At 41.8% G+C, this 136,104-nt stretch overlaps 3 long non-coding RNA genes across 7 annotated transcripts; 2 read left to right on the top strand and 1 right to left on the bottom strand.

Annotated features, from left to right (window-relative positions):
• The first annotated feature begins 4,543 nt into the window (after positions 1-4,543).
• LOC308473655 lies at positions 4,544-11,120 on the top strand. 4 transcript variants are annotated; one of them, XR_013984146.1, is made up of 3 exons: positions 4,544-5,203; positions 6,742-6,833; positions 8,633-11,120. It is a non-coding gene; the product is annotated as an uncharacterized lncRNA (long non-coding RNA). The 4 variants fall into 4 exon arrangements; XR_013984147.1 differs by having other exon boundaries at positions 4,544-5,571; XR_013984148.1 differs by having other exon boundaries at positions 4,544-5,571; positions 8,628-11,120.
• An 8,962-nt stretch (positions 11,121-20,082) lies between these two features.
• Positions 20,083-74,395, top strand: LOC308473695. Of its 2 annotated transcripts, none has more exons than XR_013984210.1 (5): positions 20,083-20,759; positions 23,974-24,070; positions 30,891-30,975; positions 71,983-72,174; positions 74,186-74,395. It is a non-coding gene; the product is annotated as an uncharacterized lncRNA (long non-coding RNA). The 2 variants fall into 2 exon arrangements; XR_013984211.1 differs by lacking the exons at positions 71,983-72,174; positions 74,186-74,395 and adding exons at positions 34,234-34,342; positions 34,771-35,144.
• Positions 48,808-56,967, bottom strand: LOC308473767. The gene is made up of 3 exons (XR_013984299.1): positions 55,114-56,967; positions 49,392-49,499; positions 48,808-49,305 (listed from the first exon to the last, which is right to left on the bottom strand). It is a non-coding gene; the product is annotated as an uncharacterized lncRNA (long non-coding RNA).
• Positions 74,396-136,104: the final 61,709 nt, after the last annotated feature.

Below are 136,104 nucleotides of genomic sequence, written 5' to 3'. Positions count from 1 at the left end.
TACCAGCGACACTTCTTTCCATAGGATTTTTCCTTTGGTAGAATTCCCTTGGTTTTCAGTTAACTGCAAATGTCAGTGGAATCAAACCATTTGCATGCAAACTTTTCTGTATGAAAATGGAAGGAATAGTCTAGTTCCAAAAATAATGCAATCCAAATTAATGTGCCTTTTTTTGAGTTGCTGGCGGTTAATGTTGGCCTGGGAACTGTATTATCAATTCCTGCTGTGAGAAACGATATGATAAACTGCCACTTCGCTGTTGTGGATTAATTAAGAGAAAAATTAAAGAAAACTACCTACATAAAAAGCCATGTTTGTCTTTGGGGTTTTGTAAAACTGATACAAGAAAACCACTGTAGAAAAAACATTTTGCAAATTGTTTAATCTAGTTCAGCAACACTGTGTCACTGGCTAATTTATTCACGCCTAATAGGTGTTTTTGCAAATGCCATAGACTTTTGGATGCCTTTGCTGGAAGGCCAAGGATTAAAAAAAATAATGATCTTTGCATTGTGTATTGCTCACATCCTCTCCTAAAGTAAGTACAACTGCTTGCCATGGGTCAAACTGCAGATATTTCACCACACTGAAAATGTAACCCCTGTCCATGTTTGTAGTAACAGCGCAGTTATTCATTAATGAAATTTTTTATATCATGCTTTCCATGAGACAATGTACCAGAAAAGGTAAACTCCTAATTTTATGGTCTATCTTCATAGGATATTCAACTGACAGTCAAGATTTGTTTTTATCATCTTGTATAATGGCCAGTATATTGGTGCTTGCAAGCATCATGGCAGTGTTTCAAACCTGAGATTCTTAGGCCCCCATGAATTTGATTCCCTATTTTTAATTCTTGATTTCTTGCCCTATGACATCCTTTATTCTTCTCTTTTGCTATTTAGGCAATTCCCTAAAGTATATTGTTTTGCGGGGAACCGTAGAGATATGGCCATTTTCACTACAGCGATCCTTCCCAACCATTTTTCACAAATTCTGAGGCAGAACTGGGTTGTAAATTTTAAATAACAACATTGCTGTGCCTGCCCAGTTGGATCAGGGCTGAGACACAGAGCACTGGAACTTTTCTTTACGATAAAGGAATGCTAGAATACCAGAATAATCAACCAGGCCAGAAATGAAGGTTCAAAACTTTATGTGCCACAAGGACTCTCCAGCTCTCTCCTGCCATTTCCGGATTTGAATTAAAATATTTATTTATTTCCTACCACCATATAGCCGCTCTGAGCCCAGCCTCGGCTGGGGAGGGCGGGGTATAAATATTATATGTGTACATGGTCGCAAGTGGGTTGCTTGTGTGTAAGTAGGGCGGGGGGAGAACGCCTGTATAATACAGAATAAATATATCATAAGGGTATCTAAGAAACACTAACACATCAGGTTGTCAAATACATATGCTGTCCCTAGTGTTTCTGCTTGTTAGGGCTGCCAATCTACTACAATCTTGTTTGAAAATACAACATGAATTTTAATCATGGCATAGTTCCATTTGACCATTTATATAGCTTTTCTTTCTTTGCTTGTTAGATGTTTGTAATTTTCAGATTTTAGGAATGATCACTCCAATACATTTTAGGGAAGGTGCCCATTTTAAAACCCAATGATTCCTGTAACTTTTTACCATCGGGATTCATATTAAAGTGAAGAACTCCGGATATTTTAAAATTAATTTGCTAATTTTGTTGTGTACCTATTGTTTCCTCAGGGATACCAATCTTTTTATTTGTCTAACCCCTTTGCTAGAGGTTCTTTAGCCAGGACAAATAATGAGGGGGGAGCCTTTTTTTGCTGCCCCATTCAACACATTCAGTTCCTCTAATCTTCAAACACCACTTTCCATTCTGATTCAAGCACTCATCAGATACACAAACTAATTGCTGATATCCGCTCTTTCAACAATTCAAATTAACATTTCCATTCCAATTTATCAAGCACCTTAATGGCATCCCAAGGGAGTATTGCTAATGGTTGTTTGTATATTTCCTTGTATTAAGTTGTCTTCAGATAGGCTGTTTATCTTTTCCTTACAAACCATACATGATCTTTGTGCATGTAATTAGAGGCTATATTTACCAATTGTTCCACTAGGAGGCTAGTAAAACATGGAAGTGAAGTTGTTACCAGGGAGATAGGGCGATAAAATTCCACTACTTAATTATCTTTATTGGCTTTCACTAAGACTATAATCCTCGTTCGTATCCGAGAACTAATAACTGATCCCCCTTCTTTTATTTTATTAAGTAATTTGGCCAGAAGAGAGCTTACATACTTACTAAATATTTTGTAAAAAAAACCTATTTAGGTATGTGCCCAATCCTGGCACGGTATTCACTTGAACGTTCTTTTATTACCAAGGAACTACATGTGACATTCCAAGGGGGGACCTATTGGGTTGTTGTTTTTATTTTTATTATGTATTTTGTGGTTTTATATATTGATCTTATTCTGTGAACCACCCTAAGACCCCCGGGTATAGGGTGGTATATAAATTCAATAAAAATAATAATAAAAATAATAAGATAACCTTGCAAAAGTACAATAGGTATTGTGAGCCCATCTTGGGGGAGCAGCACATTGAATGCCCCATGATCTGTGGGCTCAGGCCAGAGGATATACCTCAAGTTTATTCTCTTATCCAAACATAAGCATGTTCAAACATAACCCATCGAGAGAAACGACGTCAAACCAAAAGCACTTTGTGGACTAAATACTTTTCACCAGTGCTGGCAGGTTGGTCTTTCTAAAGCAGTAAAACGAAACATGAATCCTAAGATTGTGATGTACTTTGATTGAAGAAATTAATTTTAAGCACAGAATAAACACCATGAAAATACTGTGCCTCTCTGTCAAGAACAATATGACCTAAAATTGTGCAAGAAGACTAAGCTTTGCAACGAATTTTTTGTTGGGTGTGTTACATTTTCTGTTTTTCTTCACTTAAAATATTTTTACAATCCTGTTTAGTTTGATTTGCATTGCTACATAGAATGCTTTTTCATGCAGGTTTAATTTCTTTCTAGAATCCTTGTGATATTTATTTGTTGAATTTATATCCTGCCCTGCCTTCCAAAGTGGTATTTGTTTTGCGGAGGAATGATCCAAATTTAAGAGTGTTTTATGAAAAACCACAAAATTCATACAACAATAAAGATTGTTGATGGGAACGGCATGTATGCAGCTTGTGGGTATTCCTTGATCTAGCTTTATTAATTTATTAAAACATTTCTATCCTGCCCTGTATAATTTATTAAAATGTTTCTATCCTGCCCTCTCTAATATGACCCACCAAATGTTGGACTCCCAATTTCCACCATCCCTGACCATGACTATTGGCCATGAGATCTGAAAATTAAGAGGATCTCACTTACAGCCCATCGTTTCCAGGAGACCACAGCTTCCGATCTGTACATTATACATATTTAGCACACATATTTAGCGGTACAGCCTCTTTAATTCACTTAGGTCAGCAAAAAGCCTTTAGGGGTTCTGCGACTGGATACTAAGCTGTTTCTAAGGACATACACCTTAACCACTTGCTTTGTACAATACCTTTGGTAATAGCAAAATGCAGAATTGTATTATATGGAAAAAAACCCACATATTCATTATTAATACATTATAAATTAAAAATGTGGCCACAAACAGATCCAAACAGACAGCATTTTGCTGAGCCGCTAAAGGATCAGGCATGCGCTAGATATGGCTTTTACTGTTAATGAAATTCAGAGGGCACTTATTTTAGCAGAATGCCATTTGTTCAGGATTAATGCAATGATCTTTGGTTTTAAGTGAATAAACATTTCATACTGGACCAGCTGAATTCGGGATTTGGGAGTCCCAAACTAAATTTAAAGAAATGAACATGTTCTCTCTGCTCCACCCCCACCCCCTTTTCAAAATGTGACGTGAAGCACAAAAGTAGAAAGATAAATAAAACGGGCGCAAAAAATAGAACAGGAAAGCTTTATATTTTGGAACTGTGAGCAATAGTAACATGGTCAAAATCCCCAGTCAGCCCCATCCTATAAATGTTTACTCAGGTGTAAGTCCCACAGAGGTCCAATGTGGTTTACTCTCAAGTAAGTAGACACAGGCTTGCAGCCTAAGCCATGTTTCCCTTCAACAAATCTGACAGAGAAGATGTAAGGAAAGCGAAAGGCCTGCCTTTCTTTCAAGCTGATTCTTCCAGGCGGGAAATATTGGAAGAGAAACTCCTCAACTACAACGGCCATCTTCTACCCACTTTTTGGGGGGGAAGTCCCACTAAGAATTACTCCCAAGTAAAAGACGCTAAAAACATGAAGGAAAAATGGGTCACTATTGGGGGGGGGGGGGAATACCAACTTTTTTTGTCATTCCTGTCAGGTTTTATGATTCATGGGGGGGGGGGTTGTAATAGAAAAATAAAATTTGTGTTTAAAAACAACTACATAGAAACCAGGTGCTTAATTGTCACAACTTTTCTCTTTGTGAGGAAAGAGGGAAGATTACCCTCCACACACACCCCATGATGGTGCTTGCGCTTCATTTTTTTCCGAACAGAAGGGGGGGGGGGGACAAGAGCCTTCATTTCACATGTTAATCTGAATTTGAGCCCCACTGAGTTAAATAGGATTAACTCCCATGTAACTGTGTACAGGATTGCAGCTTAGGGCGAAGTCCCCATTTTCTGTCCCTCCTCCTGTGTCGCCAAACGCCTCACGGCGTTTTCCCGCCTAAATGAGTCCTCATGCTGGAGGCAGTAGAAACACAGAGAAATAATAATCCGAGCAGTCATTGCTTGGAGACGGATCTTCAGGGTGCTTTTATGCACCCCCTTTTTTCCCTTTTTTATTTTGGCTTCCACTTAGAAGTAATAAAATCCCTCTTTTTCCTGACCCCCTCAGGGCGGGCGAGGTGTTGCTCAACCACAGCTAGTGGTGCCATCTTCCATTTCTGGCTATTGTTTTCTATGAAAGGTCATAATTTCCAGTCTTGGGGAGGACGGGGTTCAAGGGTCTGAAGGAACATAAAAGTTGGAAGTTTTTTTGTAAGACCAACGTAAAGTCTGGCTGTTTCCAGAAAGGGCAAGGCCGCCTCAGAGTACACACGGTTTCTAAAAGCCACAATTCCTGTACATCGCAACACCAGGATTACCTGTGCATTTCTATATATTTATCTCTAACCAACTCTGTTTGTATAAGTATGCTCAGAGACTATATAAATAACCAAGCAAACTCGAAATTATAATAGCACCTCAGTTTTGAACCATCAGCATGTAGACTTTTGTGTATAAAAAGGGAAGGGATAGTTTAGTTCCAGAGTAATGCAATCTCAATTTCTATGCACACAAATATGCAAAAAGAATCACATTACATGAAAAAAATATTAGTCCACAAACTAATATGGGGGGGGGGGCATCTTCATGGTACATTTATATTACTCAGGAATTTATTTATTTTTTATATTACTCAGGAACTGTCACAATTAGAGGGGGAGGATCATGCTCCAAATCTCTTAGCCTCATCTGCCAAGAAGTGATCACAATAAATTGCTATGATGCCTGAAAAGGTTATTTATTGCAGGTTCCTCCTCACAATCTGTCCACTGAGTTTTGGGTTTTTTGAGGGGGATTGAGTTTCATTCTTGTTCTGTTCTTGCTTCAGAGGCTGCACCATTGCCCTTATAGAAGTAAAACATGGTGAAACTGAATTCCTCAATTCTGAGGCGGAGAAGGAGCTGGCTGAGGAGGCAGCTGGTTTAAATTGTCCCAGGTTCTGCAACAAGAGGCTTGCCATACATCAGGAAAATTCCTGCCATGTCCTGGTTTTGGGGCATAAAAATGGCGTCGGGGGGGGGGCGGGCAATTTTGCCAAACTGGCAAAATGTCAGGGAAAACGCAGACGTTTTGCGGCCTTCCTAAAAAAAATTTAAAAAATAAAGCTCAATAACTTTGCGGGTGTTAGGAATTTTACTTTTTGAAATATGGCCACCCTATGCAACAAGTAGCATTTGCTAACAACAAGAATCTGTGGAAGCCCAGAAAACAGTGAAGGTGTTACAACGAATGCCCCATGGTGGAATTCCCCCCTCCTTGTTCCTTTCTTTCTTATTTTTTTTTACCTCAGCACAGTAACATAACAATGTGGATGTTCTAGAGTTGCCGTATTTCAAAAAGTAAAAATCAGGGCACCCTAAATGTTGTTGAGATTTTTTTTTTAGTAGAAAAATAGTGGTGCAACAACGTTACATTTCGTTTTCAGACAAGCAGTTTACTTTTCAAATGTTATCAGAAGAACCAGAATTCAGGGTCAAATAATTTCACAGAAACCGCTTCTTAAAATGCTACCTGAATATTAATGCTTAATTAATTAATTAAATTCATTTATAACCAATGAGCTAGGTCAGGATTGAGGCAGTAGTCCTAAACACACTTACTAGGGAGTAAGCCCCATTAAAAGAAAATGAAGCTTACTTCCATTAACACACATAAGATTGTGCTTCAGATCAGTTGCGCCTATGTGCCATTGCAATCAGTGTGAAAAATTAGTCCCCGCTAACTTGCCCGATTGAATTGAACAGGAACTAAGTGCAGCACACTTACTCTGAATCCAACCCAGTATGGTTTTAATATGTCTTGCTTGAAGTTATTACAGTACAAAGACATTTTATTTCATTGTAGAATGCATGCCTCAGCCAGTCAATGCAATTAAATGTTTTTTAATGTATTTTTTTAAGAAGCAAAACAAAACTGCAGAGAGGAAGGACCAAAAGTTTGCAGTGACTGAAGAGAAATAGCACCGTTATTCCTGCACTCTTGATTTGTGTGAAAGGTTACGTATTTAAAACATTTTTATACTATTCTTCAACATTAGTGCCATGAAAGCTACTCTAGGATGTTCTGAAGCCAGCTAAAAAGTCCTCTCTTCCATTGCTGAGTACTGCACCCCTGATAGAGGAAGTATCTGAAATAGGACTTTCTGAAGGTATCTGAAACAGAGACCTTCTGTTAGTCTCAAAATGTGGGTTAGATTAGCATGGGAAGAAGCACTCTTTCAGGTTTCATAAGTAAGGACACATGATGGAGTAGGCAGGGAATGGCTAAAAGCGCTATCAGCCAGAAGGCCCATTTGAATTAAGCAAATATACTTGGGGCTGTTTTCAGAAAGTGGTTAACAGTGCCCATTGTGTGCTGGTGATGTTCTCAACCCACAGTGACCAAGAGCTATTAGCTACCATCTACATGGGGTATAGGGACGTGGCTGGTGCTGTGGGTTAAACCACAGAGCCTAGGGCTTGCCGATCAGAAGTTTGGCGGTTCGAATCCCCGCGACGGGGTGAGCTCCCGTTGCTCGGTCCCTGCTCCTGCCAACCTAGCAGTTCGAAAGCATGTCAAAGTGCGAGTAGATAAATAGGTACTGCTCTGGCGGGACGGGAAGGTAAACGGCATTTCCGTGCGCTGCTCTGGTTCGCCAGAAGCGGCTTAGTCATGCTGGCCACATGACCCGGAAGCTGTATGCCGGCTCCCTCGGCCAATAAAGCGAGATGAGGCCGCAACCCCAGAGTCAGTCACGACTGGACCTAATGGTCAGGGGTCCCTTTACCTTTACCTTTACATGTGGTATGCAGTTCTAGCCCACTCCATGTTATTGTAGTAGGTATACCGATCAGTAATGGAAAGACTCTCTTCCATTTTTATTGCAAAATGGGAACTATGTGTGGCCTTCTCTGGTGGAATCCACACACATATAAAAAACGCCGTGGACATGCTTAAAAAAAAAAGTTTTGAAAAACACATTGAATTTTGCGTAGCTCACCGACGCCATCTAGTGTCACATTTGTATATTGCACTTTACAACACATTTAAAACGTTTTATTTGCAGCTGTGTCCTTTGTTTATTGCCAAAACTATGGCTTTCTCCACATTAGAGAGTACTCTGGGGTATCCCTCACTCCAAACTTAAATTAACAAGATTTTCATGAATAGTGGGAACCACTCAGGGCTCTTTTCCGAGAAAAATAGGTGCCAGTACTCACCATGAAGTTGTTACAGTAAGTGTCACACTTTTTAAACCAAAAAAGGAGAGTTGCTGGTACTCACCATGAAGTTGTTACAGTGCCACACTTTTTAACATCAAAAAAAAAGATGTGCTGTTACTGTATACCCTTTAGTGCCCCCCTGAAAAAAAGCACTGGAACTACGGTATATTTCTGTTCTTAAAATGTAAAAAAGTAAACAGAGAAGTAAAGCCTATCATGCTGAATGTCTGAAATACTGATCACTGCTTTTTTTTTTTTTTAAAGAAATAAATCATGCCAATGCTGTGACCCTAAGCAAATTTATGGGGAAATAAGTTTACTTTAAATGTATGGCCTCTTATTCCAAGTAACTATGTTTAGTACTTTTCTTTAAAAGCTCTGTAATTATATTTTTCATCTTTTAATACTCCTATGGTAACTGGAGATCAAATGAAAATGATGTCATTGCTATTGTCTCATATGGAAAAATGATAAACATGAATAAGAGAGACCATGTTACTCAAAATGCATTTTGTTAAATGTATGTTGCTAATGCTTAAAATACACAAATAGTTTGCATAATTTTAATTATAAGTTGGTTTAATCAGAACAGGTCTCATCAAGTTTTGTTACTCAGAACTGAACATGGAAAGTTTACAAGCACTTCTATCCATATCAGAAGAGATGGAAGAACCATGGCCAAAGAAACTCAAAACAGATAGTCAAGTGAGCTCAAATGAGCAGAGGCAGTTGCTAAAAAGTTTATGCTATGCAGATAAGAAATCACCAAACACACATCTAGGTTTTCCTGAAGGATCTTGGGATTTTAGTCAAAACGATTTGGAACTGCAAGAGAAAAATAGCACAAAAACCAACTTAAGACAGTATCTACATTTTAGACTTTGTATGATTGCCCATTTGCATTCCAGATTGATAGGAAATACACCATTCATAGGAAAATGGGCACTTGAAAATGATTACTGTAGCAATTTAAAAGATTCTGGGTCTGAATTTGATGAAAATATTAATTCATTGGTCACAAAACCTAAGCCTTGGACCATTTTTGCTAAAGAAAAAGAAAAATCAATAGACAGTGGCAACATTTCAAAGGAGATTGAGTTACCATCAGTAAATATAGTTTCTTACGACATCTTGGCAGAAAATATTGTTGCAAGACTAGAATATTTACTTACAGATGTGCCAGCATTTCAAACTAATGAAAATGGCACAGGTTGTCATCATGTACATGGAGAAAAAAACCATATTCCCAAACCAGTTGCAGATGGTGGAAGCATCAGTGACAAAATCCCACTGCTATGTTTGTTAGGTGGCAATTTTATGAAAGGAAGAAAATCAAACATTGGATCGTTCTTATATGAATATAAAAATGTTGTGGGTGAGGATGAAAATATTATATTCCGCAAAAAGCAAACAAATGCCTTGGCAAAGAATAATTTAAGAAGGAACAAAGTATATAAGCACATGTTTATATCTTATTCAAGAAGCTGTGGAGTTGTAAATACCAAATTAGTAAAATGTGCTGCTTTTGGGTTATTTTTACATGATTGCAGCACTGCAGTTGAAAAGAATGCCTCAATATTCAGTCATTTTTTTCTGCTCAATACCCAACAAAGGGAAATATCCAATGGCACCAGTACCATGGAACACTTCAAATTTTCCAGATATACTATAGAAGATGGTAGCTTTTCAGTAGTTTGTAATGAAAAAGAACAAATGGCAAGGCAACTTGTAATTTCTAACAAACACATTTCCCCAGAGAATGTTTTTCACAGCTCTGCTTTATGGGGGGGAAGGTTGTGTAGCCCTACAGTGCACAACCTGTCAGCAAACTTCAGACTATTTAACTATTTGACTTCAGCTCCACTCAAATTTGGGAAGTGCAGTATTCAACAATCAAATCTTCCAATGGTGAGTACAATGGAACCAAATATACAAAAGAGAACTGGAAAATTCTTCAATGAAAACAATGCTTTTCATGTTAAAAAATTTAAAGCTTCTCATTTTATTCCAAGAGTACATAACAAAGCACAAACAAGCAAAAGCAAACGTGTCCCAGAATATATAAGAACTTGTAGCAGAGCAATGATGAACAAAACAAGGATTGGTAATTGTGAAGACTGTGGTTCTGCTGAAATGAAAGTCAATTTTTATCCATTTGACACATATAAACAAATTTGCCTCAGTACTGATTCAGAGGAAATTTCATTTATAGGAAATGTGATCTTTAATGTTGAAAATAATAAAAAAGATAGCAAAGGATATTTTGTTCCTGATAAAAGAATAATTTGCAGTGGCTCTGATACATTGACTTCTAATTGTGTTCTCCCTCAGTTATATACAATTTGCAATCCTTTTTTGGAACAGAAAAGCAAAAGTAAAAAGTCTAAGTATCCCAAAGATATAAACAACAATAGTCAAAGGCACACATGTGAAGACAACAACATGCACTTCCATATTAATGGCCTTAATCCTGGAAATGTACTTAAATATAATGGTGACCAGTATTTTACTTCAACTGGTTCTTATGATATTTGCCTAGATCAAAATAGACCAGTGAGTGTCAAAGCTCAGCGTTACAAGATTTCCCGGCATGGAAAAAGAAGAAAACTAAGTGGCTTTGTATTTGAAAATAATAATAGTGTTTTACCATACTACCCTGTTTGTAGTTCTAGAATCTCTAAGAACTTGAAACATCCTATAGTTAAAAAGGTAGAAAATCTGAATTTATTGCTTCAAAAAAGTATTTTACTAAACGGCCCACATAATCCAGAGCTAGCGTCTGTGAAACAAAATGCCAAAGATGTGGATAAGAAAGAAAATTCAACTTTTGAGCAGAGTTATGTAAGCAAAAGAAATCAACCTCAGACTATAACTACGCTATGTTTCAATTATGGATGTGGGGAAAGGGTTAGTTCTAAAGACACATTAACAATGACTTCATGCACAATGAAACAAGGCCATTTTGAAGATGCCACAGAAAAGCATTTATCTTCTGAAATTAAAAGCAGACACGAGTTTGAACTGAAAAATCAATTTGATCTGGTACTGGAAGAGCTTTTCATGTTTAATGAAATTAGTAAGGAAAATGTGGAAAAAGAAATGTGGAAATGTGGGGAAAGAAATTTTTTGGAGAAAGATCCCCTTGTATTTAATCATTCTGGCAGCATACTAGATGAAGACTCCAGAAATATTTTTGAAAATAAAGCGAATGCGACCTTCACCACTACTGGTAGTACTGTGAACAGTACTATTGTAGAGCATACAACTGGGATGAAGCCAACTAAGGATGAACAAAGTTTATTTAAGAACACAGTGATAAAAAGTCCTGGGGAGCAAGAAGTACCACATGACCACTGTCCTTCGAGTGTAACAGATGAAGAAATGTTCTATGCACCCTCTCAAGGTAACTATATTATTATGCAGTATGATCACATAGTTGAATTGGCCTTCTGTTGCATGTGAATCAAGAGGAAAAGGATGTGTCAGACCTTTCTGAATTTGCTAATACAGATTACATTTTCAAGGTAACTAGTAGGGCTGGTTTCAGGCTTGAGGGGCTTTGGTGGGACCCATTCTCTATTGGTCCAGGCCAACTTACCGGGCAGAAGTGACAGCTGGCAGCAGTGTCACGTGGCTGAAGGACACCATTTAAGATTTCAACAGTGTCACAGAATGACACTAAAGTTGCATTCCCATCCAAACTTACTTGGGAGTAATTCAGTAGTCCTTACTTCTGAGTAGATATGGTAAATATAGGGGAATGAAGTGTAGGCATCAGGAGTGGTCCGGGTCAGGGTACTGGGGGGGAAGCTGTCCGGGGATTCAATGTGCTGTTTCTGGTCATGATAACTGGTTAAAGGCATCAAAAGGTTATCTAGCAGATTATCTAGCATCTGTTTTGCTAGAGCAAAACACCAGTTCAACTTTAAAAAAATAAATATAATACTAATTGTGAGTTTATTTTTTACATTTAAGAACATGGCGATTCTCCTTGTAAACAACCTTTCACTTGGAGCCCAGCATTTGTGTCTCATACATTTATGGAAGAAAGAAGCTGCAATTTAAGAAATGAAAGAGGTAAATTATTCTGATTTTAGTTATTTACCATAGAAAAGTTGTTACCTTATATTTATTTTTCAATGTAAATCACAGCAAGTAGATGGGTGGGGTATAAATAATAAATTATTATTATTATTATTATTATTATTATTATTATTATTATATTTTTTTTAAAAAAAGACAGCCTGGCTAATTATATTCAAAATCATACACAAGCAATAGGCACATTATATGTATAATACGTGTAGAACAGTCAAGCCCTCTGCAGTACTATATTTCCGTAGCACAATTTTGTAAATATAAGTGTTTGTGTGCAGTTATATGAATTGCTGCATGAATCTGTTTATGTACCGGCTACTTTACGAAACTTGGACTGTATATGTGCAATAATATTGTAGATATACTAATGCATATAGTATGTAAGAATTGTATTTATCACCACAATATTAATGTTGGAAATTACAATATCAGTGTTTGATCTAGATAAGAAGAAGATTGTATTATTTCTCTTGGATACTATACAATAGATGCCCATGATGCACACCAAAATGTACATATATTTATTGTTGTGGTGGTATTCACAATTCTGCAGCCTTGATTTGGCTTGGACTAAGAAAAACTTCAAACTCTCATAATGAGAAACTATGGTGAGACAGAGATACACATACAAAGTGCTTTCAGTTTTCATAATGCAGTTTCATATCTTTTTATACAGGAGATTTTTTATTGGATGGAATTGTAAGAGTACAGCCTCTTAAAACATGTCGTGGTCCTCTAAGAGTTGGATTATCAAAGAAAGCTAAGCCAAAACAACTTCATCCATATCTGAAATAGTTCAATATACCATGTTTTAAAAAGCACTTTTGAACCAAAACCATTTACAGTTTTTAGTACATTATATATATGTTATAAATATTTTTGGTTTTAAAGGTTTTAATAATAAAAGTCCTGTACAATGATATACTATGATATGAATGCTTCATAATGTAATTTTACTGCATTTATTTTTATAAGGATTCTGTGAAATTTCTAAACTTTCATATTTAATATGATGCAAATTCATTGGATAAATGCATTATCTTTGGTTAAGCTATTCTCATTTCTTAAAGTACACTAACAAAAAGTAGCAGCTTATAGCATTTTATTAAATAATCAGCCATTTTTAATTATACAGATCAGCTTTAATGCATTATAGAATACACTGGTCAATAATGATCTAAAGTCATGTCATTCACACAAGGACTTCCTGTGGCACAACATAACTTTTTCTTTTATCCCCATAGCCCCCCATAATCTGCTTTGGAGGGTTGGGGAAGCCCCAGAACAGGTTTTGGGGATGCAGGGGAGGAGGAGAGGTGGGAGAAGCTTTGTTGCATAAGCAGACATCCTTGTGAGAATGAAGTGACTTCACTGGATAAGAACCCATAGCCTTCCTTATTTAATATATTCATATATTCTTCTTAAGAGAACTTGTGTCTTGATCAGCACAACACTAGGTTATACGCATGGCTACTGCATATTAGAATCTCTGCAAACTGAATTGTTGTTTGGAGCTACTACCTGTCACAGAGTTGAGAAAGGAAGGGGAAAAAGATTGTATTCACTTTTCCCACTTTTCATATTCTGGCAAATGTTTTAGCGGTGTATTCATATTGAGGGTTTCTCCCCATTTTATAAGAATTCTCATAAAGGTTGTTGTTTGCTCACCTTTGGGTATTACATGAGCTATTATAATCCAAATAAAAGAATATTTCAATTTGGGATGACAGGGTGCTATAGAGTTGTTTTACTGCACATGCCATTAGTATAAGGATCACACATTTAGTTGCATATGTGGCTGACAATTCATGAATATTCAAAGCCAATGACTAATAAAGAGAATTGCTTCCTATTAACAATTAACATTCACATAATGGGCAACCCCATTCCCCTTCCCAGCTGCTGCCAATCTCAGAAACTTAATAGATAGTCTTTCCCCTGCCACAGCATGCCACCAAAGTTGTGTTAACAATTGTATTATCTGTGATAAAATCCTAAAGGCAATTGGACCAAAGTTAGTTGTGAATGAGTAACGTATTCTGTTGTTTTAAGTGAGGCAGTGCAATCCCATAAATGTATATTCAGAAGTAAGTTGTATTAAACTAAAGGAGACTTACTTCTGAGTAGACATGAATAGGAGTGCACTATTAGGCACAAGTGACTTTAACTAGATGGGAACCAATAACTTCAAACCCAGTTCCAAAACAATCACGTTGTTTGTCTCATTGAAACATAGGAGCTAAATAGTCTTACTTTACCTTGCTTTGTGTTTAAGACAAGTTTACTGAGTGATTCCTAAACACTGGGTCACAGCTAGAGCATGTTATGTAACTTCCAACTGTTAGCACTGGAATTATGATAAACAGTTGATTAATGGTGTCTATGTTCACATGTTTTTTGGAGTTATGGGTGATTCAAAGTAAACATGTTTGTTATTAAGCCCTTTTATAAGCATTTTAGTAGTTACTGCACTAAGGTGATATTGAAATTTCCTATTTACATAAGCATGTTATGTTGAAACTGAGCCTGCAATTATTCATATTACCTAACTCTCTTTTTCAGTCAGATTGACTTATCTTTTAAATAAAACATTAGCAAAAACCAAAATAAAACACAATGGCAAAAAATGGTAACACCAAATAAGACAGCTAATTAAGATCTGAGAGCGAAATAAAGGATTTTAACAATTTAAACTATTCTTTTCTATTTCTTCAGTGTTTTCAAATATCTGTCCTAAGCAAGTCCTAAGCTATGTAACAGGACTGGAATGTAGAACTTTAATTGCAGATTGAATATCAATTTTAGATAAAGGAGAATTGGATTATGCAAAATTACACCAGCTGCATAAAACAAATTATGCAACGACAAGCTATTTTTGAATCTCTGGACCTTGGCAGGATGTTTCCTTTTGATTTCAACAATGGCATCTGAAACAGAAGAATATAGCAACCCTCTAAACCCTCTATATAAAGCATCTATTATATATTCTGTTCCTCATTAGATTTTATACTAGTAAATTGTGGGTGTAAACTGCTGGCATCAGTGAGAAGAGGGACACAAGACATATACATTATGCTCATTCACTTTGTGGAAAAAAGGCTGAAGATGGAGCTACACACTACACACAAACAGGTGGAGCACAAGCCCAACGGCATTAGGGAAAAACAGCTTTGGAACAGGCTGGGGACAGCAGAAAGGGAGTATGTTTAATCTGTTCCTACAGACCACTTTGCCACAACAAAATCTTCCTTAAACAACTTCCTTTCTGGGTTCCAGGCATATATTTAATTCTTGCAAACATACACCTGGTACTTTGGGGGGGGGGAGGAATACATTGGGGGCATTTTCATTGGAAAAGTGGCAGGAGGAAGGGCTAACCACCAGGGGTAGGCAACCTAAGGCCCAGGGGCTGGATGCGGCCCAATCGCCTTCTAAATCCGGCCTGCGGATGGTCCAGGAATCAGCGAGTTTTTACATGAGTAGAATGTGTGCTTTTATTTAAAATGCATCTCTGGGTTATTTGTGGGGCATAGGAATTCGCTCATCCCCCCCCCCCAAAAAAAATATAGTCCGGCCCATCACATGGTCTGAGGGACAGTGGACCAGCCCCCTGCTGAAAAAGGTTGCTGACCCCTGGCTACCCATCCTCAGCTGCATTTTAGCTCCAAATTGGCTTGTTATGAGGTTGTTTTTCCTACACAAAACAGCCACTGACGTTGCACCTTGTTGCTCCTCTCTGAATGCTAGGTAATAAGTTTCTGTTTTGTGAACCATTTTTTAAAAAACCTCAACATAATAATTACAAAACACCATTCACATTTTGTGAGTAATGATGGGAGGTTTCCCCTGTTCGAACGAAAAGGTCTATCGAACTGGATTCATTTTTCAGCCATCTGCTAGAGATCCAAAAGTAATCAGATTTAAAATTGGATCAGTTCTGACTGATCTTGACCACTAAACCTGACTGTATTCCTGATTAAATCCACTGGGAATATGACACAGTCAGGAAGCTTCCCTATCACCGACTCATACATTTTGAACCCTCCTCTGCCCTGATCCCTCCTCACTGCCCCTCTTTCCAAATGTACTGAACTCAAGGGACATCAGGGAGAGCTTGGAGGAACCATACGCCTTCAGCCAGAACACGCACAGCAACATTCGGAAGGGCGGAAGAACAGAAGAAGAGCCTTACTGGATCCGGGGAAAGGCCTGTCTAGGCCAGGATCCTGCTCTTATAGCAGCCAGCCAGATGGGAACTCTGCATGCACGACCAGAGCACAACAGCATTTCTCCCTCTTGCAGTTCCCAGCAACAGGCAATGAAAGGCATATTGCCTTTGACAATTGAGATAGGGCATAGTCAAAGTGGCTAGCAGACATCAATAGCCTCATCTTCCATGAATTTTTCTTATTCTCTTTTAAAACCATTGGTCATGACTACATAGTGTGGGATATATCTTATTGGAAATGGAGCATTTGGCAGGTTTGTTCTGGGCCAGAGACTTTCAGATAAAAGTTCAGACTCTGTTCTAGCTTAGGGCGAAGAAAATACAGCCCGCCCCCAGGTTTTGGTTCAATGTGGCTCCCTAATTATTGTGATAAATACATCTGAAGATTTCATCCTAGTTTTAGATGAAAGAGTGCATTTGTAGCATAGCCATACATAAATTAAAATGAATGATGCTTATATTAAATGTTCTCAATGTTGGATGGGTAGTTATATTAAATATTCATATATAATAATTCTGTACATTTCCTTATCTCATAGAAAGAAATATATGAACGAGAATTTAAAATCCTTCTGTCGTATTATGTATACTCTCTGACACACAAAATATTTTCACCAATATTTTTTTAATGGGACTCTTTAAAATTTATGAGTTATTGAGTTATGCGATTTCAATAGCTAGCAGCAGTAATTCTAGATTCATTTTGTATGAATGGTAGTAATTAATAAATTGTTGCAAATTTTTCATAAGAGAGTGATAAAAATGCAGCTTTAAGATTTAACAAGCAATAAATTGTAGCAAATGTCTGCAAAGAGAAATGGGACTGGAATAGATAATGGATCCACTTGAGCTCCTGCTAGGCCAGAAAATGTTACCAAGAAAATCTGCCCATGTAATTGCGGGAAGGAGGCAAATAATAAAGATCAGGGTTAGTTACTAAGATTAAATAATCCTAGCCCATGTGTTTGTAAAGCCAAGCTCTAGAAGAAACTGCAAAACTGTAGAAGAAACTGCAAAATTGCAGGAGAGCTTTTTGGATAAAGAGCAAGATCGTAGACGGAAGCAAATCATTCCATTATCTGCCCCTGTAATTGTGTCAAGTGAAAAAATTGTATTAACTTTCTTAGTTATTTGGCAATGGGGAGGGCTCTTTAAAGGGCTATAGTGAGTAAAACTCAAAAAAGAAGAAGTTGTGAAATAAGAAACTTTCTGAATTGGTCTATCACTCTATATTAAAGGAGTTTAGTAAAATAGCCTTTCAATGAGTTTCCAAATTAAAATTAAATAAGTGATTTCCCCAGTGCAAAATAAATCAAAGCAATTGCAAGGCTATGCTGGTATTTGTAGACATTTGTTTCTACGATGGGGTTTAGAGCCTTAAATGTAAGTTATATGTCTCAAGGACTGTTGTTGGCAAGTTCTCCAGATGATATTTTCCAAACTAACCCATTGTAACAGGAGATGCCATATTTGGACACTTAGACCACCTCATGTGTTTTCATGCCCTGTATCTCGGATCAAACTGAATTTCAAACTACTGTACCTTATTTTCTTGTGGAAACATTCTAGAATGGTGTCTCTTTTGGATGTGCCTATACAGTACCGTGTTTGATCAAGTAATTATGCATGCTGGAGATCATTCAAGCTTCCAGATCAGATCTTAAGTCCTTTCCTTAACGGTGGTGATATTGATTATAGGGGCACTTCCCAGAAACGTGACAAGCTACCAAAAGCAACAGCATAGGGCAAGAATTTCCAGCTGCTGCTATGTAGCATCATCATACCATGTTTGCATTTCTGTTCCCACTCTAAACATTTTATCACCGCTGCCAAGGGATGCTCACAGTAACTATGCATGCCGTTAAATTAATTTTCTGATAGAGGGAGGCTTGTTAATATTCATTCACTGGATTTTTACAAAGGTCAGCATTAAAATAATGTGTCAGGATGGCTGAACAACATAATTTACAAGATGTCACATTTTCATATGAAGAAGGCAGAAGGAAGCTTTTTCTGATAAGGGCAGAAATAGATTATCAGAAAGCAGGAGAGTTGCTGTTCCCGATGACTAGAAGCCAAACTGGAAGAAAAAGAAAGGAAATCTGTGCCAGTGAAGGGAACTCACTAAATATATGGAAGAATAAGACCATTGGCTTTAATATACGCGCTGAAATGCAGGTAATGAATACAAGCTAAGAGTTGCTGGGGAGTGCTTGAATGCTGACCTGAAAAGTGATTAATCTTCTACCCTGGAAGCTTATTTTTCAGCACTGTAGTGCACATTCTTATTAAGCAGTGAAAGTTTTGGACTATACTGTATGTCTGACCTTGTAATGTATCACTGCGGTCAAAAAAGTTCATTCACTAAAGCAGATTCTAGTGTAGGCCTTTGGTCACCTCTGCAAGGGAACGCTTTCTGATTTCCAGCTCTTAGGGCAGATGTTTCAAGGCCTCATTAATGCTCTGTGCACAGAAGCCTTTCCAACTGAAATCTGACTTGCTGATCAAACCCTGCGCGTGCTGCAAGTCTAGTTGTTTTAAACAACAAAAGTTGAAATGTTTTAACCCCTTCCTTAGGATCATAGAATTTCAAGGGACCCAAGGGTCATCTAGTCCAACCCCATGCAATGCAGGAACCTCAGTCAAGGCATCCATGACAGATGGCCCCTTAACTTCTGCTGAAAAACCTTTAAGGAAGGAGAGTCCACAAGCCCCATGGTTAGAACTGAGCCTGTGCTATGTGGTATGTTCACAACAAGTGTCAGAATGTTGAGTTTTCTACCTGCATTATATCAACTGCTCAAATGAAACAACAGCAGTCCTCGCTCTGTGCTTGTGACCCATTACAGGGAGAGTTTCTTCATTCACACCAGTGGCAGCCAATGTTATGTTTGTCAGGGAGTTCACTATTTGATCTGTGCCTGTTCAAGCTGTGACTGCTGCTATCTATTGCACAGAAAGGCTGTAAAAAATAAATAAATGTGTGCATTTAAACTATCTGTGCACATGCCCTGATGGTACTTAGCTAGCATGAAATCAGAGCTTTTTTTCAGCCAGAACTTGCCAGAACTCAGTTCCAGCACCTCTCAGGCGGGCGCCATTGCCGTTCTAAAAGAACGAGGGAAGTGTTCATGGTGAGTTCCAGCACCGTTTTTTTCTAGAAAAACGGCACTGCGTAAAAGAACCAACAGATTGGAAAAGTGGGGATGAACAAAACAGAACACCTACTTGCAATAAAAGGGGAGGACTAAACCACCTCCTCAAAAACAAATTCTAATGCAAGCGGAAATAGTGGATTAACAGCTAAGTAATACTCAACTGAGGACAAGCCCTGAGTGAATATTGGCCTCCTAGCTACTACAATTTCAATGGGAACATTTTATAAGTGGCAGGCAGAAAATATACTGAAAAATTATCTTCAGTTTTCTGCTTCTCATTTAGATCTCTATCAAGCAACAATATAAAATTGGAAGATCTACCTTGCCACTGTTTCCCACCTTTCTAACTACATAGCAACAGACTTTTTATGTTTCAATAGAAAAGAATGAGAGTAGGTTACATGGCATGGAAAAATTTAGATGAGTACAAACAGTGTATATCTCTAAAATTGTACTAACCTACATTATTATTAATTTATTAAATTTACATACCATAGAGCTCAGAGTGGTTCTCAACATAAGAATAAAAAATTTAAAAAAGACAAAATGCATAATAAAAACAAGAACAAACCAACAACCCCCTCACACAACACATTTAAAAGGGCATCAGATGTCAATCAGCCCAAGGCCCAGTTGAAGAGGAACATTTTCTTTTGGCACCTAAAGATGTACAATGAAGGTGCCAGCTGAAGCTGCTTAGGGAGAGCATTCCACAAATGGGGAGCCATTACAGAAAAGTCCCATTCTCGTGCTGCCACCATCCAGATCTCTTGTGGAGGTGGCAGATGAAAAAGGGCCTCAGATGATGATTGGATCATATGGAGAGAGGTGGTCCTGGTCAAAAAGGAATATTTTGCCCAGATTTACAGAAGCTAGCTGTCCCAGTTTCTGATTTGATCCTGGAATGTTCTGCTGTTCTTTAGGACCTCCCTATTTTAAATGTTCCCTAATACTGTCATGGAGCATTACCAGCACAGAATGCAGATGCTGATGAGAAAGTCTACTTACATCTCCATCCACTTTCTCTCTCACTCGCTGATTGATCAAACCAAAGGAGATGGCTATGCCTCTAGAGCCCTAGTGACCAAGGAGCCAGCAGAGGGAGGTGTCACAATGAAGGGCGTGTCACAAGGACCTCCGCAACCTAGCAACCACCAGCACTCAACTGGAACTACTCTCAACTGACACTACTAAGTTTCTTATATGGCTTTTAATCCACGTTCAGCTTTTTACAAGTATGTAAAATGAAATTTATCCCTTTACATTCAAGCTTCCGTTGTTTCTGCACCTACTGAGCATAAGCCACCTAATCTACCTCTCTGCCTCTTTGGTCCTATATTGATGAACAGTGGAAAACCAGAAATCACCCCGTGTGTATTTATTAATTTTATTACCCCTCTTCACTAGCAGGTCCCAGGTCAAGTTACAGCCATCTAAATTATAATTATTGTTGTTAGTAATTCAATTAGTATACCCCTCCATACCCATAGGTTTCAGGGAGGTTCACAGGATAAGATCACAATATAAAAATACAAAATACACAATAACAACAAAAATAAAAACAACCCAATAACAGGCCCCCGAACACATTTTAAAAGGGCATTGGATGTCAATCATATCGACCAAAGACCTGGTTAAAAAGGAACGTTTTTGCCTGGCGCCTAAAGGTGTACAATGAAGGCGCCAGTTGAACTTCCCTGGGGAGAGCATCCCACAGACGGGGAGCCACTGCAGAGAAGGCCTGTTCTCGTGTTGCCACCCTCCAGACCACTCAAGGAGGAGGTACATGAAGAAGGGCTTTGGAAGATGATCTCAGGGTCTAGTTCATATGGGAAGAGGTGGTCCTTGAGGTATTGTGGTCCTGAGCTGTTTAAGGCTTTATAGTCAAGACCAGCACTTTGAATTGGGCCCAGAAACTAATTGGCAAGCCAGAGCAGTTGGGCCAGGATCAGTGTAATATGCTCAAACTGCCTTGCCTTAGTGAGCAACCTGGCTGCCAAATTCTGCACAAGCTGAAGTGTCCAAACTATCTTAAGAGGCAGCCCAACATGTAACACGTTGCAGTAATCTAACCCAATGGTTACCATTTTGTTTTAAATTTTACTGCTTAGCTAAAATGTAGGGAACTGTTTCTCTAAACAGTGGAGGAGGTGGAACAGGGGTGAAACTTTTGGCCATAACCATTTTTAATGAAGATGATCCACAACAGAATTCTGTATGCTCCTTCCCGCTTTCGTGTCAAACTGCTTGCCAAGAGAAAAGGATGGAGGATCGTGCTGAGCCCTGTTCAATCTGAAAGCTGATTTTCCCCCTACAATGGGTGGCTTGTATTTTGGCAGGAACTTTTGTGTGCACGCACACGGCTTCTGGCAAGTTGTCTGCTGAAAAGAAAACCCACAAACATCCAGCACAGCGATGCTTTGTTCATTACATGACACCAATCTGCCGAGATATTTTTTTCTGTGGTTGCTAAAGTCAGATTGCTATTTGATAACACGTTTGTTACTGAGTGTAAAACGAAAAAGGCAGTCTTAAATGATTACTAGGGTTTCAAGATATCACAAATTTTAAGGGATGCTATATTTTATAAATTTTATAGGGACACGGGTGGCGCTGTGGGTTAAACCAAAGAGCCTAGGACTTGCCGATCAGAAGGTCGACGGTTCGAATCCCCGCGACAGGGTGCGCTCCCGTTGCTCAGTCCCTGCTCCTGCCAACCTTGCAGTTCGAAAGCACCTCAAAGTGCAAGTAGATAAATAGGTACCGCTCTGGTGGGAAGGTAAACGGCGTTTCCGTGTGCTGCTCTGGTTCGCCAGAAGTGGCTTAGTCATGCTGCCACATGACCCGGAAGCTGTACGCCAGCTCCCTCGGCCAATAAAGCGAGATGAGCGCCACAACCCCAGAGTCGGCCATGACTGGACCTAATGGCCAGGGGTCCCTTTACCTTATATCTGGAAGGAGAAATCTTCATTCTGTAAAAATGCAGGCCAACAGACAGTTGTAAATTGACCTGAAATCTACATGGATGGTGTTTCATAAATTATTATAACCACAGGTAATAGCCAGGTTTTTGCCTGAGATTAGAAATGCATTCAGGATGAAAAGAACAGAAAAGAAATTCATCCATCTTATTTAAGCCTTGTATTCCCATTGATGAATTGGTTATATATTGTTAGCTACAATCCATCAGAGAGCTCCGAGCCCTTTAAATCCACATTGATTTCAGTGAGATTTAAGAGCGCAAAATTGTGGATTGGATCATGATCTCTGGTTTTGTTTTAATTGTTATCTTGCCCTGATGTCAGAACAGTAACATACAACATGGCGAGTTGCAAGATGTATCTTCAATCAAACAAAAAAATAAAACAGAATAGTTTTTCTATTTAAAAAAGCGGGTCATGCATTCAATTTCCTTTATCTTCCTGGCACTGATAGAGTTTGACTCATCAAAGCTTTTCATTTGGGGATATATTGAATTTAAAAAAACCCTTGACATTCACATTTACTTCTGCAAAGCAAACTTCAAGTTTGCTCTCCTTAACATAAGCACAAACCCATTAGCAGGTAGTGTTTAGTTGTGACTTTCTACATCCTGATGCCTTAGTATTGGTGAACAAAGCCAACTCTTTCATGAATAGATCATTTCTCTCTCTATGCCACTACATTTAAAAAAGGAAAATCTGAAGTAGCATTCTCTTGGTGGCAGCTATATTATATGCACCCATTCTTAGATTCAGGGCATGGCTGGCAAGTCCCCAGGAGAATACACTTCCGCATGTGAGACAACAAGATCAGTTCTGTACTTAACCTTGCATCCCAAATTAAGGATGCTTGAGAATTCAGGTAGCAAAGGAAGAGGAAATTACCGTATTTTTTGCTCTATAAGACTCACTTTTTCCCTCCTAAAAATTAAGGGGAAATGTGTGTGCGTCTTATGGAGCGAATGCAGGCTGCACAGCTATCCCAGAAGCCAGAACAGTAAGAGGGATCACTATGAAGCAATTATAATTATTATAATGCACTTGCCACAATCTTACTAAATCATAATTAATGACTGTCCTGGTGCCTTCATTATTCACCTTTAGGGGCCAGACAAAAACTTTCCTCTTCAACTAGGCCTTTGGCTGACTAACATCCTATATCGTCTTAAATTTGTTTGTGGGGATGGGTGTGGGTGAAGGGGGTTACTGGTTTGTTTTGCTTTTATTATGTATTTTGTATTTTTATCTTGTATATTTATGTTATGAAATGTCCTGAGATGCATGGATGAAGGGTGGTGTACAAATTTAATAAATAATAATAATAAACATCAGGAAGCTTCTTCTAAAAGCCAAGTTGTTCATGGTAGAACTTCTTGGATGACGTGTGTAATGCACCTTTCAAAAGTTCTCTGCTTTTCTGTTCAGAAGCAATCAGTGATAAGCTTTATTCTCTTATCTACTATACTAGGTTTTTGGCCAGTGGAATTTCAGTGAAATAAATGGGAATTTGTCAGTGTATGGAGAGAATCACAATACAGCTGCTCACCAGCAGGAAAGAACATATTGTGAGTTGCCGGGGGCGGGTGGCGGAAGGGGTTAGGCTGTATGATCCCTTTTAATTTCTTTTGGAGGATCCTTTTGGAGGATCCCATTGAAAGATTTGAAGAGCTGGTTTAACAATCCAGAAGCAAATCAATAAGCCTTTTCCAGCTAGGTATTTTTTATCAGTGCAGAGCGGTAATTGTAAGCTTGTAGTGCTAGCCTTTAAAGCAAAAGCATGGTAATTGCATATTAGAAGCATAATCAATCTGTTTGAATGAAGTTTAAGTGAGGAAAGGAGGATAATCGTGTTTTCTCATTGACCCATAACCAGTAGCACTGTGAAAATAGCATTCCTTGATACACAGAATGTCAGACACTAAGGTAAAATAGCTATACCTCATGTAGTTTGGTGCATGTTGTGTATGATACATTACATCAGTGTTCAGGGTACGGCTGTGTGTCTGTCTTCCTGTCCCAGAGCAAGGCTCCATTGCCCTATCTCCTGCACCATTAAGGCCATATTCTGCTACATGCCTTGGAAGTGGAACTGTGTTCCTCAAAGGTCCAACTAGGCCACCAATGTTTCCATCTCGGAATACATAGCACTGGTTTGAAACGGATGCTTATATAAAACAACGTGCACATTAAGGGGAAAAAGGTAGCTGAAAAACAGTAGCTCAGGGAGGAACAGCTACAAAGGACTACGATGGTGGAAATAGCCAAGGAAAGTGGGCATCTCTGAGTCAAAGTTTGGGAGAGCCCCTTCCAACTTTAGGGTTCAGGCCAGACAGCCAGTTGACCAGCCTACCGATTAAAGCATGAAGCCCAATGTGATGTCTTCAAGAATTTGCTTGACTACAATTCCCATCAATCCTGGAAAATTGGCCATGCTGAGAGGGAGTTGTAGCCTACAATACTAGATGGGCACCATGTTGGAAACCTCTGCTTTAGCCTTACTCATATGTGTGGTGTGACTTAAAGTGAAAGACTAGGACCAGGGAGGGTAAGTTCTCTACCTAGCTGTGAATTTCACTTAAGAACTTTTGGTTAACTGACCAATTCTTAGGCTAGCATACATCACAGGATTGTTTTGAGAATTAAGGGGATTGTCTGTACACAGTTGTGAGCTCCTTGGAAGAAGAGAAGAATACAACTGTAAGAAATTTATTTAGATTATTATACCTCCCTGGGCTAATTTGAAGGAGGATAAAAGTTGAAAATATTCAACTCATGAATAATGTTATAAGCTGGGCCTCTTGAATAATGTTATGTATGAATCAAACGATGTTAAATATGTTCCCTGAAGGTGGAGGACTACGTTTTAGCTATGGGATATAATGAAAATTACAAATTAACAGTAGATGAGAAAGCAAGTGTTTGGAAAAAAAATGCATAAAGGATAGAGAGCAAATACTAGCCTCCACTGGAATTACAGATGCTTTGAACAAACAACTTGTCACGTTAGAAGATCAAAAATATATCAAGCCACTAGAAAAGCAATTTCACAGCGTAATGAACAACAAATGCATTGAGGGTGAAGATGTTTAATTAAATGGCAAAACTCTCCAGTTCATCCCTACTAATCTTGCCCAAAGCCTGAGTAATCAACCTTTATGTAAAACATGAAGAAGTGCAGGCCAGCTCCCCCTGAACTCAAGAGAGACACTCCATTGACTACATTGTCCTTTGGTTTACATCCCAAGTGGCATTTGGTAGAGGTCTTGAAACTGCTTTTGTCTCACTGTTCCTGCATTATTCACAAACCACAAAGCTATTTACTCATACATATTTTAATTTGCCTAACCAAGTGGAACTGAACTGTGAAGTTAGATTATTCAAAGCCAAGAGTGCGTCATAATGCTTACTGTGTACGGATGATACCCTAATAGCGCCCTGCAATTTGCTTTGTTATACATGTGCTTATTTAGACATATCGAATGAAAAAAAACCCCACAACCCACATCATATTCACCACTTCCTGTTAATATCAGTCTTAACTTTCATCTATTGAAATTAATGGGACTTATCTTTGGGTAGATTGAGGCCAACAAGGGAGATTATAGTTCTGGATAGATCCAGTTTACAGTGGTACCTCGGGTTATGAACTTAATTTGTTCCGGAAGTCCGTTCTTAACCCGAGGCACGCATTCCCTACATAGGCCTCCCACGGCCCCGGAAGCGGATTGCGTTCATATCCCAGGGCAACGTTCGCAACCTGGGACACCTACTTCCGGGTTTGTGGCGTTCGTAACCCGAAGCATCCGTAAGCAGGACTGTTCATAACCCGAGGTATGTTAGAATTCCTGCTCCATGATTGCAGTCATGGGATTTTTGTCTATCACATGATGGTGTATGTTTTGACTCCACAAAGTGGGAAGTGACGGAGACAGGATGTTTTTGTTACTGTGTTCTGTGAAGTGGGACTATTGTTCTTTGTTCTTTTCCTCTTTGTTGTCTGCTGTTCTCTTGCTGTAGAGAGAGAGGGAGCCATGTTGCAGTGCTCCGTGTATGTTTATATGTAAATAAAGTAGATTAGCCAAAATGCTGAGTTGCTGAGGTCTGTCACACGAACTGCACAGACTCTGTGGATCCCTAAGTGTGCCGATGTCTGTTGGCATCGGTCGCTATGATGTTCGGGCTGAAGAAAGCTTTTGAAGCTCCCGAACGAACGACCAGGAGGGAGAGAACATGCCAGTCGGGCATTTGTCTCTGCGAGGGTCCTACTCGAGTGTAGGATGAGCTACTGACAAGGTACCACTGTACTATCTGGTATTTGGTATTTATCCAGAGAAGGCTGGTCCATTAATATGAATGAAACACTGCTCCATCAACCAATCCCCACAACTACCCCAAGGAATGTCATTGCTTGTTAGCTTTCTCTTCCTTGGATTCATTATGAAACAGAGCTCTTGAGGATATATATATTTGTTCTCAGAAAGTGTCTTCACAGTTCACTTTCATTCTCCAACCACCTCCCACTAGGGCATGCTATTTTAGTGGGGTGAAACTTATTCTTTTGCACATTTCTTCATTGAGGGGCCATAAAAGTACATTTTTTGGGTGCGAGGAATTCAAATCTACAATTCTTTTTGGGGGGGATGGGACAACATTTAGCTTGGCAGGTCTACATTTGATGAAGAAGCATATAAACTGCTTTTGGAAAACCAAAGAATTTTAATGTTACCTTCTGAAAATATCAGGTAGTGCTAAATAAATAGAAAAATAATGTAACTGCAAATAGCTGGCAATCGTTTTTATGCAATTTTACAAACATTTTACTTACCAAGCAAAACTAAATTATATTAATTTAACCAAAATATATTTTGTATTCCCAAGTCATGTTACAACTTTTTAGCACCCCTCATTTGGGGAATTTGAAAACTGAAAAATTCAACACACCCTACCCACCTTGATCTCTTTAGCAAAAACACCACAAACAGCCTGAAAATTGGGTAAGTGAGGAGAAATAACAGAAACCCTTCTCCCTGCAAATAAATACACCAATTGTTCCCCACCCTCATAACTGCTTCTTGATCTCAAGCTCAAATGACACATTATGTGGGAAATCTGTGACTAGAACACTCAACAAAAATAATAATCCTGAAATACAGTTTTGTGGGCTGCAATTGATCTGGTGCCAGGGTTCAGTGGGTCCTTGGCTTAGTGCTACCAATCACAGAATCACAGGATTGTAAAGTTGGAAGGGACCACAAGGGTCATGTAGTCCAACCCCCTGCAATGCAGGAATCTTTTGCCCAAGGTGGGGCTTAAACCCACGTCCCTAAGACGAAGAGTCTTGTGCTCTACCGTCTCAAGCTATCCCGGCTGTTACCCAAACACTGGGTGATCTCTGCTACCACTCTGGCATTGCTATTGGTCTGGTCACCTGCCACCACTGGTGGGACCCCACTCCTGATGGATAGGCAAACCTGGTTGGTTATAACGTTAAAAATGCATTATAAAAATGTGAAACCAGAGGGCAATGCAGAGCAGCAATCTCTTGACAATGGGAAATTGCATTGAGAGCTATATAACCTTTTTAAAATAGTCTTTAATAGCGTTTTTACAGATCAGTGTAGATCCAGCCCTGTTGTCTTCACTATAGTGGAATGGGAATTGAGTGGCTGTTTGGCTGCAATTGGTGGCAGGCAATCTCCATGTTTTATGTCTCACAATGTAATGTCATGCATCTGACAATAATAATAATAATAATAATAATAATAATAATAATAATTTATATGCCACCTAGGCTGAACTGTCAGTTTGCATTTCTTACTATAGAAAGTATTGATCTGATGTGTAGAGATCTTTCCTATTCTACTTAATTCAAGAGGCTTCTGGAAGCTTCTCTGTATGAAAGAAGCAAGCAGAAGGCTTCATGATGTTTGGGTTATTCCTTCAGAGAAGCTGAGTACCGCTGGTTTAAACTGGTTCTGTTATCTCTTTCTGTCAAGGTCATGCTGAACCCAGAAGGAGCCCGGGTTTCACTTTCTGTTTCTATCTCCCTTCCGGTGTGGTGTTCTGTACATAGTATGCTATAATGTTAAGGTTTAGACTTATTATCAGTTATTGTAAGTTTAAGTTAAGTCTGCTGCAACTGGATTTCTTATGGACAGTGCCAATCCTGAATGTATTGGATTTGTGACCATTAAGCTCATTTTCCTTCAGCAGCAGTAAAACTCTGCTGGATGAAATACAATTGCCACTGGTCTATTTTTTTGGGAATCCTGCAACGTGTTTAAGTTTTTACTCTGCTAACTATACATTGGAATCTACTCTGGATCAATATTGAGAACAATTTTCACGGCAGGTCATGTGCCTATAATGTTTTTTCTTTTTCCCTGCGCTGATGGGTTCCTGAGGCTGAGCAGAGTGCTGAGGAGGTCTGGCTGTGCGGGATGCATTATGCACTGAAATGTATCTTACTGCCTCACCTTGAATGTGACATGAGCCTCGCCACAAAGGATCCTGGCTTGTACCTAAGTAACATTTCATAACAAAAGCCATGGATGGATAATTCCTGGCCTTGCAGAGTTGACTTAATTAACTGTCATGCCACAGGGCCTGGCCACATGGGCAGCCCATTTATTCAATCTATTTCTAGCTGGGTACTCTTGCCTTTTGCTGGAAAAAAAGATTATCTTTAGAAGTTCTCAGAAATGCAAAGAAATACCTGACCTAATTAACACAATCTAGCGGCAACGTGGTCGCATCCAGGCTGACAGGGAATGAACTTCCCTTTCTTGAGAAATGAAAAAGGATATTTAATTACGGTGGGGCATGCTTGTCAGCGGATAATCATTTGTTCCTAATGAGCGGTCATCTGCCTATTTAAGGCTGTTACTTGTATTTTGAGATGGCGTCGGGTTCTGAAATTAATTAGCCACCAGGGATGTGCTGGGATTGTCACCGCCACGCACACTAGGGTCTTCCCCCGGACATGGCAAGAAAACTCTCTCATGGCTCGGAGCAAAGGCAAATCACACACACGGTCTTGGGGGCACATGCAGAGTTCCAGCTGAACCAAGCTTTTCTGCAAGTGTGTGTTGAGGATCACTGGTAGTGGTCCCCAGCTCACCGTTTGAGATACACCACATCTGAGGGTGGGGTAGGGATATCAGTGGTGGCTGGCAGCTGCATGCCTTACTGGGGTGGGTCAGAACCAGTGGCAGCATAAGGGAGAATTTGTAGGGGGGGCAGTATTAGGACAGGTGTCAGCCCTTGTAGAATCTGCTGAGGTGTATCAGCTCTGGCAGTTCCTGAGTAGGCCTGGGATGCTTGCATTTAGAAATTCTTCTGCGCTGCACCTGTAGGCAAATGGATTAGTCCTTGTAAGCAAATTTCACTGAAAAATAATTTAAAAAATCAATCACTGTAGTTCGTACCCCAAGTGCTTTCAGTTTCTGGATTGCGTATTTAGAGGCAATGAATGTGCATTCGGAGTACTTCCACAACACTTAAAATTTTGACATCTGCCTTCACTCGTGGGTTCTGTAGTGGTTCTCCCTGAAAAATATCTCTCTCCTCATGTTCATTTGGAAATGCTCCCAAATCAATTCATTCTTCCCCTCCATATCTTTCTTCATTCCTCTGTATCAGGCACCCCCCAACTCCAGATGTTTTGGGACTACAATTCCCATCATCCCTGACCACTGGCCCTGTCAGCTAGGGATGATGGGAGTTGTAGTCCCAAAACATCTGGAGGGCCGAGTTTGGGGATGCCTGCTCTGTATTTTACCCAAGAAAACCTTCTTCACCAAAGCCTATACTCTGTGCACTCATCCACTGAAGGGCTGCAATAAGTAGAATTGTTCAGCCATTTTTTTTAAAGCTAAGGTATTGCCATTCCTTCACACACTTTTGCTGCCCCTGATGACGTTAGAGAGAACCACAAGAAACAGTCCACCTTTCTTACATGATTCCTCTATACAGCTGTTATGTGTCACTCCACCAACCTATTAATATGATGGTGGTTATACAGTGTTGTTCACACTGACCATTTCCAGGAAGCTCACCTTTTCCTTACATAACAGCCAGCATGGCTGGCTTACTTTTAGCAGATGCTGGCTCCCTGCTGGAAAATACGCTGCATTTCATGCTGATTCAGCTTGGCAGGTGTGATAATCAGCCTCCAGGATCACAGACTAGACTATTCAGAGACAGAAATTCTCCAGTAGCGGGAAGTCTAGGAAGGAGCCTAGCCTGAGGAAAAGCTGGCTTGCAATTTCTTCTCTAGACGAAATATTTTCTCGCGGAGATATTTTCTCCCTCCAGCTTGGGGCTGAAGAATTGTAGCAATATGTCTGAGTCAGACAGTAACTCTCTCTCTCTCTTTTTTTAAAGGTCTCTGATCTCCACACATGCACTTCCTTCCGTGGTCCAAGCATTAAGATTTCCTGCTGATGTGAGGAGAACACGTTACTAAAAGGTAAAGGTAAAGCACCCTGGATGGTTAAGTCCAGTCACAGGCGACAATGGGGTTGTGGCGCTCATCTTGCTTCCAGGCTGAGGGAGCCGACGTTTGTCCACAGACAGCTTTCCAGGTCATGTGGCCAACATGACTAAACCACTTCTGGTGCAATGGAACACTGTGACGGAAACAAGAGCGCACGGAAACCTTCCCTCCACAGTCGTACCTATTTATCTACTTGCACTGGCGTGCTTTCAAACTGCTAGATTGGCAGGAGCAACGGGAGCTCACTCCGTCATGGGGATTCAAACCGCCGACCTTCTGATCGGCAAGCCCAAGAGGCTCAGTGGTTTAGACCAAAGTGCCACCCACATCCCAAACTAGTTGCTAATCTGTTTTCTAATCTACCTTGCAAAACTGCAGACGGTAAGACATTAAATGTTGCGAGGCAAAGAGCTCTGCGTAGGTGGGGATCGTAAAGCTGGTGTAAATATGGAGTGTCCTAGCCAAACGAGAGTGGAATTTCCAGCCCAAATGGGAAAGGTTTTATTGGCAGCACTGCAAAGGGTTTGGAATTCAATCTCTAGGATTCTGCACTTGATTGTCTGGAATGCTTCCAACTGTGGGAGCATAAGCAGCGACTTGAGTGATAGGCCATAGGTTCTGATTTTGCTCTCAATGCAAGCTAGCTGTTTGGAGTGGTGGGATTCTGCCAGCATGTGGAAAGTCAAAGAAGACGGATCGGACATGAAATGTAGGCGGAGACAGAATCTTAAAGAGGTGAGCCACGCTTTGGTTCCCAGCAGCCTTTGTCCAGTTTCCGTTCACATGGCTGCATATGGCATAGAATTTGGCAGCCCCAGAATTTTGCGCATAAATTTGGACCGGATGCGTTCCAGCGGTTGGTCAACTGCACCAATCCATAACGGAATGACCCATAGGAGTTTGGGGGCTACTTTGGTGTTAAAGACCTGGAACCAACTGATTTCCTCTGTTTAAGAAGAAACAGGCAATAGCCAGAGCTAGAGTATATCTGCTCTGTTAAATGCAAGCTTACAAATCCAGTCAAAACAAGAATTTGAACATATTGTTATAATAATAATAATAATAATAATAATAATAATAATAATAATAATAATTTATTATTTGTACCCCGCCCATCTGGCTGGGTTTCCCCAGCCACTCTGGGCGGCTTCCACAAAGACCAAAAATACACTAATGTCACACATTAAAAGCTTCCCTAAACAGGGCTGCCTTAAGATGTCTTCTGAATGTCAAGTAGTTGTTTATCTCTTTGACATCTGGTGGGAGGGCGTTCCACAGGGCGTGCGCCACTACCAAGAAGGCCCTCTGCCTGGTTCCCTGTAGCTTTGCTTCTCGCAATGAGGAAACCACCAGAAGGTCCTCGGCGTTGGACCTCAGCGTCCGGGCAGAACGATGGGGGTGGAGACGCTCCTTCAGGTATACTGGGCCGAGGCCATTTAGGACTTTAAAGGTCAACACCAACACTTTGAATTGTGCTCAGAAACGTACTGGGAGCCAATGTAGGTCTTTCAAGACTGGTGTTATGTGGTCTTGGCGGCCGCCCCCAGTCACCAGTCTAGCTGCCGCATTCTGGATTAGTTGTAGTTTCCGGGTCACCTTCAAAGGTAGCCCCACGTAGAGCGCATTGCAGTAGTCCAAGCGGGAGATAACTAGAGCATGCACCACTCTGGCGAGACAGTTCGCGGGCAGGTAGGGTCTCAGCCTGCGTACCAGGTGGAGCTGGTAGAGAGCTGCCCTGGATACAGAATTGACCAGTGCCTCCATGAACAGCTGTGAGTCCAAAATGACTCCCAATATTAATACATTCCTAGCTGCATTGTACTTTTGGCATCACCCATGTAATCCTGCTTTGCAGCATAAATGGCAAAGGCTGGAGACAGTGGAGTGGCAAAAAGCTGCGTTAACTCCTTATTCTATCGTTTTGCTAGAGGCTCCAGACCCAGATGTGTGTCTGCTTTGCCCCTGTGCAAATGGCATCTGCTCTGGTCCTTGCATATCAGCTGTGCCTCCAAGGAATGTTAATAATCTGGCTGTCATACAGATGCCTTTTGAAACTGCGATACTCTGCGTCTATCATACTCCAGGCCATTTAGCCTTCTTTCCCCCTTAACGAAAACGCCATTTTAATTGGACGCTGATTATTTATGATTAATGCGATAACAGGTTTGAATATAACCTTCAGATATATTCATGCACCAAAGAACTTCCATGGCAAGCACATGTTTTCAAAATCAGACATTTATCATATAATTATTGAGGGCTTGAAGTGCCTAGCTTGCATCCATGTCAGTGGTTTATGTATATTTTGTTATAATTTCCAGAACGGTAGTGGCAGCCAAAGCAAGAAAGGGCCTTGTGGCATTTTAAAAATGTATTATGACATAAGCTTTCATGGACAAGAATGTATTTCATCCTCCTGTGATGAGGCTACATTTTAATATTTTAATGTTTCAGTATTTTAATGTTGTATTTTAATTTTGTTTTTAAGTTGTAATCATTTAACTTGTTTTTATTATTGCTTGTAAGCTGCTCTGAGCCCGGCCTTGGCTGGGGAGGGCGGGGTATAAATAAAATTATTATTATTATTATTATTATTATTATTATTTCATTGGATGCATGCAATGTAATCCAAAATTGATAGATAATATCCACATGGACATGAAGGGTGGTGGCGGCGAGGTAACCTACAGGACTTGAATGGGAGTTGAATGCAAAAAGGTGCATTCTGTCAATTTTAGTTTCCCATTTTTTCAATCTTAAGTTTAGTTCTCCATGTTTGCATCAGTTTGCATTTTTTTAAAAAAACAAAAAACCCTGGTGAAAACTCATCAGTGGATTTCTCCTAATCTACATATCTTTGTATGCAACGCTGTCTATTAAGCACATTTGCACAAAGCAACTCCCCTCAGTGTAGTGTGGTGTAGTGTGGTGTAGTGGTTAAGAGCGGTAGACTCGTAATCTGGGGAACCGGGTTCGCGTCTCCGCTCCTCCACATGCAGCTGCTGGGTGACCTTGGGCCAGTCACACTTCATTGAAGTCTCTCAGCCCCACTCACCTCACAGAGTGTTTGTTGTGGGGGAGGAAGGGAAAGGAGAATGTTAGCCGCTTTGAGACTCCTGAAGGTGAGTGAAAGGCGGGATATCAAATCCAAACTCTTCTTCTTCTTCTTTTCTCAGTAAATGCATTTTTGTATTCTTTTCACTATTATGTGCATGTTTATACGCACTTTAGGACATAGATTTTTGTACTCATTACTTGGCATTGCAAAACTCAGAGGAGTGTGAATTGCAAAGGATGACTCTGTTTCGACTTGCATATTGTGTCTGAAGGCGTGAGTCAGGTAGGATCGCCTTTAAATCTCCTTTCCTTTAATAATAATAATAATAATACAATAATGAAATAAATAGTTAACAGTTTGCTGCCCTTTTATGACATATAAAACCAGCTGTTTAAGATGGCAGGGCTGCTTGGCTGGGTTGGCGCTTTCTATCGACTGCTGCAGAATTATCCCTCTGGTTGGCAATATTCATTGAGAGATAGCTGTGAAGTACTTGCCCTGGTACTTTACAGAACAACAAAGGCAGGTGAATTACATCATACCTTTTATGGAATCAGTTAGGTGTTCAAAGAAACTGTAGGCTGGAATTCCTCAACAGATCTATTCAGGTAACAATTCTGAGTGGAAAGACCTCTGAAATCACCCTTTTGCAGTAAACAAATCTCCCAAAGCAGATTCTAGAGTACCTTTAACACAATGTCCTTGTCCAGGGTGCTGAACAAAGACAAGTTGCCATGTGAACCATTGCGTTTCGTCAAGAAGGACAGAGGCTGTTTAGCAGGTACAGATTTTTGCAGGATAGTCATAGAAAATGTACTTAAATGGCATTTGTGCATTAAATAAGGAGCTCCACAAATCAGTTACCTATTACAATGGTACCTCGGGTTACATACGCTTCAGGTTACAGACTCCACTAACCCAGAAATACTACTTCAGGTTAAGAACTTTGCTTCAGGATGAGAACAGAAATCGGGCTCTGGTAGCGCGGCGGCAGCAGGAGGCCCCATTAGCTAAAGTGGTGCTTCTGGTTAAGAACAGTTTCAGGTTAAGAACAGACCTCTGGAACGAATTAAGTACTTAACCCAAGGTACCACTGTACATAACTCCCCCCCCCCCAGGAGTCTCTTCTGAATGAGGTGGCGACTCCTGTATAACTTGCATTTTCTGCTTAAAGAAACAACAAAGCCCTGGGTGGAATTCAGTGTTGAACGATGATGGATGTTCCAACTGCACAAGCATTTCAGCTTGCCAGATGAAATGATCACCCCTCTCCTCTCTCCATGCATTATTCTGGGGGTTCTCCAAATCTTCTCCAGATCCATTTGCAAGGGGCATGTGAGGGGAGGAAAGCTCCACTATGTAAGCAGTAGTCCTTGCTCAGAGCTTCCACTGATGGGGCTCAGTAGGGGAATCCTGCGTCCTTGGGTTTCATTTTTTCAGTGCACTTTTGCTAAAGAAAACAAGAGTCGCATTCATTCTTCCCATTGAGGTTGGCAGGAGGTTTCCCAATTTTTTTATCTCATCCCTTGACTCTGCTATTTACATTTTTCCCTTCAGATTTATGAAATGATGTTTCTGGAATAGACCAATGTAGGTCATGTGGGTCTGTTCTGTTCATTCCAATCTCCCAAGGCTTTAGTTAATGCTTTCATTTGTGGCGCTTTCATCTTATTTTCCACCCTAGTATTCATTTTACCCATTACATCAAAGAGAGGGTCTAATGAGGTTCTGACTGATTCATCCAACTGTTGTCTTTTGGCCACTAATGACAGCAACTCTAAAGAAAATCTTGATGAGGTTTGCTATGTGAAAAATAGAAGCTTTGAGCTTAAAAATATATATAATCCTATGTGCTTCATTTTAATTTTGGTTCCTAGGCAACTTTCCTCATTCTGACAGCTGCAGCGAGCTGGATAGTGCCTCAGGCCAAGGATAGAATCCTATTTTAGTTAAAGCCCGAGCAAACATATTTCTGAAATTGGCCCATTTTGTGGAAGATTATCTTTCTGCTTTCTCCATCAAAAACTGAAAAGAAAACAGAATAAGATTTGGCATCCCAATTTTTATTGTAATTCAGGCTTAGTATTTTATCTTTGGTTGGTTTCTGAGGAAACTGGGTAAGGCCCAGCTGTTTAGGTATTTGAAACACACAGTCTCTTGCCTCTGATGAGGTGGGCTCTGGTTCACAAATGCTTACGTTAAAAAACATATTTAATATGCCACAAGAATCTCTGTGGGTTTTGCCGCAATGGATGGAGGCTCAAAGCTGACAGCTAGCCAGAAGCCAGCTGAGGGGGTAAGGAGCTCAGGAACATGTCCTCTGCTGGTGGAGAGAAACTCCATCCATGGAATAACACCCATATTTCTGGAGGAGCCTCCCATTTGCCCAAGGAAAGCTCTGCAGGTGCAGATGGTGGTGGCGGCGCCAAGTGGTGTGTCTGGAGGACCCAAGGCCCACCTTACACTCACAAAATACAAAAAGGGGGGATGGGCCACGACAATACCAATCCTGAAGCTGGTGTAGTTCTTTTTTTATAATATTTTTTTATTAATTTTAACATATAAATTATAAAATGTACCACAAAACTTATCACTTACACAATCTTTTTAGACTTCCATCAGCACCTCTGATGATCCACCGTTTTAACCACTTCTTATGCATTTCTTAACTTTATATTGCCTTTACATCTCTTAACAAATCATCCTCCCCCTTGTCCATTTTTACAATACTTCTAATAATACTCCTCACAAAACGTCTTGCAACCCTACAAACGTCGTCTGTTCTTCACAATTACTTTTCATATAGTCCGTAAATTTACTCCAGTCTTCCGTGAATTTCTGGTCTCGCCGATTTTGAATCCTTCCTGTTAGTTTATCTAATTCTGCATAGTCCATTAACTTCATCCTCCATTCTTCAATCGTCGGTAACTCTTCTTGCTTCCATTTTTGGGCCAATAATATTCTTGCTGCTGTTATTGCATATAAAAAGAGCTTACATTCCTTTCTATTTATGTCACTCCCCACAATGCCCAATAGAAATGCTTCTGGTTTCTTTATAAATGTATATATCAACATTTTTTTCAACTCATTATATATCATCTCCCAGAAGCATTTCACCTTTTTACATTCCCACCACATGTGATAAAATGTTCCCTCTTTTTCTGAAGCTGGAGTAGTTCATACCCCCCCCCCAGTGGAATACTGTGTCCCATTCTGAGTGCCACAGTTTAAGAAGGATGTTGACAAGCTGGAACGTGTGCAGAGGAGGGTGACCAAGATGACCAAGGGTCTGGAAACCAAGTCTTATGAGGAACGGTTGAGGGAGCTGGACGTGTTTTTTTTTGTTTTGTTTTTTTTTTTGCAAATATTTTTTATTACATTTTCTATAAAAACTTCCATCTTTCCATTTTCCACATCACGTATTTTAGTTTGTTGAACCTCCCTCCACTCCTCTGACAGTCATCCATAATAATTCTCCTATTTACACATTTCTTAATATATAGTATCACCTTTAAGTAATTTCTTTATATCCTTATTTACATTTTTGCGATATTCCTCACTTTTCACAAAGCCTCTTTAAAACACACTAGCGTTGTATTCTCCTCACATATAGTTTTCAAATACTCTCTAAATTTTCCCCAATCCTCCAAAAACTTATGATCTCTTTGAAGTCTAATTTTCCCCGTTAGTTTGTCTAGTTCCGCATAATCAATTAGTTTATTTCTCCATTCGTCCAGAGTCGGTACTTGTTCTTGTTTCCACCTTTGAGCTATCAGCGTCCTCGCGGCAGTTATTGCATATTGGAAAAGTTTGAAATCCTTCCTTTTAATTTCCCTTCTGGTTATCCCTAGTAGAAAGGTCTCTGGTTTCTTAACAAAGCTATATTGTAGCATTTTCCTTACTTCATCATATATTTTTCCCCAGAAGCCCTTCACTTTCTCGCATTCCCACCACATATGCATAAACGTGCCCTCTTTCTCTCTACACCTCCAGCATTTATTACAGATCTTATACATTTTGGCCAATTTAACCGGTGTTAAGTGCCATCTATATACCATCTTCATGGCATTTTCTTTTAGTGTTATGCATGCTGTGAATTTCAGATTTTGATTCCATATCTTTTGCCACTCTTCCAGCTCTATACTGTACCCTAGATCTCTGGCCCAGTGGATCATTACCTCTTTCACCTCCTCATCCATCGTATGCCATTCTAGTAGGATTTTATACATTTTTGATATGATTTTATGATCGTTATTAACAATTTCTGTTTGGAACTTCGAATCCTTTTCCTCATACCCTTTTTCTTTCACCTCCTTTTTAAACATATTACTTATCTGCCAATAGTGCAACCAGTCCCGTACATGTTCTTTCACTTGTTCATATGGTTTAACTGTCCATTTGTCCCCTTCTTTAAATACCAGGTCTCCATATGTGACCCAATTACTTCTCATATTGAGTTGCTTAATTCCCATCATCTCTAAAGGGGATAGCCAATGTGGTACCCCCCTTTCTAATATATTTTTATATCTGATCCATACTTCGATTAGCGATTTCCGGAATATATGATTTCCAAAAGATTGATGACCTTTTTTGCCCTCCTTCCACAAATAAGCATGCCACCCGAACCTATTGTCAAATCCCTCTAAGTCCAATAATTTCGTGTTTTTGAGCTTTATCCAATCTCTTACCCAGCAAAGACATGATGCCTCATAATACAACTTCAAGTCTGGCAGGGCAAATCCTCCTCTCTCTTTTGCATCCGTTAACAATTTATATTTAATTCTCGGTTTTTTGCCCTGCCAGATATATCTTGAAATCGATCTCTGCCACTCCTTAAAAATTTTAACTCCTCTTAATATTGGGATCGTCTGAAATAAAAATAGTAATTTGGGTAGCACGTTCATCTTGATCATTGCTATTCTACCCCAAAAGGATAGTTTTAACCTTCCCCATCCTTCCAGGTCCTTCTTAATTCCTTTCCATATCATAACATAATTATTCTGGTACAGATCAATATTTTTTGGTGTAATGCAAATTCCGAGATATTTAACCTTTTTAACAACTTCAATTCCCATTTGTTGTTGGAACTCTTCAATCATTGATTGCTCCATATTTTTAGTTAGAATTTTAGTTTTTTTCCTATTTAATGTGAAGCCTGCCACTTCCCCAAATTTACCAATTTCCTCTAACACTTCCTTTACGCTGGTCATCGGGTCTTCCACCGTAATGATCAAATCATCAGCGAAGGCTTTGGTTTTGTATTCATTTTGGCCTACCTTCACCCCTTTTATCCTTTCATTTTTCCTAATTGAATTCATAAGGATTTCTAGGACCAATATGAACAGCAGGGGTGAGAGCGGGCAGCCCTGTCTAATCCCTTTTGATATTTCAATTTCTTCTGTTATCACGTTGTTCACTATCAGCTTCGCTCTTTGTTCGGTGTATATGGCCTTTATTCCGTTGTAAAAATCATCCCCGATCTCCATATTTTCCAAATTTTTCAGCATGAAATCCCATGATATGTTGTCGAATGCCTTTTCGGCATCTACAAACATTAATATTGCTCGTCTCTCAATCCTTACTGACAGATATTCCAATATGTTTATTATGTTCCTCACGTTATCTCTCATTTGTCTGCCAGGAAGGAAACCCGCCTGGTCTTCATGGATAATACTCAGTAATGCCTTCTTTAGTCTCTTTGCCATTATTCCTGCATAAATTTTGTAGTCCGTATTCAATAAGGAAATCGGTCTATAATTCTTTACTTGTATTGTATCTGCATCTTCTTTGGGGATAAAGGTTATATACGCCTCTTTCCACGTCTCTGGGATCTCTCTTTCTTTTAAGATGTTATTCATTACCTCTTTTAGTGGTTTTATCAAGTCTAATCTCAATTCTTTGTAGTACCTTGCTGTAAAACCATCTGGTCCTGGTGCCTTCCCGTTTTTCAACTCTGCTATGACCCCCGTAATTTCCTCATTCTCTATCGGAGTATTTAACCCCTCTCTTGCTTCTGTCGAGATCTTTAGTACCTCTTTCTCTCTTAAATACCTCTCTATTTTCCTCATATTATTCTTCTCTTTATTCCTGTACAATTGGCTAAAAAAGTCCAAAAATCCTTTCCTAATACCTTTACTGCTGGTGATCTCTTCCTCTTTCACTATGATTTTATTTATTGTGCTTTGTTCTTTTCTTTTCTTAATCTGCCAGGCAAGCCATTTTCCTGATTTATTCGCAAATTCGAAGTTCTTTTGTCTCAGTCTTTGAATGTTCCGTTCCACCTCTTTATTGATTAGCATTGCAAATTGGGTTTGCAAGGTCTTAATACTTTGTCTAATTTTTGTGTTGTTAGGTTTTTGAATTAACTTTTGTTCCTTATCCATAATTTGTTCTAGAATCTCTTTTTTCCCTTTCTCTCTGTTCTTCTTTCTAATTGAGTTTTGTTGTATGCAGAATCCCCTCATCACAGCCTTACTTGCATCCCACACTATATTCATATTTGTTCCTTTATTACAATTGTCGGCAAAGTATTCTTTCAGTTTCTTCTGAGCCCCTTGCGCAAATTTTTGATCATCAAATAAATAATCATTCAATCTCCATCTGAATGTTCTTTCTTCATACCCTTTGATTTCTAATCTAATTGGGCTATGATCTGAGATTACTCTTGGTTCAATTTCTACTTGGTGAACTCTTGGTGTTAGCTCCCCTGATATCCAGATTTGATCAATTCTCGACATTGATTGGTTAGGTTCCGAATAGAAGGTGAATTGTCTTTCCAATGGAAATCTTAGCCTCCAGATGTCCATTAAATTACAATTTCTGACCAGTTCAAAGAATGATTTGGGTAGTTTACCTTCTTTTGTTCCACCATCTCTCAATCTGTCCATTTCTATCGAAACTACCCCGTTCATATCTCCCATCAGAATTATCTTTTGATCCACATATTCCAATAAAAGTTCTTCCAATTTTTGGTAAAAGACATTTTTATTTCCATTAGGTGCGTAGATGTTACCATAAAGCACCAATGCTGCAGCAAGCAAAGGCTCCAGCAGCTCAGCCAGCTGCTTGTGGCTGGAAAGCCAGACAGGATGTTTGTGACTGTTGCCATGGAAACAAAGGGGCAGTCCATTCTGTACTGAGCACCGGATGTTAGCTCAGTGTGTGTGTGTCATATGACCCGTACTGGATGTACTTGGGAGGAGTTTTCTCTTGCTGTTGTCGAGTGCAGACATGATTCTCTGTACTGATGTAAGAGGCAGAAATAAATGATGTAAATAGTTTTCTGTCTGCTTCTTTCCCCTCCCTGGGGACACCAAAGGGGAGAGAGGAAGAACGGTGTGTTCCTCTCATACATCTGAGAAGAATCGCCGGACCTCGCCTGCTTATCAGCAGAGGTTGGGAGACGCGGGGAGGTCGACAGGAATATCTGCCGGTGCCTACGCTTGTGGCACATTCCTCTGACCCAGGCAGAATTCCAACAGTGGCAGCCTTCGGATGGTTGCGATTCATCGGACATCTGCATGAGAGGCTGATGGATTGTCCTCCTCTGCTCCAAGGAGGAAGAGAAGCGTCTGAAAGATGCCAGAGGCTCCACAGACAGCTGGTGGAAAGAAGAGGTGTTTTCCAGAGCAACAAAGTTCAAGGTATGCTGCATTTCGGGCTAAAAGTGTGAACGCAGGAAGATTAATTCACTGGTTCACGGGGAGCTGCATTTTGGAAAAATACAGCTCCGGGAGAAGAGGCCTGCATTCCACAAATTTTTGTGGTTGATAAACTGTCCCATTGAAATGCATTGTTGCTAAGTAACGGAAAGTTACTGGCAGAGGGGCTGGACACTGAGCCTGGGAAAGCGAAACAAAACCAGAGAATGTTTTGGCTACAAGGTTTACGAGCTCTTGGAAGGGACTTTTCAATAGCAGCCTGAGTTTAGCTGCCAGGTGCAAAGAGCGTAAACAATTTGCAGTTTGCTGCGTGAGAAAGGAAAAAACAACTGTTGGATTTCACAGTTTGTTTGACATCGTGAGCTGGAGGCTTGGCTTCAAGATGGATGCCAAGAAAGGGGGAGGTTTGCCTTGCCCACCTTCCTTGACCAATGACAATTATTCATCTTGGTCTGTAAAGATGAAGGCCCTGCTGCAGAATCAGAGGCTTTTTGATGTAATTGAAAACCCCATCCCTGCAGCACCAACCAGAGGTTGGGAGTCACGGAACGTAAGGGCCAGGACTGCTATAATTCTGTGTGTCTCAGATGATCAGTTGGTGCATGTTCAGCATTTAGAAAATGCGAAAGAGGTATGGGACACGCTGCGTACAACGCATCAGAGAGATGCTGGTTCTTCAGCGTTGCTGTATTTTGAGAAATTGACCAATCTGAGACTTGCGCCTGATGGAGATGTTCAAGCGCACCTGACAGAAATGAAGTTTCTGCGTCAACAGATGGTGGAACGCAATTTCCGTCTTCAGGAGGAAGTGTTTTGCTTCATGATGATAAACAGCCTTAGCCGTACCTACAAGGTTGTTGCCAGTCAGCTTGGTTCCCTACCGGCCGCGCAGCTGACCGCGGAGAGAGTTTGTGCTGTGGTCCTGAATGAACACGACAGACTTGCTGCACTGGAAGAAAAAGACAGGGGGAGGGAAGAACAGAGTTCTAATTCCCCCACTGCTGATGCTACTGGAGAGCATGGTGTAGCATTGAGTGCTGTCCGATGCTACAATTGTGGACAGACTGGGCATCTACAGCGAAACTGTAAGAAGCCGCGCCAGTCAAGAAGAGCAAAGAGCAGCTCTACGAAGCCTGAGGCGTCAGGCAAAAGCCGTACCAAGTGCCAGGTGAAACCTGCAAAGGCTATGATGGCGAAAGGAACCACGCCAGATGTTGGGAACGCGTTCATAATCGACACGGGCTGTACAAAACATTTGTGCCCGCACAGAGGACTGTTTTCGACGTTGATGAAGCAAAGCTTCACTGTGAAACAGGCCAACGGTCAGGAGCTGGAAGCAACCGGAATTGGGACTGTGTATCTTGAGAGTCTGAACTTGACTATAAATGATGTTTACCTGGTTCCAGAACTGAGATTTAATCTGCTGAGCGTGTCGCAGATTGCAAAGAAAGGACTGAAACTGTCCTATGATGCTAAAAGCTGCAAGATCTACAAAGATGGAGAACTGTTTCTTACTGCCAAAGAGAAAGATGGACTGTATTTGTTGACTTTTGATTAAAGTGATTACATGAAATGTAATTCTTCTGTTTCTAACGAAATCTCTCTTGCAGGGGTGACCAAGACCAGTGTGAGCACCAGGAAGGTGACGAAGAAGGTCGACAGAGCATTTCAGCGGGTGTATGCTGATGTGATTGGTCCTCTAGAACCATCTAGAGGCGGTGCACGATTTTACCTTTTGTGTGTGGATTGTTTCACTAATTATTCTTGGGTTTATATGATGGAGAAACCGCAAGAAACTTTAGAAAAGTTTCAGGAGTTTTGTGACAAGGTTAAAAATATGCATGATGCTAACATTGATTGTCTTTTCACAGATGACAAACAAATTTTTCTGTTACAGAAGTTTCAGAAGTTCCTGGATGGAAAAGGGATAGACCATAAAGTTGCAGTCTCGCAAGAAGCGTGGAACAGGGGGGTCTGTGTAAAAGTGAACAAAGAATTGCAAAAGGGAATGAATGCACAATTGCTGAGTTCACATTTGCCACATGAATATTGGGCCGAATCGCTAGCGTCCTATCTTCATGTGTGGTTGAGAAAAGTCTCAACAGAGTTGGGATGTTCTCCTTTTGAGAAGCTGTTCAATAGAAAACCTTCTGTTGCCTATTTCAAGGTTTTCGGGTCTCATGTGAGAACAGAAGCTCCAGGTGGAGTAAAGAATGCCAGAGGCATTTTAGTGGGTTATGAAAAAGGTCTCTACAGAGTAATTTTGTCTGAATCTGGTCAGGTGATTCTCACAAAGTTCCTAGAGAGTGCTCCAAAGCAAGAGCGGATAATACAGACATTTCCCACAGGTGACGATTCTGATGATGATGATGAGTTTAATCTTATTGAGTTCAGTAGTACTGATGATGACAGCGATAGCTCAGACAGCTCAGTTGTCACAGTCATTGAGAGGAAATCTCACATAATGACTAGACCCTCAGAAGAGGAGGATGAACCACTGATTGCTACTGGTTCTCAACAGAGTCCAGAGGCTGAACCAGTGAGCAGAGATGATCAGCACCTCATGCGCAGGTCTGAGAGAGCAACGAAGGGTGTACCACTCAAGAGGTATTCAAAGGAGTTTGCTAACCTTGCATATGTTGCTATTGTAAACGACCAAGGACAGATTGAAGCTGTGTCTGAGTCAGAGACAAAGGCACAACAGAGAGTTGTTAACCAAGGTAATGCGAAGTCACACAACCAGAGAGGTACATTGGTTAAACCAGTGGCGGGTAGTTCCAAGGGTGGAACTGAAACAACAGGGGAATGTTATAAATATAACAACTGTTTGTTTTCTTCTCTGGATGACGCTTTGCTCGCAGCACACATTGATACTTTAGGGGGAGTATGTTACCATAAAGCACCAATGCTGCAGCAAGCAAAGGCTCCAGCAGCTCAGCCAGCTGCTTGTGGCTGGAAAGCCAGACAGGATGTTTGTGACTGTTGCCATGGAAACAAAGGGGCAGTCCATTCTGTACTGAGCACCGGATGTTAGCTCAGTGTGTGTGTGTCATATGACCCGTACTGGATGTACTTGGGAGGAGTTTTCTCTTGCTGTTGTCGAGTGCAGACATGATTCTCTGTACTGATGTAAGAGGCAGAAATAAATGATGTAAATAGTTTTCTGTCTGCTTCTTTCCCCTCCCTGGGGACACCAAAGGGGAGAGAGGAAGAACGGTGTGTTCCTCTCATACATCTGAGAAGAATCGCCGGACCTCGCCTGCTTATCAGCAGAGGTTGGGAGACGCGGGGAGGTCGACAGGAATATCTGCCGGTGCCTACGCTTGTGGCACATTCCTCTGACCCAGGCAGAATTCCAACAATTCCACAATTATTAGTTTCTCCCCTTGCCAATTGATTTGAACCCCGATAACTCTCCCTTCTTCATCCTTAAAGATTTGTTTGGCTTCTATTTTACTTTTTATATATAGGACCACTCCCCTCTTCTTTTGTTTGTCTGAGGATATGAATTCGTTTCCAAGTCTTTTATTTATCAGAATTTTTCTATGCCTTTTTGCCACGTGCGTTTCTTGCAGACAGACTATATCTAAGTTCTTTTTCTTTAAGAATTGTTCCACCTTGTTCCGTTTTTTTTTGTCGTTCAGACCATTAATATTCCAGTTCCATATTTTTAATGCCATCTTGTTATCAAATTATAAAATTATCTTTCCCTTCCAATATTTTGTTATAATCTTTCCTCCTCTTCCTCCTCCTCCGCCTCCTCCTCCTCCCCCTCTTCCTCTTCCTCTGGTTTCCCTTCAGTCCTCCCACTCTCCCCCACCTCCTTCACTCCCTTTATCTCCACTCCACCTGTTGCTCCTTTAATTCCTTCCTCCTCCTCTATCCATAACTCTTTGTATTTTCTCTGAAATTTGCCTATTTCTCCTGGGCTGGTCATCCTATGTTTTTTGTTTTTGTAAGTGAAAGAGATCCCTTCCGGATATTCCCACTTAAATTCTATATTATTCTTCTTAAGAATTTGCACTTGTGATTTGTAAGGGTCTCTCCGTTTCAACAGTCTGATTGGAATATCTTTAAAGATAATTATGTAGCTACCATCAATATACAATCTTTTTTCTCTATTTTTTCCCAATACCAGATTTCTCATATCTCTATCCTTAAATGTTATGAGGCAATCCCCTGGAAATTTTTTTGCTCTAGTCGTTTTTACTTTCATCCTAAAAGCATTTTGGATCGTACTTGCCACCTCCTCTGCTTGAAGCTCTAACCACTTAGCCAATTCTTCTATCAGTTTTTGCCTTATATTCTCCCCTTGATTCTCTGGTATTCCCCTCAACCTTAAATTAACTTCCCGTTGCCGAAGTTCGTTCATAGAAATCGCGTCCCACATTTCTTCTTGAGCTTTACTAGCTTCTAATAGTCCTGCTCTAGTTTTATCCTCCTCCCGTCTCAGATCTTTCACTTCTAATTTGGCCCTTTTCAGCCCTTCTTCTAATACATGTGTCCTTCTGGATACCTCTTTTATTTGTCCTTTAAGCTCATTTACTGTTTCATCTATTTTCTTATCCATTTTCCCAATTTTTAGATCTACCTGTTCTATTTTTGTTTCCAGATTTTTCTCACTTTGTCTAATTTCTGCAAACATTTTTAATATTTCGGCCCTAAAGTCTGATTCTTGCTTAGACGCTTTTCTCTCTCCCGGGGTTCCCCCGTTTCCACTTTTCTTTTGTACGTGAGACATTTTAAACGTATGTATCTTATTGCACCACTTCGATAAACTTAGAAGCCTATTCCAAAATTAAGATCCCCAGCTCCCCACAGAGACTATCAATCAAATAATAAATGTCAGTTCCCCCAATGTTTTACAGAGCAAGTTCCAATCCAGTAGGTCCCTTAAGTCCGTAGATATTCCATATATTTAGCACTAATAGATTTATAACTCATTAATCAAAATATTGTTGAAAGGAAAAGGGACCTTATATAACCTCAAAACTGCAATAAAGGAAGAGAGTTAAGTTGAAGTCCTCCCAGGGATATTCAAAGTTTTTCCTCTTTTAAGAAAATGGTTGAGTAGGTAGAGTCTGGTAGAGTCTAGTTCTTCATGCCCCCAATTGGGCTATTCCTTATATGGTCTTCTGCTTGTCAAAGTAAAGTAAGGTAAGGTAGCTATTTTCCTCTTCTTGCCCTCAATTGGGCTAAATCCCAAAGGAAGTTCTGACCAACCTAAATCTTTGAGCGCTCAGGCAAGTCATAAAACAGCTTCATCAAGTCCAGAAAATTCCCCCTTTTCCAAAAGTAAGAGCTCACCCTTCATAAATACCAGGTCCACTCTATGAATCAACAGATACCAAAAAGAAAAAAAAAGGAAGCGAAAGAGAAAAAGGAGGAGGGAGGCCGAGTTGCCAATTCTCTTCCACCCACCAGAGGGCCACCGTCCAACAAACGAGGGGGGAGGAGGAGGGGAGACAAGAAAAGGAGAGGAGAAAAAATGAAACTGTCCTTCCTCTCTCTCCAATTCTTCCAATTTTCCCAAAAACAATAGCTATGACGCCACTGTAGAGTTGCTAAAGTTGGTCACCAACATTCAAAGTGTCCATCGTAATATAAAGTCTATTTCCAAAAGGAGAAAATATTACCACAAAGGACAAACCTGTCTTCTCCTTTTTTCTTTTGTTAAACAGTGGCTAAATAATGGCTATTAAGCAGTAATTGAGCCCAGCCAATAACGCAATAAATTCCTCCACTAAACACAGTAAATTCCTCCACTAAACAGTACTTCAAAAGAGAAACCAGGTTTTCCCTTCCTCCTCCCGTTGCCAAGAGGGCTAGGAATAGCAAAAAATAGCGAAATGTTGTCTCTTTGCTCCCCCCCCAAGTTCTTCTTTTACCAGTTTTTTTTATCTTCAATTATAGTCACCAACAGTTGGAGAGGGAGAAGAATTTTAGCCGCCAGCGTCACTCACGTTTTTTTTTCCTCGGCTTTGTTTAGCTCCCTGCGTCCTTAATGACTCCAGATAGGAATTGAGCTCTTATCAACCTTCTTTTGTTCGAGCCCTTCCTTAGATAAGATCTTAATTGTTTAAGTGCTCGCTTGAGCCCGAAGTTCTTTTCCTTGAGAATCCAGCGTTTCTCTTACAGGCTCGGGGCTTCGCTTTCTCGGAGGCAGTAATGGCTTCCCTCAGCCTGCTTCGCCCCCGCCGTGCTCTTCACTCCGAAAACCGGGGCTACCTGACGGCCGGGAGTTCCGCGTTTTGGCTCTGCGGGAACCAAATGTAACTGGACACCCACCAGATACTTTTCAGGGGACCACGGCGCCCTGTGGAACCCCTATTTCCCTCCAAGAAGCTCGGGATTCCCCACAAAGAAGAAATCCCCGCCTGTGTTAGAGTCTCGCTGAACCGGAAGCTCCGGGAGCTGGACGTGTTTAGCCTGGAAAAGAGGAGAGTGAGAGGAGATCTGACAGCCATCTTCAAATCTCTCAAGGGCTGTCACATGGATGATGGAGCAAGCTTGTTTTCTCCTGCTCCAGAGGGTCAGACTTGAACCAGTGGCTTCAAGTTACAAGAAAGGAGATTCCGACTAAACATCAGCAAGACCTTTCTGACAGTAAGAGCTGTTTGATAGTGCAACGGTCTTCCTTGGGAGGTTTTGGGCTCTCCTTCATCGGTGGTTTTTAAGCAGAGGTTGGATGGCCATCAGTCATGGGGCTATGGCTGAGATTCCTGCATTGCAGGGGGTTGGACTAGATGATCCTCAGGGTCCCTTCCAGCTCTATGGTTCTCTGATTCTGTGGTGTGCATGCAAGGTAAAATAAATAAGAAAATAAAAGGCTGCCCTTTGCCTCTCCCTCTGATCACAATGATTTTGCAGGCTATAGGATGTGGCAGTAGCATTCTCCCACTGCCACCACAGCTAACCTTCCCAAACCCACTAGCTGACCCTCTGATAACCATGTTGTTGTTATTGTTGTTTAGTCGTTTAGTTGTGTCCGACTCTTCATGACCCCATGGACCAGAGCACGCCAGGCACTCGTGTCTTCCACTGCCTCCCGCAGTTTAGTCAAACTCATGCTGGTAGCTTCGAGAACACTATCCAACCATCTCATCCTCTGTCATCCTCTTCTCCTTGTGCCCTCCATCTTTCCCAACATCAGGGTCTTTTCCAGGGAGTCTTCTCTTCTCATGAGGTGGCCAAAGTATTGGAGCCTCAGCTTCACGATCTGTCCTTCCAGTGAGCACTCAGGGCTGATTTCCTTCAGAATGGATGGGTTTGATCTTCTTGCAGTCCATGGGACTCTCAAGAGTCTCCTCCAGCACCATAATTCAAAAGCATCAATTCTTTGGCGATCAGCCTTCTTTATGGTTCAGCTTTCACTTCCATACATCACTACTGGGAAAACCATAGCTTTTACTATACGGACCTTTGTTGGCAAGGTGATGTCTCTGCTTTTTAAGATGCTGTCTAGCATACACTCTCGCAAACGGTGTAGTTTGAGAAAATATATAAATATATTTTCTAAGCCAAACCTGGAGATGTGAAATGAAACCGTCCCTCTGCAGCCCACCACTTTCATCTCTCTGACATCTGTAAAACAGATGAAAAAGGTTTTAAAGAAAGCACATAGATTCAATTGTAAAAATGGCTTCCCCCCGCCCTGCCTTGTGACTCACATTAACGGTGTTCACAAGTTCTGAGTTTCAGGTAAAAAGAGTCCCTGCTATTGTTCTTCTTCAGAAGTTGACCCGGGCTCATTCAGGCAGTGAGTGTGCTTGCCTGCTCTGAACAGAAAACACATTCTATTATCCATCCATTTCTCTTGGAAGTATGTGTGTTTGGGGGCGGGGGGGGGGGGAAGTGATGATACAGAAGGGCTAGCTCATGCTTTTATGCCCTCAACCATATCCCTGGCAGTTGGCCTGCAAAAATACAGTGGTACCTCGGGTTAAGAATTCGTTCCGCAGGTCCATTCTTAACCTGAAACTGTTCTTAACCTGAGGTACCACTTTAGCTAATGGGGCCTCCCACTGCCACCGTGCCGCCGCTGTGCGATTTCTGTTCTCATCCTGAAGCAAAATTCTTAACCTGAGGTACTACTTCTGGATTAGCGGAGTCTGTAACCTGAAGCGTCTGTAACCTGAGGTACCACTGTATAGCAAAAGCCCGTGTTCCCAGGCACGGTAGGGTTAGGTTACTTTACAGAATAAAGTATTATTTTTTAAGGAAGCTTTTAGACTAGGGAGAGCAGCTACTTTTCCAGAAGATTGGAGGAGAAGCAACGGAGAGTTAATGAGGCTGAGAATTATAAAAGCAAAGCAGAGAAAAGGGGGAGAAAAAGCTGGCTGCTGCAAAGCAAACTGCTTTTGAGCAAATCCTCTCGTGAGCGAAGACAGGATAAAAATTGCAGGACAAAATGCATTAGGGGGAAACGCTGTACTGAACACTCCCCCCGACTTGGCACTTCAAAACAACATAAATTTGCACATGTTAAGCTTATGTGAAAAAATCATTTATTTGAAAAGGTGCGGTTCCCCCAGCTTAAAAAAAAAAAAAAAAGATGCCAGCGCTGCACAGATATCCTAGAGTTTGTAGCAGTCTCTGAAGAGAACACATTCAAAGAACAGGAGAAACAAATTCCTGGCTTATTAGTGCTAGAAAACACACACACACACACACACACACACACACACACACACACAGCGAGGGGGGAGAGAAACAAACAGCCTGGAACATGGACCACTCATGAAGAGAAACTGCATGTTTCTGTTATGGATTCTACAAAAGTCCACATTGCTCAAGGCAGGGTTGTTGTTTTTTTGGGGGGGGGGGATAGTGCAAAACCATTAAAAAAGAGAGAGACCAAAATGTTATCATGTTACAAAGGTCAGGTGAGACCTATAGAATTCCAAAAGGAGGTTCCCTGTTGCATCTCACCTTTCCAACACAATGAAAGCTTTGGCTAATGTAAAATTCACGTGCTGAAATGTTCTGTATAAGACCTGCCTCCCACCCTGGTTGCTTTTGAAAATACATAGTACTCGCTCCCAGTGCTTTGATCCCAAATCTGCTTTTATATGAATGGAAAAGAGTTGCGCTCTCATGGCAGGGGGGCGGAGGGGGGGGAATACAATCCTTCCTAGTCACTGCAGCTCCACTCCCCTATCCCATAATGTTCTGGAGGGTCCTCCAATCCTAAGGTGGCGCCTTTTAGGTGGGCATGGACAGCGGCGTAGCTAGCCACTCGGGTGCCTGGTGCTGGGGCGTGTCCTGCAGCTGGGGGCAGTGTGATCCACGCCCATGGGGGCGGGGCAATCTGCTTGTGGGGCGGGGCAATCTCCCCATGGGGGCGGGGTGAGCCTCTCCAACACTTGGAACATCTCTGCTGCCTCCCCCTCAGCTCTAGGGCGGCTGAGGGAGAAGCGATGGGCAGGCGCAAGTCCCACGCTGCTGTTTCAGGCAGTGCGGAACCTGCAGGTGCCTAAGTCACCACGTCACTCCTAAAAGGTTTTGTGAGTCCATTTTTTTAAAAAAAACACCACATTTTGTCACCACCCGCAGTGATGACATCTGAGGCGCACTGAAGCCCCCGCACCCCCTTCCTCCGCCACTGGGCACGGAGGGCTGTGGTGGGGAAGGGGGTCAGGAAAAAATGGGGGACCGGCCTTGTGTAAAGGGGAGAATCCATACATCTCATACACAATTACATTTGGATACCATCTATAGAATTTTCCTTGGTTGTGTAAGAACACAGAGGTGAAGGGGATCATGTTTGAAAAGAACCATTTTTTAAAAAAGAATCTAAACATTGTCAGGGATCTAAGAAAAATTATCAGTGCCGTTTTTTGAGTGGATGATATGTATTCAGCTGAGCTTTGTTGAACTTATTGAATTTACTTTACTCCCCCCCCCCCCCACGGTCATGAACTCTTAAAACCCACTCCAACCTTTGCAGGTGTTTAACTGAGCAAGATGCAATGAGAGAATGCTTTAGAAACTTGCAAGGTTTGTGGGCTACATTGTGTATTCCTGTTCGCTCAGGTATTTGATGCTTGAAATACATTGTTCCTGGAAACTTTGAAAGTGTTAGCAGTGGGGATATGCAGCCGTTTTAAAAGTATGTGCTAGTATTTTGCTATTTAATGTTTATTTAATGTTTTTGTTGTAAATATGTTTCTATTTTATGTTTTAACTTAGTGAACATGCCTAGGTGAAATCTTACCCAACTGATCTGGGAATAAAAATACAGTGGTACCTCAGAAGTCGAACAGAATCCATTCAACTTCCAAAATGATCGGAAACCAAGATGCGGCTTCCGATTGGCTGCAGGAAGCTCCTGCAGCCAATCGGAAGCCACAGAAGCCACGTTGGACGTTTGGGTTCCAAAGAATGTTTGCAAACTGGAACACTCACTTCCAGGTTTGCAGCGTTTGGGAGCCAAAACGTTGGACACGCAAGGTGTTTGGGATCCAAGGTATGACTGTACTAGAATCATAGAACTGTAAAGTCATCTGGTCCAGTGTTTCCCAACCCTGGGTCTTCAGCTGTTTTCAGACTCCAGTTCCCATCATCCCCGACCACTGGTCTTGCTAGCGAGGGATGATTGGAGTTGTAGTTCAAAAACAGCTGGAGACCCAAGGCTGGGAAACACCGCACTAGTCCAACTCTCGCAATGCAGGAATCTTCTGCCCAATGTGACCCTGAGATTATGAGTACCAGCCTTTACCAACTGAGCTATCCCAGCAATCCATTGAGATCAGTGGTATAAGCAAATATGATTAGGACTAGGCATAGACATGGGTGGCACTGTGGGTTAAACCACAGAGCCTAGGACTTGCCAATCAGAAGGTCAGTGGTTCGAATCCCCATGACGGGGTGAGCTCCCGTTGCTCGGTCCAGCTGCTGCCCACCTAGCAGTTTGAAAGCATGTCAAGTGCAAGTAGATAAATAGGTACTGCTCTGGCAGGAAGGTAAACGGCGTTTCCGTGCGCTGCTCTGGTTCGCCAGAAGTAGCTTAGTCATGCTGGCCACATGACCCGGAAGCTGTATGCTGACTCCCTCGGCCAATAAAGCGAGATGAGCGCCGCAACCCCAGAGTCGGCCACGACTGGACCTAATGGTCAGGGGTCCCTTTAACTTTACTTACAGACCAATTCAGTTAGTGGTAGGCTACTGAAAATGGTTCGTAGATTGTTGCCTCTGTGCACACACATGCATACTATTTTCTCTGTATGATAATCAGAGAGCCGCTGAAATTTTCTGAGCAAAACATTTTGTCACTGAACTGTAATTCACCATATATTTATTTTTGTGGGGATGAAAATTGTAATTAAACCCGGTGGCATTTCAGCTTTCGGAACGGGACTGATAACACCTAGGTTAATCAGATTTGAATGTGAAAAGTCCCATCCGGAGAATTGAAAAGAGGCGATTTGCAAATGATTTGCATCTAAAAGCAACTGTTTCCTAGATACCATTAAAGCAGACACTTCAGGAAATAGGATTTGTTAGACATGTTAAGTGAATTATAGCCTCAAAATAACAAATTGACATTTTACAGTGTAAATCAAGATTTCTCGTGTAATTAGCTCACAATTCATCATGCTTGTTCTCTGCGCTATCCCAATGAATTGGGACCCTGATATTTGATTCATAGCTACCAAAGGCAATGAGAACCCCCCCTTTAATTCTACCCAGGAATAAGTCATTGTGCAAATACAGTGGTGCCTTGCAAGACGAAATTAATCCGTTCCGCGAGTATCTTCGTCTAGCGGTTTTTTCGTCTTGCGAAGCAACCCTATTAGCGGATTAGCGCTATTAGTGGATTAGCGGCTATTAAAGGCTTAGCAGCTTAGCGGCTTAGCTGCTAAAAGGCTATTAAAGGCTTAGCGGCTTAGCTGCTAAAAGGCTATTAAAGGCTTAGCGGCTTAGAAAAAAGGGGGGGGAGCGAAAAAAAATCTCAAGACTCGCAAGACATTTTCGTCTTGCGAAGCAAGCCCATAGGGAAATTCGTCCTGCGAAGTGCATTGAAAAACGGAAAACCCTTTCGTCTAGCGGGTTTTCCGTCTTGCGAGGCATTCGTCTTGCGGGGCACCACTGTATTTGTGGGAGCGAGAATTCTATGTCCAAAGATTTCTGCTCTTTATAAATCAAGGAAAGCCTACAAGGAGGAGAAAAAGACAATTGTGTCACCCTGTAGCAACTTCTCATTATAAACTCAGACAGAAGGCAGTTTCAGTCCTGTGGCCAGACTGAAGTGAACTGGATTTTACCCAGAATGTGGGCAACTGAGTTGAGTGGAGCTTCATTATTGGTACTGGAGAAAATATTGAGTTGAGGAGTGAGGAAAAAGCTGTGAGTAAATTTAATGTTTTAAGTGCAAGAAAGAAAAGAGGTGACACCTTGAAATTCACAAATGTGGGCTGTCACCCCTTCTTCCCCGGGATTTTTGCACATTTGGGATGGAGAGCAAGTTTGTTTATTTACTTTGTACTGGGATGTCTACCCTGCATCCCAGTCAAAGCCCTGGAGCTACAATTATGCATACACTAGATCTACTTTATTATTAATCCACAGGGAATTTCATCCTATGCGGAAGACTTAGGTAGCTTCCAAAGTTGCCCAGTCATTTTAATTTGATGACACGGACAATATTCAAAGCACCTTATAGTTTCCATAATGTACGGTAACGCACAAGATCAAAAATCTCAGTTAAAACAAAACACCATTGAGCACTGAAATTCTCTCTCTCTCTCTCTCTATATATAAATAGTCAACAAAATTAATACAGGATAAGGAACAGGAACCATTAAACAAGAATCAACCAACAGTTTGAAAAAATAGCTGTGACTCAGCACATCACAAGAAGTTCTCATGTTACTCAGCACATCACAATAAGTTGCGGCTTTACCAAAACTGAGTTTAAGGTTTGATCATTCACACACACACACACACACACACACACCCCGCCGCCCTCTTTTCTCATCTTTGGAAGGTTATTCAATTTACATATAGATGAGTTTTAAGCCATTAGCAGGACTTTTTGTATCATGCAAACATCATTTAAAATGCTAATCTTTGGGAAAGTGGCAGAGAAGCACACCCTTTTAGATCTCTCTCTGATGGTAGGTATGTCACGTAGAAGCAAAATATTTTCTGAGTGCTTGCTTTTAAATGATTTTAAGGAAGGAAAGCTGTAAGATACCTGGAGGAACATATGCACAGAATGCAATGAAACATTTCCACTTGTGTTTATTGTGGGTGAAACTTACAACAAGCCAAAGCTTGTGAGACATTTTGCAGATGGCAAACATATTCCTACAGCAGCTAGAAAAGACTTTCCTATCCCCAAATTTCATTAGTACTACTACTACTACTACATCATTACTATTTACTTACCCTTCACCAAAAGGTCCCAGGTGGGCTAGGAAAAAAGAAAGCAACTATGTCAAAAATCGTAATTAACCTAGCATTAAAACAAGAGTCATTAAAACCATAGACCAGCAGTTGCCAGCTTTTTTGGACAAATGGGCACATTTCAAATTTTGAGGGAGTGCTGTGGGCACCAGTCACAATATAGTTGCCATGGCGGCATGGCATAATACAAAATGGCTGCCATGCGGGGCAAGGCATAACATAAAATTGGAGGAAGCACAGTTATAGTGATGCTTTTCTCTTAGTTGTAGATCCACACAAGAAAAGGCGTAACCTATCAAATTTCTGCCTGCCTGTGTGTTAAAGGCACAAGACATACCCTCCAACATTTCTCTGATGAAAATAGGGACGTCCCATTCCATAATGATAATATTACTATTTATACCCCACCCATCTTACTGGGTTTCCCCAGCCACTCTGGGCAGCTTCCAACATATATAAAAACATAATAAAACATTTTTAAAAAACCTTTCCTATACAGGATTGCCTTCAGACGGCTAACATACCCTCCATCATACCCTCCAACATTTCTCCAATAAAAATAGGGACATCCTAAGGAAAAGCAGGTCATTCTAGGATCAAATCAGAAACTGGGGCAGCTTATCTAAATCAGGAACATCCCTGGAAAATAGGGACACTTGGAGAGTCTTCAAAAGATCCCTGTTTCCCTCCAATGCCAACTCTAAATCAAAGCCTTGGCTGCTATCCTGTCACCACATCTGGGAGTAAGCTTCGTTAAACACAAAGAGACTTACTTCTGAGTAGATATCTATACCACTGTACTGCAAGCTAACTGTGCAGTGAATTCTTAACCTAGTTTTTAGCTCCTGCAGAAGACATGGCTAAGCTACCCAATACAACTTTTATGGATTTCTAAGGAGCAATGGAAGTTCCTGAGCAGCTGAATGTTTTAACTAGCTAATTCCAAATTCTGCAGTTCCAGCTTTTAAAACCTTACATGGGGAGGTTATCACTCAAGAAGGAAACTGAGGGAAAGATGAGTGCTGTGCAAATGCTTTGACAGACAGTTCAGCAAGTGTGGGTTAAACCACAGAGCCTAGGACTTGCCAATCAGAAGGTCGGCGGTTCAAATCCCCATGACGGGGTGAGCTCCCATTGCTCGGTCCCTGCTCCTGCCAACCCAGCAGGTCGAAAGCACGTCAAAGTGCAAGTAGATAAATAGGTACCGCTCCGATGGGAAGGTAAACGGTGTTTCCGTGTGCTGCTCTGGTTTGCCAGAAGCGGCTTAGTCATGCTAGCCACATGACCCGGAAGCTGTACGCTGGCTCCCTCGGCCAATAAAGCAAGACGAGCACTGCAACCCCAGAGTTGGCCATGACTGGACCTAATGGTCAGGGGTCCCTTTACCTTTACCTTTAAGGAGCAATGGAAGTTCTTGAGCAGCTGTATGTTTTAACTAGCTAATTCCAAATTCTGCAATTCCAGCTTTTAAAACCTTATGTGGGGAGGTTATCATTCAAGAAGGAAATTGAGGGAAAGATGAGTGCTATGCAAATGCTTTGACAGACAGTTCAGCAAGTCCAACCTGCCTGGAGGCTGCTCTCAGAGGCTTGTGAAGCTCCCAGAAGATGAGACCACTGAATCTGTTACATGCAAATATATCTGCAGTTAACTGTGTTTTTCACTGGGTGGCCTGTGCTGTAGCAAGAGGATAGGGGCCACCATATGTCCAGATTTCCCTGGACATTACTGAGATTTCAAAGGCAGAATTGATGTCCAGGGAAGGGATTTCTGAAAGGCAGCACTTTTTCCGCCCCACAACTTTGGAGTTTGGTCTTAAAAAATCTCAACAACAAATTAGAGAAATTGGAAATCATTTATTGAATACAGTCGTACCTTGATTTTCAAACAGAATGCATTTCGGAAGTCTGTTTGACTTCCAAAACGTTTGGAAACCAAGGCTTCTGATTGGCTTCCGATTGTGCCGCCTGCCAGAAATAATAGCGGAAGCCACATTGGACGTTCAGCTTCCAAAAAAAGTTCAAAAACCGGAACACTCACTTCCGGGTTTCGATCGATCGAAATGTACAAGTACCAAAGCATTTGACAACCAAGGTATGACTGTACAGTGGTACCTTGGGTTAAGTACTTAATTCGTTCCGGAGGTCCGTTCTTAACCTGAAACTGTTCTTAACCTGAAGCACCACTTTAGCTAATGGGGCCTCCTGCTGCCGCCGCGCCGCCGGAGCACAATTTCTGTTCTCATCCTGAAGCAAAGTTCTTAACCTGAAGCACTATTTCTGGGTTAGCGGAGTCTGTAACCTGAAGTGTATGTAACCTGAAGCGTCTGTAACCCGAGGTACCACTGTATATGGGGGGAAATTGTGTACACCTGAAAACGTTGGCAGCATTAAGATAAATTCAATAGTGTAAATAAGTTTTGATGGATGTAATAAAGGAATACTAAATTGTTTAGTTCTTGTAAAATATGCAGGGATTTATGATATGCAAAACAAACCATGGAAAGAGAAGAAGGGAAGTCATTGATATTTTAAGGATTTTTAAATGAGTATTATAAATTGTAAAACAGAAAATTTAATATTAAAAAAAAGCTCAACAACTTTCGGGGAGTTCTGAAATACAGCGACCCTACAGGAGGAGGACATCAGAAGATAGATATGAACATGAACTGAGATCCATAGAAATGCAGTTAGCAGCTGGTGAGCTCATTGCCAATGTGTCGGTGTTGTCTGACAAAATCAGATTGAAGGAGATTTTCAGCCACTGTTCCATCAAGGGCTCTTGGAGCTTTATCAGAGAAGGATGCATGGCTGCTTACTATTCCCAAAGGTGCTTAATATTCAGCTGTGGTACTGACGGGAATCAACTGGGCATGCTGAAAAAGAACAGGGGCACCTCACCATTCTGCATTGTACAGTTCACTGTCATTCCCTGTGGGAATCTATGTACCTACTCACTTTTTATGGACTGTAATTCCTATAGTCCAGTCAGTCTCTAACTGCCAAGAACAAGAATTGTGATGCCACCCGTCACCGTAATGCAGTGGTTTTCTGAAATAGAGAGCAGGGGAAGCGGGGAGACTAGGAATCTGGAATGTGACTGGGAGGCAGCAAAGAGGAGGAGGAGAACTGAAGGAAAGATGGCTGCTGGGGAGAGAGAAAGAGAGATGCAGGAATATAATGGGCTGCAAATTTGTTATGTACTGAGATGAATAGGATTCAGAATGCAGCAGTCTGATTGGTCCTAGAACAATAGGATTCAGAATGCAGCAGTCTGATTGGTCCTAGAACAATAGGATCCAGAATGTAGCAGTCTGATTACTCCACAGGAGCCACCCAATCCAGCTCCAGGTGGAAGTGAAACCGCAACCTGATTGGCCTACAGGAGAATCCCAGAATTAGCCAATCACATGGGGCCCATTGTGTAAATAATATATATAAAGCAGACATTCTGGGAGAACTTCCACTCCTCCTCACCACTATGAGCTGAATAAAGAGCATGAAATCCACTCTTGACTCCGAGTATATTTCAAAGTTAAAGTTACTGGCTTTCCTGAATGTTTCCTCAGAGGGAGAGAGATACCAGTATGTTTCCGAGCACAATTCAAAGTGTTGGTGCTGACCTTTAAAGCCCTAAACGGCCTTGGCCCAGTATACCTGAAGGTGCGTCTCCACCCCCATCTTTCAGCCCAGACACTAAGGTCCAGCTCTGAGGGTTTTCTGGCAGTTCCCTCACTGTGAGAAGTGAAGTTTCAGGCAACCAGGCAGAGGGCCTTCTTGGCAATGGCACCCGCCCTATGGAACACCCTCCCATCAGATGTCAAGGAAATAAACAACTTCCATGACTTTTAGAAGTCATCTGAAGCCCTGTTTAGGGAAGTTTTTAATGTTTGATGTTTTATCATGTTTTAGTATTCTATTGGGAGCTGCCCAGAGCGGCTGCGGAAACCCAGTCAGATGGCCAGGGTATTATTATTATTATTATTATTATTATTATTATTACTACTACTACTATAATTATTATTCAGGTCAAAATCTGTCTCTTAAATCTGAAGCTCTATAAATAATAACAGGGAATTGAAAAGTGGCTCCCCTGAACATTGAGAAAGTCATGACTGAGTTATTTGTAGATCACTCTCCTTTCCGGGCTGAAAGGAAAAAATGGCGAAAACAAGTTATTTATTGGGACAGTGTGATTTTTGCAGCTGCTGTTAAAGTTGCAAAACAATGAAGCACGGGGTGGAGCAATGGAGAACTTCTGAAACAACAATGGGATATTAGCTCCGCCCAACGCATGAAGGAGAACAGCAACAAACAAGAAAAGATAGATATAGTATTTTACAAGGACAGTTAGAAACATCACGGACAGAATAATGGCCTCACACAGGAAGAACAAGGATATAGTTTGAATGCTTCACCTGTAGCTTTATAAATCATTTAATGTGTCAATACGAACAGAATTCGTTAATATTGCAGTTGCTGTATAAGGGATTGTTATTTTGACTGGAGTAGAATTGAAATTAATAAGATTTTGGAACACAGAAATAAAGCAAGTCATCGAGCAATCAATTCTAGCACGTGGGGGGGGTACCTAAATTACATAATTTGGCATCTGAATGATTGGTACAGTGGAACCTCGGTTTTCGAGCGTCTCAGAAGCTGAACGTTTCAGAAGCCAAACGCCGAAAACCCGGAAGTAATTGCTTCTGTTTTTGAACACGTTCGACTTCCGAGGCACCTTTCTCCATTTTCTCAGTTGAGTTTGCCAACTGCCCATTGCACCAGGGCTATTCCTGTTCCAGGTCTTGAGCTGGTCTAGTGGACAGCCAATTGGTGCGGCAGCCATCTAGGATCAGAAACTTCCGTGCAAATTGATCTACTAATTGATATACTGTGTGACTCTTAGCCTGTGAAGTTGCTGTTTGCCATAGAAAGCGCTTCAGCGGCATTGTGGGAAATTTAACTACTGACTCCCAGACCCAGCTGTTTAATACTGATGGTGCCTGTGGGGAGCACATTTAACACAACCAATTGCCTTTTTTGCCCGCAAATGTGCTATTTCCTGAAAACATCGCCCCTGCAGTTAGGCAGGGGACAATTTTAGCTGATTGGGGCCTTACAACTCCCCCACTTTCTTCCAAAACAACTTGTGCCGTTTGGCCCAGGCTGACGACCAAAAGATCATCAACATTTTATGTATAGCATTGAATTACGACAATGCATTCCACCCAATCCTTAAATACAAATGGGTACACAGAGAGCAAAATGAGGGTAGATACTGAAGACACAAATACTAAGAAATAAAGGAAAGCTATTCTGCTGGTATGATGCTTGGGGGGGAAAAGCTCTGTTGGGTAAACAAATACAATTTAGTCTCTCCAAAGCAGTGCATCTGAGGTTAATGTAGTATGCCCTCTTTTCCAGCGTTGCCTTTATTAATCTTTATGATGGAATATGTTATTAAGCACAGCTAGATTTAGCCCTAACGCAACACTGCAGATTACTGCACACTACAGATAAATCAAGCAACTCTTATGTAGGTGAAGCATACAGACTTCCCACCTGTTTATATCCAGGGGAGCAACCTGGACAGTGGAAAGCCCTGCCCTTTTTCTTTGAATGAGCAAGGCCTCGCAATTCCCAGCTGCGTTTTGCAGCTTCTTAGTGTGGAAAGTGCACATGTCCTTTGAAAACCCCCAGAATCCACTCCTGGAAATCAGGTGATCCCTTGGAACCGAAGTGCTTTTCCAAAAGACAGACCTTGCCAGTGGGCTCTTGTTATAGATGGTTTCATGGGGTAAATTTTATTTTATTAAATTTATATCCCAGCCTTCCTCCCAGAGGAGTCCAGGGCGGCAAATACATAAACGGTGGAACAATAAGAACATCTTAAAAACAATTCCAGTAGAGATGCAGATTGGGAAAGATCTCTTGTTTAGTATAGGATCCTGTTTACAAGACAGTGCAAGCCTGTTTGTGATACATCAGGTGAGCCCTAGGGCTGGGTGATATCTGGTTTTCAACATTATGATATATCACCAGCTAAGCATCACAATATACCAATATATCATGTCTGAAATAAGGATGGGGCTAGGTAGAGGCATTGGCTGGCTTCTCCATTTCCCCCTCATCGTGATTTTTGCATAGCACACAAGCACATCATGATTTGCAATGTATTGCCAGGTCAAAAATTATGACACCTGTCAGGACTGGTCATTCTCCTCTTCAGATCACCACACAAACGCTTCTTGTTCTTTTATAACTTTTTATTGCGTATTAACAAACAATATTATAAACGGTTCTTATCTTTAGCTATTATTCCTCAGAGTCACTTATTTCAGATACAGTGGTACCTCGGGATGCCAACGGGATCCGTTCTGGAACCCCGTTCGCATCCCAAATGGAACACAAGATACGACGGCATGTCTGCATGTGTGCGGGTCGCGTTTCGCTGCTTCCACACATGCGCATGACTTCATTTTGAGCGTCTGCGCATGTGCGAGCGACGAAACCCGGAAGTAACGCACGCTGTTACTTCCAGGTTGCCGCGGAGCGCAACTCGAACACGCTCAACCTGAAGCGCATTCAACTCAAGGTATGACTGTACCTTCTGAGCTCTGCTTCTCCGTGACCAGCAACTCTCAAAATGGCGACCGCGTCGTTTCTTTCGCTTTCCCGCTCTTTTTTCTAACCTGGCTAGAGCTGGCTTGTATCTCCCCTCCTCCGAATCTGAGCTATAACTTAACCCTTGCTTTTCCTGTGAACATCCGGTCCCTCCCTGTTGTTCCTGTTGCTTTCTTCTATCAGCTTCACTGCTCTCCTCCCCCCATTGGGGAAAACTTTCTCCCTCTGGAAAACTGGGAACTTCTAACTCTAACTCTTCCCTGACAACACTGACATCACAGTATGCCCAGCCCTAATGAGTCCTGCTTCTTCATGCGAATGCTGGATGGATACTTTTTAAGAATAAAGGAAGAGCCCTGTTGGGTCAGACAAAGGTCCACCACCATAGTCTACCACCCTTTCTCCTAACAGTATCCAATCAGATGTTTTGGCTGAGCTCTCGGGTATGTCATGAAGGTGCCACCCCGTGCCATTTCTCTCTGACAAATGATATGCAGTTTCACTCTGCCTCCTAACATGGAGCTTCCACTTAGCAACTGCCTCTGAATAACCATTTGTCCTCTATCTAGTCCCCATCTGAAACCATCTAAGCCAGTGGCATTGTTGCCTCTTGTGGCAGCCAATGCTACAAATTAATTGTGTGTGTGTGTGTGTCCTTTTGGGTCAAATCAAGCGAGGTGCTGCCTATCTGTTTCATTGACCTGTTTCCAAATTCTAGGATTATGGAAGAAGAAGGGAAATAGTTCTCTCTATCCACAGCCGTGCTTCATTTTATCACTGACCAGGTCCGACTCATGTGGACTTCCTCATCTGTGGAGACTCCTCTCTCCCTGTCTCCATGCACAAACTTCAAAAAATTAACTTATTGGAGTCATTAAGAGGTTTTCCCGAAGCCTAACTGTGGCACATTTGCAGCTGTTTTCACTGGGCCCCCTCCTTCACCATGTTTAGTCTTCAAATATCTCATCTATTGATTCCAGCAGAATGGGTTTCGAAGTCTAAATTTGGAGCATTTGTGCGACTGTAACAGCCCCACTAGAAAAGCCCCCCAGGCCAAATTTAAGATTAAAACAAAACAAAACTCCTCCTGATGGCTGCATTGAGTCTATAAGAAAGCTTTTGTTCTTCCATATTTTTCAGGCAGTAGTGTTTTCAGGCATCTACAAGCTCAATTCAATCTCTCATTCTTTCAGCTTTTCAAGGCACAATCTTGGAGCAAAGGCCATGTCAGTGTGCTTGAATTTCAGAGCAAATCCCAGAGGTGCGGGGTGAAATGGCAGAAGTCAATTCTGGCTGCAGCACCACAGGGTTTAAAAGCCATTATCTGAAATGTCACCTTGCCAATTGTACCCACCTGGAAAAATGTTAATCCTCTCTCTAAGTGCTCTGCAGCAATTTTCATAAGTATTCTTCAAAATGGAAAAATCAATTATCGTGCTATAGCAGGTTCCAAGCAGAGGCCACGATCCATGCGCACAGTGTATTCTAACTTACCTCTCTTTCAGTTACTCCCTGAAATATACTTGGAGCTGAGAGTGGCTTTCATGCTCTTTATTCAGCTCATAGTGGTGAGGAGGAATGAAAGTTCCCCCATAGTATCTGCTTTCTATACATTATTTACGCAATGAGTTGCACGTGATTGGCTAATTCTGGAATTCTCCTGTAGGCCAATCAGGTTGTGGATTCCCTTCCATCTGGAGCTGGATTGGGTGGCTCCTGCAGACCAATCATACTGCTGCATTGTTCTAGGACCAATCAGACTGCTGCATTCTGAATCCTATTGTTCTAGGACCAATCAGACTGCTGCATTTTGGATCCTATTGTTCTAGGACCAATCAGACTGCTGCATTTTGGATCCTATTCAACTCTGTACATAACACCCCCCCCCCAAACAACTCTTTTGGTGACGTGAAGTTCTACATCACCTCCCCGCATCCCCGGCACATAAAATTATTTTTAAAAAATCTTAAATCTTTGTGGCAAAATATGACAATGACTGAAAGTGTCATATGGAAAAAATGCACACACATGCCTATGTTGTTGATAACTTGTGTGACTGGTTGAACCACAGCTGTTCTGTAGTCCAAACATGCACTCTGCTATTCTTCCAGATTGTAATTTTTAGCATATGGATATCTGCTACCTGTCTTCTGAATAAATCGACTAGATCAGATTGAATCAATATCCCTGGGAATGTGAAAATTCTTTTGGAGAGGGCGGTCTTACTATTAATATAAGGCTTTCTTTCCCTTTCCTTTTTATACTTAAGGAAAAGGTCTTGCTATCATTAAAAGGGGGGGGGGGAGATACATACACATAAAAGGGTGGAGGGCAGAAATCTACACACATATTAACACATGCAAGGGTAAGGGCAGGGGCTCCCAAAATAGCAGGTGAAAATCTTGGTGGCTTAGCAAGTATCCCCCAAAAACAGAGGACAGGGTCCCCAAAGACAAAGTCACAGGAACTGAAGTGAAAATGTGAGTTATAATCATCATAAACAACATTAGAACATGAACAGGATGCCCGTTAAAAAAAAAAGTCTGTAACACATGTCCCTTTTTTAGAAAAGCAATTTGCTTCTTAGAGAGAAGCAGAATTTACAGTTTCCACCCCCTGGATCTGGAATTCTGGCTGGTCTGTGGCTTTCCAAAGTTGTAGTACCTGAAGTCTAGGAATAAATGTAGCGTACTGGGTATAAGCCAAAAGCTCACGGCCTTAGAATATGGGCAAGACAAAGATGATTTCCAAGGGATGAGAAGAGCAAATTGTAAATGGAATTTGCATGGGCACTTACTGTATAAACCCAAATTTCCCAGGACTCTGCAAGACCATAACAGTAGAGTGAAATAAACTTCCCTTTCAGTGCATCTCCAGCACTTTGAATTATTATAAACATTAATTAACGATTGAAAGGCCAATACGGGACACACAAGGTAACTTTGTTCATTTCATCTTAGGTACAAATCTTGTACCAAACCTTGGAGAATACAGTAGTACATCGGGTTACAGACGCTTCAGGTTACAGACTCCACTAACCCAAAAATATTACTTTGGGTTAAGAACTTTGCTTCAGGATGAGAACAGAAATCATGTGGCGGCGGCGCAACAGCAGCAGGAGGCCCCATTAGCTAAAATGGTGCTTCAGGTTAAGAACAGTTTCAGGTTAAGAACGGACCTCCAGAACGAATTAAGTTCTGAACCTGAGGTACCACTGTAGCTTTTATACCATGGACTTTGAAGAAGCACGGACTCAGGACGAAAGGGAGAAACAAGCTAAGAGCAAGGTATGTTTGGCAAACCCTCACCATGATCAATTCTTACTGGGAAACCTATGTCCCCGCTGTGGAAGGACATGTGGATCCAGAATTGGCCTCCACAGTCACTTACGGACACATCAATAAAACTGTGTTCATGGAAGACAATCTTACCTGGCTACAAGTGATTGCAGAAGAGGAAGAAGAAGAAGATGACGAAGAAGAGGAGGAAGAGGAAGAGGAAGAGGAGGAGGAAGAAGAAGAAGAAGAAGAAGAAGAAGAAGAAGAAGAAGAAGAAGAAGAAGAAGCAGCAGCAGCAGCAGCAGCGGCGGTGGTGGTGGTGGTAGTGGCTCTGCAGTAGTCATGGATAGGTCATTTCAGAACTCATCCATCTCACTTGCTTAGAAGAGTCATTGAGCTGTCACCCGAAAGTTTGTGCAAGTAAAAGGACTGTCTGGGAATTGGCAAGTTCAGGAGAGCAGAAACTTTTCCATCCATCTGACAACTGTAGTTTTGAATTTGAGATTTCTGGCCATTTGTCACCTCATAGTTTGTTGCAGAGCATGGAATTTATTTAACAAAAAACAGCTGAATAAGGGTCCCATTTTATCTTAACTGGGAGTAAGTCCCATTGAACTTCATGTATAGGACTACACTGTTAAACAATTCCATGTTGAGCTCTAAGAAACAAACAGAATACTGTTTTATTAAGAAAAAACAACAAACCTACATTAAGTTCCTACCAATAAGAAAATGCTTGCCAGCATTTCAAATCCAAGGTTATACTGGGTAACTGCATGCCCGTACTAACCTGATCAATTTTTGTTAATTTGTTTTAGGATCCAAATATCTAAATGCTTAAATTTATCTTTGAGCTATCTAAAAGGTCTCAGGGACCCTACCAGAGAGGAATGGCAAACTAAGCTGATGGACTACGCCAAAATGGAAAAAGCTGACTGGAAAGCTCAGGAACCAAGAGGACAAAAACTTTATCATTTACTTAGGAGACCACTGTAAGCAGATGAAAACATTAGCAGGATTTTAATTTCACTTGTAACGTAACAAATGCCTGGGACGTGGGTGGCGCTGTGGGTTAAACCACAGAGCCTAGGACTTGCCGATCAGAAGGTCGGCGGTTCGAATCCCTGCGACGGGGTGAGTGCCCATTCCTCGGTCCCTGCTCCTGCCAACATAGCAGTTCAAAAGCACGTCAAAGTGCAAGTAGATAAATAGTTACCGCTCCAGCGGGAAGGTAGATGGCGTTTCCGTGCGCTGCTCTGGTTCGCCAGAAGCGTCTTAGTCATGCTGGCCACATGACCCGGAAGCTCTACGCTGGCTCCCTCGGCCAATAAAATGAGATGAGTGCCGCAACCCCAGAGTCGGCCGCAACTGGACCTAATGGTCAGGGGTCCCTTTACCCTTATCTTTAATGTAACAAATATTATGGATAATATGGATGGATATAAAATGTAAAGTATGGAATAATATGCAGTTGAAAATGTTGACAATAGGGCTCATGGAGGGGGTGGGGGGAAGTCTAGAGATTCAGAGAATTCTCTATACACGGATATGTATTTGTTATTATTATAAATTTATATCTGTAAAATAAAAATCCCCCTCCCAAATAAATAAATAAAAGGTCTCGGGGAGCATTTGACTCCTCCAACCTGGCATCCTTTAGTTGTTTTGAACTACACCTCTCTCTCTGTCCCTGACCATTGGCCATGCTGACAGGAACTGTAATTCCACCATATCTGGAGGGCACCGGGTTGGAGATGCCTGGCTTCAACTGAGTTCCCAAGCCAGCTAACTCTAATTCTCTTCTACCTCAGTGAGTTGAGTAACCAGTGTAGCATCCAAAGTGTGTTTTGAGCTGCCACAATTCACCTGTAGATTACAGAGGATGAGGCAAGAACAGGCATCATGCCATCTCTGCAAAACATCGCCCTTATATTTATTACCCTCTTTCCTTGAATCAATTGTCTCATTAGCCCTGATTGCACACGGTAATGACTCCAAAGCAAGGTCAACGAGGAAAGGAAACACGTCCCCTTGATGTGGAAAGACTCTGACACAAATCCAGTGACTTTTGGATTTGGGGAGACACAATATTAATGTGAATCCGCTTGATGAACCTTTCAGGCAAGTTTAATTGTGCAAGGGCATAAAATATAAACAGCCTTTTCCCCAGTGATGTTCATGACCTGTCAATGAGGAAATGGATGTGATCTGTCAATACCTTATAAAACCGACTTGGCCCAGGGTAGACAATATCATCTGTATGAGAGGAAAAATTCTTCCTCCACATAACCTCAGGCACTATGCAAACATTATGCACATCACAGATGACCCCTACTTTATTTTTCATCTTCTGCATATTATCTATTTTTCATCTCGGGTTAGCAGAGTCTGTAACCTGAAACGTATGTAACCTGAGGCGTATGTAACCCAAGGTACCACTGTAGTGCCATTCAAGAAATGTTACGCCAGAGTAAAATGCTACATCGAAGGTTGTCAGCGTCACTTTTGAAAGAGACTATACAAGTGTCTCTTTTTCTTTCACTTGGTTGCCTGGAAATCGGGTTTCCTGTTCAACTTTTTAATAGTATGACTGGTTAGTTCTAACACAGTGTGTGATGTAGTGAAGGCGCTCACATTCATTTAGACATTTTCTTTTTCTCACAATGTCCCGATATGAACTGGTTTCATTTCAGTACCCAGCTCACAAAACGCCTATCAAATCGGACCACTCTTGCATTTTGCAAAATGGCGTCATTGACTTGGATTCTCCAGGCTGTACTACGAGAACTCCTTATGCAATGGATTTTACTATTTGCAGTTCTGCTGCTGCTAACCGCCAGTTTAACACTGCGATTTGCTTGACCTTTATTCTCTTACTCTCCCATCCTTTTACACACACTCCCAGCTCAGAAAGAAACATTTTAATGAACAATTATTCACATTCCTGCAGCTTTCTCAGGCTGGGAGGTAGGCTCCGGAGTTCATTACACCAACTTTGGTGGCCAATTGTAGAATCAAAGAATCTTAGAGTTGGAAGGGACCCAAAGGCCATCTTGCCCAACCCCCTGCCATGCAGGAATCTCAGCTAAGGCATCCATGACAGATGGCCATCCAACCTGTTTAACAGAGAGCTAGTGTGGTGTAGTGGTTAAGAGCAGTAGACTGCAGAGGCTTGACAACCATATGTCAGGAGTGCTCTGATGGTGTTTCCTGCTTGGCAGGGGGTTGGACTCGATGGCCCTTGTGGTCTCTTCCAACTCTATGATTCTATGACTCGTAATCTGGTGAACCAGGTTCGTGTCTCCGCTCCTCCACATGCGGCTGCTGGGTGACCTTGGGCTAGTCCCACTTCTCTGAAGTCTCTCAGCCTCACTCACCCCACAGAGTGTTTGTTGTGGGGGAGGAAGGGAAAGGAGAATGTTAGCCACTTTGAGACTCCTTCGGGAAGTGATAAAGCGGGATATCAAATCCAAACTCTTCTTCTTAACAACCTCCAAGGAGAGGAGGGGCTTGCTTGATTTCCTGTGTGTGTGTGTGTGTGTGTGTGTGTGTGTGTGTGCCCTGCTCACTCTGCCACACATTTGAGTGCGCAAACACACCACAGAAAGCTACATTTTTGCAGAGAAGGATGGTGAGCTGTCTTACCTGACTGTAATTGTGCATGCGTACGAGAGGGAGAATGTACGAATAGGTCTATGTGCATTGCCTGTGAAGGAGGGAGCAATGTGCAATCTCCGTGATAGAGAGAGATAGAAAGAGGGGGATGTGTGGTTTCTGGGTGTTGATGTGCGTGACAGAGAAAGGAGAGGGGTGTATTGCATGTATGTGTGTGAGAGAGAAATGCCCATAGGCAAAGGGAGAGAAGTTATGTGTGGCTCTCTATATGGGGATGGTCTGTGCAAGGTTGCCATATGTCCTCTTTTTCCAGGACATGCCCTCTTTTTTATGGGAATGTAAAATGAGAGTCACCACAGAAGTCGGCAAATGTGTCCCCTTTTTTACTCTTCAAAATATGGCAACCTTACACTGTGGTCTGTACGTATATGGTGAGTGTGGGAGAGAAAACTCGGAGAGCCACTTTGTATATTTTTTTCCGGAACATGGGAATGACCCTTGCTATTACACAACAACAGTATCATTGTATGGGGGCGGGGAATCAATAGTGTGTTCTCCATCATTAGGACAAGCTGACTTCCCATTGTTAGCATGAAGTTGCCAGTGTATGCTTTCTAATTTTGTGTTGACATCATGACTCCCCATTGTAGCCATTTTGTGCTAGTGTCCATGGCGCTTCTATCAAGTTAAGAGTACTGGTACCTCCTTTCTGCCTATCTGAGGACTGAGCCCAAGTATTATGAAATGACCTACAGACTTCAGTTCCCCAGGCTATACTTTGGATAAATGTTTTCCCCTGTGCTCTCGGTTGCCCGTTCCGAATTGTACATCCAAGGAAGTGTCCTTTATGTTTACAACATCTCCCTTGGGACTGATTTCTTTCTGTCTGCCCTCTGTTCTTCCAGCTCCTCTGCTATTTTAGGAAACGCTCGCAGACTCTTATTGAATCTTCCTGAGAATGCATCCCTCAGTGTGCTTTGTCCGATGAGATAGCGTTCACCAGATGGCTTGGGGGTTCCATCAAAATAGGGGGGGAGGAAATGCACTTGAAGCCAACACAATAAGAGGAAACTCCCATCATAGAGTCCTCAGAGAATGAACATAGTGGGCTGCTGCCTTTCCAACTTTTACTTCTCCCTTGCGAAGGAAGAAACGCTGCACATTTTTCACCTCAGAAAATTTTTTAAGAAAATGGGGACACTTTGAAAGGTGTCTGTAACATATAGCCCTATGAGAGGCTACTCTGTGCAGAAAACAGAGGTGGTGGTTGCATTTGGGGCAAACACACTGGGACAATTTGGTTTCTCTTAAGTTTTTTTTGCTCGAAAGCAAATAAAGTGAAGTTTCCCTGATCGTACTGTCTGCCCTGCTCTGTGACTCTTTTCAGAGCATTGGGTTTGCTGCATTGCAGCATTCTGTTTACTGTCTCAGTTCTGAGGAAATAAGCTAAAGGACGGCCTCGAAAGGAAAGGAGAAAAGTCAGTCATTGCAGCATACATATTAATGGGTTGGGGATAAAGAATTAGACAGACGTAACACGACGGGAAAGCTTGCTTACCTAACACCTATAAATCTTTGTTGAAGGAGGGTCTTCTCCCAGAAACAGCAGCTAATCAAACATATTGGAAAGGAAGATGTCGTCATCCTACTGATTTCATTTGGTTGCATTCCAAGGGTGATGTTATGAACAGCAGTGAGATTATGCTATGGAACAACCTCCACATGGAGAGCCACACAGGATTGGGGGCTAAACCAACTCTGTCGACCCCATGGCTGAAGTCAGCAGTGTCCCTTTGCCCAACAGAAACCCAAAAACAGCCTTCTTCCCTCCACAATCCCTTTCCTTTCTGTGGTTTGGTTGGAGTGCTTTTGTTTCCTTCCATCTCTGGTTACCTTGGTTTTTTATGTATAAACAGACACAGCAGGATGGCATGGGCATATATTAAGACATGAGTGACAGACACACTTAGGGGCTGTTCCCTGGGGGGATGGAGTGTCCTGTGCACAGCCAGCCCCTATTATTATTATTATTATTATTATTATTCTCAAAGTTCTAGACAGGAAGAAGCTTCTGTGCCTCTTTTGCATTTACTTCCAGGGTAAGGAAGTATAGAGCAAAGGTTTTGAGCATGGGGTGGGGGGTGGGAAAATGCTGTTTATTGTGTGATGCCTTATCTTTGTGAAGACAGCTGAAAATAACCTCAAGGTTAATGGATTTATGGTATTGCACAGAAACAGATGTGTATTATATCCACAGTATCAGAGATGCACAGTTTACTTCCTTATACAGTGGTACCTCAGGTTACATACGCTTCAGGTTACATACGCTTCAGGTTACAGACTCTGCTAACCCAGAAATATTACCTCAGGTTAAGAACTTTGCTTCAGGATGAGAACAGAAATCGTGCTCCGGCGGTGCAGCAACAGGAGGAGGCCCCATTAGATAAAGTGGTGCTTCAGGTTAAGAACAATTTCAGGTTAAGAATGGACCTCCGGAATGAATTAAGTACTTAACCCGAGGTACCACTGTATACCCTTTGCTACAGGGGGGATTATTATTATTATCATTTTTTAAAATGAACTTGTTTCTAGTTTCCAGTGGAATAAAAAGAAGCCCCTTAGAAATATAGTGGCAACGAGTGAATGGGAGACCTGTTCTTTGGGAGTGTGTCATATTTGAAGGGGTCGGGTCTCCTGCATCTCCCAAACAGTGAGATTCAAACTTTCCAGAAATGGGTAGAATTGCTATCAGTCCTGGATATGTAAAAAGGTACAAGAATGTTGGGAAATGATTTATAATGAGTTTAAAAAAAAGTTTTAAACTGCTTTCCCCAAAAGACCAGCGTCCTTTCTACTGGGAATAATCCAGACAAATCCCTAGGTGTCAGGAAAGCTAATTGATGTACGCAACAACAGCGGCCCGTCTTTTTCTATCCCCCAAATGGAAAGTGAGCGAGGTCCCTCATAAAGAGGACTGTCAACTTAAGATGTTAGAATATGCAGAACTTGCAGGTTTAACAGACAGAATAAGAAACCAAGAAGAACGTCTATTTAAAGAGGATTGGAAAATATTCATTGAATATATGGATAACCACTGAACTCAGCTGGAAACGTTGGCAGCATGAAGATAAATTCAACAGTGTAAGTAATAATTGATTGTTGTAAAAGTGGAAATCTGATCTGAATGGTGAAGGTAAAATATGCAGGAATAGAGGACGTACAAAATGAACCATGGAAGGAGAAGAAGGGAAGTCATTGGATATTTTAAAGTTCGTAAAATGATTATTTTGAAATGTCAAAAATGAAAAATCTAATAATTTATTTACTTTTTTAAGAACTGCTGTCAGACTACCCAGGCTTCAGACATGTATGCTGCAGTGCAGAAGAAAAAGCTACTGGTAATATGCTGTAACGCCCAGGCTGCCCTAAGTTGGGTAAAGAACTGCAGAACGTTTCTCTTGTGGACTTTGGTTGAGAGTCTGAAGGCAGGAATGAGTTTGGAAGTGAACCATAAAAAGATTGATAAGGTTTCAGAGTTTCATATATTGGGCTGGGGGGACAAATATGGGAAAACAAAACAAATAAGCTTTGTGCCACAAAGAAAGCTCACAGTTCTTAGAAAAGATTGCTACTTCGGTGTGACTAATCAGTTGGCACAGTTCTTTTTTTTTCTGTTATGAATTCAAGTCCATCTATGTTTTCTATTACCCTAGAGACTCTCTAACCATCCAGACAGTACAGACAAGGCAATATATTTTCAAGTGTCTGAAGCAGACTGTTTTGGGATCAAATATCTGATGTTGGGCTGCAGCAACTTCCTTCTCTCGGGAAGATCCCAATTGGGTTGCAGGATGCCCACCAAAACCATTTTGCTGAAGACTTTCTGGATTGTTGCCGTTCCTCCTGTTGCTGGGCAAATATCCGGAGGGAAAGACCCATGCAGTTCAAGGGTTCAGGCCAATATCTGAAAGCGTGAAGCTGCCACACTGGCATTTGCAAGAGCGGATCGTTAGCCCGTGTAATCTTGTTGCTTGCAATAGTCTTTCTGGGAACTGTAGTTTGTTAAGGGTGCTGGGAACTGTAGCTCTGTGGGGGGTAAACTACATTTCCCAGGATTCCATAGGGGAAGGCATATGCTTTATTTATGGGGTGCACACAGCCTCTATTGTTGTTTAGTTGTTTAGTCGTGTCCGACTCTTCGTGACCCCGTGGACCAGAGCACGCCAGGCACTCCTGTCTTCCACTGCCTCCTGCAGTTTGGTCAAACTCATGCTGGTAGCTTCGAGAACACTGTCCAACCATCTCGTCCTCTGTCATCCCCTTCTCCTTGTGCCCTCCATCTTTCCCAACATCAGGGTCTTTTCCAGGGAGTTTTCTCTTCTCATGAGGTGGCCAAAGTATTGGAGCCTCAGCTTCACGATCTGTCCTTCCAGCCTCTATATCTGCATTATAATAAAAGAACAGATGTGTTTATTTCTCTTTCTTTGTTTATGCAAAAATAAAGAGTAAATTAAAAAAATAAAACCTATGCAGGCAGCGCTGAGTAGGGTTACCAATGAGCTTTTAAGCACCGGAGTTATGTGCTGGCAATAGTCTGTCCCCACCAACAGTCTAGCCTCTGTTTTTCTGCACTCCTTCCAAAGAAATTAACATTCTGGTAATTCTGTGACCAGATTTTAAAGTATGACTGCAGCAGACTTATTGAGAGAGAAGAGAAATCCTGTTGATACGTAGGAAGTTGGATTCCAGAGAAGATGGGAGAGGAAGAACTACAGTGGTACCTTGGGTTAAGAACTTAATTTGTTCCGGAGGTCCGTTCTTAACCTGAAACTGTTCTTAACCTGAAGCACCACCTTAGCTAATGGGGCCTCCTGCTACCGCCATGCCGCCAGAGCACGATTTCTGTTCTCATCCTGAAGCAAAGTTCTTAACCCTAGGTACTATTTCTGGGTTAGCGGAGTCTGTAACCTGAAGCGTCTGTAACCCGAGGTACCACTGTACATCACTCCCCAAAACACAGTGCTCTGTCCAGGACATGTCCCACGGGTTCAGATCCCACACGAAAGGGCTGCCACAGGGAGGATGTTTTCTTCTGCTCCGGAGGGTAGGATAGGACCTGAACCAATGGATTCAAGAAAGGAGATTCCAACTAAACATCAGAAGAACTTTCTGAAAGTTAGAGCCTCTCTACAGTGGAATAAACTTCCTGCGAAGGTGGTGGACTCTCTTCCCTTGGAGGGTTTTAAGCAAAGGCTGGATGGTTATATCTGTCATGGATGCTTTAGTTGAAATTCTGGCACTGCACAGAGGTTGGACTAGATGACCCTCAGACTCCCTTCCAACTCTATGATTCTGTGATTCTGTGAACTTTCTCCCTGCAAAAAACCCCCCACCACTCCAGGAATCAACTCTTTCCAAACATCACATTTCTGTTCTCAGCTTAAGACTGCATAATAAACATGCCCGTTTAAACAGCGCCACAGCTAGAATGCTCAAAATAACAATTAAAAACAGGGGATTTTTTTCTTTTTCTTCTAGAGCTGGTGAAATGCCAATACTGAAAGGCATTTCAGTAGGGTGGCAGACCCAACTGATGGAATATGCAGAAATGTCAAGACTGACGGGAGAGATCAGAAGCCAGGAAGACCAAGTATTCTTGAAAGACTGGAATAACTTTCTAATATATTTGAGAGACCACTGTAAACAGCTGAAATCATTGGCAGGAATACAATGACATTCGTAAAGTAACATGAATTTTCGATTCTATGATTATATAATAGATAAAAGGTAAAGGGACCCCTGACCATTAGGTCCAGTCGTGGCCGACTCTGGGGTTGCGGCGCTCATCTCGCTTTATTGGCCGAGGGCTGGCGTACAGCTTCCTGGTCATGTGGCCAGCATGACTAAGCTGCTTCTGACGAACCAGAGCAGCTCACGGAAACGTGGTTTACCTTCCCGCCGGAGCGGTACTTATTTATCTACTTGCACTTTTGACGTGCTTTCGAACTGCTAGGTGGGCAGGAGCAGGGACTGAGCAACGGGAGCTCACCCCATCACGGGAATTCGAACCGCCGACCTTCTGATCGGCAAGTCCTAGGCTCTGTGGTTTAACCCACAGCGCCACCCACGTCCCATATAATAGATAGATTACAGTAAAAGATGCAGGAATAAAATTTAGAAATGGAACCCGTGGAGGGAAGGAAGGAGGTCTGAAGGTTCGAAAGAACCCCTTTTTAATGTTGAAAATGTTATGTTTGTTGTGCACAAGTTTTATGTAAAACTAATTTAAAATTAGACATACATAGATGCACATTTCAGTAGGGAGAGCATTCCAAAATACTGGTGAAAAGCCCCTCTTGCATGTTACCATGAGCCAAGAATCAGGCTGTGACAAAACTAATTGGGTTCCACTAATTCATCTTAACACTCTTACCAAACAGTCGAGGGGAAGAAGGGCCTTGTTGTTCTTAGTCCTGGTTCTTACTGAGGTGGTAAACACATGCCTAGGCTCTGTCACTTGAGGCAACAAGTTTGGACACATCTCGTTGAATGTCCTTCCATACAACAAGCATCCATTTCTATGGAAAACAAGCAAGATAGGAAGAGGTTAGAACAGTGGTTCCCAACCTTTTTTTGGCCATGCCCCACCTAAGCATCTCTAAAATCCTTGTGCTCCCCTCCCTCAGTGACATAAAATTCTTATGATTCAAAAAGTGAACTGCTGTTCACATGGAAGAAGCCTAAAAGGCCATTAACCTGGTCTAAACAAGCTCCCAAAGAACATGGCATCCATGAAAGAGAAAAATAAAAGAACGAAAGGATGGTTGAAGTACCGAGGGAGAAATCACTAAGAAATTGTTAAAAAATTAATTGTAATATGCAGTGATATGACAAAATAGCAAATCAAGTTTCAAAAAATATAATAGAGAACTGAAATGCATAAATATAAAATAATTTTAATGAAAGCTTTTTCTTTAATACTTTGATCATTTTAAATGCTATACAATACAATAAAATAAAGGTACCTAACAAATTCAAAATTTGAGCTCGCTAGTGAGATCCTTGTGCTTCCTGCCTGCTGCAGAGAGATTTCATATTAAACACCAATTTTGTCAGCTTCAGTCTCAAGTCACCTCGTTTAGTGATATCCAGTCGATTTCTTTTCAAGTAGGGTTCATGGAACAAGACAATGCCCAATTAAATCTAGAAAGCCAGATGTTACTGGGAAGTGTTAGAATATTGTCTTTTTTTCAAATAAATTTTTATTATTTTCCTTAAACATACTTTTACAATACAATGCAGTAAATCACATAAATACTTTAGCTCTGCCGAGCTTGCAACTTCCCTCCATCCCTTCAGCGAGTATCCCTTATTTTCTTGTATCACGTATTCTATTTATTTACCATATCTGCCATACATTATAAGAGCTATTTCAAACCTGCCAGTGTTTTTAAAGCTTTACAATTGCCTTTTATATACATGATAAATTTACTCCAACTTTCTTGAAACCTCTGGTCATCCTGGTCTTGAATTTTTCCCGTCAGTTTGGCTAACTCTGCATAACTCATCATTTTCGTCTGCCACTCCGCAATAGTGGGAACTTCTTGCAATTTCCAGTTTTGGGCAAGCATATTTCTTGCTGCAGCTGTGGCGTACATGAAGAATCTTTGATCCACTTTCTTAATTTCCTGGGAAGTGTTAGAATATTGTCTTGTTCCATGAACTCTACTTGAACACTATGCCTGTCAATGGAAGGCACTGCTAACAGTGTCAAACAGTGGTCGCTCTACAACGACCAGGAGGAGAGCATTTAGTGTGGCAGTGCCAATTTATGGAATTCCTTCCCTATCGACCTTAAGCAAGTTTCCTCTGTATGATTCAGATGTTAAACATGTTACCGTTTAGCCAAGGGTAAGGTAAAGGTAAAGGGACCCCTGACCATTAGGTCCAGTCGTGGCCGACTCTGGGGTTGCGGTGCTCATCTCGCTTTACTGGCCGAGGGAGCCGGCGTACAGCTTCCGGGTCATGTGGCCAGCATGACTAAGCCACTTCTGGTGAACCAGAGCAGCGCACGGAAACGCCGTTTACCTTCCCGCCGGAGCGGTACCTATTTATCTACTTGCACTTTGATATGCTTTCAAACTGCTAGGTTGGCAGGAGCAGGGACCGAGCAACGGGAGCTCACCCCGTCGCGGGGATTCGAACCGCCGACCTTCTGATCAGCAAGCCCTAGGCTCTGTGGTTTGTTTGGTGTGTTTTTTAAATAATTTTTATTAACAGGCCAATTAAATCACATTAATTCCAAATTATACAGCCAAATTTTTAAAATTTTTGTTGGGGTTACCCATACTTCAAGCTCCGAAAGGGGTCCAAACATCACTCTTGCTGCTGCTTTGATTAAACAGTTTTATCCAGTTCTGTCCAGATAGTCTTTTTGTTATTTTCTTCATCTTCTTGTTGTTATCATATATTCCTTTCTTTGTGATCTCTGATAATCTTCACAAGCGGGTGAAAGACAAACATCTCCTGTGTGGGTTTTACACTCTCCAATAGTCATATCACATAAAGGACAGACACCATTTCCACACCTCCGTTAAAAATATTCCCACAGTCTGTCCGTTGATTCACAGGCTTGCCAATCTATATCTCAGAGGGCCCTGCCAGGTCACGATAACGTTCCGATAACCATACATTCACATTCCAATGACCCTGGTTCTCCTCCCTCTCATCCTCCTTAGGCAAGCCTGTCTTCACGAAATTCCATTTATAACTGCGTCATAAAACTTTCCTTCCATTCCCCGATGTTTCCACCAGTCCTCTCTTTAATCAGTAATTCATTCCCACACAGTTCTTGGTCTCCTGCTTGTGATTAATAATCGCAACGATTCTTCTCTCTGGAGGGGAGGGTTATTGGTACTCACATAAGACACAAAAAGAAAAGTATTTTTCTCCCCCTCCTCCCCCTCCTTTCCGTTTCACTCCGACATACCAGTCTTTTAATGATGATTCTTCACTTGATTTATTTTTCCAGCCCGTCGCTCCGCTCACAGAGATCCCATTGATCAGCAGTCTTTATTCCCAATCTTCACTTGATGTATGTGCATTAGCTTCTTTCCAATTATATATTTCCAATTATATATTTCGAGCTAATGTGAACCAGTGTGCTGATTAGAGACAGCGTCAGGGAGAGCCGACCTCACTCGAGGGCTTCGTGCCAAGTGTCCACACCCCCTTCTTTCTAATCCGGGGGTGAATTATGGACACAGCTGGCAAGGCAGTCCCCCCCAATCCCCTTGGGGGGGCAAGGAAGGCTACCATAGCAGCCTCTTAATTACCTCGTGCGGGTCTGAGAGATGTTATTGTCGGCCATCTTCCAATGCGCCCCCTGGTGGCCCCTAGGCTCTGTGGTTTAACCCACAGTGCCACCTGCGTCCCTTAGCCAAGGGTAAATGTGACCAATTTTGCTTTCTCATTCCCTCCTCCCCAACTCTCAGCTTAGCTCTCCACATTTCTGCATCAGCTTGCGATTTTCTTTTAAGTCCTACAGAAAAGCGACCAGCATTTTATCATGCGAATTTATGCACCATTTTGCAAGACAATCCCAATATAATGCATTTATATATGTTGTTTTCATCAATATATGCATTCATATGCACATTTTAGTATATGCATTTTTTGGGGTAAACGTTGCATAGCATTGCAAAATTTGGAGAAACAAGGATTTTGGAAGATAATTGTGTTTTGGTTTATGTACTATTCTTAAAAAATGTGAATTATTGTAAGTACACCTTTAAATGTGATCTGAATTAGGGTTGCCATATATCTGGAATTTCCCAGACTTAGCCAGTATTCAGACCTCAAAAGCAGCGTATGAAAGCCCATGTTGGTAGTGTAGATTTTGGCGAACGTCATACAAAATTGCTCAAAAACTCTCTCTCTCTCTCTTTTTAGTTTTTGGAAGAAAAGCTCAACAACTTTTTGTGTCCAGGTTTTCACTTTTTGAAATATGGCAACCTTGTCTGAATTAAGGGCTTAGTTACAGGATGCCCTCACCAACCACATTTCTAAAGAGCATCATGGTAACCAAGCTTTGAGTCAACTGTATTGCAATCCAGGCTTCTTCTATGTCTACACAGTAACCTCAGATAACCTGCTCAAAATAAAATAAAAAGATAGAAACCTGTGTGCCGAACGCTGAAGAAAGAGACTAAATGAAGCTGGAAGGGTGGGGGCAGGGAGCTCTGCCACTGTAGTCTTTTAGTGAATAAATTTTGCATGTTGGCAAATGAATTATTCTGCAGGAATGAATAAATGAATGATCTAAGGCACAATAGAAAAACCCAGAGGCGATTAAAGATGTGTGCGTGGGCATGTGACACCAGCAGGCCTATGCTGCTAAATCAGGTTGTGCGTGTAGCAGAGTCATGCATAACTCCTTCAGTGCATTACCCTTGAATGATGCTAGGCTGGTGATTTTTAAAGGAAACTACCAAAATTGTATGCTTAGGGTTACACTGTTAGTTTGAATGTGGGGAATACAAAATTCAAATTGATACTCAGGTATGAACCTCACTGACGGGTAAGTTTATATCTCTTAATGTTAAGCACCTTAGAAGGTTGTTGTGGCCTCCTTGCAGGATAGGAGCATCGTAAAAATGATAAACCCCTAGCTCAGGCTTCCTCAACTTCAGTCCTCCAGATGTTTTTGGCCTACAACTCCCATTATCCCTAGCTAGCAGGACCAGGGGTCAGGGATGATGGGAACTGTAGTCTCAAAACATCTGGAGGACTGAAGTTGAGGAAGCCTGCCCTAGCTCATATTTGTTACTATTTCTATCCTCTCGGTCAAGTTTCTCATTTATCCCATGGAAATAATTTAATAGGTTATTGTATTTTAGTGCTCTGTTGGAAGCCGCCCAGAAACTCTGTTGGGAAACCCAGCCAGATGGGCGGGGGTATAAATAATAAAGTATTATTATTATTATTATTATTATTATTATTATTATTATTATTTGACGTAACTTATTTGATTTAATGACAACCCCTTCCTTTTGTCGTTTTAAGACCAAGGTTAAGGTGCTCCCATATAGGCTCACACTCTACAAAGCTGGGAAACTGGAAGCTAAGGCTGATTCCTTAACAAGACGTGTCTCATGATCAGCAATGACGTTGTGCAATGTCAACAAATTGTGCTAGCTTATAAGAGATCAAAATGATGGACAGTTTGTGGAAGAATGGAGGTCTCTTTTGGATCATTATTTTTTTTTGGGGGGGGGGGGATCACAACCAAATGAAATCACAGGCAGCAGTGCTTTTTCTAGAAAAAGAGGTGCCAGAAATCACCATGAAATCACCCTTGTTCACTTATAGTGTCAATGGTGCCCACCTGAGAGGTGCCAGGACTGAGTTCCGGCTGAAAAAAGGCCCTGACAGGCAGGATTTGAAATTTGAGAAACAGGAAGCAAATGATAACATATGAAACAGAGAAATATGTATTAGATGAAATGTGTGATATTATGAAGTATGTGGAAGGGATGGGTATAAAAACAGCGTGGAAGGAAAGGTGGGAAGTCAAATTCTAAGAGAAATGTATAACAAATTTGAAATTAATTGGTTAAAGTTGTGAAAATTTAATAAATCTCTTAAGGGGGGAAAACCCACAATTGTGCCAGCTTACAATTTACCGTCTGTGCACCCACATGACGGGAATCTATCCCCTTTCCCTCACTTCTGTGCCCTTTTAACGTGGATCCCTTTCTGTTGTTTGTGAAGTATAAAGTAAAAAAAAAAAAAATGCTTTGCAAGAACATCTCAGGTACAACCAGAGCAAAGCTGCAGATGGGTGAGGGAACACATATGGTAAAAGCTTTGTCAAACCCAGCAAAACACTCACGCACACACTTTTTTCTCAGAAAAGCAATACAGTACAGGAGACAAATTGCCACAGATGATTCCAAGGCCGAAAAACAAGAAAGAGCCTTTTCCCTGGTGGAATGGCGGCGGTGGACATAGGCACAGAAATGCTGACTCTGGAAATTGGTTCAGAAAACAAATTTGCAGACCTGAAAGGAGCTGTTAGTGACTTATCAGGATGATACCAAAAGTCAAGAAGAGGGAGTTCGAATGCTTTTGAGTTGTGAGGGGGAAATGGGGAGGGCGGACAGAGTTCAGTTTCCTCCGATGTACACAATTTGCTAAAGGATAAAACTCCTAGGGTTGCCATATTTCATATTTACAAAAATGCCAAAAAGCTCTGCAATTGACTAGAATGAATAGTGTAGCAGTACAGTGGACGCAGGATGCACATTCACAACCCACAGAGTTCGCAACCTGCAGCGGCGCGTCTGTGCACACGCACGTTGCGATTCGGCAGTTCTGCGCGTGCGCAAAGTGCGATTTAGTGCTTCTGCGCATGCGCGACTGCCAAAACCCGGAAGTAACCCGTTCCGGTACTTCTGGGTTTCGGCGTGTCCGTAATCTGAAAAAACGCAACCTGAACCGTCTGTAACCCGAGGTATGGCTGTATTATGAATTAAAGAAAATACTAGTGGGTAGGTTTGCCGTATTTCAAAAAGTAAAAAACAGGACACCCCGAAGGTTATTGAGCTTTTTTTAGACAAACCCCAAATTTGTTGAGCTGTGTTTACGCTTAGACTTGTCTAAGATCCAGAACAAAGTGCCGCCGTTCAGAAATTCCCCCAGGATGTCAATTCTGCCTTTGAAATTCCAGTGATTTCTGAATGTAGGGCAGCCCTAGAAATTCCACAAATAGCAAAGTCTTTCCTCAATCACTTGTGGCTTCAGGAGGGAGAATAAAGGTTGTCATCACAGAGGAAGCCATCTCAGGAAAATCTCAGCTCCTTCTTTCCCCCGCCCCTCCAGCCATATTCATTTTAATGGAGAAGTGAAGGATTTTTGCTGGATCACCATTGTGCAATAGACCTTTCATCGAATCAGAAATTTTAATTATTTGTGTGGCAGTTGCACCAGAGAGGCAGAGAGGTAGATTAGATAGCTAAAGCTCAGTAGGTGCAGGAACAATGGAAGCTTGAATATAAAGGGATAAATTTCATTTTACATACTTGTAAAAAGCTGAACATGGATTAAAAGCCATATAAGCAAACTTAGTAGTGTCAGTTGAGAGTAGTGCCAGTACAGTGCTGGTGGTTGCTAGGTTGCGGAGGTCCTTGTGACACGCCCTTCATTGTGACACCTCCCTCTCCTGGCTCCTTGGTCACTAGGGCTCTAGAGGCATAGTGATCTCCTTTGGTTTGATCATTCAGCGAGTGAGAGAGAAAGTGGATGGAGGTGTAAGTAGACTTTCTCATCAGCATCTGCATTCTGTGCTGGTAATGCTCCATGACAGTCTTAGGGAATGTTTAAAAGATTAAGATCAGGAATAATTTAAATGCTTCATCGGGGAAATGGTGGAGGGGATGAAGTGATGCGACCCTCCGAGCCTAGGAGATAAATAAATATAATCAACTCTTGATAAAAGGTGTGGTATAAAGACATACATACATACATACATACAGTGGAGTCCCAAGCAAAGGGAAGATTCTAAGTGCATTTACCTAAGCCCACTTAAATAACCCCTCCCTGCTAAATATGGGAATGTTTGCTATCAAGCTAGCACATGGCAGCCCTATTTAGGGAAGTTTTTAAATGTTCAGTGTTTTGTTGTGCTTTTAATTCTGTTGGGAGATGCCCAGAGTGGCTGGGGAAACCCAGTCCGAGGGGCGGGATGTAAATAATTTATTATTATTATTATTATTATTATTATTATTATTATTATTATTTACTATACGATGTTTAGAAGACATCTTACGACAGACCTGTATAAGGCAGGGTTTGTTTTTTAAAAATGTTTCATTATGTTTTTTAAATATGTGGATAGCTGCCCACAATGGCTGGGGAGACCCAGTCAGATGGGTGGGGTATTATTATTATTATTATTAACAATAATTTATTTATACCCCACCCCCTCTGGGCGGCTCCCAACGAAATATTAAAAACACTGTAAAACATCAAACATTAAAAACTTCTCTAAGAAGGGCTGCCTTCAGATGTCTTCTAAAAGTCAGATAGTTGTTTATTTCCTTGACATCTGATGAGAGGGCATTCCATAGGGCGGGCACCACTACCAAGAAGGCCCTATGCCTGGCTATTAAAATATAATAGAATATAATATACAGTGGTACCTCGGGTTAAGTACTTAATTTGTTCCAGAGGTCCATTCTTAACCTGAAACTGTACTTAACCTGAAGCACCACTTTAGCTAATGGGACCTCCTGCTGCCACCGCGCCGCTGGAGCACGATTTCTGTTCTCATCCTGAAGCAAAGTTCTTAACCTGAAGCACTATTTCTGGGTTAGCAGAGTCTGTAACCTGAAGCGTATGTAATCTGAGGTACCACTGTAATATAATAATATAATACAATACAATACAATACAATACAATACAATACAATACAATGCAATGCAATGCAATGCAATGCAATGCAATGCAATGCAATGTAATGTAATATAATATAATATAATATAATATAATATAATATAATAATAATAATGGAAAAGGACCTCCCAACTTTCATCGAATAAATGTTGGAGGGTATGCTCCCAGAATTCTCGGAGGGGAAGCCATGACTGGTATCGTCGTGCTTTGAATGTGGGGTGCGAATGTGGCCTTTGTCTCTCTCTTTCATTGCAAACAGCCTCCCCTTGCTCTCTTTCAAAGCCTCTCGCTGCAGCTGCCTGCTCCCGCTGCTTTTATCTTTCCTCCTTCATCTTTGGCCTTTCCTTCCCCTGTCAGTCTCGATTAACGGCTGGCCTGCTGGGGCTCTTGCAGCATTCGACGGCAGCCTCTTTCGTATCATTTCTCTCCCCGCCTCCCCACTCCTGGCTTTTATGTTTCCCCAGCTCACAAACGATAGCCGGGGATTTCGTTCTGGCTGTTAGGAGAAAAACTGATATCGTCTTCTTGACCCTGTGGAACGTGAGGCACCGTGGAGCTGGAGAGCAAAAAATTGGTTTAACAAAACGGGCCGGTGAGCAGTGCTAGCGGCAAGGAAGGATCGGAAAATTCATTCTTGCTCTGTGAATGAAGCCCACGTTGCGTATATCAGAAATGGAGACAAAAGCTTTGGTCAGCAACTGGATCTTCGCAGAGTAGGAAATAATCCCTGAATTAGGGATGGGAAATAAATTTGGTTAGCTTCAAATTTCAGTGATAACCTATTGAGACCTCCGGGTATAAGGTAGTATATAAATTCTAATAATAATAATAGTAATAATAATAGTAAAGGTAAAGGTAAAGGTCCAATCGTGGCCGACTCTGGGGTTGCAGTACTCATCTCGCTTTATTGGCCGAGGGAGCCGGCGTACAGCTTCCGGGTCATGTGGCCAGCATGACTAAGCCGCTTCTGGCAAACCAGAGCAGCGCACGGAAACGCCGTTTACCTTCCTGCCGGAGCGGTACCTATTTATCTACTTGCACTTTGACGTGCTTTCGAACTGCTAGGTGGGCAGGAGCAGGGACCGAGCAACGGGAGCTCACCCCGTCGCAGGGATTCGAACCACCAACCTTCTGATCGGCAAGTCCTAGGCTCTGTGGTTCAACCCACAGTGCCACCCACATCCCTATAATAGTAGTAATAGTAATTGTAGTAATTGTAGTAATAGTAGTAGTAATAATAATAGAAAGGGGATGCACATGACAACAGCGACTTAATTAATATAAGCACAGAAATTTTGTGAACCGCCCTGAGACCTGCGGGTATAGGGCATTATATAAATTCAATTAATAATAATAATAATAATAATAATAATAATAATAATAATGAAAGAAGAGCAAGTTCCAATGAAGGAAGAGTGGCTTTTGACTACGCAAAGAGTGGACTACACAGAAACAGCAAAGCCGGCAGCAAAATTAAGAGATCAAAAGGATGAACCTTTCATAGAAGAATGGAGGCCTTTTGTGGACTATTTTTAAAAATATGATAGTCAAATGAAATCGTGTGCAGGATTCAAGATAAAAACAGCAGAAGAAAAATGTTAAAATAATTGCAATAGAGAAACTCTGTGTAGCAGATAAAGATACAACACAGTAGAAACGGTTTGAGTAAAAAAACTGAAAAAATGGGAGTGGGAAGTCAGTTTATGAAAGAATGTAACTATTTGATATGAAGATTATTGTGAAAATGTTAAAAAAAATTAAATAAAAAATTATATTACCTCAAGAAGCACGGGCAGAAACACACTCCTTGATCCCAGGAGCCATCCTGCAAAATAGCCTTGCGATATCTTTAAATGTATTCAAAGGCATTGCAAACAAGCAGCTTTTCCAAATATATAGTGAAAGAGCTGGTAGCCTAGTAACCCGCTAGCAAACTATATGGCCAGGATTACATTCACAAGGGTATAATCTGCCTTGCCTGCTGTGTGTAGGGAGGCCGGGTGAAAACCAATTATACACCTTTAATAGTTGTGCAGAAGAGGGGATTTCAGGGGATTTTTTGAGTGGCTGAAATTCCCTTCCCTGCACCGCTATTAAAGGTGCAAGAGCTTTGTCACCCTGAAGTGTGTGGTCGCTATTAGATTGGCAGTGATCGCTGTTAAATACAGAGGGATGGTGGTGCTTGCTCCCTTTCCCCCTGAAGGAGCAGAAGGGCTTGCATCTCAGAGTGAGATGCACTCTGATGAACTTCGCTTTAAAACAACCAAAGATCTGTGGAGTTTTATTTAGTGGCGCACACTGTCGGCCACCACACTGCAAGCATCTTATTTTGCAACGTTATTGGGGTGAGCTGAAGAGCTGTCGTGTCACATTCTCTGGTGATGCAAGCTTCTATCAGATAAGTGGAAATGCAGCCTTGAGCAGCTGACTGAAAAATAGAGGCTTCCTCGCTAAATACAGGCGAGACCTCTCCGTAGTTGGTCCAGCCACAGATAGAAAGATGGATATATCTTTCCCTGATACAGAGCTGCTAAGCTGCCACTCTCCTGGCCAATGAGATGATGTTGATAATGGTGATGATATATTATTTACAGGTGAAACTCGGAAAATTAGAATATCGTGGAAAAGTTCATTTATTTCAGTAATTCAACTTGAAAGGTGAAACTAATATATGAGATCGACTCATGACATGCAAAGCGAGGTATGTCAAGCCTTTATTTGTTATAATTGTGATGATCATGGCGTACAGCTGATGAAAACCCCAAATTAACAATCTCAGAAAATTAGAATATTAAATGAAATCAGCAAAACAAGGACTGCAAATAGTGCAATATTGGACCTCTGAGAAATAGAAGCATGCATATGTTCTCAGTACTTGGTGTGGGCCCCTTTTGCATCAGTTACTGCCTCAATGTGGCGTGGCATGGATGCTATCAGCCTGTGGCACTGCTGAGGTGTTATGGAAGACCAGGATAATTTGGGGTTTTCATCAGCTGTACGCCATGATTATCACAATTACAACAAATAAAGGCTTAACATATCTCGCTTTGCATGTCATGAGTCTATCTCATATATTAGTTTCACCTTTTATGTTGAATTACTGAAATAAATGAACTTTTCCACGATATTCTAATTTTCCGAGTTTCACCTGTATACCCCGCACTCTGGATGGCTCCCAACAGAATATTAAAAACACCAAACATTAAAAAAATTCCCTAAATAGGGATATCTTCTAAAAGTCAGATAGTTGTTTATTTCCTTGACATCTGATGGGAAGGCATTCCATAGGGCGGGTGCCACTACCAAGAAGGCCTTCTGCCTACAATGTTTACTCCCAAGCAAGGGCAAAGGAAGAAGCCAAAAAACTGTTGAATAAGATAGACTGCCCACACGGTACTACTCAACATCTTAAATTCTTCATTGTCCTTTGAAATAAAATTCCTTTTTCTAGTACCGGGTTCTATAACCTGGGAATCTGCCAAGCTGGAACACGGCTATACAACTGCAAATAAAACTTTTTAAATGTGTTTTAAGTGCAATATGCAATGTGACACTAGACGGCGGTGGCAAGCCTTATGGAAAATTCAATGTATTTTTTAAAATGACAATCGTAAACTAGAAAAACTATTAAATATCTGTCCTTTTCTAACACATAAGCCAAATGGTAGGCCCAGCCCTGTGGGTGTTTGCTCATCACCAAACCTAAACTGCCACAACAAAAATTGCTCTTCTTCAGAATCTCTGGAAAAGATTCCCTGAGTTCTGAATGTACTTGACTCAGGGCCTGGCACTGAAGATAAGGCGACATGTCTAAATCCTAGGGCAGCTCAGCTGCGTGGAATTCTGTCAGATTATGCAGCTCAGAGGAGAATTTCACTTGCCTCATGTGGTGCCATTAATTTGATTTCTTATCAGCGTGGGAAAACCGATGACTATCTTTGTGTTTTGATTTCCCTCCCGTTTAAATCTAATAAATTTGGATTTAATAAACCACTTAAATGTTGCTTGTGAGGCTGAGCTTTAAAAGCACATTTTTAATATTTAATATCCGGCTTCCCTCTCGGGTCATTGTTATTCAGCCCAAACAGCTATGCAGTTTTATTTATCCTGTGGTCTGGCTAGACTTACAGTGTTTATGGTGTTTTTTTCCCTCCTGCTAGGTCATGCTGAACAGATAGTGAGGGAGATGGATAATTCATGTTAATGAACCGTCTCTTTTCGTTGACAGTGTTGTTCAACATTATTCTGGTGTCCCTCCCAGGGCGCCCAAGGGTCTAACTTTTCAGAGGTACATCGTGTACCTGAAGGACACACTGGGGACAATCTCTATTTTGCCTTATTAATTCCGGCATAGAATTAGAATGGGAGGAAGATTCAAGTTTGCGTGGCGCCAGTCTGAAGGTGTGGGAAAGACACACAGGAACTCAAAGCACTGTTGGATACTATGGATCTTTCCCCCTCAAGCAAAGCCAACTTCAACCTAACCATACTTCAGAGGTTTTGCCCACTGAGGCCGCTGTTTTGCTTCATTCTCCTTTTTCAGCCTGATCCACAGGAAATCTCTGTCTTCCACAGCATATGCGTTATAACAGATTTCCATAAAGTTTCCGTTTTTTCTGCTACGGTAGAAAGAAAAGGGGCTGGAGATATGGGCCCAAAAGAAGTGGGAGAAAAAATGGGGACCCGTAAAGGAAGAGGAGGAGAGCAAACTCATTAATCCAGCCATCCTGAGGCTGTTGGACTAAAACTCCCATCAGCCTCAGCCAAGATGGCCAATGGTCAGGAATGAGCGCAGTTGTAGTATTACAATATTGTTGTTATATATTTATTTCTACCCTGTCTTTTCCCCTGATGGGAAGCTGCCCAGAGTGGCGGGAACAACCCAGGTAAATCATCATCGTCGTTGCCATTATCACAGGAAAAAAACAACCATTAAAAACAATTAAACATGGATAGAATTAAAACGACATACTGTTACACGCCATTCCCAGGACAAATCTACCTACAGGTTGGTTATAGCGTTAAAAATGTGTTATAAAAATGTGACACTAGAGGGCACTGCAGAGCAATGGGAAATCACATTGAGAGCTATGTAACTTTTAAAAAAAAATAGCCTTTAATGGTGTTTTTACAGATCAGTGTAGATCCAGCCCCAATCTCCACAGCAGGGTGAGATTCCAGGGAATTCTAAGCGCTTACCCAAGGTCCGTGTTTCCTTTTGGAGAATGAGGCACAGCAGAGACTGTGGTGTCTTTATGATATATGGTTTCTTTTCGCGTATATATACAACCTGCCATGGAGGGGTTCAGAACATCTACATTCCAAGGGGGTCCTATTTCTCTCTTAGGCACACCAGCATCCTTGCTCTGCTGCCTTGCAGCTTGCCTCACATCCTAGGTCACATTCCACCTTTCCTCTAACTGCCCTTCTAAATCTAGAGCCATGCCTAAAACATTGGCATTGTCTTTTTAAACCAAACTCCCAGTTGAGGGTGGGAGGAAACCACCCATTTGCAAATGAGATTTGCCCTTTTATTCTCTGTCTTGCTAACTCCGTTGCCCCTAGGCTGACACCTCATGCATGAGGCTAGTCTAGTCTTAATTGGTTTTTGACACATTTCAAATGCAGATTGGGCTTGATGATATTCTAACAATGGGATGTGGGTGGCGCTGTGGTCTAAACCACTGAGCCTCTTGGGCTTGCTGATCAGAAGGCCGACAGTTTGAATCCCCATGACGGAGTGAGCTCCCATTGCTCTGTCCCAGCTCCTGCCAAGCTAGCAGTTTGAAAGCATGCCAGTGCAAGTAGATAGATAGGTACCGCTCTGGCGGGAAGGTAAATGGCATTTCCCTGCACTCTGGTTTACGTCACAGTGTATCATTGTGCCAGAAGCGGTTTAGTCATGCTGGTCACATGACCTGGAAAGCTGTCCTTTATCTTATTTTTTTTAACCTACGTTCTAACACTTGGTGGTCTGATCACAGCTCAAATACACACATGGGCGTGGCTATCACTTCCCACCAGAGACTAGCCTATCTTAATAAGCTTTTGATGCCCCAAGCCTTAATTAAATTCAGACACTAACTTCATTTGGAATTTAGGGTGTCTTGCACCCACAAATTCATAACAACACATATATAGTCCCTCAATTCTATACATATATAGTCGTTCAACACCTGCAGCCTGATTCTTTATCTACATAGTTCAGAATACTGCACATATATGCTGTTGTTATTTCCCCCCCTACAAGCAATATATTGGCTAGTTTATTCATGTTCTCATTTACAATGTTGGAGTGGGAAAATGCACCCCTGTCTTTCATAAACTCTGTTTGTAGATGGTAAACAGATTTCAAGGAGCATTTGGGTGGTACACAATTTCAGTTAACAGATGGAATCCATCATAAACACTAAATCGTACACAGCGATGTTTTGGGCATAATAGAATATGTCTACCTCTAGCAAATGAGTCTTACAGGATGGGGAGAAAACAGACAAAGAAGAAAATGGGATAAATACGTAGGCACTGATCTCAAAAGGAGGTATCTGTCTGCCTTGAAAGTCAATAGGTGTGTATTTACTTTGGATAAATCCAGTTAATTACAGGTGCAGATTCTCTTCTTTTATTGTTCCATAGGTTTACTCAGCCCGGTAGTTAACAAGGTTTAACTGGGATTATAGATTCTAAACAGGATTCTGGGATTGGGTTATGTGCAGATTTCCATGTCTTTTGATTTCTTTGTGCTCCTTTATGTCTACATTGCATATGTACCCTTTGGTATGGATAAACCTCCACAACAAAGCAATCTCAGTGCAGTCATATATACGCAATTGCACCAAAATTCTTTCGGGTAGCATCCATTGAACCCAGACGTTGCCTCTCAACAAATATGGAAGGGCTCCTTCCATCTGCGGAGGTCTTCTGATCCAGTGGATGAATTCTGCTTGTGGGCTGAGGAAGGAGGCCATTTTCAATCTGTTCCCTCTCTACGTCTCCTGAAAAATCTGCTTTGCAGGGTTGGGGAACACTCTGGGATAATGTGGGAGCCCTGGGAACTGTAGGGGAAAAGGGACATTGGCAAAAATCACCTCTCCATGTTTCTGCTGATGGGGATGTCCTGTGTAGGACCTTTGCTTAAGTGGATCTGATGTCCATATATCCATTGACACTACAAAAAGGGGGAGGGAAGACACAAATGAGCTGAAGAAGCTTAACATGGTGACAAGATGGACAAACAAAAAGACATACATACATATATAAAGGTAAAGGTAAAGGGGACCCCTGACCGTTAGGTCCAGTTGCGGACAACTCTGGGGTTGCGGTGCTCATCTCGCTTTACTGGCCGAGGGAGCCGGTGTTTGTCCGCAGACAGCTTCCGGGTCATGTGGCCAGCATGACTAAGCCACTTCTGGTGAACCAGAGCAGCGCACGGAAATGCCGTTTACCTTCCCACCAGAGTGGTACCTATTTATCTACTTGCACTTTGTGCTTTCAAACTGCTATGTTTCGCAGGAACTAGGACCGAATAATGGGAGCTCACCCCGTCATGGGGATTCAAACCGCCAACCTTCTGATCAGCAAGCCCCAGGCTCAGTGATTTAGACCACAGCACCACCCGTGACCGTTACATACATACATATCTGTGCCAAACATTTGAATTTTCACAAAACCATACAGGAAGCAAGAAGGACGTCACCAAAACACATAAGGATATACAAAACAGAGCAAAACCCCAAAGGAAAGCTCATGTCTTGCTGCCGGAATTATATTAGTGAAAACAAACCTTATCTTGGTACTTTGTATTCCAGTGACTTATATACTGCATTTCCCAATAAATTTATTAGGTACACATCCTTCCTTACACCTTTAATAAGAAGCTAGTTTAGGAGATATATAAAAGCTGTCTCCCAGACACTGTTGCAGACTTAATAAAGGCTTGAAAGATTTCCTGTTCACAGAGATTACCTGTCTGACTTTTAGTAACAAGAATGTAGTGAGTTCTAAATCTTCTTCATTAACAATTCTTTTCAAATAAGGAGGGCACTTTTGAGTGCCAAGGGGATATAATAACCAGATATATCTTGAATTTTATTGGGCATTTCTTACTAGAATAGTTTTCTGTGGGGCAAGACCAGAATAAATAGAAAATAACTTTCACAGCCTGCTGCTCTCCAGATGTTTGGATTACATCTTTCCTTAGCCCAGCCTCTTCCATACAGTCCAAAACATCTGGAAAGTACCATGTTGGGAAGCCTGAAAATTTCAGTTCCTCCATTCTTGCTCCATATAGCAGGTCCAATGGTCAAGAAGGCGGCTTCTGCACATGCTGTAGAGGGAAATTTTTTACACATCACATGGGAAGACAGGCGAACTAATGCCAGTGTGCTGGAAGAAGCAAAGATCACCAGTGTCAAAGCAATAATTCTTCAACATCAACTTGGTTGGACTGGTCATGTTGTGCAGATACCTGATTATCATATTCCAAAGCAACTACTCTATTCCGAACTTAAAAATGGAAAGCATAATACTGGTGGTCAGCAAAAGAGGTTAAAATACTCAAGGCAAATCTAAAAAAAAATGTATTATAAACTTAAACCTCCACTGCTTTGTGGGATATCTTCGGGAGATGGAAAGGCTAAGAAGTAAACTCTACACAAATCCAGAGTGGAGTCCCTAAGACAATTGGGCGGTGCCTTGTATGACCTCACTCCCAGAGGCATACTCCATTGTCTTTCGAGACAGACACATGGCAACATTTCTGCATATGTATGTTTGAAAAAAGGTTCCAACTCTTCATTTCCATCTCCAATAGAAACCAATGATAATTCTATACATCTCCCCTATTGGAGCATCTCATTTATATAGAAATTTATGCATTGAATGTATTTATATTTATATAGGTTAATGTTTAGTACGTTTCCGAGCACAATTCAAAGTGTTGGTGCTGACCTTTAAAGCCCTAAGCAGCCTTGGCCCAGTTTACTTGAAGGTGTGTCTCCACTCCCATCATTCACTGAGGTCCAGCTCTGAGGGCCTTTTTCTGGAATGAAAGTCATTCCCCCGCTTCCCAAAGATATGTGTGGCAATGCAAGGTCTCCCCAGTTGAAACAGACCAACCATGCTTCATTTTGAGTCAGGCTCCAATTTAAGCCCATCCAAAGTTATTTCCAACATTTTTTTTCAATTCATTATAAATCATTTCCCAGAATGCTTTTGATATCTTACACAGCCACCACATGTGAAAAGGATGCTTTCCTTCTCTTTACTTTTCCAGAAGGAACTACTGTTCTTGGACTCCAAATACCACCAGACCCAGCCAGAATGGCCAACTTTGATGATAGGAGTTGGGAGTCCAAGAACATCTGATGGGCACCATATTAGCTACCCGTGGATAAATGTACGCATTTGGGCATCCTCTTCCTTACCCCAGGACTCAGGTGACCTGAGCCAACATACAAGGAATATTTACCTTGTACCATGTGTCATAGTTTGGATTGTTTTTACTTAACTTGCCTTGCGGGCACAACTGATGCAGAACACCTTGCTAAATCTTCCTCTCTCCTTGCAGGAAACCAGGATCTCTAGAAGTGGGCTAATTTCTTTGGCACTTCAGGGACCAGGAAGTTCAGCTTCAGTGGTGGAAGACTGGAATGTATTTGGTTGTATTGTTAAAAAAGCTTCTTTCTAGCTAAATAATCTACTGATTTTTTTAGGGCGACTGCTAAGATTGATGTTTTGCTGCAGAAATGAAAATGTTTGCAGTGTTTAGCTCTCATGTATATTTCATTAGCACATGGCTCAACACCTTGATCAATTTTAACTGTCTCGCCAAAGGAGAAGGCACTGTTACGTAACTGCAGTCGCCTATAAAATGTTTTTGATAGCCTCTCCCGAGAGGATCATCAGCACTGCAGCGTTAGAGATAATATTCCCAGCATCTTTTAGCCACTGAAATTCATGTTTATGAATGAGGCCAAAAGCTGGGAGAAATGAACGGGGAAGCCACAAAGATCTCGACTCAAACGATGTGGCACACTCTGGAATGTGACAAACTGATAACAAAAATATGCTTCCCAGCCAGCTTTTGGTTATTTTCCCTTTAGAAAAGCAATATGTACAAAATTGAAAAAACATAGACATTCAGAAGCCATGCATAAGTTAGATATGTATTTCATTTCAATATATGGAGAAGTTTCTTAGGTGTATTCTCTTTTCTGCTTTGCAAGCAGCATCCCCACTCAATGTGTTTAGGACTACAGTTTCCATCAGCTGCAAGCAGCACATCCAAAACATCTGGAGGGCAGCAGATGTACGGGAAAAGTAAAGCTATATCCAGCCAAAAGTTCCTTTTATTGCACCGGAGTTTATCCAAGAACTCGTCAGGCTTTTGCAGAAAGGGAAGCATGATAACTGCTATCAGAGCTTTCTATGGCAGTCAACTCTGTTGTATGTCTTTGTACCACACTTGCAAACGTTCCTTACAGGGATGTCAACTTGAATAAAACATTGGAAAAATGCCCGGGAAGGCCACCACCTTCCCAAGACGTCTCTTCGGTGGTCACTCTCTGGCTGTAAATCTTCCTCAGTCCAGAGAGACCGGTGATAAGCGACCCCTCCCTCCTGAAAGGAGCATGCTCGTCTTCTGGCATCTCATTGCAGAAGAAAAAGACAATCAGTAGCTATAAACAACTTTATTTAAGGTCCTTATATAAAGAGAACCCACCAGCATGTCTGCTCTCTCTCAGCAGCAGTACAGAACAACTTCTCACACAGAAGTGAAAGTAGCTTCTTCAGCAGTACCCAACCGTACTGAGACTTCCTGTCTCAATCTCTCAGACATTCACATGATATAAACAACCAGAGTGCTACTTGCTGAGAAGCTGGTGAGATAAAAATCCTAACAGGTAAGCTGCCCCCTCAACATAATCGATCACATGATGCAACGCACACACACCATTTGAATGACAATGACAATCAACCTGGGGGGCCTGGCTCCCTCAAATATTTTTTTTTTTTGGGGGGGCGAAGGGACCTTGACCCCTAGGAGCTGGCTCCTATGATTTCTTATGACCTCCCAACACTTATGGTTCCGTGGATCAAACTCAGCATTCTGATACTATTTGAGAAAGATGTAATCCGCATAGAAATTGATATTGAGCTGTTTCACATATGGGTGAACATCATTTGATCTTCTCAGTGAAAATCTACTCACTATTGATCCAGAGTAGATTCCAATGTATAGTTAGCAGAGTAACAACTTAAACACATTGCAGGATTCCCCAAAAATAGACCGGAGGCAATTATATTTCATCCAGCAGAGCTTTACTGTTACTGAAGGCAAATGAGCATAATGGTCACAAATCCAATACAGTCGTACCTCGGCTTAAGTACTAAATTCGTTCTGGAGGTCCGTTCTTAACCTGAAACTGTTTTTAACCTGAGACACCACTTTAGCTAATGGGGCCTCCCGCTGCCACCGCGCGATTTCTGTTCTCATCCTGAAGCAAAGTTCTTAACCCGAGGTACTATTTCTGGGTTAGCGGAGTCTGAAGCGTCTGTAACTTGAAGCGTCTGTAACCCGAGGTACCACTGTACATTCAGGATTGGCACTGTCCATAAGAAATCCAGTTGCAGCAGACTTAACTTAAACTTACAATAGCTTATAATAAGTCTAAACCTTAACACTAAGTGTACTATGTACAGAACACCACAGCAGATGGAAGAGAGATAGAAAGAGAAAGTGTGAAACTCAAGCTCCTTCTGGCCTCTTATTATAGTCAGCATGACCTTGACGAAGAGATAACAGAACCAGTTGAAACCAGATGTACTCAGCTTCTCTGAAGGAATAACCCAAACATCAGGAACCTTCTGTTTGTTTGTTTCACACAGAGAAGCTTCCAGAACCCTCTTGAATTAATTAGAATAGGAAAAATGTCTACACATCAGATCAATACTTTCTGCAAACTGACAGATCTCCCGTCAACTTGATTATCCAGACTTTGGGAGCTGTTTTACAATAACACAATTATCACTTGATTACCTGAGGAGCATTCATGCCGGCATGATTGCTCATCATAGGATGACTCAAACTTCAAAATGCCCACTGATAGACACCCTAAGGAAACAGTGGCTCCTTAGCTGCTGGCCATGGTGCTTAGGAGCATGGAGCTTAGAAGTTGAAGTGGGAAGCTGCAATCCACCCACTCACACACAATGCCCCCCCAATGTAGTGTTGTTCTGAGGGCATTGTTGGGGGGGGGGATCCATTGGGAAAGTACTGTGGAAACTTCTCTGATTGCCCCTCAGGGGTGTTGTATGTCATTAAAGGGATGTGGGTGGCACTGTGGTCTAAACCACTGAGCCTCTTGGGTTTGCCAATCAGAAGGTTGGCAGTTTGAATCCCCATGACGGAGTGAGCTCCTGTTGCTCCAACCCAGCTTCTGCCCACCTAGCAGTTCGAAAGCATGACAGTGCAAGTAGATAAATAGGTACCGCTGTGGTGGGAAGGTAAATGGCGTTTCCATGTGCTTTGGCACTCATCACAGTGTCCCGTTGTGCCAGAAACGGTTTAGTCATGCCGGCCACATGACCCGGAAAGCTGTCTGTGGACAAATGCCGGCTCCCTCAGCCTGAAAAGTGAATTGAGCGCTGTACCCCATAGGCGGCTTTGACTGGACTTAACCATCCAGGGGTCCAGGGATGTCACATTGTGGCGGCAGTGTGGTAGTTCTTCCAAGGCCTCTCCGGGTCTCGGAGATTGCGTCCGAGACCTCGCAAGACCTCCGAATGCGACTTCTGGTTTTCCACGGAAGTTGCATTTCGGGGCCTAGCAGGGCCTCCGATGTTGTCTGGGAGGCTGTGTCAGGGCTCCGACATGACTTTCAGTAACCAGAAGTCATGTTGGAGCCCCATGTTGTGGGTTCCCTCACACCCTTGTCCCCCTAGACCTGGCGTCGATGCCATCCACATAGTTCCACCCATTGCTATTTTTCTAGAAAAACAGGTGATAGAACTCACCATAGCCTCTTAGAATGGCAGTGGCACCCACTTGAGAGGTGCCGGAACTTGGTTCCTGTGAGTTCGTCCTGGTGGGGGGGAAAGGCATTGGTTCCACCCAGAATCAAAACCGAGTGAGGCATACCTTGGAGTGGAATCAGCACTGGGCATTACCCTTAATCACAACTGTTACATACCCACTAACTCCAATATTAGATATTCTGGAGGGGGGGGGGAAGAATTGTACTTATATCGTGCAGTCTTGTCTGTCACAAGAATCAATCGATATATTACTTTGCAGCACCAGAGTCCAAAGTAAAAAGGTTGAGGCATATTTCAACACAGTTGTCTTTTCTTATCTTCTGGCGAGAGACTTTTCTTGTTGAGAGGACTTCTCAAAGAGCTGTCAAATTAGTAACTCCGGCCACAGGTTAAGCCTTTCTAAAAAACAATTTCAGCTATGCCTTTCCTACCAGGGTGCCTTCAGAAGAAGATGGGCAGCGTGGTGTGTGGAAACTATGATGGTGATGATGATTTCAATTTATATACAGTAAAGGTAAAGGTAAAGGGACCCCTGACCATTAGGTCCAGACGTGGCCGACTCTGGGGTTGCGGTGCTCATCTCACTGTATTGGCCAAGGGAGCCAGAGTACAGCTTCTGGGTCATGTGGCCAGCATGACTAAGCCGCTTCTGGCAAACCAGAGCAGCGCACGGAAACGCCATTTACCTTCCCGCCAGAGTGGTACCTATTTATCTACTTGCACTTTGACATGCTTTTGAACTGCTAGGTTGGCAGGAGCAGGGACCGAGCAACGGGAGCTCACCCCATTGCAGGGATTCGAACCACCGACCTTCTGATCAGCAAGTCCTAGGCTCTGTGGTTTAACCCACAGCGCCACCCGTGTCCCTCGCTTTATAAAAAGATTCCAGGACGGTGTAAAACATTAAAAACACATTTCAGAACATCAATGATGATAAAAGCATAATAAAAAGCATATGAACTAATGGTTGCAAGAGCTGTGATCGACATCAGTACTTTTGTCTGATCTTCCCTGAAACTTATGTTTATACAGTGTTCTATACTTATTGAATATGCTGGATTGTATAACTATGACTGTTCAGAAAAAAACCTAACATTTTAAGCAGAGAATATTCTTCTGAACTATATACCTACTATATGGAAGTTAACAACTAGACAACAAAAATGGATTGTATGTTCTCTAATGGTTGCCGAGAGGCTGATATTGATGAACTGGAAGAATAAAGACATGATCTCATTTAATCAGTGGATTGATAATATGATAACACTTGCAACCTACAAACGGACTGCTTACAGATGTAGATTCTGCTTGGATAAATGTGACAATATTTGGAACAAATTTATACAAAATGTAGTAGGCTATGAATATTTACATTAGTAAGGTAAAGGTAAAGGGACCCCTGACCATTAGGTCCAGTCGTGGCTGACTCTGGGGTTGTGGCGTTCATCTCGCTCTATAGGCCAAGGGAGCCGGCGTTTGTCTGCAGACAGCTTCTGGGTCATGTGGCCAGCATGACTAAGCCACTTCTGGCGAACCAGAGCAGCGCACAGAAATGCCGTTTACCTCCCCTCCGGAGCGGTACCTATTTATCTACTTGCACTTTGATGTGCTTTTGAACTGCTAGGTTGGCAGGAGCAGGGACTGAGCAACAGGAGTTCACCCCGTCACAGGGATTCGAAGCGCCGACCTTCTGATCGGCAAGTCTGATCGGTTTAACCCACAGCGTCACCCGCGTCCCTCCATTTACATTAGTATTAGGATAATAATTTCAAATTTATAAAAGAATGCGCGGGTTAGGGTATTTTTGTATTCATTCATATAATTTCCTCTCCTTTACACAGTTGTGTCTTTTGTTCTTCTTTCTTTCCTTCCTTCTTTCTCTCTCTCTCTCTCTCTCTCTCTCTCTCTCTCTCTCTCTCTTTCTTTTTCTGCCCTTTTTCTTTTTTTCATATCACTTTATTGCTTTATACAGTGGTACCTCGCTTTGCGAACGTCTCCGTTGATGAACATTTCGGTTTTCGAATGCTTTAAACCCGGAAGTAACCGCTTCAGTTTTCAAACACGCCTTGGAAGTCGAACATTCCATGCTGCTTCCATATTGAGTTTTCCATATTGAGTTTTCAGTTTTCGAACGTTTCGGAACTCGAACGGTCTTCTGGAACGGATTATGTTTGAAAACTGAGGTACCACTATAATTGAATGTAATTTACCTAATCTACATTCTTGATCCAGATTGGGTCTTTGGACCTGATACTTGCCTTAAAGAAAAGTTTCCATTGGTGCCAATAGGAGCTATCCTTCCAGTGCAAATAGCAAGTATCATGACTACAGTAGAGGTAAAGGGTTAAAGCTCCACCCCAATACTTTTGCCAAGTTCTTGATCTGGATCAAAGGGTTCTGTGTCTGTTGTCCCCCACCCCCCAAGAACCATTAACAACATGACTAACTGCCCATATAGTGTCATAACAACTTGGCAAGCAGCGCTTGAAAATATATAAGCCTGTTATAACCATTTAAACAAATTCTGTGTAAAAACGGCACCCTCCAAAAAACTACTACAACAAAATACCCCACTTTATCTTAAAAGACTGCACTTAATTCACATCCAATCAGGTTGCATGTCCTGTCCCCCTGTAAGTGCGTTTATAAATCTCAATTACGATGTTAAAGGTGTACCGTGTCCACCTTAAAGAAAAATAAATTATAATAATCAGTTTGCTGTACTCAGTGTGGCCATTTTACACACTCCCCAATCAATAAATAAACCTTTAAGGCAGCTGTCAGGTTCAAAGCAGCCTGTAGATTAGAAATAAGTCAAAACATGAAACCTGCAGGCAAAAGCAATGCCACAGTGATTTTCACACCCCCCCCCCGCTTTGGTTAAAATTAGTTCATTTGTTGTTCCCTTCTGGTACAATTCCTCATTCTAAGGAAGGCAGGCCTGTCACCTTAGTTTCCAACTAGCTCTTACGTAACCCACCAAGTGAGCACATTTCATCTTAATTCAGAGCCATAGATCTGCTCTCTTTGCTTAAGGGAGCAATAATACCCCACATATCGAAAGACCAGAGCTGTTACATAACTAAAATGAATAGACTTTACGAGGCAGCTTAAGGTCAAAAGTGTCCGTTCGCTATATGATGAACCGAGTTTTCTCTACTTTTGTGCTGAATAAATTCCATATATTTTTGCGCTTTGATCCACCGGAATCCCAAGTCTTGTTCAGACAAATTCAAAGCAATTGCCTGTTCCATTTACCATGAAAGAGAATCTTAAGCAGTCATCTGAAGATTCTTGCATCCATGCAAAGAATTGTTCTTATAATGCCCATAATGTCACACACACACCCAGTCATAATATAGTATATAAAGGAAACATAAAATACTCATTTGCAAGCAATATTCTTTAGGAAACCACATCATTTTGTAAAGCTGAAATATAATAACAGAATAGATTTCTTTTTTTACTTCTTAATTAAGGGCTACAGAAAGTTGAGTGCCGCCCAAAATGGACCAGGATATTGAAAATGATTCCAATCCAAGCTGTGATGTGTTGGCTGTGTTTATTGGCTATTCAATGATGCTGCATACTTGGATAGAAGCTTCAGCTAAGAATTCATATTTACTGAATGTGGGTACAATATTGATATATTATTGATATCGGATATTGCTAATCGAGGCAACGAACTGCAATTGTTGAAATGTTGGTGGTGTATTATTTTTTATTTCTTGTGCATTTGTATTTAAATTATCCATTCTCTTACCTGCTTCGAGTGCAATAGAGTTCTACAAAATGTGGTATACAGTGGTGCCCCGCAAGACGAATGCCTCGCAAGACGAAAAACTCGCAAGACAAAAGAGTTTTTCGTTTTTTGAGTTGCTTCGCAAGACGAATTTCCCTATGGGCTTGCTTTGCAAGACGAAAAACAAAAAAAATGAAAACGTCTTGCAAGTTTGTTTCCTTTTTCTTAAAACCGTTAATACCCAGGGTGACTTCGAGGAGCAACTCATAGCACACGGTGTGGTAGCCTTTTTTGAGGTTTTTGAAGACTTTGGTGATTTTGAAGACTTTGGGAAACCGTGCTTCGCAAGACGAAAAATTCGCAAGACGAAAAAACTCGCAGAACGAATTAATTTCGTCTTGCGAGGCAGCACTGTATAAATAAACTGGTAATAAAAATGACTGTCGTCTGGAAGTTTAGATAAATGTGAACATAGAATGCCAGGAGAAAGCTTTCCTCTCTGTGTGCCTTATTCTGTCCACTGCAGTATGGGGTTGGGGAAATCTCAGCCCTTCACATCTTCCTGGGCACAGAGACCTGGAGCTCAAAATAGTCTGAAGCTTAAAAAGGAGCTGGTTTGGGTCTAATCTGAGCTCAGCACAAGTTAGATTGCTTTAGGTGAGCCCGTTTCAAACTGAACCCTGTGAAGCTTGTCCCTCTCTAACACTGGCTAAATTTGTATTTCATACACTATCGCCTTGCATTTAGGGAAGCTTTTACTACTGGATGAATCATTGTATTTTAATATTCTGCTGGAAGCCACCCAGAGTGGCTCGGGAAACCCAGCCAGTTGGGTGGGGTATTAATAATAATAATAATAATAATAATAATAATAATAATAACAACAACGTTCCCATTCTCTGTTCAGACGTGACACCTCAATTTGGTTCCCCACTCCTGGAATCCTAATTACATACGCAATAAGAGGCAGGGTTGAGACCTTCATCTACAACTGCCCCTTACTGAAACTTTCTCTCCTGGGAAAAGAGATGGAGTTAAAAAAAACATAGCCTCCAACATTTCTCAGATGAAAATAGGGACGTCCTATTTCATAACGATGACAACAACAACTTTATTTTTTATACCTCGCCCATCTGATTAGGTTGCCCAGCCACACTGGGCAGCTTTCCACCTATATAAACACATAATAAAACATTAAACATTTAAAAACTTCCCTATACAGGGCTGCCTTCGGATGTCTTCTAAAGGTTGTATAGCTACTTTTCTCCTTGGCTTGGGGGTCAAATAACTCCATACCCTCCAACATTTTTCCAATGGAAATAGGGACATCCTATGGAATAGCATGACATTCCAGGATCAAATCAGAAACCGGGATGGCTTCTCTAAATCCAGGACTGTCCCTGGGAAATAGGGACACTTGGAGGATCTGAGAAAAGGAAGTGTGTGATGAAATGGATGTAATTGACGAGCGGAGCACTAGATCATAAAATGCAAGGGGAGGTGAACTTCCCTGTCCTTTCCCAAATGTAACTGTCCTAACATCCTTAGACCAGGGCTTTTTTCAGCCGGAACTCACTGGAATTCAGTTCTGGCATCTCTCAGGTGGGCACCATTGCCATTATAAGAGGACAAGGCTCACGGTGAGTTCTTGCACCTCTTTTTCTGGAAAAAATAGCACTGCTATAGACCTGTTCCCTTTATTTATGCCACTGGCCCGTCTACTCAAGTGCTGACAGGAGCATAGCTGTCAACCATCCCTTATTTGGCAGGAAAGTCCCTTATCCCAGCACCGTGTCCCGCTGCTGTCCCTTATTGATGATGTCCCTTAAATTTCCTAGGTTTCAAAGGAAGCAGCTCCTCTCCCTCCCTCCCTGCTGGCCAGGGAGAAGGGAGGTTCCAACTGTGTTGCTTGGCTGCGTTGCTCACCCAATAAGGAGCCTAAGAATGACTGGGGGGGTGGAGCTTGCATGCCTTGTGCCGATCAAATTGGCCGCATTGCCTGGGGACTCACCTTTGCTCAGCACTTCCCAGCGGAGAGGTGACAGTGGTTTTCCTTGCTGCATCCCCTTTGCCGGGTTGCTGCGCTGTGGGAACCACCACTTGAGGCTTCTTTTGGCTGCTGGCTGGGCTTTCTGCATTTGGCTCGGAGGGGCTCAGAAGTTCAACATACCTGTGCCAGGAAAATCCCTTATTTGGGCTGCTGATCCCTTATTTTCAAGGCTGCTAGTCCCTTATTTTCAAATCTGTAAGTTGACAGCTATGGACAGGAGCAATGATGTCCCCCAGGCGAAACAGCCACTAATTGAGTCAATTATAAATCACATGCAAGGAGAGCTGAGTCCTTGGTGCAACTCTCTCGTTTGACCCTAGTGGCCTTTGTCCTAGAGATGCAAAAATGCACCCAAAATATCTTTAAGCTAAAAAACAAACAAACAAACCCACAACAACCCTGTTACTTTTTATAGAAAGACATACTCTGTTGGAATTGCCTCAATCTGTTTATAAGAGCCCAGTAAGATAAGATATTCCTCCTTAATGCCACTTAATTCAAAGGCTTCCCTTTGACATCAGAGTATCCGTTTCATATCAAATGCATTTCAGTTTGATTCCAAATGCGTTGCTATCTTACTCTGTTTTTTGTGCAGTGTGCTGATTTCCCAGAGCGTGCAACTTGAAGGTCTCTCCAAACAGCATGGTCATTTTTAGTAAGTGCAGTTTAGGACATATTCTACATAACTGCTAGGAACTAGGAAGCCATGCTAACGGGGCTTAAAGGTCTATAGTAAAGTCTCAGCAGTGCGGTTAATACTTGCAGGAATACTGCAGTACAGAAACTCAGCCAAGGACTGACTTGAGTGATGTGCGCAACAATGAATAAAGAGCAGAGGGAGGCTTATCAGCATGATATGTAAAATGCTAGCCCTCTAAAGGAGCTGCAGTTAAGATGCAACCCTTTCCTTTCATTTTCAGCTATGTACATGCAGAGGAACTGAAATGCACAGCATACCTTCCTCACCGCACTTTCCCCTTCAAATAATAATAATTATTTTTTCCCTTTCCTTTTCCCATCACCATCCACCACCCTCACCCCACCTTTGTGTTAGACTTCCAATCTACTCAATTGCAATTTCTTTCCACTTCTATTACGTCTATTATTAAAATAATTAATTTTATTCTACGTAATTATTTGAAACTTGAAGACACCCATGCACACTCTCTCATGTACACATACATTCACCGATAGCAGGAGAGCACATAAATAGGGCTTCCATATGTCCAGGATTTCAAAGGCAGAAGTGACGTCCTGGATCTTAGGCGAGTCAATCAAAAAAACACATGCTTTCAGCATAAATAAAGCTCAAAAACTTTGGGGTTTGTCTAAGAAAAAGCTTGGCAATTTTTGGTGTTTCCTAAAAAAGATTGAAATATGAAATACCAATAATTTTGGTACTTCTTTGTGCTCTGTTTTCTGTATATATATAAAAAAGCTGAACAAGTTTGGGGTCTTCCTAAAAAAAAAAGTTCAGCAACTTCCAGGGTGTCCTGATTTTCATTTTTTGAAATATGGTGACCTAAAGAAGGTGTACAGATATCCCAGTGTATCAGTAGAAACAGTTTTAATGTGTTGCGTGTCAAGGTCCCCAGGGCCACCCCAATAACTCACACATCACACAGAAATTTTGTTTAAGGTTTTTGGCATAATTTTGGCCACAACTTTATTAAAATACAAAAATGTGAGTGGTTGCTTAGGCATTGGTTGCGACTATCTGCCCCCCCATGGGGGTCAGACTGACATTCCTCACGCCTGCGAAAGTCAGAAAAGGGGAATACACTTGGGGTAGTGACGGAGCAGGGAACCTGCCCTCAGCCCTTCCCAAATGCAACCAGGGGCAGGCACAGCCAATCCATGCCCCTCAACCAACCAAACCATAAACCAATGCCTAACCGCAACCTTACAAGTTGTGACGATTTGCTACGCAGTTGGCAAAAACCAAATGGCCCCAGCCAATCAGCCAGATGGACAAAATTCCTACCGGGCCCCTGCCCCCAAAGCAGACGACCCCATGACAGGCATAGCAAGGTCAAAGTGAACAACCCTAAATATAGGGAGGGGGGACGGGCAATCCAATGCACGGGGCGAAAAGAGGAAGCTCTACGCCTCATGCAGGGAGTTTTAGTATTTCTGGCTGTCAATCAACAAATGGCAACATTAACTTCTTCCCAATAACAAGGGAAGCCCAATCACATCAGTGGCCAACGCCCCACAACTTTGGAGTGTCCTGGCAGCCCCCACCGCAACATGTGCTCTCCATGAAGGAGAACACGCTTTCCAAGTACGGAAAGGCTGCATGGTATTAAGGTGTCTGCCTTTCCCGGCTACAGAAATTTGCAGCGCTGGTAGGCAACCTTTTTTGTGCTGTCACTATTCTGTCACAGGGAGATCCTGACACGCAATGTGAGCTCCACATCAAGCACACTTTGATGAGGCAGCGTTGTCTTGCCATCCGGTTGACGTGTGCGACCTTACGCTCCGACTGTCTCCAGGTAACAGCGACAGGGCTTGTTTTGTAGCACCTGTCACTGGTACAACAATGTCCTTCTTGCGTCTTTCAGGGAGATGTTGTTGACAACTTTACTGGGTTTTAAGCCGTGCTTTTTATCAGCGGGTCCTCAAGGGTACGCAATAATGGCTCCCCTTTTTCTGTTGTTAAAAAGTGCGGTGCTTACTGTAACAACTTCATGGTGAGTACCAGCACCTATGTTTCTAGAAAAAAGCACTGGTTTTTAGATGTTTAACGTGTGGATGGAGGTTGGAGATGATAGATAGATAGATAGATAGATAGATAGATAGATAGATATAGGTAGGTAGGTAGGTAGATGTGTGTGTGAGAGAGAGAAAGACTGAGAGATTACTGCCCTTCATCTGCAGATCACAGGGCAGTTTACAACATAAAAATACAAGATCAAACCACAAAATAAATAAATTAATAATAATAATAATAATAATAATAATAATAATTTTATTTATACCCAGCCCTCTCTGGCCAGAGCTGGGCTCAGGGTGGCTAACACCAGTAAAATTACAGTAAAAACACAATAGGGGGAAAAAAACCCAATTTAAAATACAGGTTAAAATGCAATTTAAAATGCAGCCTCATTTTAGAAGTAGCCCATAGATCAAAACCATAAGGGGAGGGAAACATAAGGGTCAGACTGAGTCCAAACCAAAGGCCAGACGGAACAACTCTGTTATATATATATATATATATATATATATATATATATATATATATAAAAAATAGTTTATTTTGTATAATAAAAACAAGAGCAACCCCCCCCCCCACGATAACCCCCTCATCCCACAAACACATTTAAAAGGATATAAGATGCTAATCAGCCAAAGGCCTGGCTGAAGAGGAATATTTTCGACTGGTACTTAAAGATATATAATGAAGGTGACTTTGGGCTACGATTCTTGGTTAGTAAACATTGTCATTTTATTAATTCAGTGGGACTTACACGTGAGTAGACATGTATGAGATTGCACACAACGAACTCAAATGCTGAAAGCAGAGCCATCTACGAATCCAAGCATTTTGAGAATAACTCCTGATGAGAGGAATTAGCTCAGCTGCTGAATATATTCCGTTTGCTTCTCCCAATGTTGCCTAATATTCTACACATCCTTCCTCAATAATAATAATAATAATAATAATAATAATAATAATAATAATTTATTTATATCCCGCACTCCCCAGCCGAAGCAGGGCTCAGAGCGGCTAACAACAGTAAAATAATACAGCATTCTAAAATCAATTCATTATAAAATCAGTTCAAATCGAATTGATGGCAACCATTGGGCTAGAGTTCTGTGAAAAATTACCAAAGGAGGGGGTCAGGCTAAAACACAGCCTAAGAACATAGGATTAGTTTCTAATTTATTTTTTTAGCTTCTCACTCGGAGTGGGTCTATTGCAGTCTGTCAAAGTCAAAAATAATGTGCATGTAAATGACATAAATCTCGAGAACTGCAGTTTTCATTCAAAATAGCTTATCTAAACACTGGTGATTGGGGACAAATTTGAAAATGTTTGTGGGTCGGGGCTTGTTGAAACCTCAGGAGCATGCAGAGGTCCTTGTTTTGACTTCACTCTCCCTGCTTTCATGATTCATCCTTCTTTTAAACGTCTTGTCATAGACTTTTCTTTCAGAATGACTCTAGTATACACAACAGTGCACCATGCTGTGAACTAGGCCTCCTTATAAGTAGCATACTGGGGTGTCTGTTTGGTAATAAGACTGGCATATAAAACGAAGTTTCTGAAGGGCTTATTAGACATGAACGTTGGGTGACTCATTCCTTATGTAATCAACTTTATAAAAATTCATGGCGAAGTACTTGTTTAGTTGCTCGATACATTTTTCATAAACTTTCCCAAGGAGATGAAGAACTGATGGGGAGAACAATAAAGTACCGTATTTTTTGCTCTATAAGACGCACCAGACCACAAGACGCACCTAGTTTTTGGAGGAGGAAAACAAGAAAAAAAATATTCTGAATCTCAGAAGCCAGAACAGCAAGAGGGATCGCTGTGCAGTGAAAGCAGCAATCCCTCTTGCTGTTCTGGCTTCTGGGATAGCTGTGCAGCCTGCATTCACTCCATAAGACGCACACACATTTCCCCTTACTTTTTAGGAGGGAAAAAGTGAGTCTTATAGAGCAAAAAATACGGTACATGAAAATCCTAGGATGGAATCGGAGTTCTAGTGAAGGCCCATCTCTCCAGAAAAGGGTGTGGAAAGGTGGAAACGCAAGCTACCAAGGAAAAGGATTCTGAAACTTGAAGAAGATTGTTTTATACCACTTGAAAATGAGATTTCTCTCTCTCTCTCTCTCATTTGCATGCCCTACAACCACTAGACAATTCTACCCAATTTGACTCCTACTGACTTATAGCCCAGAACACCACCTAAAAATTAAGCTGCAGGTTTTCCAATATAAATATTATTACAATGTTTTTCATTTTTGCTCTGCCTCTCCTAAGGGACCTGGGCTGGGTGTTCAAATAAAGGACTGAACTAAGACATAATTGTTTAACTACTGGATCTGATATTCTCAAAGATGGGGGAAACATCCATTTTTTTGCTTGCTTTTCTCAATAGCCCTGGATGCATCATAAAAGCTACATTCACACGTTGAGTTTATCATTTGAGTTTATTGTTTTACTTCTTATAAAGCTAGTGCTTCCGACCCATTTCCTAACATTCATTTCACACCGCAGTACATTAGAAATTTGTTCCCCTCATGTCACCCAGTGCTGGGCCATCAATATATTTTTCTGCTGATTCCATTGTCTACATCAGGGATGGTGAACCTGTGGTCTTCCAGTTGTTGCTGGATTCCCAGCATTCCTGACCAATGGCTATTCTTGCTTGGGGCTAATGGGAGTTGTGGTCCAGCAACATATGGAGGGCTACAGTTTCCCCATTTCTGACCTTTAAGGTAGCTTTCAGAGTGATCCCCATGAATGGACGATGGATGGATGTAAGAGCACCATGCCATAATACGTGTGCTCCTTGAATATTCCATAACCGGCATCTAACTGGACTCCAGGATCTTCTAATTTACAAGATTTCTGAAGTACCTTCTAGTGTTGCAGAAGGTAAAAGTAAAGGTATGGGACCCCTGGACGGTTAAGTCCAGAAAAAGGCGACTAGGGGGTTGCGGAGGTTGCGCTTTCAGGCCAAGGGAGCTGGTGTTTGTCCACAGATAGCTTTCCGGGTCATGTGGCCAGCATGACTAAACCACTTCTGGCACAACAGGACACTGTGACGGAAACCAGAGAGCACAGAAATGCCATCTACCTTCCTGCCACAGTGGTACCTATTTATCTACTTGCACTGGTGTGCTTTGAACTGCTAGGTTGGCAGGAGCTTGGACAGAGCAATGGGAGCTCACCCCATTGTGGGGATTCAAACCACCAACCTGCCGATCAGCAAGCCCAAGAGGCTCAGTGATTTAGACCACAGCGCTACCCGCATGTGCAGAGTTAGCACAACAAAGGATGTCCAACTTCCATTTTCAGACCATTTTGGGCCAAAAACGTTTGAAACTAGGCTGTCTTTGCTTACCTTGCAGGTACTGAGTTGGCAACGTGGTGAATGGCATAATATAAGTTTTATATTCTGCAATATATGTACTCAGTTCCAGTCAGGAAGAGTGAAGAGCTATGGATGGAGCCATCTGCGCAACGATGAAATTGTAGCCTTCTGTATCATTATCCCGTCAAGGTTTCCATCTTTCCAAGCCTTGTGGGCAGCATGCAAGAATCTAACTTTATGGGTAAAAAATTAATGGTACCATCTTTCCAAGCCAAACAACATTTCATAAATCCATATGCCAGCAAATGACACTGCAATTCATCAAAAGAAGGGCGAATGGAAGATAACAGCCATCTTATGTTCCATCTCAGCATTTCATTAAAAAAGTGTGAGCCTTCTGATGAGAGTTTCTCATAGACACACATTTGTACTTAATATTGATGTGTCAGCTTTGTGTAAAACTCTGGCTATTTCAGTAAACATTAAGCTGTGCATAATAAAAATCACCATGGAGAATGCACAATTGCTTCGCAAATACACTTTTACTTCTTGTCGCTGTAATAGAGACAAGCATTTCTCTCTCTTTTTCCTTTTTGTGTGTGGGGAGTTCATCTGGAACTCACTGGAACTGAGTTCCGGCACCTCTCAGGTTGGCGCCATTGCCATTATAAGAGAACAAGGGAGATGTTCATGGTGAGTTCCGGCACCTCTTTTTCTAGAAAAATAGCACTGCTATAAGCCAAAGGGAAGTGTTCTTGTGTATTAAACTTCACTGTGCATTTCAGCATGAATTTCTCTCCAAATACATCTTTTTCTGTTGTCTTTGTCCATGGAGTTTTCTTGGCAGGAATACTGGAGTGGCTTGCCGGTTCCTGCTCCAGGTGGATCACGTTTGGTCTAAACTCTCCACTATGACCTGTCCATCTTGGGTGGCCCTGCACGGCATAGCTCATAGCTTCTCTGAGTTATTCAAGCCCCTTCGCTACGGCAAGGCAGTGATCCATGAAGGGACAGCATCTTAGAAAGCAGAGACATCACCTTGCTAACAAAGGTCCGTATAGTTAAAGCTATGGTTTTCCCAGTAGTGATGTATGGAAGTGAGAGCTGGACCATCAAGAAGGCTGATCGCCGAAGAATTGATGCTTTTGAATTATGATGCTGGAGGAGACTCTTGAGAGTCCCATGGACTGCAAGAAGATCAAACCTATCCATTCTGAAGGAAATCAGCCCTGAGTGCTCACTGGAATGACAGATCCTGAAGATGAGGCTCCAGTAATTTGGCCACCTCATGAGAAGAGAAGACTCCCTGGAAAAGACCCTGATGTTGGGAAAGATGGAGGGCACAAGGAGAAGGGGATGACGGAGGATGAGATGATTGGACAGTGTTCTTGAAGCTACCAGCATGAGTTTGACCAAACTGCAGGAGGCAGTGGAAGACAGGCATGCCTGGCGTGCTCTGGTCTGTGGGGTCATGAAGAGTTGGATACGACTAAACAACAACAACAACAACAACACATCTTTTTCTGCAATTTTCCCTAATATATGCATTTTTCCAAGCTCCCCCCATATACAATGGTACCTCCAGCTGCGAACGGGATCCGTTCTGGAGGCCTAGCTGGATCCCAAGGTTTTCACAACCCGAGGATCACTGTTATACGCATGTGTGCGGCAGTAGATCATTTCTGTGCATGCGGGCATGGCAAAACACTTCTGGGTTTGCCGCTTTCGCAACCTGAAGTTTACGTTACCCGAGGGTAACATAACCCAAGGTGCTACTGTAATGATGTTTTTAAAATATTATTTTGATGAGTATATGCATCTTTCATCTATGGTTTTAATCTATGGTTTCCATTAGGACAAGAGATAGTTTAAATAGTATTCCTTTTCATACTAGTGGAGTCACACACAAGATTACACAGCTGCATAAAGTTTCATAAACGGCTAAAGTTCTTAGTTAAATATCTCAATCTTTTAAATTTTTATGGTGTTTTATTCCTCTGGATAAGTATTTTAAGTATGCTTAATTGGTATATTGGTGGTTAAACCCTAGATCGATCATTTTTATTGTTTGTGTAGAGAATTATGTAGAAATTCTGGTTTAAATATGCTAGCTTTTGCCATAATAAACATTGATTGATTGATCTTTGGTTACTTTTAGCTTTGTTTAAGGATTTTATAGTTTAATTACTAGTTTATTATTGTTTTATTGTGAAATGATTTAAAATTGCACACACTGCCCTACAACCTGAATAGTGTGAAGGGTGCTATAGAAATATTTTATATGAGTAAAGGTAAAGGTAAAAGTAAAGGACCCCTGAACGGTTAAGTCCAGTCAAAGGTGACTATGGGGTTGCAGCGCTCATCTTGCTTTCAGGCTGAGGGAGCTGGCGTTTGTCCACAGACAGCTTTCCAGGTCATGTGGTCAGCATGACTAAACCACTTCTGGCGCAATGGAACACCATGACAGAAGCCAGAGTGCACAGAAATGTCGTTACTTTCCTGCCACAGTGGTACCTATTTATCTACTTGCACAGGTGTGCTTTCTAACTGCTAGGGTGGCAGGAGCTGGGACAGAGCAACAGGAGCTCACCCCGTCATGTGGATTTGAACTGCCAACTTTCCGATTGGCAAGCCCAAGAGGCTCAGTGGTTTAGACCACAGCGCTACCCACTCGCTTGTTCATACAGTTCCTTCTATTGTGTCTGCATATAACCTGAAATGGGTGAGGAATCTCTCTGTGTGTGGAAACAAAATAAGAAAAATTCTTCCAGTAGCACCTTAGAGACCAACTAAGTTTGTTATTGGTATGAGCTTTCGTGTGCATGCACACTTCTTCAGATACACTTCTTCAGATTCTTGGTGTGTGTTTGTGTGTGTGTGTGTTGAAAGCTACATGCCCTTGGAGAGTAACCTGTTGGGGGTGGCATGGCAGCAGTGGGAGACCAGAGACAAAAGTGGGTGAGGGTCAGCTGCTCTCTCTTTTACAGTGGACGCTTGGGTTGCAGACATGATCCCAGCGGGCTGCACATTCACAACCCACAGTGTCCCATCTGTGCACGTGCGGGTTGTGATTTGGCACTCCTGTGCATGCGCAAAGCGCGATTTAGCCGTTCTGGTACTTCTGGGCTTTGGCGGTCCACAACCTGAAAAAACGTAACCTGAAGCGTCTGTAACCCCAGGTATGACTGTACTTTCTTTCTTTTAGTGGGAAGATCCAATTGCTGACAACAAATTGCCAGTATTAGAAAGAAAGAAAGAAAGAAAGAAAGAAAGAAAGAAAGAGGAAAGAAAGAAAGAAAGAAAGAAAGAAAGAAAGAAAGAAAGAAAGAAAGAAAGAAAGTTCAGATTAGGGGGTCATCTTGCTACCAGTCACTTTTCTAAGAACAAACTGAAAAGTGCATACTGAAAATTCATGCAGCATAAAAGGAAATCAGATTTCCCCTCTTTCCAAATCCTTTCCCTGTGATTTTAATTTGCTGCACTGATGGAACTCTAGAGAGAATTTATTGACTTCCACACATCTTTATCCTGGTGGATATGAAGCGAGTGCCTTTCATCTTGCCTTATGCAATGGGGGACTTGCTCCAGAATATTTGTCGGTTAAGTTTGTCAGGGTCCCAGTGGGATATGATCGAATTACATTTGTGAAGCGGGAGCTGATGACAAACAATGTACCGTCTTGGGGAAGCGAAGAGAAAATAGCACACCGACTGTGCTCCCCTCCCAAAGGTGAGGAGGGACAAATAAACACAATGCTCGCCATTCAAAAAGCCATCTGAAAATATTCTTTTGTAAAAAGGTTCATTTGTCACTGCTAGTGCCAAATGCAGACACTCGTTTTCCTTTGCGTTCTAGCAAACTGGAAGAAGAAGCAAAACAAGCAGAAAAACAACCACTGAAAAGTGCCCGTTTCTCTCAATGAGCCACAAAATGGAACATTTCATTGCCACAAACATCTTCCACTGAACGCTTACAGCCCATAAAACAACATTTAAACAGGAAGGGAAGATCTGACAAATGGCTGATACTGAGTCCATCTCCAGTGCTTTTGTTTTGATGAAGCAAGAACTTGCTGGTGAGAAGGCAATTATTGGCTCCATAAAACCTGCCCCAAGATTACAGACCCTCCAAGTGTCCCTATTTTCCAGGAACAGTCCCAGTCAGCTCATCAGAGATCCAGAGTTCGGAAACTCAATGAATGAAGTGGAACTGGAAGCGTGAAAGGCATTTGTTCTGGTAGTGAAGAACTTTCTTGGCAACAATAAGGCCAGAAACTACGCAGAACTTGTCAACAACATGCTGACTGCTTTCTGAAGCCTGGGCTGTAACATGAGCGTCAAGATGCACTACCTATTTTCACATATGGACCGGTTTCCTGAGAACCTGGGTTCAATGAGTGACAAGCAGGGAGAGAGATTCCATCAGGACATGAAAGAGATGGAGACCAGGTATCAGGGTCGCTGGGATGCAGTCATGATGGCTGACTACTGTTGGACTCTGAAGAGAGACCTCTGTGCCACTGAGCATTCCAGGAGTTCCAAGAAACAGAAGTTCAAGCCCTGAAGTTTGAAAAATGGTGAAGCAACATGCAATTTACGTGTACTTACCTTTATTAATGCCCACCATTCAGTTTACAGAAAACCTGACCTGATGGAGAGAAACGGATGCCATTTCCTGATTCAGCAGTGCAAAAATACCCTAAATCAGTTGTAGAAATCTAGACAACATTCAAAAAGTAAAAAAAATGTTGCCCTGTGTTATGGTTTTATATTTTGTGCTCTCGTGTTTAGTATTCTGTGGAAAGTAAACAGCAAATGGTTTATATGCATAAATGAATATAATTACGGCATTATGGCCTGTAACGTTTGGTACAGGCCATAACACCATAATTATATGAATTTATACACCCATTACATGTATTTTCACACAAGTAGTAAGAGTTTCTTAGAACACAGAATATTTTCCTGGGAATAAATCAAAATTTCTATCCACATGGAGAAGTGAAGTTTGCAGAACAAGTAAGCGTTTTCTACATATTAGTACCATTTCAGAGCGTGAAAGTGCCACCGATTTGAACTTCACTTATTATCCGTTTGAGAGATCTTGAGCACAGCTGGAAGCTATGTTGAGCTTTTTGCACATCAAAAAGTGGGGAAGTGACTGATCGTGCTACCATTTCCTCTACCCTTCCTACACTATTCAAAATAAGCATTGCAAAGATATATACTGAGTTGTGTGGAATAATCTGCCCCCATACTTTAGGGATATATCTTAATGGAAACTCAGACCGATGTGGTGATTCGATAAGGTGATTCATCCTTAACAGAATCAATATAATGACACAATACAGTGGTACCTTGGGTTAAGAACTTAATTCGTTCTGGAGGTCCGTTCTTAACCAGAAACTGTTCTTAACCTGAAGCACCACTTTAGCTAATGGGGCCTTCCGCTGCTGCCGCACCACCGGAGCACGATTTCTGTTCTCACCCTGAATCAAAGTTCTTAACCCAAGGTACTATTTCTGGGTTAGCGGAATCTGTAACCTGAAGCGTCTGTAACCTGAAGCGTCTGTAACCTGAAGCGTCTGTAACCCGAGGTACCACTGTATATTATCGCTGCATATTAGGAGAAAAACTCTGAAGGCAAACTTTGTTGAGATTTTTTTCACACCAGGTGGCCTCAGAAGCACAAAGGACCTTTCAGAACTATCTATCTATGTATCTATCTACGTGTGTGACAATATATTATTTACAACAGTTAATGTAAGTTAGCAGTTAAGAAAAATCCCTTTAGACTTCAGATTCATGCCCTAATGAACCAATTAGAAATGCAGAAAAAGTCTCTTCGGCTCATTAAGTGGAGATGCACTAGGGTCCTTGCCACTCACCTTTTTTTTCTGGAATTCGTGCGACAAATGAAGAACAATAGAGTCCATGGAAGGAATGACCATCAGGTGACCTTTGCTGCTTTTATCCGCAAAGTGTTATCATCCTTGGGAATGCTGACTGGGAGCTGAGATTGAATGGATAACAAAAGCGACTTTGGGCATGCAAGCGGACGAGTGGTGGGGGGAAGTCACACTACGCAAGCGGACCTCATTCCTGCTGGATATCACCGTTGGCGAGAGCGTGGTGCTAATAACACCAAGGTTGCATGTTTCATCTCCATATGGAACCGCTGCATATTCCTGCATCGCAGGGGGTTGGACTACGGTCCTTAGGGTCTCTTCCAATTTTATGATTCTATGATTCTGCTATTTTGTGGGTCGGTGCGTCCATTTGTTAACCAGAAGGTTGGTGGTTCAAGCCCACCTCCTGCAGGAGTATACCTGAAGAAGTGTCTCCACTCCCATAATTCAGCCCAGACACTGAGGTCCTCCTTCGAGGGCCTTCTGGCATTTCACTCCCTGCGAGAAGTGAGGTTACAGGGAACCAGGCATAGGGCCTTCCCAGTAGTGACGCCCGCCCTGTGGAACGCCCTCACATCAGATGTCAAGGTAATAAACAACTATCTGACTTTTAGAAGACATCTGAAGGCAGCCCTGTTTAGGGAAGTTTTTAATGTTTGATGTTTGATTGTGTTTTTAATATTCAGTTGGGAGCCTCTCACATTGGCTGGGGAAACCCAGTCAGATGGGTGGGGTATAAATAAATATTATTATTATTATTATTATTATTATTATTATTATTATTATTATAACAGATGACCCTCAGGTTTCCCTCCAATTCTACTGTTCTATGTTTCCTCACATGGATACCCCACTTAGTGTCACATTGAATTCCTCTCAGTTCCTCCCATACTTCTGTGTATGTCTGGGTTTGTGTGAAGAATGTGCAATGTTGTGTTTGTATGTCCCATCCAGTGCAATGCCTTGCCCAACACCTCACAAGCTGAAATGGACACCACCTGCCACTGGCAAAGTATCATTCCTTTAAAAAGTGAATTTAAGCTGGAATCCTACATCTGTTTACACCTGCTTGCTTGCTTGCTTCCTCCATCTCCTGAAGGTGCTACTACATTGTGGTTTCTGCCAGACAGCTCCAGTCATCCATTTTCAAATGGGGACTTTACAGTAACAGTTCAACACATTCATGTGGACACAACACAACACACATCTGCCTTCATTTGCATTTTGAATGGAAATAGAACAACAAACCCGAACAACAGAACTGTGAAATCCCCATTGGCCATGCTCGCAAAAATGCCTAATAGTCTCATTATCGGAGATGGGATTTTAGCCAATTATATCTTTTCTTGGATGAGGAACCAGAACAGATTGGATCCATCTGGGATTTGTACTGTGATCTCATCTGACAGAATCCCAGAAGCGGAACTTCATACAACGAAATAATGCAGAAACCACATGACTGACAGCCCAGGCTTAGGACGTGCTGTGCCAACCCTTAAGGATTCAAGGTAGAGCATAGCGACAACAAGCCCAGCATAAAAACACAATATAAGAGGTCACACTAGAGTTTTTGCCCTGTGCTGCGCTGAAGACATGGGCAGAATTGCCAGAGAAAGGCTTGCAGTTTTGGTCTAACTCCAGAACTGCAGTAACACATTCCAAGAATATCTGGGTGAGTTCCACTGGAGATAACAATTGTGTGTCAGTGTGATCCTTTGGCCCTGCTGTGTTGGCAGCCTGACATTGACAAACCACTGTCATTGGTTCACTGGGTAGTTCCAGCAGGAAGGTTGAAAGGAAAATTATATAATTTCAAACTACACAGTAGTGCCGGAAGACACTTGCACAAAGTCTATGGTGGCGTTACCAAGACACACCATTTGTAGTGCAGTAAGGGACACGGATGGCGCTGTGAGTTAAACCACAGAGCCTAGGACTTGCCGAACAGAAGGTCGGTGGTTCGAATCCCCGTGACGGGGTGAGCTCCGGTTCCTCGGTCCCAGCTCCTGTCAACCTAGCAGTTCGAAAGCACATCAAAGTGCAAGTAGATAAATAGGTATCGCTCCGGTGGGAAGGTAAACGGCGTTTCCGTGCGCTGCTCTGGTTCGCCATAAGTGGCTTAGTCATGCTGGCCACATGACCCAGAAGCTGTATGCCGGCTCCCTCAGGCAATAAAGCGAGATGAGCGCTGCAACCCCAGAGTCGGCCACGACTGGACCTTTACCTTTACCCCAACAGCCCGTAGCAGTCTTTGGGGTGGCACAGACAGGGCAGCCTTGCTCCCCTGCCTTCTGAACACTGAGGATTGCTTCAAGTTCCTGAGAGGGAGTGGGAGAAAGGCAAGTCACAGACCCTCCAAGTGTCCCTATTTTCCAGGGACAGTCCCAGATTTACAGAAGCCACCCCAGTTTCCGATTTGATCAAAGAGCGTCCCACTTTTCCTTAGGACGTCCCTATTTCCATTGGAGACATTTGAAAGTGGTCCTGTACAGGGAAGGTTTTTTTTAATGTTTAATGTTTTATTATGTTTCTATATATGTTGTGTATATTTTTTATTAAATTTTCTGTTTTACAATTCAGAATATTAATTTAAACAACCTTAAAATGTCAATGACTTCCCTTCTTCTCTTTCCATGGTTCATTTTGCATATCATAAATCCCAGCTTATTTTACATACACTAAACCATTCAGTAATCCATTATTACATCCATCAACACTTGTTTACACTGTTGAATTTCCCCTCATATATTCAATAAACATTTTATGTTCTTCTTTAAACGTATGTCCTTCTTGTCCTCTTATTCTATATGTTAGGTCCGCAAGCTGCACATATACCATCAGTTTAAGTTGCCATTCTTCTTTAGTTGGGACCTCGCTCGTTTTCCATGGGTCGCAGTAGTGACATACATAAATAATCTTTTTTGTTTCTATATATGTTGGAAGCTGCCCAGAGTGGCTGGGGCAACCCAGTCTGATGGGTGGGGTATAAATAATAAAATTGTTATTATTACGGAATAGGATGTCCCTATCTTCATCGGAGAAATGTTGGAGGGTATGAAGCCCAGGGAGAGGGCACTGTGGAGAATGCAAAATGGCGGTCGGCTACTAGCACTGTTGTGATTGCTGCCACTTGTAGGAGCCACAACAACAACCCCCCAAAAGACACATTTGTGTGGAAAAGAGAGAAAGAAATTGGGGGTGAACAAAGGGAAAATCTCAGAAAGTTTCTCAGAGAAACGTCCTTCGAGAAATGGTTATGCCGCTCTTCTTCTTTTTAGTGCTGAATTATTATAGGGAAATCGTGACAAGAAGGAAAACAAAAGGCTATTATTTCAGACAGATATAGAAAAAATGCTGATGATATCTGGATTGCCAGCTGTGTGCTTTAAATTTTTTTAATATGCTTTAAAAGAAAAGAAGAAAGAAAGAAAGAAAGAGAGAGAGAGAGAGAAAGAAAGAGAGAGAGAGAAAGAAAGAAAGAAAGAAAGAAAGAAAGAAAGAAAGAAAGAAAGAAAGAAAGAAAGATCAGCTGAATTTGCTTCTGTGTGTCAGGTTAGTTTACCGTATTTTTCAGCCCATAGGGCGCACCTAGTTTTTTGGGGGGGAAATAAAGAAAAAAAAATATCCCCCCCCAGGCGTGGGGCTGGGGTGGGGGAAGCCTGAGCTTCCCCCGACCCCAGCCCCCAGAACAGGCAGCTCTCCACAAGCTGTGGGAGAGCTGTGCGAAGCCTGAAGCCTGGGGGGCGCTGAACTCAATGCCCCCCAGGCTTCGGGGTGCAGGCAGCCCTCCACAAGCCGTGGGAGAGCTGCGCGACTTCATGCAGCCCTCCCACGGCTTGCAGAGAGCTGCGCGAAGCCCGAAGCCTGGGGGGCGCTGAGCTCAGCATGCCCCCAGGCTTCGGGGTGCAGGCAGCTCTCCACAAGCTGTGGGAGAGCTGTGTGAAGTCGCGCAGCTCTCCCACGGCTTGCGGATAGCTTCCTGAAGCCTGGAGAGCGAGAGGGGTCGGCACCGACCCCTCTCGCTCTCCAGGCTTCAGCTAAAGCCTGCATTCGCCCCATAGGATGCACACACATTTTCCCTTCATTTTTGGAGGGGAAAAAGTGTGTCCTATAGGGCGAAAAATACGGTATATGTATGGACTACAGATTGCTTTTATTGAGGCAACTCTGGGAAAAGACCTCAAAGAGGTACTTCCTGCAACATGTGATGCTTTTCAGAAAGAGACAACAGAGTTGCTTGAGCTAAGTGGGTAATTTACTGGACCTGCTTAAGGGTGAACAAAACCAGCCCTTCTAATCTGATGGAACAATTGCTCCCTCTCAAATCTTGTTGGAGAATTTCTTTTCTTAAAAAAGAAATAATTTTTTAATTGATTTCTAGAAAACAAAAAGCAACAGTAAGCATAAATAGCAGAATCCAGCTTCAGGCATAAATTATATAACACCTAGTAGAGAGTCAGACTAGATCGTGACAACTGATTAAATAATCTAAGATGAGTTGTGACCACTTTTTGTCAGACTATTGTGCCCCTCCAAAGTGAGGCCCCAGCTTGCACAGGCTGGTTAGAGATGATGGGAGTTGTAGTCCCAACATCTGGAGGGTACCAGATGATTTAGAACTTTTGACAATACCCTGACTCAGAGGGGGATCTACTACGAAACTGATGAAGTTACATATAGAAAGGTTACATTAATACAAAGTTACATAACTATCTCTCTATCTCTCATCTATCTCTCATCTATCTATCTATCTATCTATCTATCTATCTATCTATCTATCATCTATCATCTATCTATCTATCTATCTATCTATCTATCTATCTATCATCTATCTATCTATCATCTATCTATCTATCATCTATCTATCTATCATCTATCTATCTATATCTATCAATGTGTCTGTCTGTCTGTCTATCTATCTATCTATCTATCTATCTATCTATCTATCTAGAAGAAGAAGAGTTTGGATTTGATATCCCACTTTATCACTACCCGAAGGAGTCTCAAAGCGGCTAACATTCTCCTTTCCCTTCCTCCCCCACAACAAACACTGAGTGGGGCTGAGAGACTTCAAAGAAGTGTGACTGGCCCAAGGTCACCCAGCAGCTGCATGTGGAGGAGCGGGGAATCAAACCCGGTTCACCAGATTACGAGTCCACCGCTCTTAACCACTACACCACACTGGCGCTCTCTCTCTCTCTCTCCCTCTCTCTCTCTCTCTCTCTCTCTCTCCTCTTATCTATATCTAAAATATAATCATTTTTCTTCTGACACACCCTCCTTCTCAGCCTCCGGGTTCTCACCCAGGGTCCAAACAAACTCTCAGCTCACCCCCAAAAGTCTCACAACAAGAACAGTTCTTGGATTCAGGGGACATCACCCTAGTCTCTCATAGAATTGTAGAGTTGGAAGGAATTACAAAGGGACATCTAGTCCAACCTCCTGCAATGTAGGAATCGTCTGCGCAACGTGGGGCTCGAACCCACAACCTTGAGATTAAGAGCCTCATGCTCTACCAACTGAGCTATCACAGCTTCACTCTTGACTTGCTTTTACAGGCAGGCCCAAGGTGGGTGGTACTTCCTCAGGTTGCACACAGCTGTGTCCCATTTAGCTGCATTCTCCGCTGATGTAGCAGCTTTGTTGAGTTTCCCAGAGGGTCCAAAGGATGGGAAGTGGGTCCCCCTTCACTCACAACTTGTTCTTCTGTCTCTGTCCTCTCCTCCTCCTCCAGCAGCTTTGAAGAAACCATCGCCCTAGATCTTGGATGATTCTATCCTTGCCAAACTCAAACTCCTGAATTTGTTGCTGGAGGACACAAAATTCTAACATCTCCGCTGGGAGAGGGGTGGCATTTTCTTCATGCTGCAAAAAAGGCACTGAGGATTCAAAGGACAGTGTCAAAATCAAACAGGGTGGGCCGTTTGCTACCAAGGCCGTTTCAATTCTTCTCCAGTTTCTTCTCCAGCAAACTATCAAGCACGGATAATTTAATGAAACAGAATCAAGTCTTTTTTATTATTTTGTGAGTTGTACGGATAGAGGAAAATGCTCTGGGAGAAAGGCCCTCATTTCAAATTAATTAACTAGTCTCATTGATTAGGGTAGAACTAGATTTCCACGCACTCGATGAAAGAAAGGAGTCAACCTTTAACTGGAAAAGAAAACTGTAAGAGAATAATTTCAGATCACAAAAGGATTAAGCAGGGCCTACAGGGAGTCTAATGTGTAGCATAAAGTAATACATTAATTGTAGAAATATAGATTGCTGGGCTGTAATGAAGGCTAAAGGATGTACACCAGTATGAATATTTGGTTCAGATCCTCGGCAACTGAGTTCCTCTCTTAGTGGCTTACCTCAGTTTTCTTAATCACTTAAATGACTTAATTGCAACATTATTCTGGGTTATTTTCGGTTGAGGGAGCAATGGCGTTTCTCACAAAAAGCATCATGCTTGGCCACCAGTGGGGATTTCAGTGTGTTTGTGGTAGCCGTGTGTAACTTCCACCCCAAATCCCCTGGAATGCTGATCATCTAGGTATCTTTAATGTTAAGGAATTGGCTCCTGCCTTGCCAAGAATAGAGCTGTGTTGCTGCCGCTGCTAACTTAAAAGCAGAGACATCACCTTGCCAACAAAGGTCCATACAGTTAAAGCTATGGTTTTCCCAGTAGTGATGTATGGAAGTGAGAGCTGGACCATAAAGAAGGCTGATCGCCAAAGAATTGATGCTTTTGAATTATGGTGCTGGAGGAGACTCTTGAGAGTCTCATGGACTGCAAGAAGATCAAACCTATCCATTCTTAAGGAAATTAGCCCTGAGTGCTCCCTGGAAGGACAGATCCTGAAGCTGAGGCTCCAATACTTTGGCCACCTCATGAGAAGAGAAGACTCCCTGGAAAAGACCTTGATGTTGGGAAAGATTGAGGGCACAAGGAAAAGGAGACGACAGAGGATGAGATGGTTGGACAGTGTTCTCGAACCTACCAGCATGAGTTTGACCAAACTGCGGGAGGCAGTGGAAGACAGGCGTGCCTGGCATGCTCTGGTCCATGGGGTCACGAAGAGTCAGATATGACTAAACGAATAAACAACAACATTCTTTGAAGGAAAATTACCAGAAAATGATTCACAGGTGGTATTTAACTCTGAGTAGGCTTGCTAAGGATGTATACGACTGAATCAGATAAGTGCTGGAGATGCAGAGGTGGAGAGAACGTCTATGTGGTGGATTTGTAAAAGAGTAAAAAAGTACTGGGAAATGATCCATAATGAATTGAAAAAAATGTTTAAAAGTAGTTTCCCCAAAAAACCAGAGTACTTTCTGTTGAGAATAATTCAGACTGAAATTCCCAGGTGTCCAAAAAGGTTATTTACGTATGCCACTACTGCGGCCTGTGCTTTGTTAGCCCAGAAATGGAAAATGAGCAAGGTCACAACGAAAGAGGAAGGGCAACTTAAGCTGACAGAATATGCACAACTTAACATATAGAATAAGAGAACAAGAAGAACATACGTTTAAAGAAGATTGGAAAACGTTTATTGGATATATGAGAAATAATTGTGTACAGCTGAAAACGCTGGCGGCATTAAGATAAATTCAGCAGTGTAAATAAGTTTTGATGGATGCAGTAATGGAATACTGAATGGTAGAGTCTTTGTAAAATATGAAGGGATTTATGATATGTAAAATGAACCATGGAAAGAGAAGAAGGGAAGTCATTAATGTTGTAAAATGAGTATTCTAAATTGTAAAACAGAAAATTTAATAAAAAATATAAACAAAGAACAAACAAATAAAGTAAAAGAAGAAAACACCAAGCAACCCACCACGCCAACGAGGTCCACGTTCTCCCCTCCCCCCCAAAATTGGTGACATCACCCCCAAATTCACTTGTCATGAATAGGATTACAATATTTCAGCCTTAAGTTTCAACATCTGATCACTGAGGAGTCTTACTGGGAGATTTGTTTCAGTTGCATTCGGCTCACTCCTTCAGTGTCACAATTCTTTTCGAGTCGCTCTTTGGGTGAGATTTATGCCTACCTTGATATAGCTGTACTGCACTGCAGCAACATAACAAAAACTGTCTTGGGTCCTATCCAATGTTCTTTATGTAACCAGCAGAGAGCCATTGCTGTGGAGTTAAGATTGACTTCTGCAAGACAGCTGTGCAAATCAGACCAGCCTCTCTCTTTCTTCAAACCCAAGGTCTTCTGTGAAGCCCTTGGCTTCATCCCATTTTGTTTTGTTTTAAACATCCCTGGATTTCTGCATAGTCAATCCATTGTTTTTCTCTTTCCTCTGTTTTCTCTTTCCTCTGTTTCTCCCTTTATGCTCTCTCTTTTTCTTTGCCCCTCCCTTGAACTATGGATTATAAACTCACAGAGAGTTTGGCATTCCCTGCAGCAAACGGTGTGGCCCAGCTTTTAGAAGACACCTGACTTTTAGAAGACATTTGAAGGCAGCCCTGCTTAGGGAAGTTTTTAATGTTTGATGTTTTTAATGGTGGGAGCCACCCAGAGTGGCCGGGGAAACCCAGCCAGATGGGTGGGGTATAAATAATAAATTATTATTAAATTATTATAAATTATTAGCATTAGAGTTGTGGAGTGGGATCCCTGGTTAGGACCTTGCGTAGAAATAAATGAGTTTTCCAACCAAAGAATGAGCTTCGAGAGCAGTCTTAAAATGACATTGTGCTGGCAAGAATGTTACTTGCCCTAAAATGGAAAGAAGTCCAAGCAAAGGAAGAATGGTTATAAAAACTTATGGAATATGCAGAAATCGCAAAACTTACATGAAGAATAAGAAATCAAGATAACAATTTTTTAATAAAAGAATGGAAATGGTTTTTTTTAAATATTTACAGAGAAATTACAAACAGATAAGAATATTGGCAGGATTATTGTAACAACCTGCAGTTTTATAAGAGTATATATTTAAAGAAGAGGAATAAATGAGCAAATTAAGTTAACTTGGATATGCAGAAGATACTAAAAACAAATTTAAGGAACCGCAGAAAGAGGGGCAAGGAAGTCAAGTTTTAAAATGTCAAAATGATTGTAAAATCAGTGAAATGTATCTAACTGAAAAGTATAAATAAAAACTGAAAAAAGAAAATAAATTACTCTGAGAAGTAGGGGTAGGGGAGCTAGCCAATCAGTCAAAATGGTTGTAAAATTAGTGAAATGTATAAAATTAGTGAAATGTATAAAATTGAAAAGTATAAATAAATAAATAATTCAAAAATTGTGGGTGGGTGGGGGAGCTACGTTGTGAAGAACAAAACACCAACGTGCCGTGTTTGTGGTATGGAAAACAGTGGGAGGCAGCATCGTGTAGCCCCGGAAAGGCTTAGACTATGGGTAGGCAACCTAAGGCCCGGGGGCCAGATCCGGCCCAATCACCTTCTAAATCTGGCCCGTGGACGGTCCGGGAATCAGGGTGTTTTTACATGAGCAGAAGGTGTGCTTTTATTTAAAATGAATCTCTGGGTTATTGTGGGGTATAAGAATTCGTTCATTTCCCCCACAAAAAATATAGTCTGGCCCACCTTTGTTTTTTTGCAATCTCAGGATAAAGGTGGCACAAGGAGAGAGGAAAAACAGAGCAGAATGAAACACTTTCGTTTAAATACACACTGCTACTTTCCTAGAAAAAGAGGTGCTAGAACTCATCATGACCTTCTCCCATGTTCTCTTATAATGTCAATTGTGCTCACCTGAGTTCTGGTGAGTTCCAGCTGTCCCTTTGATATCTTCTGAGTTTGCAGTACCAAATTGCGCCTGTCTCCAAGTTTGATTTAATCCAAAAGCTTGAAGTGAAAATGTCAACTCCAATTCCCCTAGCATCTGCATTATGCTTCATTATTTCACTTTGGCAATGTGCGATAATGAGTTTCAGCCAAGGAATGGTATCATGGAAATAACGTAAATTCAATTATCTGTTGTAAATCATCAGATCAAAGCTGACTAAACTCAGACTAGGGACGTGTGATGGATCCAGAATATTTTTTTTTATAAAGTTCCTTTGAGTTTGTGAATGTCGTGTCTTACTTTTTGTGCTTCAGCAAAGTTTTTTTGCCCAGGTTCTCTTGACTGCAACAACATATCACTTAGGGGAAAGATTTTTCATAAGGCAGGATTCTCTTAAATAAATTCTGACCTTCTGGGTCAATGCTTTATTTACTTTAATTTTGGCTCGGCTTTTGATCAATATCAGGAATTAAATTGCGATCCCCCTCAAGGATTTAGGTTTCCAGAGTTATTGATTTGCTTAGAAATCTCAGTCAATGACCTTTGAAATTATTCTCACACAGATATACACACATACCACTGCTTTAATTCCTGAATGCAAAATTGTAAAACCATTCAGCCAAGGATGAAATACTGTTCTGAATATCAACAAAACAGCCCTTTTAAATTGGACTTTAAGGTACAGTTTGAACATGGAAAAATTAATATGGACAATATAATAAGCAATTTGTATGGAGAGATTCTGACTTAAAGATGTTGCAGGACTCCAACTCTCATCAACCCCAGCCAGTATGGCATGGTCAATGATTGGGGATGATAGGAGTTTTAGTCCAAAAACATTGGGCCCGTGTGGTGCAGTGGTTAGAGTGCTGGGTTGAGATTTAGGAGATGAAGGATCAAATCCCCAACTTGGCTATGAAGCTCACTGGGTGACCTTGGGCCAGTCACTGCCTCTCAGTCTAACCTACCTCACAGGGTTATTCTGGGGATGAATTGAGGAGGTGGAGAACCATGCATGCCATCTTTAGCTCCTTGGATAAAAATGGTGGGCTCTAAAGGCAAAGGTAGGTAAAGGACCCCTGGGTGGTTAATTCTGCCAGGATTCACAAAATGCTGTGTGAGATAGTAAGTCCGCAGGCTTGAGTTTGCTAGCTGATGCAACTGGCTGATGCAATCAGCCTGCAATACTTTCTATGGAAGTGCTGACAGTTGATTGACTGTCATTGGTTTAAAATGGAAACCTGTCCAGCAGTAAGGTGGTGGTGTAGAGGAGTATGGTCAGAGAGAGAGAATTAGAGGTCTTCCTATTTGCCTTAAGGTGCAGCCAGGTACTCTGTTTGACTGTATGAACTGCTCATGTGTTATAGCCTGTAGATATTTATATATATAAAGGTAAAGGGACCCCTGGCCATTAGGTCCAGTCGTGGCCGACTCTGGGGTTACAGCGCTCATCTCACTTTATTGGCCGAGGGAGCCAGAGTACAGCTTCCAGGTCATGTGGCCAGCATGACTAAGCCACTTCTGGCAAACCATAGCAGCACACGGAAACGCCGTTTACCTTTCCACCGGAGCAGTACCTATTTATCTACTTGCACTTTGACGAGCTGTCGAACTGCTAGGTTGGCAGGAGCAGGGACTGAGCAACGGGAGCTCATCCTATCATGGGGATTCGAACCGCCGACCTTCTGATCAGCAAGTTCTAGGCTCTGTGGTTTAACCCACAGCGCCACCTGCGTCCCTATTTGTATATATAGCTCACAATAAATATATACTGCACTGAAGAACCTAGAACTCTGAGCATTTCTGCTAAAGCGCCACAGAGAATTTGCGACAAAGTCCAGTCAAAAGTGACTATGGCATGCAGCGCTCATCTTGCTTTCAGGCCGAGGGAACCGGCATTTGTCCACAGACAGCTTTCTGGGTCATGTGGCCAGCATGACTGAACCACTTCTGGTGCGATGGAACACTGTGATGGAAACCAGAGTGCACAGAAACACCGTTAACCTTACCACTGCAGCGGTACCTATTTATCTACTTGCACTGGCGTGCTTTCAAACTGCTAGGTTGTCAGGAGCTGGGGCAGAGCAGTGGGAGCTCACCCTGTTGTGGGGATTCAAACCACTGACCTTCTGATCAGCAAGCCCTAGAGCCTCAGTGATTTAAACCACTGTGCCACCTGCATCCCCGGTGGGTTATAAATGCAATGCATAACTAAACATCTGGTGAGCCACAGGTTCCCCATCCTTGCACCTCATTCTCTGCCCAAGATTTGGCCCTCCGCTTTCTAGGTTGTTCATCCTAGGAGGCAGAGTCTGCAAGTTCCTAGTGGATAATGACCAGATTGTCACTCACTTTGAATTGGACCTGTACAGCAAATAATAATAATAATAATAATAATAATAATAATAATAATAATGTATCATTTATACCCCGCCCATCTGGCTGGGTTTCCCCAGCCACTCTGGGCGGCTTCCAATAAAACACTAAAATACAATAACCTATTAAACATTAAAAGCTTCCCTAAACAGGACTGCCTTCAGATGTCTTCTAAAAGTTTGGTAGTTATTTTTCTCTTTGACATCTGGTGGGAGGGCGTTCCACAGGGTGGGCGCCACTACCGAGAAGGCCCTCTGCCTGGTTCCTTGTAACTTGGCTTCTCGCAGCGAGGGAACCGCCAGAAGGCCCTTGGCGCTGGACCTCAGTGTCCGGGCAGAACGATGGAGGTGGAGACGCTCCTTCAGGTATACTGGGCCGAGGCCATTTAGCGCTTTAAAGGTCAGCACCAACACTTTGAACTGTGCTCGGAAGTGTACTGGGAGCCAGTGTAGGTCTTTCAAGACGGGTGTTATATGGTCTTGGCGGCCGCTCTCAGTCACCAGTCTAGCTGCCGCATTCTGGATTAGTTGTAGTTTCTGGGTCACCTTCAAAGAGCTCATTGCAGTAGTCCAAGCGAGAAATAACTAGAGCATGCACCACTCTGGCAAGACAGTCTGCGGGCAGGTAGGGTCTCAGCCTGCGTACCAAATTGAGCTGATAAACAGCTGCCCTGGACACAGAATTGACCTGCACCTCCATGGACAGCTGTGAGTCCAGAATGACTCCCAGGCTGCGCACCTGGTCCTTCAGGGGCACAGTTACCCATTCAGGACCAGGGACTCCACATCATGTGTACAAGTTTTCCTAGGAGACTTTGACCTCTTTAAATGGCCACTGAGTGTTTTGATACACTCCTTCCCTAATTCTACCTGCACTCTGCTTCAACGATCCAGAATATTTTTATTCCTGATCACCCCTGAACTGAATGTTCCTCAGCTTCTGTTGGCTTTCCCCTACAAAGTCAATTTTAATGTTGCATATTATGTGCCAGCAGTCTGGTTTCTTTGTAGTTCAGATAGAACCTGAATGTTTCATACAAGATCACCTTGTCCAAAATGTTCCTTGGAGTCTAGCAAACTGAGCCCTTCCTCCAACACCACCATCGAGGCCTGAAAAGCATCCCTTCGCAGTGTTGAGAGTCTGCCTCCAAGCCCTAAACAGGCTTAGCTAGAAACCTAAATTAGACTGCTTCGCAGTTCTCATGTGATTATGTTTTTTAAACCCTTCAGATGATTTTTTTTTTTTTTTGCTTTCATATCCAGGACTTCAATATGTCTTGTCTTTCTGCCAGTAAATGACTGCATCATACTATCAATCCACCCTATGATATTTCTTCATAGTGGTGATCATTAATTTGCACATTAAAGCCAGTGTGTTTTTAGCAGATAAGGGCGGTTGGGAAGATACTGTGCTCCATGGAGGAAGACAGTAATAGAGACACGGTGATTTACACGAGGGATTTACACAAGGTGAAAATTGTTCACCAGCCACGTATTGTGTGTGGAAATTTCAGAATCAAGAGCAGGAGTGGAAGAACTGGACATGGGGAGTACTCAGAGTAAAAGCAAGTAAACTTGCAACAGGCATATGAGACAATAGCAATGTGCAGAAAGTACATCTAAGATTGTTTTGAAGATGACCTGTTTATTCATCATTCTTCCTGATTTGTTCACATGATGTTTGCAGGGAGTTATACAGCGTTATAGGGACGTGGGTGGCGCTGTGCGTTAAACCACAGAGCCTAGGACATGCTGATCAGAAGGTCTGCGGTTCGAATCCCCATGACGGGGTGAGCTCCTGTTGCTCTGTCCCAGCTTCTGCCAACCTAGCACTTCAAAAGCACGTCAAAGTGCAAGTAGATAAATAGGTACCACTCCAGCGGGAAGGTAAACGGCGTTTCCGTGTGCTGTTCTGGTTCGCCAGAAGCGGCTTAGTCATGCTGGCCACATGACCCGGAAGCTGTACGCCGACTCCCTTGGCCAATAAAGCGAGATGAGCGCCGCAACCCCAGAGTCGGTCACGACTGGACCTAATGGTCAGGGGTCCCTTTACCTTTACACAGCGTTAGGGTTGCCATATTTTGAAGAGCAAGAAAGAGGACACATTTGCCGACTTCTACTGTTAACTATGGATCGCTATGATGACTCTCGTTTTACATGAAAAAGAGGACGTATCCTGGAAAAAGAGGACATATGCCAAACCTACACAATGTCCACTGTTTATCGAGCGGTCATTCTGCAAAGAGGTTAGACGACGCTGCGTCAAGCGATTGTTACCCAACATTTCCCCATCGCTTTCAAATACCTCCGCTGAATCCCACTCACTTTCATGAATGGAAGGAGCCTTTCCACCTGTGGATCAGTACATCTGGATCCAACTCTCTGTTGTCTGGAATATGGAATAAATCTGTTTCTGCTGATTTAGAATGAATGATCTTGTGCTGAGCTAACTGGAGATTACTGTGAGTACATCTTTAAAAAAAATTAATACAAGGGGGCTGTAAATCTCAATGGTCTCTTGCATAATATCCCCCTCCCTGCCTCACAAGGTGACATTTGTCTACTTTCTGTATCTGTCTCCAGTGCCTTTAAATGTCAAAGAAATTTCCTTTTCAAATTGAAAGGCAAATCTTAATTTTACAATCACTGTATTGTTCAGCCAAGGTCTGGTTTTTGATATTTACGAGATCCATTGTGCTTTCTTTTAAAAAAATCAAAGATACAGTGTTGCCTTCTGAAAGCCCATGAAAAAATGAAATAGGCAAAGACCAATGAAGGCGTGTGTAAACAGAAGCAGTTTTATGTGTGTTCCCTTAATTCCAAAAGAACTATAGAATAAAATTATAGCAAAATAAATATGAACTAAGTTTCACTTGCAAACACAGTTACCTCTGGTTTCTTGTGACCCTGGGAGCTTCATAGTAGATGCTGGGCAATATGCATTGTCTTCTCCATTCACTTCAATGGAAGAGGAAATTCTGTTCCATGTACAGCACTTTTCCTTACATGAAACTCTCATTTCCATTAAATTGAATGGGGAAGAACAACCATGTAGGGTCCTCCTAAATCACCGAGCCTCTTGGGCTTGCCAATCAGAAGGTTGGTGGTTCGAATCCCCACAACGGGGTGAGCACCTGTCACTTTGTCCCAGCTCCTGCCAACCTAGCAGTTTGAAAGCACACCAGTGCAAATAGATAAATAGGTATCACTGTGGCGGGAAGGCAAATGGTATTTCTGTGGGCTCTGGTTTCCGTCACGGTGTTCTGCTGCACCAGAAGCAGTTTAGTCATGCTGGCCACATGACCTGGAAAGCTGCCTGTGGACAAACACCGGATCCCTCAGCCTGAAAGTGAGATGGGCGCAGCAATCCCATAGTCACCTTAAACCGTCCAGGGGTATTTTACCTTTTATCTTGTTGTAGTATACAGAAGGCTCTGGCTTAACTTACCTGCCCACTACCCAGAGATCCATATGCACTTAATACTCCCATAGCTACCTCACCCTGCAAAACCAATGGACTCTTTTGCTACTCGTACAACTTTTGGGATGTGCATGAACAAACAACACACGAAGACGCTTATCCTGGTGAATATTCTTTGGCAATACCTGTGATCTAGGACTTGGTTTGAATGGTTGTTCTGAGTCAGTCCCTGAAATATACTCAGAGTCGAGTGTGGATTTCATGCTCTTTATTTCAGCTCATAGTAGTGAGGAATGAAAATTCCCCCCAAATATCTGCATTATATACATTATTTACACAATGGGCCACACGTGATTGGCTAATTCCGGGATTTTCCTGTAGGCCAATCAGGTTGCGGATTCACTTCCACCTGGAGCTGGATTGGGTGGCTCCTGCGGACCAATCATACTGCTGCATTGTTCTAGGACCAATCAGACTGTTGCATTCTGAATCCTATTGTTCTAGGACCAATCACTGCTGCATTTTAGATCCTATTGTTCTAGGACCAATCAGACTGCTGCATTTTGGATCCTATTCAATTCAGTACATAACAGTTCCCCTTCACAAAAGAAGCACTGCCCTCCTGATTTGGCTTTGTGACATCATCATCATATATTCCGAATTGGCTTGGTGACTTGCTTTGCTTCTGATTGCTGCTGCTTGCGAGCGGAGAGGGGTGGGGTCACAAATCAGGGGAGAGGCTACTCTACCTATCTGTCCACCCTGTTCCCTGTGGCCTTACCAGCCAGAATGCTTTTGTTGATTCTAGAGGAGGAGAATAGAAACAGCAATGACTCATTGACATGCCTCCCAGCCCGCTGACTAGATAAAGATGGCCACTACGAGCCCTCACCAAATAGCTGACACCAAAGTAGATTGTCCCTTAGAGTAATTCCTTCAGGGTTGGCTCGGCAGAGTTTCCAGCCTCTTAGATTTCATACCTGTTGAATTTATTATCCTGTAGGAGAAAGTGATTGGGGGTAACCAGAATGGTTTTTTTTTTGTTTGTTTTTTTGCTGCTCAGAGTGATGCTCTGGGTTCTAATGTGTTTTTGTGTATTAAAAAATTGCTGAATATCTGGGACTTAAAGTTCACGGAATGTTATACAGTGGTACCTCAGGTTACATACGCTTCAGGTTACATATGCTTCAGGTTACAGACTCCACTAACCCAGAAATAGTGCTTCAAGTTAAGAACTTTGCTTCAGGATGAGAACAGAAATCAGGCTCTGGCGGTGCGGCAGCAGCAGGAGGCCCCATTAGCTAAAGTGGTGCTTCAGTTTAAGAACAGTTTCAGGTTAAGTATGGACCTCCAGAATGAATTAAGTACTTAACCTGAGGTACCACTGTACACTGAAAGAAAATTCTATGAAAATAAGGTACCGATGGTATTTAACTCCTAGTAAATTAGCAAAAATGTATAAAACATGCTCAAATGTATGCTGGAAATGTAAGGAAAAAGAAGGCACCTTTTATCATATGTGGCGGAATTGTAAGGTAGTAAAAGGATTTTGGGAAATGATGCATAATGAGTTGGAAAAAAAAAAAGGTTTAAAACAACTTTTGTTAAAAAGCCTGAAGCCTTCCTTTTAGGAATTCTAGGTGCCGAAATCCCAAGGGAGCAGAAAAGACTATTTATATATGCAACCACAGCTGCACGGATGTTACTGGCCCAGAGATGGAAAGAAGATAAAGTCCCTACTAGAGAAAAATGGCAGATGAAGTTAATAGACTATGCCAAAATGGCTTAAATGTCCAGAAGACAGTTACAGATAGGTAGCCGTGTTGGTCTGCCATAGTCAAAATAAAAAAAATCCTTCCAGTAGCACCTTTAAGACCAACTAAGTTAGTTCTTGGTATGAGCTTTCGTGTGCAAGCACACTTCTTCAGATACTGAAGAAGGTATCTGAAGAAGTGTGCTTGCACACGAAAGCTCATACCAAGAACTAACTTAGTTGGTCTTAAAGGTGCTACTGGAAGGATTTTTTTTATTATGTCCAGAAGAGTTAGAAATCAGACCAAGGTTCTAGAGAAAAACTTAACACCGTTTGAAAGAGAGAGGTTTCAGAATGAGACAGGTTTAACAGTGGTTAAGAAAGTTAAATACCTGGGGATTAACATGACAGCAAAAAATGGGAACTTATTTAAGGATAACTATGAAAAATGTTGGTCAGAAGTGAAAAAAGATTTAGAAATTTGGTCAAATTTGAAGCTTTCACTGCTAGGCCGTATTGCTGCGATAAAAATGAATGTATTGCCTAGAATGTTGTTTTTGTTTCAAACTTTGCAGATTGTGGACAAAATGGACTGTTTCAAGAGGTGGCAGAAAGATATTTCTAAATTTGTCTGGCAGGGCAAGAAACCCAGAATAAAATTTAAAATACTAACAGATGCAAAGGAAAGAGGTGGATTTGCCCTGCCAGACCTCAAACTTTATTATGAATCAGCAGCTTTTTGCTGGTTGAAAGAATGGCTACTTCTTGAAAACACTGACATTTTGGACTTGGAAGGTTTTAATAATGTATTTGGATGGCATGCATATTTATGGTATGATAAGGTCAAAGCACACAAAGCATTTAAAAACCACATTGTCAGGAAAGCGCTATTTAATGTTTGGATAAGATATAAGGATTTGCTAGAAAATAAAATCCCAAGGTGGCTGTCACCAATGGAAGCGAAAGCCTTGAAAAGGGTCAATATGGAGGTCAAATGGCCGAAATATTGGGAAATTTTGGAACAAGACGGAGATAGACTGAAATTGCAGAGTTTTGAAAAACTAAAAAACAAAGTGCGAGACTGGCTTCATTATTATCAAATAATGGAGGCATTTAAATTGGACAGGAAAATTGGCTTCCAGGTGGAAAAATCAAAATTAGAAACAGAATTGTTAGAACCCAATACTAAGAATTTGTCAAGAATGTATAACTTGCTGCTGAAATGGAATACTCAAGATGAAACGGTAAAATCGGCTATGATTAAATGGGCACAGGACGTAGGACATAACATTATGTTTGCTGACTGGGAACAGTTATGGACCACAGGTATGAAATTTACGGCATGTAATGCCTTAAGAGAGAATATTATGAAAATGATATACAGGTGGTACATAACCCCAGTCAAGCTTGCGAAAATCTATCACTTGCCCGATAACAAATGTTGGAAATGTAAAGAAATTGAAGGTACATTTTTTCACCTTTGGTGGACGTGCCCAAAGATTAAGGTCTTCTGGGAAATGATATATAATGAATTAAAAAAGGTATTTAAGTATACCTTCCCTAAGAAACCAGAGGCCTTTCTCCTGGGCATAGTTGGCCAAATGGTGTTAAAAAAGGATAGAACTTTCTTTATGTATGCAACAACAGCAGCAAGAATACTCATCGCTAAGTATTGGAAGACACAAGAACTTCCCACGCTGGAGGAATGGCAGATGAAACTTATGGACTATATGGAACTGGCTGAAATGACTGGTAGAATCCGTGACCAGGGAGAAGAGTCGATGGAGGAAGACTGGAAGAAATTTAAAGACTATCTTCAGAAACACTGCAAAATTAAGGAATGTTAGAGTGATGTTGGACTGAAAACAAGTGGTTTCCAGCTGTACAGGTTAAAGTTATGGAAATTTGATATTAAAAGGGAAAACTTTAAAGTTATATGATATTAAGACCAAGGACTAGGTTAAAAAAAAAATTGAAGTTATATATTTTAACATTTTACTAAATTAAAGATTGGGATTAAAAAAAAGTGGAAAAGAAACTGCTGAACAAACAATGTGGACAGGAATACAAAGGAGGGAGGTTTGAGGAAGTCTAGAGAATAAGTCATGTAAAATTGGAAATGGAAAAGAGAGTTTGTTTTTAATTGTGGTATTTTGTGTTTTTATTGTTAAGTTTTGTATTATTTTTATGTGAGTTTTTCTGGTTTTTTTTTGTTTTATGTTGTTTTAAACTTTAATAAAAATTATTTAAAAAAAACCAAAAAAAAAAAAAAAAAACCAGAAGAGTTAGAAATCAGGAAGACCAAAATTTTAATAAGGAATGGGGAAATTTTATAACTTATCTTGAAGACCATTGTGAACAGTTAAAATCATTGGTAGAATTGGAATATCACTTGTAGTTTAAGGTGAATTCTGGACATAATGGAAGAGGTAAAGGATTTGGATTATCATAAAAAATACAGGAGGAAATGATTAATAATAGGACCCACAAAGACAAAGGGGAGGATGGAAGTCCAGGAGATTCCTTGGAATCTTGTTTTTATTATTTATGCTTGATATGTCTCTGTAAAACTTTAAGTTGAAAAACTATATATGTGTGTGTGTGTGTGTGTGTGTGTGTGTGTGTGTGTATATATATATATATATATATATATATATATATATCTCCGTGTGAGAAGCTGAGTTGGTACAGAGTAAGACCTACTTGGCTGGGAGTGAATGATCCGGTCATAAATTGTGCTTAGTGTTCTCAGGAATTTTCTGTAGACCAGACACTTGCTTTGAGAAAAATGGTTGGCTGGGGATTAGCTGTGTTATCTGCATGATTGGTAGGGAAGCATGAGAGTGAAGTCTGTATGTGGAAGACTGCGAAGAATGTATTTGGGAGATGTCACCGTGAGATACGGTTTCTATTTCAGTTATTCTACTTAGTTGCTAGTGATGCTGTACATGGGGAATTTCACTGCAATTTTGTACCTGATTTTTATTTTTATTCTTTTCGTGTCTTCTGATTAATCTGCTCTATATGTATTTTATACTTCCACTTCACTTGCAATATTTGATTTGCATAGTTTGTAATGTTCTATTGGATGTTTTAGATAAGATGCTTTGAATTAATTTTGTGAAAAATAAAGCAGTGTATATAGAAATGATTTCAATAGATAAATCAAGCTGAATCTGATAGGCTGTGTTCCTTTATCAGGAAATACAGGTTACAGGCAATGCATCCTACCTATTTCGTGTTATGTTAACACCAGTGCTTTTTTTCTGGGGGGACGCAGGGGGACGCATAGCCCTAAACATTTTGTGAATCAAAGTTTGGCCTCATTGAGGGGCATGATTTCAATATGAGTAGGAAAATGAGAGTACCCCTAAACAATTTTTTTAGAAAAAAAGCACTGGGGAATCTGATGTCATCATACTGCCTCTTTGATCTCTACTTTCAGAGTTCATTATAGGACAGCGTGACTAACCTGTGTGACCTTCCAGATTTTCTTGGACTCCAACTCCCATCATGGCCAATGGTGAGGGATGATGGAATCTGTAGTCCAGCAACCATCTGCAGCAGGGGTCAGCAAACTTACCTTGCCTCGGTGTCTCCAGTGCTGATCATGCAGCGGGCCGGAGGGCGGGGGAGCGCGTGCCCATACGCGTGCACACACGCTATTTCCGGCGCACTTCCGGGTCGGAGGAGCACCGGAAATAGCTTGTGCGCATGTGCACGGGCCTCCTCCAACCCGGATGTGTGCCAGAAAGAATGCTTGCGCATGCACAAATAACACTTGCGCATGCGCGAAAGCTATTTCTGGTGTTCCTCCGACCCGGAAGTGGGCAGCCGCGCAGCACAGCACCAGTAAGAGTGGGCGGTGGCAGCGGGGGTCGACGTGGGCCGGATAAATGAGTCCCTCGGGCCTTATCCAGCCCGTGGTCCTTAGTTTGGGAACCCCTGATCTGGAGGGTCACAGTTTAGCCCCCCTGTGCTAGAAGGAGAAAGCGATACTATTTTCAAAAATTATGCTGAAGCACAGATGCAGGAAAGAAGCAAATGAACAAGAGGGAGGGAGGGGAGAGAGAGAGAGAGAGAGAGAGAGAGAGAGAGAGAGAGAGAGAGAATCCTTAAAGATAGTCCTGTTATTCCATAAGGGGGAAAGATCAAAATCTATATTGGGCTATTTCATATTAGGTATTATTTTAACATGAAAGAAAGGTAACCAAGGGTACGTTTCATGAAAATCATGTGCCTTGGCAAATAGAAAAGCCCTTTTCATCTGGCAATTTTCATTGACAAAAAAAAAATCAGTGCAGCCCCGACAAGCCTGTGCCAGAATTCTAAAACCATTGTTGGGGAAATTATAGGCAGGAGAGAGCAACTCCTGCTGCATTGCAGATCCCCAGCTTACTCGTTCATGAAAAATAACAGACTGCAGAGAGAGGGGAAGGTGCAGCCAGCATCTGAGCATTAACTAGTGTACTATAAAATTAGATTTTGGAAATTGCCCTTTGTCTCCTCCTCTCCGTGCCTTCTAAACAGAGACCGCGGCGCAGCTTAATCTATTTTAAGAGCTCTGAATGCTTTCACTGAACAAATATTCCAAAGACATGGTACATGGAAGCCTACAGAATTGAAGCCAGAAAATCATCCTAGTAAATCAGAGACGGTATATAACTGCAAAGTGATCGCGGCAGCTCTAGGAATGACATCCTCTGCTCAACCTCAGATAGCAAGCAATTAAACCCAAATGACTTTTTCACCAAAAAAGGGACAAAAAGACAAAGCACCATGAACAGTACCTGCACTAAAAATAAAATCCGCATGCACATTTATAACCAGACATTAGATTCTCTGACACCTTTTTTTCTGATTAAAATACATTATTGTGGTAGCAGTTATTTCACGGACAGAGA

This window comes from Podarcis pityusensis, assembly GCF_964106645.2.
Source record: "Podarcis pityusensis genome assembly, chromosome: 3".
NCBI classification, from domain to species: domain Eukaryota; kingdom Metazoa; phylum Chordata; class Lepidosauria; order Squamata; family Lacertidae; genus Podarcis; species Podarcis pityusensis.
Note: the sequence above shows the minus strand (reverse complement) of the source record. Positions and strands in the feature narration are given on the sequence as shown.